The sequence below is a fragment of the Peromyscus californicus genome, unplaced genomic scaffold (assembly GCF_007827085.1).
Source record: "Peromyscus californicus insignis strain IS unplaced genomic scaffold, ASM782708v3 Scaffold_21__1_contigs__length_65335640, whole genome shotgun sequence".
In the NCBI taxonomy this organism is placed as follows: Eukaryota; Metazoa; Chordata; class Mammalia; order Rodentia; family Cricetidae; genus Peromyscus; species Peromyscus californicus.
The window spans coordinates 38,326,130-38,470,308 of NW_026294514.1; the positions used below are offsets into that span (position 1 = coordinate 38,326,130).

The 144,179-nt window shown below is 43.0% G+C and overlaps 2 protein-coding genes, 1 long non-coding RNA gene, 1 other non-coding gene and 1 pseudogene across 10 annotated transcripts in view; 1 reads left to right on the forward strand and 4 right to left on the reverse strand.

The window, feature by feature from the left end:
• Positions 1 to 429: 429 nt before the first annotated feature.
• Lpin2 (lipin 2) lies at positions 430 to 81,478 on the reverse strand. Of its 3 annotated transcripts, none has more exons than XM_052750099.1 (21): positions 81,348 to 81,478; positions 74,419 to 74,559; positions 36,786 to 36,986; positions 29,050 to 29,145; positions 24,972 to 25,273; positions 19,241 to 19,348; positions 18,261 to 18,384; positions 16,866 to 17,208; positions 16,048 to 16,147; positions 12,549 to 12,736; positions 11,294 to 11,387; positions 10,832 to 10,901; positions 9,968 to 10,057; positions 9,157 to 9,239; positions 8,072 to 8,216; positions 7,134 to 7,282; positions 6,536 to 6,622; positions 5,592 to 5,744; positions 5,129 to 5,243; positions 4,022 to 4,125; positions 430 to 3,721 (listed from the first exon to the last, which is right to left on the reverse strand). In XM_052750099.1, exons 3-21 carry the CDS (start codon positions 36,975 to 36,977, stop codon positions 3,577 to 3,579), a joined length of 2,688 nt encoding a protein of 895 aa, XP_052606059.1. In that variant the 5' UTR covers positions 36,978 to 36,986; positions 74,419 to 74,559; positions 81,348 to 81,478; the 3' UTR covers positions 430 to 3,576. The 3 variants fall into 3 exon arrangements, with proteins under 3 accessions (XP_052606059.1, XP_052606057.1, XP_052606058.1); XM_052750097.1 differs by having other exon boundaries at positions 8,072 to 8,231; XM_052750098.1 differs by lacking the exon at positions 74,419 to 74,559 and having other exon boundaries at positions 8,072 to 8,231; positions 81,348 to 81,476.
• A 2,175-nt stretch (positions 81,479 to 83,653) lies between these two features.
• Positions 83,654 to 83,776, forward strand: LOC128118091 (uncharacterized; annotated as a pseudogene).
• Positions 83,777 to 89,882: 6,106 nt separating this feature from the next.
• On the reverse strand, positions 89,883 to 95,295 carry LOC128117357 (uncharacterized). Its single transcript, XR_008220794.1, has 2 exons — positions 94,986 to 95,295; positions 89,883 to 90,931 (listed from the first exon to the last, which is right to left on the reverse strand). It is a non-coding gene; the product is annotated as an uncharacterized LOC128117357 (long non-coding RNA).
• A 35,857-nt stretch (positions 95,296 to 131,152) lies between these two features.
• The window catches only part of Myom1 (myomesin 1), a 144,166-nt gene continuing 131,139 nt past the window's right edge, over positions 131,153 to 144,179 (reverse strand). For all 5 annotated transcript variants that reach the window (XM_052750102.1, XM_052750104.1, XM_052750100.1 and 2 more), the window contains 5 exons: positions 140,163 to 140,326; positions 137,173 to 137,209; positions 136,691 to 136,713; positions 135,392 to 135,447; positions 131,153 to 131,941 (listed from right to left, as the gene is read on the reverse strand). In XM_052750102.1, the coding sequence (XP_052606062.1) occupies positions 131,648 to 131,941; positions 135,392 to 135,447; positions 136,691 to 136,713; positions 137,173 to 137,209; positions 140,163 to 140,326 (574 nt within the window). In that variant the 3' untranslated portion in view covers positions 131,153 to 131,647. The remainder of the gene's footprint in view (positions 131,942 to 135,391; positions 135,448 to 136,690; positions 136,714 to 137,172; positions 137,210 to 140,162; positions 140,327 to 144,179) is intronic.
• Trnat-agu (transfer RNA threonine (anticodon AGU)) lies at positions 142,984 to 143,055 on the reverse strand. The gene has a single exon. It is a non-coding gene; the product is annotated as a tRNA-Thr (tRNA).

Genomic DNA, 144,179 nt, shown 5'->3' on the forward strand with positions numbered 1-144,179 from the left:
TGATCTGAGGGATCATCGATGTGATGTGGGGTTGTGATCAAAGATCATGTCCACTCTGCTCCCTGATGGAAACATCAGGACTGTTACCTGCCACATACCTCAAAAAGGGCTTAATAAAGGTGGGGTATTCAAGGCTGAGCAGGACTCTGAAAGGCTGCTGTGGCAGCCAGACTATAGGAGAAATGATGTCTCAATCAATCCCTTCTTGGCAGAATCCACAAGGTAGAGGCATTAGTTCCTGTGGATGGACCTTTACTTCTGGAATCAGGGTTTACAGGTGAGCAACAGGAAGAAGTTCCTTCCTTTAGACAATTACGTCAGCAAAGACAAAAATGCTATTCATATATGACTGATGATTATACTTATCAATCTCTGGCACCAATACAGGTAAGATGGTCAAATGCCCTGTAAAGGAAAGAGCCCAATGCAGTCAGTTTATGTTAGTTTATTATTGTAACATTTTGTTGTGAACATCAAACACGGCACCAAAATAGGAGCCATTCATCTGAAGACGTCTTTACCATGACTGAGGTACTGCACTGGGGGTTACGATTACACAACTTAAACTGCTTAGTGACAATGCCGTCTAATAATCGAATATGTCATCAGCTGAACACAATTATTAAAAGAGCAATCTTTCCTCTGCCTTCAAATCCAAACAAAACGTTTTTACCTGAAAGAGCACTTACTTTACCCAGTTTTAAATAAGCCCCAGCATGCTCTCAAGCTCAGACACGCGGTGTCCCAGAGCTATACAATGAAGGTGTAAGTTGAGCTCCCTGCAACGGCCAATTTGCAAGAAGAGAAGGTTGTTCATGTCATCTTAACCGTTTCTCTCTCTCTCTCATGGATGCCGTGCTTCAGGAGCACTACAGAAAGCTGGACCCGTCCCATGGGCAAAGGGGCTTTGAAGGACAGAAGCTTCCCTGCCGCTCGGCTCTGGTCCTTGTCCCTTCTATGATTTTTAGCAGCTTTAGTTTGGGGTCATCACAATAGGACATGTCTTTTCCCAACTGGAACTATGCGGACAGGTTAGACCACAGGAAATGCAGTACTGATCACAGGGTTAATGTGCATGCTCCAGGTCCACATGTGCATCCCATAGCCTGATGCAGAGCAGCCATCAATTCTACAGCAGTGCAAGCTTCAACACTCAACATCAAAGCAAACACTAAAGTCAGAGTGAACTGGAGGACTGAGGGGCCACTTCACTATGAAACAGCTGACATAACAACTCAGAGGCCAGTCCGCCAGCAGCGTCCCTTCAATATCACCTGTCACTGATGGCAAGGGTGAGACTGCAACAAGCCAGCTAAGGGTTTGTGTGCAAACACACTTGAAGGCATCTCTCTTTCACAGAAAGAACAAATGTCATTTGTAACAAATGGCAATGGATTTTCAGCACAAACCTAATACTTCATAACACTACAGTAATAGTAATCATCTACTTTCAGCGAGAAGACTCCTTTAAATAAGGAAAAAGAGTTACATTCATTAGCCTAAATACCCACTGATCAATCTGTAGTGACAAGTGCAGGGCTAATGGACACTGGGGCAGAAGGATCAGCACAGGCCAGGAGCCCCAGATCCTAAGCTGGGCCCTCTGAAAAGGCCCATGTGTCCAAAGAACAGAGTTTGTCAAGAAAAAGAAACAGACTACCTAGGCAAAAACTCCATAAAGGGCAAACTAAAACAGTCAAAGGAGGAAACATGATAAGATTTTCTGTACCAGAGATTCTACTAAGCTCAGGTTAAGCGCACACAACTCTCATTATTCCTTAAAAGTGTGCCTAAGTCCCAGGAGGTGCTGATTAGCTTGACAGCATCAAGTGGCCATGTGGCTGCTTTAGCAGAATCTTACTTCACTAACTGGGAAGAATTCACACAAACACCCGAGTTTCCCTACTGCCTAACACAAATAACTCATGAAGGAGACGTCAACTACTTATGGGAAAGGTCAGCACTGTGGAAGCCTGTATTGCCCCTTCTCTGGGAGCATGTGCCTCCAAGTGGTTTTGCCACTGAGAACTATGTTCAAAGAGGTTTTTTTTTCTTCTTCTTTTATTAAAGAATTTTACCATGGTCTCTGCATTCAACTGCAATACTGAAATGAGGCAGGGACACTCAACTCTCCAATCTGGAAAATAACCACCCCTTTTCTAAACCAACTCTAGGTGAGTATTATTTTAGGTGAAGCAATCTAAAACACTGTGACAAGGCCATCCATCTAACTACAGGGCATGCAGAGTTGGAAGTGGAACTATCTTTATCTGCAGCCCCCTCTCTGCTCAGAAGCATCTTCCCAGTGGAGGGCTGTGACCAAGAACCACTGAAGGTCTCTGGGATGCCTTCTGCCAACACGTCTCTTGATGTTCGCACTGCAGTTGACTGTCCACACCCAGCTGATCATAGGCTCTGGAGATTCCAGGACACAACCCTCCCTGGTGCCATCTGTTCTGACATTTGACAAGAGCACTTAACTAGGCCAGTGCATGATGCTGCCAAGGAAATGTAAGGGTACCCCCACATTCCCATGGGGCCACATCTGCAGTGTCAACTTTGAGTTAGAGCTGACAGATGAGTCAGAACAATGGGCTGGAGCCACTGCTGAGGTGCTAGCTCTCAACAGGCACTCCATGACTCCTATCTCCCATGCCTCCAGGGACTCATTACATGGCTGAAATCCAAATGACTGGTCAATGAAACTAGCCAAAGGCTTTTCCCCTGGCAACTCTGAAGCCCAGAATTTCAGAAACCCTGTCCTGAAATACCTACTTGCAAAGGGCCACTTATGCCAGGTGACATTGTCAGAGAAAACGGTAACAACTCCCAGGACCCAGTGCAACTGCCTTTCTACACTTGTAAGGTGAAGCTGCTGCCTTTTCTGTATTTTAAACCAATTTTTCACTCTTACTCCAGACATAAAATATGCATTTGTTCTTCTGGCTAGGTTAAAACAGTAACTTGAACAGCTTCTTTCTCGCTGTGCAGCAGGCACAGGTGAGAAGATGATGATGCAGGGTGTTCTCCCCGCAAGCCCACGCTGGTCTAGTGGGGCTCGTGGTGCTGGCACACGAAGCAGCTGTCCTAGTTCAGTGTTCAAGAGTGGAGTGTCCTGAGGAGGACATGAACATGTAGCTACAACACTGACTGGACCTCTGGAGAAAGCCCTGGTTAGAGAGAGAAACGATCTCAACTGAGCAGTGGAAATTTTAACTCTTTACTGTGTGTAGTCATGTGCTGGTCCATTCTTTTTCAGTTTCTGACTTCTTCCATGTTAAGTTATGCAGGTGAGTGGTGCACAGCACACACCTCCACAGGAAGCATGTGAGGGACCCCATGGAACGGAGCACAGGCTTGTACCTCAGGCCGAGTCCCTTATTCCTCTGTCCAGGTGCTGAGTGGTGGCCTGGGAAGGTGAATGAGGGTGGCAGTGCCAGCTTCGGGGACCCTGTCCCTGTTCTGGAAAGCAGGTTCCTGACTGCCAGCCCCTGGATCTTCATCTGCAAGAGGGCCAGTTACCTTCCCTGCTTAGAGGTGAGTGACAGTGACCCCACCTTGCCATACAGGCCCTGTTCAAGCTAGGTCATCCAGGTCCACATCAGGGATTGGGTCTCGCCAGAAGCAGAAGGAACTGAACTCTGGGCAGGGAAAGGCTGAATTCTGTTCCTTACTGAGGAGTGGGAACACGTGTTCCACAAGCTCACTCAGCCTGTGATACCTGGAAGGGGATTGGGAAGAGATACAAGTGTTACTTCACAACTTATGTCTAGCACAAAACCATGGGCTGTGAAGCTGGCTTTTCAGATAAAAGTAAGAGGGCTGCTCAGCATTTACTCAGAGCTCAGCCCTATCCCAGGGTCCAGACTGTCTTCCATACATAAAATAACCAGAGATTCCTTAAGCCACTATCCTCAAGGAAAACGCTCACAGAGGTATAGCTCTGTTCCTCCTGGTTGGGCCCTGTCTCAGTTCTTATTTGTCCTCAGCTGCACCCTGGCTGCAACCTGAATGCACTTACGATGACTTGTTTCCTTTGGTCCTTTCTTGTATTAATTCACCCTTTGGATTCACGGTGAATATTCTACAGTCTGGAACTCCGACTTGTGTGTAAGCATAGACATCCTGCAGAAGAAACAAAAACTTAGCTGGTTCTTCCTAGCCAGAACCACTGCACTGGCTGAAGACTGAAGTCTTCAGACAAACCCAGAAAGTGCACAGGGAGTCAGAAAACGGGCAGCAAAGGAGCAAAGCAGAGTCCTCTGAGAACACTGAAGTAACATCTTTAGTGCACCCAGATATGGAGGGTCCCCTCCCCCAATAGGATGCAGCACAAAAGGCAGGGTGAGAACTGTCAATGAAGAGGGAGTACTTGCACCGTGGTCCTGGTGTGGATTCAAGGGCACGGCTCAAGACCAGTTAGAATGTGGGCAGAAATGACTGAGAAAATAAATTCAAAGTTGGGGGTGGGATGGGGGGGCAAAGAACACTATCCTTCTGTATATACTCCTGGGGCCAAAAGCTAAGTACAGGACTTCCCCAGCTTCTAGGAAAATTTGAATAAGCCTGGCCCCTACTGAAAACCTGTAATCCTCGCTACTCAAGTGGCTGAGGCAAGATTTCAAGTTCAAAGGCTACTTAAGCTGTAGAACGAGTTCAAGGCCAGCCTGGGTAACTTACTGGGCTCTTGTTTCACCAAAAAATTTAAAAAGGGACTGGAGAGATACTCATGGTTTAGAGCACTTGCTGTTCTTGCAGAGGGACCTGGGTTTGATTTCTAGCATCCATATGGTGCTCAAAATCACCTGTTACCTCTAAATTCCAGGAGATCTGATGCCTTCTGATTTCCACAGGCATCAGGCACACATGTGGTTCAATATACATACATGTAGACAAAGTACTCATACACATAAAATGAATTGAAATTTTTAAAGGGTTTGGAATAACACAGTTCAATGGTAGATTGCATGGCTAGAATGCACAAGGTTCTAGAGACCCCCCTGGGCAGAGCAGTCATTTAACTCTGCTTATAGGTCTGACTTGAGAACTGTAACATGGCTATGCCCGGAATGCAGCTCTGCTTGAATTCTGCTCACACAGAATCTACACACACTCCAAAGACACTTACGTTAGGACGGTTTCCAAAGGCAGCATAGAAGGGCTGCTTGGACGGGGCAAAGAGGTTCTTAATATCATTCAGACACTCAATTTTGAACTTCTCTGGTTTCTTTTCTATCACTTCCCTAAAGAAAAAGAAATATAAGCACCAAATTCAAAATGGTAGTTTTACTAAAGTATGTTCTTGGACAGATCTTCATCCCCACATCACCCTCCTTTCTTAATCCTGGGCATGGTCAGCATCCTTCCTCTTTGGCTTGTCAGTCTCATGACAGAATATCTGGGTGATAACGCTTGTGGGAAGTCACACTTTCCTTCATCATCTCTGAGCACTTCAGAGAGCAGCAAATGAAGAAACAGACACTCTAGAGCCTGTCAAGAGTTCTGTCTGTTCACATACTCCACTGGGCCCTGGGCTCTAATGCTCCCCCACCCCAGCCCCCGGAGGAACCCAGCATAGGCACTGCGGCTACCTGTGGAAGGCGGAGAACAAACTGCTGGGAGACAGCATCAGAGGGCCTCGGGGCAGGATCGTGCCCTTGTCATTGACCCAGTGCAGATAGCCACGGGTCATGTCGGCCATGCCAATGGCACGGGCGGAACAGTATAGAAACTTGTAACCGTTCCTGAAACAGCAAACACACATACAAACAACCTGGTTAGCCATGGGTTTTGGATCAAGGAAAGACAATTTTTTTCCTTTTAACAGATTCAAATTAAGGTCTTCTCATTTACTTTGAAAATGAAATTACTGACCTTAGAAAGAAACCAGCTAGGGTTAGAAACCATGGGGAAAATGGATTCTATGAAACTGCAAAGCCCTGACATAATGCATGCTGACCTAGTTCAGAAACAGACCCAGAGTGGACAGACCTGGACTATCTGTAAGGTGGTATCTGCTGTAAATGAACCATCTATGGGGCCTTATTCAGTCTGTAGGTCACAAACTATTCCATAGGACAGGCAGCATAATCACACCCGAATAGCTGACATATTCTGATTTTCATAAGATGGTATTCTCAACTCAAGTTGAAGATGGCACTATATATCTCCAGATCAGTGGCACATGGACATGCTAGGATCCCAAAAAGGATGGTATGGCTTCTCTTGAGCAACTGTTTTCCATGCATGCTTATGCTACCTACCCAGTAAATAAACCAGATATGAAAGTCAGCTCTCCTGATAAATCTTAGCCACAAATAGTTACAGTTCTGACGACCTAGCAAAGTTGGTGGTTTCCAGAACTTAGCTGAGTTATGACAGGTAAAACCACTAATACCACCCACACACGCTTTTGAAAACAAAACCAAAAAATATCTAGGCCACAAACACACAATGTATACAGATGTATATTATTTTTCTCGAGTTCTTGGTCAAAGTACAACTGGGAAGAGGACGCATGAGAATGAGTACTTACTCATTGATAGAATGGTAGAGCTTCGCTATACCCTGATGAGTCCAGTCTTTACCCAGTTGGGGGAGAATCTGTCCCAATGCATCAGACCTGGTAAGAGGGTAGAAACAGAAACAGGTATCAGAAACCAACATATAAGGCTGAGCATTTTCCATATTTGCTGCCAATAAGCACTAGGTGGGTGTGCAAGCTGGGGACACTCTCCCAAGCTGGTTTCATCCTGACTCTGTGCAACTGCAAGGCAGCCCTGCAATAATACACCCTGAGGTGCTCCTAAAAGGGAGTTATAGGAAAGCACGGTATTTATTTTCAGGGATAATCTACTAGCACATCTTTTTTTTCTCTCATCCCTAAAATCTTAACAGTTTGTCTCGTTTGAACATTAGAATTTGGGGACCAAATAGCCAAATCTTTCCAAGTTACTTTGAGAATTCATTTGTATGGTGCCACAGACCTCCTCCTCATCCATTAAAAATGACTCCATTTGGGCTGTTTTCAGGACATCTTAGGGCATATGGTTTAAAAGACACTCATTATTGCTGAGGACTGACTGCTTCCCCAACCTACACCCTTTCTGCCGCCCACAGTATGCCAAGCTCACTTGGTTATTGTTCCATCGATGTCAGAGATGATGACTTTGTCATTCCAGTTCCACAGGTAAATGGTACCCGCACAGCGACAGGTACCCTGATACTGGGTTGTAATACTGAACACCACGTCATTGGGGCCATCATGCAGCTTCAATTTTGCCTTTTATAAAAAGCACAACATTAAAGAAAGTTTAAAGCTTTACAACAGAACTCAGGGCATGTGGTTTCCTTGGTGTTAGCATGTAGCATGGTAATAACGGTTGAGGAAGCCACACTGCTTGAGTACTGTTTTCTAATTCTACGGATTTCCTGATAACCTCCCTATCATCCATCATACCTAAACTCACTAATCACTGCCCTGGCCACAGCCTCATGCTCAATCCAGTAAAGCCATTTCATAGTCAAACTGTGTCCAAGTGAGATGTAGGAAATTGCATTTAAAATGTCACTGCTCTACTATTATGAATCCCAAGAGGCAGTATGTGGTCCTGTGCTGAGTGAGGAGCAAGATTCACTAAAGACACCTGCTAAAAATGCCCATTCCTGAGCCAGGCAGTGGTGGTGCACGCCTTTAATCCCAGCACTCAGGAGGTAGAGGCAGGTGGATCTCTGTGAGTTCGAGGCCCGCCTGGGCTACAATGAGTTCCAGGGAAGATACAAAGCTACACAGAGAAACCCTGTCTCAAAAAACCAAAAAAAAAAAAAACCAAAAAAAACCAACCCCTCCCCCAAACAAAAACCATGGAAAACAACAACAAAAAACCAAACCCAAACCCAAACAAAAAAACTATTCCTTGGTTCATTTCCAGAAACTGAGGCAATAATTCTATGTGGGCAGGAACCCAGGTCACAGGCTCCTTGAGTGGTCCTAATTGCTCACCAGGGTTTGGGGGTGCTGTCCTCCTAGAGAAGAATTTATGTAAGTATAACTCTACTGCACAATACTCACTATCTGGTCTGAGGAGAGTCGGAGAGACTTCTTATATGAAGCTGTGCCACAGTGACTCAGTGTCTCGATGGAGATGGTGTCAACTTTGATTGTTTCTTCCAACTCCTGTGACCCCTCGTCACTAGAAGTATCATTCTCTGCAGGCCTATCCAACAGCAAACTAGTCACAAAGAGGCAGGGCATTTGACAGCGCTTTTATAATTTAGGATGGAAAATAAACAAGTGTCACATGTCCATAATCCCAATCTCTAGAAGGCTGAGGCAGAAGAATCTGCTCAAGCCTTGGCTATACAGGAAGACCTGGTCTCCAAAAACCAAAAAACCTTCAACCTTTTCTAGGACAGCAAGAGTTGTTTTTTCCAACACTTATCCATACCCATTTACTTATGCCTTAACTATTAGGATCACAAATTTAAAAGGTAACTATCTGTCTCCCTGTAAGTGGCATGAAGTTACTTCTGTATCTTTTAAAACGTCACTGGCAAAATGAGTATTCACTGGGCATAGCAGGAAATATTTCTGAAGTTAGAAAGTTCACTTTATACTTCTTTTCTAATAGAAAGTGAGAAGAGCAAGAAGATAAATTCCTAGACTAGGATTGCTATGCGGGAGTGAGATGAGGGTATGGGGTTGAGAATGTAAGCATACACAACATGCTCAACTCTCCTCAGGCTGAGCCAACTCCAATGCCCAAAGGAGAGGACAATGTACCCACACCCACCCTTTAGAAGCTTTTTCATGTCCTTTCTGCCACCTTAAAAGCAAGGGGAGTAGGGGTACCAGCACAACAGGTACCCCAATCATTCCAGGATCCCTTCCCAAAGTTCTGCCTTTCCTAGTAGCCTGGCTCTGTGCTGGGCACAGTAGTTAGAAGCAGTGATGTGTATTGATGTCTATAAATTGGGAAAGGCAGTTCTTATCTACCAAGTGGCACTGACAAGCCACTTAATGTCACGTCATGTCTCTCTATAGGAAAAAGGTATTTCTGGCTAAAAATTCAGCAAAATTGCCAAGATCAACTTTGATGTAATACCCAAGCAGGACTGACAAAGTGCTGTGAGCTAGGATAAAGGACAGGGACCCACCTGGCACTGGTTGGCTCCTCAGCACTGGAAGGCAGGTCATTTGTTGGCGGGACCTCAGATTTTCCCTCTTTGCTCTCTGGCAGCTGAAAGATGATAATGTCAGTGTACAATGTTTTCTCCAGACTTCAGCTGTCATTCTTGCTAGGAAACAAAAACCTCAACCCCAAACTGGAAACTTGAGGGACTTTCTCCACTTGAAGCTGAAGGGCAGAAATCATATATATATGTTCACAAAATATAACTAACTGGCCCAATGGTAGAGACACCTGGACTCCACCACCGAAGTGACTACTGGTGCGTTCTCCTGTGTCCCATGCAGAAGGGGGAAAGCAGTCAGAGACCACACTGGTACAGATATGCACTTGGTAAAGGCAGGACCACCACCTTCTGCTATCTGAGAAACTATAGGTGGAACTCCCAGAATTCTCTTCTTTAGAAGGCTCATTTAGTGTGGGTCTCTGGACAAATGTGCTCTCCTGCTACTTTGCTAAAGGGATATTCTGCATGTTTGTGTGTGGATCTGTGCAGAACTGTAACCTCTTGTTCACACCTGAGAGGTTATAGAAGTGCAAAGAGCACAGTTCTGGAGTCCCTTCAAGGTTAGTTCCAGCTCCACCCTCACTACTCATGCAGCTTCACCCAGCTCTGCCCACCAAGTCCAAGCTCCCTATAAACAGCAGTTCAAACATCTGTAGAAAGCACCCGTGCAGCACCTGCATGCAGTGACTCCTCCTGACAAACAGCACCCGTACCCTATATTTTATATGAGTGGCAGACAAAGAGTTGTTTTAAATCAAATCGAAGTCATTACCTGTTTGGTCATGCTTTCTCTCTTACGCCAAAACCACCACCGACCAGATTTCTTTGGCATCTTGTCTTTAACCCAGGACTCGACCGTGGCCTGCAAACAGTCAGTGTGGGTTAACAGGGGAGATCTGGTGCTTGCAAATCACTGATTCCTCACTACTGTCCTCGGACACTGCCTTCTTATGGAATGAGTGATGCTCTACACACCGCTCAAACCCATCTATGCTTTCAGGAGCCCAGAAAGAAAGGCAATGCACTCCTTTGCTTCAGGGCAGTTTTACCCAGTGGACCTCAGGGTTCTGTAAGCAGACAGACAGCTTTCACTTCTTATCTTTGGAACCTGTGGCTTTTATGATTCAAAAACTGATTAGGCAAATGATATCTTGTGGGTGGGCAGAAAGTTCCATGTAACAGGCATTCCAGCCACAATCTGATCCAGCCACAGTGATGTCACCTTTCTAGTGTGCACATCACCCACTTGTTGCTTCTTCCCATATTGAGAAGAAAATATTTTATGCCTTGATTCCATCTTTAACTGATGATTTAGTAAAACCTATCACTCCCATTCCTTTTGTGCTACTGGCAACTGAACCCAGACCTTCACACACTCAGGAAAGTGCTCTATCACTGAGCACTCTAAGTCTCTATCTCTGAAACTGGTCTAAATAAACACTTAACAAAAAATGAGGAAAAGTGGCAGGCCACGTAATTGCCTAGGATTTAGTGGGTGAATACAGCAGATTTGGATCTCTGATATAAAATACTACACTCAAAACCTTGAATAGAACCCAATAATACAGAATATAAACTTTTGGACTGCTAGATGTTACAGATACTTTGAAGGAGGCTTCAAATGCAGACCACTCACCTTAGGCAAACTCTTCTGGAATACTTGCAAGCTAAGGATCATGGGAGCGGCCAAAGCCCAGTTGTAGTAACTATGAGAAACAAAAATTGTGCGAACCCATTACACAGAGAGTCAGAAGCAAAGTAGGGTGGGGGGAAGGGCTGGGGCAGAGAGAGGGTCGGGGGACTAGAGAAAAGTAGAAAAACTATCTATCAAATTGTTCATTCTTTCCAATAAATAGATGAGTAACGGAATTTTGAAGATTTGCTTTAAGTCAAACTTCTGTGAGCTGAGCAGCAGTAAAATCCATCAAACAGAGTAACAGCACTGCAATGACTTAGTTAAAAATAAGCTGGAGCTTCAGTCTCATCTGCAAATCATTGTTTGTTGGCTCATTTATGTGATGACAAATTTTATAGCAAGGAAAACAATGACAGTTAAAAACTGTAGAGTACGTAGCAATGATCAGGCAACAGTATTTACCGGTTATATATCCGTATTACCAGGTTCGGGTTGTCGATAAGGCCAGGGTTTTCTGCAAACTCATGGTAAGTGATGATATGCTCCATGAACTTTTCTGCAAAGGAGAGCAACCGTCAGCTTGGTGAGAGAGTGCACAGACCCCTGAAGGAGATGGTTACAGTACTCTGCACTAAAAGACTTGTGGGCTTTAAAAGGCTTTTAGAAGAAACTTTTCCACATTTATCAAGATAAATTACACATATAAATACACTTTAATATTTTTAGGACTCAAACAACCAACCTAAACCCCAAACCAAAATAAAAGAAAAAAACCCCACCACCTTTCTAGCCTCCCTGCAGCCCTGCTGCCATGTGTGAGGCAGCTCTGGGCTCTCTTCACCCAGTCTCTTTTCACATCTTTAGTTTTTGAAGGGGAGAGGAGACAAAGGACAGTGCTAATGTGACCACGGTGTTAGTCATGGAAAGGAAATCCTGCCCTTTAGGAAAAGCCATTACAGGCCAGTGGCCAAACCGACAAAAGCCTTAATTGAAAGTGAATCTAAAGTTGCCAGGCAGGACCAGCTCTGTCTGGACTACCCAGGTCAACCCAAGCATCCTGGTCCACTGTTATTTAAACTACGACAGAAGGGGAGCAGATCTCGCTAATGGTACACTGCTTGCCTAGCATGTTTATTTAACACAGGAGATGGGGAGCAAAGGCTGGAAGAATATGGGGCAGACATCTCTCAAGCCTGAGAAAGAAGGTAATCCCTCTTTTTGCTAGAAAAGTAGACTGTCTACTCAGTGGACAGCCACTGTCCCACAGCTTCACGGTCCCCCCTCACTGAGTCCTGGGGTTTGCCAGGAAGGCAGCTGGGGGCCCCCAAGCTCCACTCAGATATTTCAGCAGCTTTACATACAAACACAATCAATGCCACATGACCCCACCCTGCTGCCCTGCAGAGAGCACAGCCTGTAAGTTATCAACTTCTGAGTCTGAAATTAGAGTCCTCAAGGCAGAAGTCCTCATAAAACTACCCCACACAAAGGCACTGTGAAACTCTAAGGACACGGCCTTATGGAAAGGTACCCACACTCACACAAGGCCAGTCAAGAGAGCAGACATCATACCATGTTTAAAAGCAGATTTCATTAATTTCTTCCCCTCACGCCAGTAATTTATTGAACAGAGGTTTGGGCACAAAGACCGACGTTAAAACAAGAGATGACCTGGCTACCCTCCTGAGGTGAAGACAAGCGCGGCTGTCCAGCATACCTTTAGATATCTCTCCGTTCTCACTGAGGCCTCCACAGAGGGAGAGAGTGACATCAGGCAAGTCCATGGCAGAGTCCGAGAGGCACTCGGTGCCGCTGTCTGCAGCCGCACTTCCCACAGACTGTGGGGACTGAGAGCCAGAGAAGGTGTCGGACTCGGGCCACTGTCGGGAGCCGGGGTCCGTGTCACTGTGGCAGAGGGAAGGAAGGGGAACCAAGGATTCATTCTATCTTTGCCTTAGTACATGGTCCTCTAGAACCCTACGAGGAACAGCTGGAAAATCCAACCTAACTTTTGCGGTGTATGAGTGCATGATGCATGCATGTAAGTGTGGGGTGACACACACACACGAGAAGGGTAGAGCAGGGTGTAAGTCAGGTGTTCTCCTCCACCACTCTCAGACTTACCTGCTCCCGGGATCTACCTGTCTCCAGCACCCAATGCTGCGGTTAGAGGCACATGAAGCACCATGCCCTTTCTAAGTGGGTACCTGGGATCTGAACTTGGGCTCTTATGCTTCTCACAGTTAAGTGCTCTTATCTACCAAGCCATCTTCCCAGTGACCCCACTCCACAGCCTTTTAAAGTAGTGTTTAAAAAGCACACCATAAGTGACATTAGTAAGAATCTGAACACTAAGAAACACATGTAGGAAACACTTCACAAAGCCACTCCCGATGGTGCCCGCTGTTCACCTGGGGCCTTCCTGACTGTAATTAAAGAAGTAAAGTGAAAAGCGGTTACTTCAACTGTGAAGATGAAATAACAGACAGTTAAGAAAACTCGGACACTTGGGAGCCCTTTGATCACGGCATTCCAAGAAAAAAGTCATGGTAATGTATGCAGTCTGTGGAAAATTGTTAAGTCCAAGGCTGCTTTCTTAAAACAAAACCCAAGGTTTTTTCTAAATTCATCTTAACACTATCTAAAACTAACCTAATTTAAAAAGCAGAAATACTCAGGAAAACAGTACTCAGGAGGCTATCTAGAACAATGCAGACTGTCTTTACAGCAGTGAGGTCTGGACCTTACTAGTCTCATTTCTCGAGATAAGGCACAGAAAGCTTGGTGCCAGAAGGTGAGCGCACTGACCTATTGGAATGGAACATAAATGTGAAATAAGGAAATGGCACATTATATTTCTTAGTCACAAATGTTAACTACTTTTAACTTTGGTGACTATTTAGTGTAATATTTGAGATGTTCAGATCTTTTTTCCTAGAAGTTAGCTCCCCCTCCTTTTTTTAGTACTGGGGATTGAACCCAGGACCCTCATGTGTGGGAAGGCAGGCACTGGGCCACTAAGTGACAATTCCAACCCAAGAAGCCAGGATTTTAAAAGTTTTGTTGAAGCAAAGCAAAACATGACCCATCTGGTGAAACTAACATGAACTTCTGAAAAAACTCTAAGAGAGGAGTAGTAGGTGGCAGCAGAGGGTAGAAATGTAGACATGTTCTTAGCAGGAAGTTAGTTTATGTTTGGGGAAATTTTCTCTTAATAGCAGTTCACACCTTCAAACTAAGATGAAACTGACAGAGAGACTGTCTCCTCCTTAGAAATGGTTGAACAGCCAAGCCCACTGAGATATAGCAATGTACCAAACTCATGCAGTGAGGGGCAGAGAGGCAACACCCATACTTGGATAAAACCAAAAGACGGCTGTGTGTTCTGTAACTCTTGTGTTGTCTTTACCAAGCACCACCCGACTAAGCTGTGGATGTGGGAGGCACAGTTCTACACACTCCCCACTAAGGCCCTTTCTCCTAAGCCTGTCTGTCTCTATGTGGAGCCCTGAGACAGAAGAATGCCTGTACGTGGGCCTCCCGCCAACACTAGTGCTGGAACGCTATCCCAACCGTGCGACATGGAGCTTTATCAGTTACAGCAGCTGGCATCATTCAGCCAGTAAGGGCATGTCAACATGAGGGATGCCATCTGACTCAGCATGCTGCAAATACACAGGAATGATGGGACATGTGTGAACACTAGATGCATAAAACATGACTATTTAGTAATACAGTGACAATCATGACAGAGAATGCTTACTTGTAATAAAATAGTGTAGGACATGTCCCTGTTTTCAGTCCTTCCTTATAAGCGTGGCTAATGAACAGACAGTAACCTTTACCAGCAGAACTATAACCAAGTATGGAAGGCTCCACTGAGTCAGTGACTATTTTCTTTCCTTTGCTTTTTTCCTGTTTTGTTTTTTGAGACTGGGTTTTTCTATTATGTAGCTCCATCTGGCTGTCCTAAAATTCGTTATGTAGACCAGGCTGGCCTCTAATTCAGAGATCCACCTGCTTCTGCCTCCTGAGTGCTGAGATTAAAGGTGTGTATCAGTATGCCTGACCTTGCTCCCTATTTCTTAATAGGGATATTTTAAAAATCTAGTATAAAAGTAAAGTAAAAAGATTGGAAAATATAAGAGAAAGTCATAATTCTAAGAGATTACATTTTAATTTTTCCTACCCTTAAAAAACTGGACCAATTTCAATTTTTTCATCTTTAAAAACCTATTACTTCAAATACAGGATGTGGGTATTTTAAGATAATCTAGTATATAGAGTTAGAAACAAACTTTAAGAATCTCCTAAAAATATCTGTTAAAAAATCTTAAGTATATTTATATCATTCTCATTTTTCCATTCCAAGTAAAAATGAAGTATGCTTTCCCAATAATTCATATAAAAGAATATAGTTTTCTAAGAAAATAAATTGTGTTTTATAATCAGCATATTAAGTAGTAATCCCTCTTAGGTTACAATGAACCTGGGAAGACAGTCAACATATACTGTGTTTGAGGTTCATGGTCAAGTTACTTTAAAATAATGAGGGATGGAAGAACGGTGTTGTGACATGGCAGGGACATGGGCAACATGGGGACACAGAGTCCCCTGGATGGAGCCTTATAAGACTCAAGTTCAGAAGTGGCTTCACACTCTTCAAAGGAGTGAAGAAATTCTTTGTAAAATGTTTGTAAATTAAAATGTGGTATTTTAAAATACACAAATAAAATGAATTTCCTCAAGCACATTCAGTTTGTTATGAATGACTAAAAAGAGCACCAAACTAGGGCTACCAGAAGGCGAGGCAGGTAAAGTGCTTGCTGGGAGACTCTGACAACCTGAGGTTGATCCCTGGAGCCTGCATGGTGGAAAAAGAGAACTGACTCCGTTGTTCTCTGCCCGCTGTAAGTGTGCACTATAGCACCGGCACAGCACAGCACAACACACACACACACACACACACACACACACACACACACACAGTCCAATCTCTTACGTGGGTCTCTCTCCTTACTGTACTAAATATTTCACAAACAATATATTACTTTCAAGTCACTACAGTCAAAACAATACACACTATTTATGAGCGTCCCCAAACCTGAAGCAATAAGCAGATTTAGCTAAAAGACCATCACTCTGTTCCTCTTGCTCAGATGAAATAACTGGAGTTTCTCAAGCTGTCCACACCTCAATGCACAAACATACATTACCTTTTAGGGAAATAGAGAGCTGCCACTTCAGGCTCAAGAGCCTTTAAGTCATCAAGGTAAATGTCATCAGGTCCCTGGTGCTGACTTCTTTTGTGAACACCTGTTTTTAAAAGAGAAACACACCGGAGGTTAGAACGTGTTCTCTGTTTACAACTCTGCAATAATGTGAGGTTTTTAAACAGGATGGGCCGCTAGCTGCCCGAAGCCTTGCCCGTGTCCTTGCTTGTGTCTGTTTCTTCTTCTTCCGTGTGTCTGTCAATAGCACTGTAGCTCTACAGAGAATATCTTAGGTGGCATATCCTGGGGTCTGAAAGGGTCAAATGTCACAATGTCTAGAACTTGCTGTTTGTGAGTCAAGAGATGGCAAGGAGACACAGCTGTGCACTGCACCACATGAGGACACTTCAGTGGATGCATACACAATGGTGGTCCCTAGAGAATCATAAAGCACCTGCAAATTCCCACCACACAGGGGCATCTTAGGGTAACATATTTGTAATGATGGTGGAGTAAATGTACCTATGGCACTGCTAGTCCTATGCTAGTATAGCATATCTAATCATTTACAGGATATAATACTTGATCATGATAAGTGACTTATACATTTATCATTATTTTAGGGCATACTCCCATCTATCTACTGAAATCTAAAATAGTGTGTCATCCTATACTGGAACAGCATCATTTCATGTTTCCTGTATCTCCTGATTGCACCAAGAGGCCAGGTTGGCTGATTTATAATGTGTAAAAACAGTACGTGAAACACTGAACTAATATACATCTACACTGATGAGATGTGACGTCAATCACACAATTACCTTTCTTCTTTGTTGGTGAGTCTACTTTAGCAGCTGGTTTGGGTTCTGAGGGAGCCTCTATTGAGGATGGGCTGGGAACATGGTCTGCATCTAACATAGATGAAATCTGAGGAGCTTCAAGAGGCAGTTCAGGAAGTTGAGTAGAAGCTGCATCACTCAGTTGCTTACACAGGGCTCTGGGTTTGGGTTTCACTATGGTACAGATAGTATCTTCAACAGTAGCATCCTTCTCAACTTCTCTTATGAGGCTGTCTTCACTGGGAATTACCCTAAAATGAGTGTTTTCTGATGGTGTGATTGTAGCTGTCCTCGGATGATAGTCATATCTTTCTCTTTTGCTGACCTGCAAAGGTGAATTGTTTAAAATTTTACTTCAAATGAATTTATGACCTATTTCTTAATCTGCTGTGCTAGTTTTATTTATATGGTAACACATTCACTAGCTTTATTTTGTGTGAAACAGGCCACAACTGGTAAAATAACTGTAATTTGTTCAATATCATGATGTTTATAAAAGTTACATTCATAACTGTGCTCACAAAAAAATCAAACACTGGAGAAAATGGTTTAGACGATTTTCAGAATCTAAAGCAGAAAATGTTCACTTTGAGGGGAACAGCTTATACATACATGAAAACTTCGTTCATGACCCCAGTGCTTCTTACAGCAACTTAAAACAGTCAGTCATAAACAAGTAAGTTTCTGTTCTTACAAAATTGAATTCAACAGAGGAGCTAAATGGTTTTCTTTCAAGAAATGGATCTTTCAGTACATTATTCTTTCATTATGAGCAGCTGAAAAGTTTTATGAACTTTCTCCCGCCCATGTTGGGGATGGGACCCAATGTCTAGAGCATGGTAGGCAAATTTTTACCAACTGAGCTATATCCTACCCTAACTTTAGTGATTTATTTAAAATTGCAGTGTGAAAACCCTAGTTTGTTTTAGGTATCTTTTTTTTTTTTTTTTTTTTTGGTTTTTCGAGACAGGGTTTCTCTGTGTAGCTTTGCACCTGTCCTGGAACTCACTTGGTAGCCGAGGCTGGCCTCGAACTCACAGAGATCCGCCTGGCTCTGCCTCCCGAGTGCTGGGATTAAAGGCGTGCGCCACCACCGCCCGGCTGTTTTAGGTATCTTTAAAATTTTTCTATAATAATTTGTAATCAACATTATTTGTTAGGGAGAGACACAAAAGATATTATATTCAATTATAAGTAAATGTACAGTGGATGTTATGAAAAATGTTAATTTTTATTTACATTTTTAACCACAAGAGGGCAATGCCATCATTATATTCTGTGAGCTCAATAAGAAATTGCTTCCTTCATTTAATAGAGGAAAAGACTTTACTGGTGTTTAACCAGACACATCCTAGTCTTTCCAGTAAGCCCCAGTACCTTGGTAGACTCTGGGAACCCGCCCCAAGTCCACTCCATGTGAGACTCAGATCTGAGCAGGCTCTCAGCTGGCTTCACCTCCAGCTCTGAATCACTCTTAGGACACATTGCCTGGGAATAAGTGCTGTGAACACAGAAGAACAAAGAAAAACAAGGCTTCAGTCTTGGGGAGCTGCAGTGTACAGAGAAAAGTATATTAAGTTTGAATATGTCAACTACAGGTACAAACACTCCATTGAGGGAAATGTCAATTACTCATTCCACTTGAGTTCTTTAATAAAACAAAAATGCCAGTTAGTGGTTATTAAGGACTGTCCAGGTCTCCTGTAGACCCTTCATAGTATGTATTATTTGTTTGCCCCTCACAGAAAACCAATGACACAGGCAATGTTGTAAGACATAAAACACACAGGAAGGTAGGATTAATAATAGTTAAGAAGGGACTGGAGAAATGGCTCAGTGGTGTACCCAGGAATTCCATGGCAGCTCACAATCGTCTGCTAACTGTAATCACCTGTAACTCTAACATCCTAGGGGATCCAACTTCCTCTTCTGGCTTCTGTAGGCACCAGGCATGCATATGGTGCACAGCCATATATGCAGACAAAACATCTTTACACATAAAATACATAAATTTTGAAAATTCATTGAAAATCTGAAGGTTTGATCACAGAAGATAAGCAGTATGACCACATGTTCTTTCACTATATTATTTGACACCAAAAAACTAAAATTTAACAGTAGGTAGAGCAAATTCTATAGTGATTATTCAGATTTACAACCGGCAAACACCATCAGAGTAAAGTTAAATTTAGGAACAAAACAGCTGTTGAAAACAGTTCATATTCCTGTTAAATTTTACCTGATGATTACTTTACTATTACATAAATGAAAAGTGGTATTACTATCAAATAACATAAAAGCTACTAATATGCACCTCCTCCTTCCCTTAGGAAAATAGAAATTTTAAAGATACTCACGTTTCTAATGGGGACCAATCTCCATCAGATAAGGGGTAGTGATCCCCAGAATGGAAGAGTGGAGGGTCCTTATAGTCTTCTTCCTTTAAGGAAGCATTTGAAGATCCTCTACGAAAGGGGAAAAACAGAGCAAAACCCAGAAGGGTAGAATAATTTAAAGTCAGCTTTAAAATGGGTACCAACAAGTCTCTTAATGAACAGAAAGCTACATGATTAGTAGTATCTTTTGAAAAAGGCTAATATGAACAAGAAGGTATTCACCAACGCCACTCATAACAACGCCATATAACAGACACAGAAAAGGAATGTGATTAAAATTTCCTGACAGGCTGGGGATGTAGCTCCGTGGTGAAGTACCTGCCTGGCATTCATGAATGTTGGGCTCAATCAATCCCCTCCCTACTAAGTTGATGTTAAGAATATGGTTGTCTGCAACCTTAACACAGTATTACTCACTGGATGACATTCATTCAGTTCTTCCAAATTTAAGGTGATAAAATTCCATTGTAAATAGCAGGTATCAAAGATCCAGAAGTTTTTTGTATAATAATTTGTCCAAAGTAAAAAAGCTATTGATTTCACTTTTCATCTTTAGAGAATTTATCACATGTCCTGTCTACCTTTCAGTCAATATGAGGTTTATATGGGTAGCAAGTGGAAATCACTGAAAACCTCTGAAAAGCTTAAAGCACATTAACGCAGGTTTAAGAGCTTCTTAGAGAACACCCAAGCTCTAATAGTGTCTTGAATGTAAACTGGAATCACACCACGTAATTTGTTGGGCTAAGAGCAGAGAAAGAAAACTGCCTTTTGTTCTTTGGTATTACTTTACTTCTTTGACACAGCCTTCCCATACAGATTTAAATCACTTAAGACATGTCAATTACATATCTTTTAAGGTCTTCCTATTAGTTTAAGGTTTTCCTCAATGGAATCTTCTTTCCTCTAGAGGACTGTCACACAATCCCATTCAAGAGGAGAAAAACATACCTAAGAAGGACAGCTCACAACCATGTATAATTACAGTTTCAGGGATTCTGATGCCCTCTTCTGCACTCTATGGGCACCAGGCATGTATGTTGTGTAGAAACATACACACCGGCAAAGCACCCATTCACATAAACTAAATAAGTAAAATTTTTTAAAAATAAAGAGATAATCAAGCCAGGCACAGTGGCATACACCTTTAATCCCAGCACTTGAGAGGCAGAGCTCTATGAATTGGAGGTAACAACAGTCTTTACAGTGAGTTCCAGACCAGAGAGGGCATAGTGAAGCCCTGCCTCAAAATAAAAATAAATCTGTGAATATAAATGCCTGTAGATTGTACTCCAATTCTTTTAAAAGTGGGAGAAATCAACAGGAAATTAAACTCAGCCCAAATTATAGGCACTTAATGCATTTTAAACTAGCTGGAAGTAAGAAATAAAAGAAATTGCTAGGTACCATGTCCAAAGATCCTATGGGTACCAGAAATCTTAGTGCAGTATTACTCAATGGATGTCAGTATAGCCAATGATCTATACTTGGACACAAGACACCTCCCACAAAAGATACACCTCAGGACTTCAAGCAAAATGTGGCTTTGCTGCTGTGTGAGAACAAAGGAGGACAAAGCAGGGACATTGTAGGACCCTCGCCCTTGAATACTTACCCTCACCACAGAAACCCCAGGGAGTCTCTAGAAGCTACCTATTGATGGGGTAGCATAGCTGCTCTTGGGGGCAAGTCTGAGGCTCCCTGAACTCAGCTCCCACATTCAACTTCATAAGGAAGATTGCTTTAGCAAACTAAATGTTGTTTCCTTTCTGATGGCCTGGTCTTGGCTCTTTATTTTTGCTACTGTTGGCTGGCTACTAAAATATTTCCAATAGTGGCATGGAAATGATGTTAAATATTTGGGGTATGCTTGGAAAGGTTATGTTTTATATGTATGTACTCAAAATTGTACTAGAATATCATCCAATTTGAAAAGCTTCTTCCCTCAAAGACTTGTAGTAAATTGTCAATTAAAAAAAAGCACAATTATGTATATTATGAAAGATTGCATAGTGATAACAATGGTATCATTGGTTAATATATTTGCTATACTCAATCATTACTTTTTAATGCATTCATACATGTCAAAAGAAAAAAGTATACTGTTTTATACACATTATGCCATCTACCAGTGCTACCTCATATATCTTGTGTTTTTATGTCCCTTAACTGCATCAAGAGAAAACAGTGAAACAGTTGACTCTATCTGGGACTTTGGAGACAGTATTCCAGAAGATATTCATGTGTCTGGCATCATGCTGACCCCAGTCCAGACTATAAACAAGTATGTGCGAAGTCTGAGAAACGCAGTGGCTCAGGTTTCACATTGGCTAGGTCCTTATGTCCAGCCACACCAAGCTGCAGGCATGTGACTGAGGCTCTGTGCGAGGCCAAGAGTTCAATTTCCCTGGCCACCAGAAGATTCATACCTAACCGAAGTAAAGCTTCACTGAGTGTCATGTAGATGATGTTGAAGGCATGGTCAACTGCTGTGGATCAAACACATCCCCAACTGTGGTATACCTGAGTTTCTACTGTGTTCACTCTCACTAATCATGTTCACTAGTAAATCTTACATCTTATTTTTTTTAAGTCTATGATGAGGGGCAGGTCTATACCATTTAGACTTTGTTGGCCCCTCTACTGATCCATTTCTCAGAACGTATTGCCATAGATCAGCAACACGTGGCCAGAGCTCAGTCCTTTTACACTTCAGAAAGAAGTCCCTGACTGGCCAGACTCTGGTTCCACCACAACTCTCAAAGGCCCAGGCACCTCTGGGTTACCAATACAGCTTGAACTCTGACAGCCATCTAATTTCTTACTGTCTAATTTCTGTTGGATGCATAATTAAACAGATTTTGTTCTAAGGAAATTTCAGGGAAAAGAAATTCTCCAAAAGGTGGCATTCACAGCTTACGAGTAACCCAAAGGAAAAGCAGACCATTAAATTCTGAATGACAGCAGAGGCCCAAGGTCACATGTGCTGTGATGCCTTCTTACCAAGCAAGCAGGTGCTGGCACCCATATCAACTATTATCCAAGAAAGTACCCCAACAGATCTGGTTCATGTAACCTGGAAATGGAAGGCAGGTATTGACTGACACTGTTGCTTTACAAAATTCCTTTAGCGCTTGTGTGTTAAGTAGAGGCTTTGTGTATGTCCTAGAAATGTCATTTCCTGAGATAAAACTGCATATTGTTCAGGGATTCTAAATTTTGTTATTTCAACAAGACACACACACACACACACACACACACACACACACACACACACACACACACACTCAGCCAAACTTTTAGGCTCTGGGGGCAAAAGCATCACTTTGGGCTATTTTTAGTGGATGAAAAATTTTAGCTGCAAAAACATTTGCAGGACAAAGCTCAAAAGGGGGAGTGTAACTCAGGCATGGGTAATTCCCATGTGTAAATATTTCACAGTTTTATAAAAATACATTTCTTGTCCACTGAAACACTTAACTATAAATAGAACTTTAGAGAACTGTTCCCAGCAGTATAAGACCTGAAAGGCTCTCATGGGTTTTTCTTCTGGAGATAAACTGTCTTTGAGAGACTGAAAGCAGGAAAAAGAAATGTCTTGATTAAGCAATGGCATGCTTCTGAGTTAATTTTCTTTAGGAATCAAAGATATATAGAAGCAGAACTCATAACTCAGCTTGGCCAGTGTTTTAATAGAAACAGAAAGACACTCTATTCAGGATTTAAAATTGTTATCAGTATAATTTATGCTGCTCTGTGAGCCTGAAATATTTTTCACTATTTCCATCTTTCACTGCTTGTGTTTTAAAAAATGGGTATGAATGTTTTGCTTGCACACCTGTCACTGTACCACATGATACCTATAGAGGTCAGAATAAGTCACAGGATCTCCTAGAACTGGAGTTAGGGATGGTTGTGTACAACATGTGGGTAGGCACCAAACCCAGGTCCTCTGCAAGAATAGGCAGAGAGTGCTCTCAATCACTGAGCCATCTTCCCAGGCTTTTAATTATGCTTATTTCTAACCGGAATTCTGAACTCTATCCAACAGTATGCAAAGTGACTGTTACCCTTGACAGTGAATGATGGAAGAAAGGTAGAAAAAAATCTGTCAGAATGCTAAAAAGTGCTACTACATGTATAATTTTATTCCAGGACTTATAATCCAGATCTCAAAATCTTAAGAAATGAGTTAAAAGTTTACTAAAAAGGAATTATGTTATTCATAAAATGGTATAATTATAGTACACTAATCATTTATTAGTAACAGGTTTTTCATGGATTGACAGTTTTAAAAAGCCTTAATAAATAAACACATCAAGTAAAACTTTATTCTGCATAGTTTCTTTAATTAGAAAAGCTACCCTCCCTTCTCTGACTGACAAAAAGTCCTTCACTAGCACAGTTTTTCCAGACATGCACAAGTACATCATCTCTTTCCAGCAGCTGAGCTGAAATACCCAGATGGATCAGCACTGCCCTCAAGAAGGAGTCCTTCCCCACTCAAAGAACACAGCAGGCAGCCTGCCTGTGGGCGCAGCCTCCAAGAGCCGCCAGAAGAGAACCAACCACTCACACAGGGATGTTCTTTCAGTGCTTGGGTAGGCATCATTCAAACAAGTGAAGAAAGCTCTATCTTAAAAGAGTGAAGAAAACAAAGTACACCCTGCCTTAGACTGCTACCTTCAAATTTCTGACAGTTCTGACTGGAAAAGTGATATAGGTTTTGACTATTTCTTTTCTTTCTTTCTTTTTTTTTTTTTTTTCCCGAGACAGGGTTTCTCTGTGTAGTTTTGGGCCTGTCCTGGAATCTCGCTCTGTAGACCAGACTGGTCTCGAACTCACAAGAGATTGCCTAGCTCTGTCTCCCGAGTGCTGGGATTAAAGGCATGTACCACCACTGCCTGGCCGGTTTTGAGTATTTCTACTAACTGGTTTATAAGTGGTAATCAAAAACTCTCACTTAAAAAACTGAAACTCACTAGGGGATTTTTTTTTATCATAATCTCAAATAAAACAAAACTCTCAGTTTCTCAGGAAAAAAAGGTCTGATACCAAATACAAGACCGAGTAGGGAGGGGTGCAGGTGTACTGATATATACCAATCCCAGTACTCAGGAACTGGAAGCAGGAGGATTATGAGTTTGAGGTCAATCTGTGCTCTGCAGCGAGACCCTATGGGAGGAAGGAAGGGGGATAAGGAAGAGAATGGGGTAGGAAGGGAAGGAAAGGGAAGGGGGGGAGAGAAGGGGGGAGGGAGGGGGCAGGCAATGAAGGAAGGGGAGAGGAAGGTAGAGAAGACGGGAGAGTGAGGGGAGAGTGAGGGGAAGGAGATGGGGAGGGGAGGGGAGGGAGAAGGAAGGGGCAGGGAAGGTGGAGAGGAAGCGGGAGGGGGAAAGATCCCAGGGCTGGAAAGCTACACAACTGGAATATGATGTTCCCACTTGAATGTGCCCACTCCAAGTGAACCACTTGGTAAGAGCTGACCATTTGTTTCCCACACTTCGTCCAGACTGCTGCAAAGAGCCCCCGGCAGCACACCCAAGGGTCCAGCAGTAAGGGGTGGGGTGGTGCTCCTTCCACTGGATTTCATACCAGCTGGGTGCGGAGATCAGACCCACTAGCTCCTTGGAGCTCTACTGGGCACAGGGGCAGGGAGGCGCCGCAGAAGCCCGTTCCCTCTGGACCTTACCGTGCCGTCTGGGTCCCCTTCTCGTCATCCGAGCTCGCCGCCACATCGCACACGTCCTCCACCGCAGGAGAAGCCGCCGGCTCCTCCTTCCTGCTGTCCTGTTTGCACTTCTTCCTCCTCCGTTTCTTCTTTTTCACAGAACTCGGAGTGAAAACTGTCTCCGTCTCCAAGGCGTGAGGAATGTCGGAGCTCTGAGATGGTCTTTCATCTCCACTTGATTTCACCAAAGGGGTGTCAATATCTTTAAAGAACTGGTCTTCAGTAGGAATGGGTGAGGTGGCAAGATAAGCAGGTAGTTTTTCCTTAAAGAACAAAAGAAAAGTTAACCACACACACCAGACAGCTATCAAAACCATAATTAATTTCTCAAGTATACAAGTTCTCACAGGGGTAGGAAGGCTTAGTCCCCAAAGGTAAGAAAGTCACCTTGCTAGACTCAAATAAGCGTTAGTTCATTTCAGTATGTAACTGAGTACCTTTGCAAGAACTGTGTCAGCTCAGCACAGAACACGTAAAAGCTGCAATTAAATTCTGAGCCGATCAGTCAGGTGGCAGTGGCACACGCCTTTAATCCCAGCACTCAGGAGGCAGAGGCAGGCCTCTATGAGTTTGAGGCCAGTCTGGTCTACAGAGTGAGTTCCAGGACAGCCAGGGCTACACAGAGAAACTTTGTCTCAAAAAACCAAAAACAACAATAATAAAAAAATCTGAGTTGATGAAATTCTGTACTAAGAGCTATCAAAGTGGCAGCCGCATGCTAAGTATTACAGGGACTGACACACTGGCAAGAACATGGTGAAACAGAGGCCAAGGCCAAGGTCACACCTGACAGGGCAGCAGGGCAGGTGAGTGAAGCCAGCACAGGCAGGATTGACAGCCAAGTGGAAAGTGGTTATGACAGAGGCAGCACCTTACAATGAATGAAATCAATGAATTTCATTCCAAATATCTTTTCAGGAATTCAAAAGAAGAAGAAGAAGCGGCCCAATATTTAGAATAATTAAACTTTCCAACTTAATACTGAATAAATCAAATCTAGTGAACTTCTTGACCATTTGTTTCAATCAGGAGGAAGGAGAGGTAGACAGACATGCATAAATTAACTTCATAATTTAAAATGGTCAAATTTTTACACAATGGTTCAGAAAACATGTGAGTTTCCATAACTGGTACCCACTAAAATTTTAAAATTCGGATTTGGTAAACATTCCAAAGCTGGAAGTTTTGTTTACCAGGCTCATCACTAACATACAGCTGTCACTATACTGTCTGAATGACCCTAAGTCACCCAGAAGTCACCCAGGTGAGGCTGATGTGCCCTGATTTCTAGAGGTTTCTTTTAGTGGTTTTGTTACATATCAAGTTGTCCTGTACTTGTCTTCAAAGCTGTTTTGGTTTTTGGTAGTGTCTTCTTGCTTTATTACAGAAGTATTTGAGGTGAGGCAGAAAACACCCGGATGTCTACTTTGCTGGTTGGTTTTTGTCAACTCGGCACAAACCTGATGTATCTGGGAAAAGGGAATTTCAGCTGAGGAACTGCCTCCATCAGATTGCCCTTTAGACAAGTCTGTTGTTGCACAAATCCTAAATGGTCTTATAATAAAAACCTGAAGCCAGGTATCAGGGTAAAAGCTGAAAGATTAGAGACGCAGAGCGAGCCACAGCTACCACCTCTCACCTCACCAACTCCTCAGCCTGAAAGAGCCAGTTCCTGTCTCCTCCCGCCTTATATTCCTTTCTCTGTCCAGCTGTATCACTTCCTGTCTAACCTTCCCAGTGCTGGGATTAAAGGTGTGTGTGCCACCACTGCCTGGCTCTGTTTCTCTTTTAGACTGGATTAATCTCCTGTAGCCCAGCATGGCCTTAAACTAACAGAAATCCAGATGGATCTCTTCCTCTGAAGTGCTAGGATTAAAGGTGTGTGCCACCACTGCCTGGCTCTGTCTCTCTTTTAGACTGGATTAATCTCCTGTAGCCCAGCATGGCCTTAAACTAACAGAAATCCAGATGGATCTCTTCCTCTGGAGTGCTAGGATTAAAGGTGTGTGATACCACTGCCTGGCATCTATGTTTAATCTAGTGGCTTGTCCTGTCCTCTGATCTCCAGGCAAATTTATTAAGTGTACAAGCAATGTATCACCACAGTCAGTGGGGGCATTTTCTTGATTAATGATTCACGTGGGAGGGCCTGCTGTTGTAGGCAGGTGGTCCTGGGCTGTACAGGAGAGCAAGCCAGGAGGAACAAGCTAGTAAGCAGCGATTCTCCATCGCCTCGGCTTTAGTTTCTGCCACCAGGTTCCTGCTCCAACTGCCCTTAATGAAGTAAGCAGTAGGGTGAAATAAATTCATGGTCTTGATCACAGCAATAGAAACATAATTGAGATGTCCACCAATAAGACAATGGTTCGATACACCAGGCAAATCCACACCATGGACACTGTGCAGCGGTTAACAAGAGGGGTTGTTTCAGAACTGCTGACTGAAAGGAACGTTGATGATGAGCGAAAAAGTCAGATAAAACAAAACTAAATAGCCCCTAATGGGGTTTTGTTAACTTTTAATCCCCTTTAAAGGCAGGTCTTTATTTTATTATTATTTTATTCATAGTATGTGTCATAGAATAGTAATTCTAATATTTGTTGGATGAATTAGGACTTTTTTATTGTATTATTATTTTTGTTTATTTGAAAGAGGGCCTTAGTACATAGCTCTGGCTATCCTAGAATTTACAATAGTGCAAAAAATCTGATCAATTTAGTCGTACATGAAACAGAAAAAGTGTTGCAAGCTTGATATTCAGGCTGCCCTTGCTAAAGCCGGCTTTACAATTGTCGGCAGTACCTGTAACCAGGCAAAGCACTGTCAAGAACCCCCATCACTGGTTTATGTAACGATAATCAGTGATAGGGTTTACACTTGATTTTCAGAAACACATCAAAAATACTTTGTTTGTGCCAGCTAATATATATTATGTTTTACTCTGCTCTTTGCCTTTGTTTCTGATGAGGTGAAATTTTGTTTAGGTCATGTAAATGCAAATGAGGTAATAAACACCAGGAAGATGTTCAGGAAAACAAATGGATACGGTTCTTTTATAAGCTGCCTACACTGGTGCTCTTTCCCAAGCTTAAAAAAAAAAAAAAAAAAAAAAAAAAAAATCAAAATAATCTTGCTTTGCTATTGTTTATTTTTGTTGTCATTTTTTCTTTGTGAATTCACAATATCACAATAGTCATTCACCTTCAAACTCCAAAAGCCTCTGTATCCTGATAATTTGAAGCTTATTTTTGCTGTAATATTTAATTTCTTAAGGAAAAAGACACAGTGATGCTTCTACAGATTTTTTTTAAAAAGAGCCATAGTGACTATATCAAGAAGAGTATACCTGGGAGTGAGTGCAAAAGGACATGGGACTTGTACAGATTGTGCTGTCTTATAGAAGAAGCCACATGTACACTAATATATAAGAAGACATAGGCCAATTAATTTAACTGTCTTGAAATCATAATTCAGTGTCTCTTAAGGTCATGGGTATAATATTCCTAACCAAACAAAAGAATTATTTAAAAAACTTTATTATTAGTGTGTGGGGGTGTTGTGTGCAGCATGGCAACAGTGTGGCATCAGGACAACTTTGTGGAGAAGTTCTCTCCTTCCATCTTTATATGGCTCCAGATACCAAATTGAGGTTGTCAGGCCTATATGGAATGTGTCTTTACCTGCTGAGCCATCTCTCTGGCCCTGTAAACATGTCTTCCAAATTTAAAGGTCACATATGTACATACCCACACATAGCCTAAGAGATATGCCTCGAGGTAGAACTGAATAAATTCAAGTCAAGCCATAAGCTTTAATGGACACGAAGCAGGAAAGCCCTTTGGTACTAGATGATATTCTCCAAACCCTGAAAGCTGGTGTGAGCCCTTTTTGTTTGGAAGTTTGGTTCAACATGCAATAAAAGCATGTTTAGTGAATAATAACCATCCACACAATCATGGAAATTGCTGACCAGTTGTTTTAGACATGTTCTAGAAGCCTGACACGAAGTGCAAAGGGTCTGTGACCTTTGAGAACTTACATATTCTTCTTCAGTCTCCTCTACAAAGAAGGCTTCTCCATTATCACCCAATTTCATATGAAGATCCACTGCACTGCCATTGATTTCTATATCAATCTAGGGAGGAAACAACATAATTAAGCACAAAGTCTCTTTCATTTAGGCTAACCTAAACCTAAATTCTTGGCTCACAAGGCAAACTGGGCACTGGGTTTCTAGAGATATAGCCTAGAGAAATACTATTACTAGCCCTAGAGCCCATCCCCAAAAGAAAGAAACTTGGGTACTGGGAGAGACAGGTAGTCAGGGATTGAAAGAAAATGTTTTCACAGCATTTTAAAAGTTTACTGCTTAATCTCTCGATTTTCTTTTCTTTTTCTTTTTGGAGGACAGGGTCCTGCTATGTAGCCTACCCTGATCTTGACCTCACAGCATTCTGTCTGAGATTTTTCAAGTGCCGTGGTTACAGGTGTGAGCCACCATGCCCACCAGCTTAACTTGCCAAATACTGCGAAACGGGAGAAATATTGTTAACAAACATTTCTGTGCTTCCCAAGTTATAGCATGGGCAGGACTTGTCTCACAGAATTCAAACATTCAAATGTTTCAGTAACCCTAGCGTTGAGCTGTGAGTCAATTCCCTATTATTTTTATCCCAGGTCACCATGCAACACCAGATGCTGTCAGGACCAGTGAGCAATCACTGCTCTTCTGCGAGTCTGCTGGTGACTGACACTGTATTTTGTTATTCCATTCAGCCACAGAGCAAAGCCTGAGGGGCATGTGGCTATAGATATCTAACTTCTGTATATATGTGTATATGTATGTATATCTTTGTGTATGTGTGCTTCCATGGAGGTCAGAGATCAACCTCAGGTTGTGAATCCTTAGGCATTGTTCACCTTTTTTTGAGACAGGGCCTCTCACTGGGACCTGGGGCTTGTCTGATTAGGGTAGGCTGGCTGGGCAGAAAGCCCTAGGATCTGCTTGTTGGTCTCCCCAGAGCTGAGACCAACAAGCACATGCTACCATTCCCAGCACTCCCGTGAGTTCTGGAGAACCAAGCTTGGGTCCACATGCTTGTACAGCAAGCACTTTACTGACTGACCATTCCTCAAGACCTCATGTAACATCTTATAAAATGAACAATTCAAGGAGGAGATTATTGGCCAAGATATGAAAATACAGAAAAAAAGAAAGAACTGATAGCATTGTAAGAAACTTTGGCTTTCCTAAGGTCTCACCTGGTAAGCTAGTCCACATCCCTCAGCAAGGAAACTTCTTGCCACAGATGGAGACCACTACAGAAAACCACAGCCCCCCAAATGCAGAGCTGTGGAGTCCAGTGTCAATGTACACACCACAGTCCTGCACGCAGGGAACGTTGCAGAAGAGGGGCAGAAAGACTGTAAGAGACAGGAGGACCAGGGAGTCTGCTGTTTGTGTTTTCTGGAGAGGTTAGAGGAGACCCCTATAGAGCCTCACCAACATGTGGCTACTTAACACGAGCTGAACAAAGACAACAACAATACACATGCTAATGTGAATGGGTGTGGGGAGACCAAGAGGCTTCAACCTTACACATATAACTACAGGTAACTACAGAATGCTGAGTGTGAGAAAGTCTTCTCCAGGCAAGAGTAAACCAATTGCTTATCATGATCTGTCCTGAAAACATACATACAAATAACATTACACAGACTAAGTGGGATACACTTAATGTATTTCAGAACACACACACACACACACACACACACACACACACAGTGGTATTGTGTTCCCCAAAATATTGTGCACCCTAATAAACTTATCTGGGGTCAGAGACAGAACAGCCACTAGATACAAAGGCTAGAAAATGGTGGCACTCACACCTTTAATCCTAGTACTACAGAGGTAGAAATCCCTCTGGATCTCTTTGAGTTCAAGGCCACATTGGAAATGGCCAGGCATGGTGACACACGCCTTTAATACCAGAAAGTGAGCCTTTAATCCCAGGGAGTGGTGATAGAAAGCAGAAAGGTATATAAGGCGTGAGGACCAGACACTAGAAGTATTTGGCTGGTTAAGCTTTTAGGTTTTGAGCAGCACAGTTCAGCTGAGAGCCATTCAGATATGAGGACACAGAGGCTTCCAGTCTGAGGAAACAAGATCAGCTGAGAAGTTGGCCAGGTGAGGTTAGCTGTGGCTTGTTCTGTCTCTCTGATCTTCCAGTGTTCACCCCAATACTTGGCTCCAGGTTTGATTTTATTAATAAGACTCTTTAAGATTCCTGCTACACACACACACACACACACACACACACACACGCGCGCGCACACACGCGCACACACGCACGCGCACACACGCGCACACGCACGCGCACGCGCACACACACACACACACACACACACACACACACACACACACACACACACACACACACCAACAATGAAAAAAGAAGTCATGAATTAGCCAGGCAATGGTGGTACATGTCTTTAATCCCAGAACTCAGGAGGCAGAGGTAGATAGATTTCTGTGAGTTTGAGGCCAGCCTATAGTTAATTTTTTAAAATTCTTTTCTCTTTGGGGTGGGGTGGGGGGCTGGCATCCAGTTCCCAAATAATCACATGGAAACTTATTCTTTCTTATGAATGCCCAGCTTTAGCTTGGCTTGTTTCTAGCCAGCTTCTCTTAATTAATTATCCCATCTACCTTTTGCCTCTGGGCTTTTACCTTTGTCTATTTCTATATACCTTTCTTACTTCTTACTCCGTGGCTTGCTGTCTCCTGATGTCCTCCTCTGCTTCTCCTTTTCTCGATGCCCCTCCTTCTCTTTTTCTCCCTCTATCTATTCTCTCTGCATGCCAGCCCCTCCTATCCTTTCTCCTGCCTTGCTAATAGCCATTCAGCGCTTTATTAGACCATCAGGTGTTTTAGACAGGCAAAGTAACACAGCTTCACAGAGTTAAACAAATACAACATAAAAGAATGTAACACATCTTTGTATCATTAAACAAATATAACACATCTTCAACTAATATTATACAACACCAGCCTGGTCTACAGAGCAAGTTCCAGGACAGCCAAGGCTACACAGAGAAACCCTGTCTCGAAAAACCAAAAAAAAAAAAAAAAAAAAAAAAAAAAAAAGAACTGGAATAAGGGGGGCTGGAGAGATGGCTCAGTGGTTAAGAGTACTGACTGTTCTTCCAGAGGACCCAGCTTCAATTCCCAGCACCCACATGGCAGCTCACAACTGTCTGTAACTTCAGTCCTAAGGTACACCAAGGTAAATAAAATAAATAAATTATAAAAAAAAAGAATTGGAATAAGAACGGTGAAGATAAATCTCAGATACACATATTAATAATTCTTTGAATTTTATCAGTGTAAGGTAAAATTTATGGGCAACAATATGGGAAACAGGAATATTTGCATAGTAAGCCTAGTGAGGAGAAAAATCAAACATTCTCCTACAAGTGGATCCATGGTGGAGAAACCCTAGCAGACAGCAAGGGATTCAAAGTTAGTATCAACAGTAATAAGATGTGCAGTACAGATGATGGCACCCTTTAGCAAGAGTGAGCATCGTTCTGTATTCTTATTTCAAAGGACCAAATGGCAAACTCAAACTGAGGGACAACCTAGACAATAATTCCTATATTGCTGTGTTCCTTACCAGACAGTCAGGGAAGGACTGAGGAGCATTAACGAAATGCCATGCAAAATAACAGTAGAAAGGATACTGGAACAGAAATCAGACAGTCCTAGGAAAACTGACGAAATCTGGAGAATGTCTCTGGTTGACAGTGTATGCAAGTATAAATTTCTGGTTTGGGCAAAAGTACAATGGACACAAAAAATGCTAACATAAAGTAGGAGAAATTGGGCAAAAGAAACTTTTAATTTTTAGTTCTTAATTTTTCTTTTTAATTTCTGAATACTGGGAGGAGGGCAGAGGCCACAGTGTTCATGTGGAGGTTTAAGAACAACTTTCTGGAGTTGATTCTTTTCTGCCATCAGGTTCCAGGGACTGAACTTAGGCCATCACACTTGAATGACAATCATTGTCACTACTGACCATTCTTACCCACCTAAGAGAAGTTTTTCTGAATTAATTATATTTGTAACTTGCCTGGAAGTCAAAAATTAATGAAAAAAAAAAGTTTAAAATAATCAATGGCACTTGGGAGGCAGAGGCAGATGATCTCTGTGGATTTGAGGCTAGCCTGGTCTACACAGCAAGTTTCAGGACAGCCAGGGATGCAAAGTAAGACCCATCTCAAAAGCCAAACAAATAAATGAAAGCTGACTAGAATGACACAGGTCCATAATCCCAGCACCAGGAGAATGAAGAAGGAAGATAGTAAATTTTAAGGTAGCCTGGACTATATACAGAGCTCCTGGCCAACTTGGACCACATAGTGAGACTGTTTCAAACAAACAAGGTAATAAAATACTGTAAGAAACAAAAACATGGGAACTATCAGGGACTAGAAGAGACTAAGGTGACAGGACAACAGAATGTATTGTTGTTTGTTTTTGCTCTTGGGGGGGGGCACACCCAGCTCCCAAATAAATCAAACACATGGAGGGCTTTTTTTTTGAGGGGGAGGGTTTGAGACAGGGTTTTTTTGTGTAGCTTTGGAAGCCTCACTCTGTAGACCCGGCTGGCCTCAAACTTGCAGAGATCTATTTGCCTCTGCCTTCCAAGTGCTGGGATTAAAGGCGTGTGCCACCACTTATTAATTATAAATGCCCAGCCTTAGCTTGGCTTGTTTCTAACCAATTTTTCTTAAATTATTCTGTCTTTTGCCTCTGGGCTTTTACATCTTTCTCTATTTCTGTATACCTTTTTTTACTTCTTACTTCACTGATGGTTGGGTGGCCCCTAGTGTCTTCCTCCTCCTCTTGCTCTTAGATCTCTTTCTTCCTCCTCCCAGATATTCTGTCTGCCAGCCCTGCTTATCCTCTCTCCTGCCTTGCTTTTGGCCATTTGGCTCTTTATTAGACCATCAGGTGTTTTAGACAGGCAAAGTAACACAGCTTCACTGAGTTAAACAAATGCAACATAAACAAAAGTAACATACCTTAAAATAATATTCCCCAACAAAAATGTTTCTCATCCTGGTTGTAGAGAGTTTGCATGGTAAAAATATATATTAAAACTTGTCATGTATTCTTTACGTATATGTAATTTATCATATGCTAATAATAACCAATCAAAAAAATTAAGTATACAGTTAATAATACACTAATTATCCTACACAAACACATTCCCTTTATCTTTTAGAGGAAATGGCCACATTTACATTTGTGTAGCACAAATTCTAATTGGTCTTAATAACAAAAACCTGGAGTCAGATATGGGGGTAAATGCTGAAAGATCAGAGAAGAACAGCCCACGTCACCTCTTACCTCCAGGACTTCTCAGACTGAAAAGGGCCGAGCTGCTGTCTCCTCCCAGCCTTATCACTTCCTCTCTGTTGTCTATACAGACCTCCAGACCTCCAGGTTAGCTAATGGCTAGCTCCACCCTCTGATCCTCAGGCAAGCTTTATTTGTTACAGTACAAACAAAATATCACCACACATGTGCATGTGTGTGTGTGTATGTACATACACACTAGTGAGCCTTCTTCCCTAATGTACCCCCTGAGATTCTGGGATATAAAGGAACAGGAAAGAAGATATTTTTTCTTTTCTTGTGCCTGTGTATTATGCTCCTAAAAGTACTGGAGTTTTGACAAGGTATTTAACTTTGACTAGGTATTTCATAGTTAACAGTTAATGGAATTAACTGTGGCCTGGTAAAGAAATCCAATCCCCGATTACAAAGCACGCAGGGAAGGCCCCCTATCAGTCCCTTATCACCTATCAAGGACAAGTGCTTACATACATCTGCTGCAGTTCTGCTCTCAAAGGCCAAAAGACTGAGGCAACCTATCAATTAGAAACCTGGTTCCAGGGTATGGTGGGGTTGAGTGTGACTAGGGAGGACTTGCTGGGAAGACCCCCACAGAAATTTTACAAACAGATCCTAGGACACCTAATGAGAAAATTCAGGGCATAAATGGTTCGAGTCCCCCCAAAACAGTTCCAATCTGAGAGTACTAATAATAGTGTCACTACAAAAAATACAAAGAAGCCAGCGGTTAATCCCAGACTTTAATCTCAGCATTTGGAAAGCAGAGGCAGGTGATTTCTGTGAGTTCAAGGTCAGTTTGGTCTACAGAGCAAGTTCAAGAAAACCAGAGCTACACAGAGAAATCCAGTCCTGGAAAAACAAAACAAAAGAACTACAAAGAAAACAAATACCAAAGCAACCATGGCTGAACAATGCTGCCTAGAGTGGGAGCTGCCAAATCAGGAAGTAGAACTGTAGCTGCTTTTGCTTTCTAAAGGTGATCAAGCAGGGCTAGTCTGTAAAATCTAGTGGAAAATGATTCCATCATACTCCCTGGTGGGGAAAAAGTTTAGTTTGAGAAACCCATTTTCTTTCACTTTAAAAAAAACCTAAATTTAAAAAGAGGGAAATGTGTACCAAAAAAAATATCAACTAAAAACTCATCACTCTTAATTTATACATGTTGGTCTCTGACACACATTTCCACCTGTGCCAGGAAGTGGGGGCAGTGTTCTCACAGGGCTCCAAAAACTTAGTAAGAGTGTCTGGGATTATCCAGGTAGATAATGTAGTCGTGAAAAGTTGCCAACTACACGCTCTACAGAATTATACAATTAACTTGGTTTTAAAACTTCAAAAACCTCCCTACTGCCCAATACCCAAGGGAGAAAAAGGATATTAAAAAACAAAACAAAACAAAACAAAAAACCCAAAAACACTCCCCCCAATAAAAGCAAAAGAGGAAAACCACATTCAATTGGGGAATTAATTTCTTTTAAACAAATATAATCTACACCTGATAACATGAGCTTAGTCTACCTACTCATAATCAATAATAGTATTATCCTATCTATCTATCTATCTATCTATCTATCTATCTATCTATCTATCTATCTATCTATCATCTATCTACCTACCTACCAACCAACCAACCAAGCTGACCTCGAATTTGCTTTGTGGCTGAACTGAGGATGATCCTGGCCTGTTCCTTCTGCCTTTCTGTCCTCAGTGCTTAGATTATAGGCACTGGCCAGCATGTCTGACTTACGCAGTGACAGTGACTGAACCCATGGCTTTGTGCATCTATGCAAATATTATATTGACTTGAGCATATAGCTCTCTTGCGTGTATATTTTATTTTTAGACAGACTTTTTATTAAGATTTTAAAGTGTGCATGTGCACCACAGGGTACGTGTAGGGGTCAGAGAATAACTTTCCAATATGCTCTCTTGTTCCAGCCATGTGAGTCTCAGGGGTTAAACTTGGGTCATCAGGATTGGTGGCAAAAGCTTTAACTCACCAAGTCATCTGGCTGGCCCCACACTATTTTAAAGTGCTGTCTTAAGCAAAGGAAAATTTATTTTTTGAAATAAGCCCAACTTCCTTGTTTGTCACATCTTCAGTTTTGTTCTGAGTTTCAACATGTAGGATTATCTTCACAATTTCAGTTTCTTTTTCATTTGGAGAAACTTCCTGTAATAGAATCTTCTGAATTTAGAAGCTACTTCAAAAGCAAGGGTTCCTTACCAGTGCTTTCAATAGCATTTCCGTTTAAAAAAAAAAAAAAAAGTAAGGGGGGGGGGGATGACCCTGATGCCTTGTGCACTGACACCCCTTTCCCACCTTAAAGCAGGCTCTCCACTGCACTTACCACTTTCTCCTTGGATCTCAGGACTCCCAGCTTCCCAAAGCGCACATGAAAAGGTGAGCACTGATAGGTGCCATCCTGCTGTCGCACCACGACTACATCGATGCACCCAGACAACGTGGCTTGGTTAATGCCCTTGTAGAGTTCCTTTACAGTGACGAGCACCTGCCCAGCCAGCTGGCCCACATAATTCATGGTTTGAGACTGTAAGAAAACAAATATGATGTCAGCATTGAGTCTGTCAACTAGTAACAATGACCAAAAAAAAAAGTTTTGATTAAACATATACTCTTGTTTGCTATTCAGAGCCCATTCCTCTCCAGCGGCTGCTGCTGTGTTCACACATCTCTACAAAAGGACAGACATCTCAGACTGGGAGGCTGCCTCTAGGTGGGGCCTGAGGCTGCGGAAGTTCCATTTCCTTTTACACCCCAAGGGTGGGGCCAACTTGTCATCATGGAGTCCACTAACTCCATCTCCCTCCACCAACAGCTCAGGACCTGTAGAGAACCAACTAAAGAACCCCGACTGCCACACCTGTATCCCTGCCCAGGTGGTTTGGAACCTACCGCATCCACTCTGACCACAACAGCCAAGCAGAAAAAGGCCCAGGGGTCTTTTCTTCTCACAGAAAACAAGGGATGCAATTGACAGTTGAGATGTTATGGTTCAGATACATGCTGCGTCAAACAAACTACAGTGAGCTGCCCCAGGACTAACACACGCTAACATTACTTTTTTAGGGATATCCCTTCAGTACCTCAATACAACACTTATGTCCCACAATATTCAGAGCACAAAGAGGGTTTTTAATTTGTTCCTCAACCTCAACTCACTACTCAAATCATGATCAATTTGTTCCTCAACCTCAACTCACTACTCAAATCATGATCACCAGAGCTCTGCAATTTGAAGCGGGGGGGGGGGGGGGGGGGGGGGGGGTGTACCTAAGCCTGGCTTTACCCCTCACCCCCATTCTTCCACTGGGAAACCCAATCCACATAGAAACAAACCCTTTAGTCCTTAGGCTGTCAGATCTCATCCCAGTGGTTGAGTGCATCACTCAGCAGACACTTTAATATTATGTCAAAGCCAAATCCATGGAAAGTCCGTCCCCTTGATGTAGGATCAGAGAAACCCTCCAGTTCTAGGCTAATCCAGAAGTCAATATTTTTCAGACTTTAGAAGAGAGTCCAAGCTATTAATCGTGCGCACAGTGGTCTCTCTAAATCAGCTCTGGAGTTACCCTAAGCTCAAAGTTCCATCTCTGCAAAGTTCTAGAGAGACATTCTGTGTTGTCAGGTAAGTCCTAGGTAGAACAGGGACAAAGTGCTGATCTCTTGAGAAAATGAAGAGGACCTGCCAGTTCCTGCCTGCACGTAACTCACCCTACTCTCCAGAGACCAGCAGTGCCTACCTAAGGTAGCACAGATTCCGCTCAACAGTCTACACAGAGATGACTATATCCAGGGTCTGGCTGCTTGGCAGCCTGAGGCATATAACCCTGATCATTCCCTTGGGTTATTTATGTAACCAAGACTTCAAACTGCACACACCAAAGAGCTGACTTTGAGCAATGTACCAGGAGCCAAACTTACTATAATCTCCTAAGGTGGAGTCCTTTATGTTACAATTATGAAACAATTACAGACCGGTAGTTTTGGTTTTAGGATGATTGATTTGGCTTTGATAGCAAGGCCAGGTTAAGCATACATCAAATACTCAATTTTTTAAATTTTTATTTTTTTTGAGACAGGTTTCATTGTGTAGTTCTGGCTGGCCTGAAACTTGAGAGGTAAACTAGGCTGTTTTTGAGCTCACAGAGATCTGCCTCCTGAATGCTGGGACTAAAGGCTGTGCCACCACACCTGGCCAATCTCTCTCCAGGGTCTCACTTTGTAGCCCAAGTTGGCCTAGAACTCAAGGCCAAATAAAATCCTATTTTAGCCTCTCAAATGCTGGGAATATAGGTGTGTGTCACTATATTTGACAATAATTACTTCTTGAATGAACAAAGGAAAAATCAAATGAACTATCAGTAAATAAGCTAAGACCAATCAACAAGCTGTTCCATCAGAATACTCATGGATCATCTCATTGCATTTTCTTCCTTCCTTCCTTCTTTCCTTCCTTCCTTCTTTCCTTCCTTCCTTCTTTCCTTCCTTCCTTCTTTTTTGTTTGTTCGCTTGTTCTGTTTCATTTGCAATGGTCTCACTATGTAGCCCTGGCTGGTCTGGAATTCACTATGAGGATGCTGCTGGCCTTGATTCACAGAGATCCACTTGCTTCTGCCTCCTGATTTCCACCAGGCCTGGCTCACTGTATTTTTAAAAATTAGCCTTTCTAGATCAGGAGTTCAAGGACAGCCTGAACTATCTCCAAAACACCAAATAAAGAAATGAATTAACAAACTGTCTTTCTACTGTGAGATCTGTGTAGACCTGCAGAGTTCTAAGAAAGAATACTTCAAAAAACAAAACAACTACACACACACACACACACACACACACACACACACACACAAATAACAATTACACAGGTGGGCAGTGGTGGCTGTGCACGCCTTTAATCCCAGTGCTCAGGAGGCAGAGGCAGGTGGATCTGTGAGTTCGAGCCGGCCTGGGCTACAGAGTGAGTTCCAGGATAGGCACAAAGCTATACAGAGAAACCCTGTCTCAAAAAAACCTAAGAAAGAATACGGCTGCATTCAAATCCTCTACTGAGTGTCTTCTACTTGGGATGCACCAGCAAAGTATCATAACCAGTGCCTTCTTCTCCCCAGTCCCTAGCAACCACTAATATGTTCTCTATTTCTGAAATGTCTGCCATTTTAGAAAGGAAGTCATATAAACAGCATCATAAAGTATGTAGCCTTTTAGGACTGCCCTCTTTCCCTCATATTTTACTGCAGACTTATCCAGATGTCTATCAATAACTCATTCCATTTTACTGCTACATAGTATTTCATGGCACAGACTTACCATTAAAAAAATAAAAACAAAAAACAACCCCCCCCCAAAAAAAACTATTTACTTGTTGAAGAACAGGTTAACTGCAGTTTCTAGCTATTACAAATAAAGCCATAGTTATAAGTATATGTCATACAGGGTCTGTGTGAATGTGGATTTTCATATTCTAGGATAAATCCTAGGAGTACAACTGAAGGCAACTTTTCAGCTGCAAACAAAGTTCAGGCTTAGCTGTTTTGGAACAGTCAAGATTACTACTTTCCAGATCACACTATCATTTTACATTCCCACTAGCAATGGGAAGTGGGAGGTGAAATCATCTGGCAAACCTCACACAAGGTGGCATTACTGTTTACTTTAGCTATGACAATATATAATAATTTGCATTTCTTTAATAGCTAATGATGCTGAACGTTTAATTCACGTACTGCTCTGCCATGTGAGTGTCTGTCTACGGTCTAATAGAGTCCTTGTCTCACTTAGAGGGAAAGGAAATGCAGATCTTTGTTCTCAATTGGTCAACGATTATCTCTAAAACCAGAACAGAGATGAAATTCATTTGGAGGTAGTTCATCATATCATCTCTTTCACCAAGAAATTTCCACTGCCACTTAGCACACTCTGAGTTTTTCTGTTCTCTAAGTCACACATGTTCACAACATGCTGTTTTGCCTGTTGCAACATATTAGCTAGGTGGCACACTGAATCAGTACATGACTGATTGAGGATGGCAATGCTAAAATGAATATTGTTACAATTTGTAAAAAACCATAACAGTATAGACCTTAAAAAAAAACCTGAAAATGGCAACTTTTAAACATCTATATTCAGCCATAAACAACCATGTTCTAAATGTGTAACAAGCTTACATCAACTAGAGCATAGAATCCATAATTAAGTGTAACAACATCTATTCAGGATGATTTTAATTACTGTGGTTAAGAGATGTGCTGTTATACATAAAAATCTATTGTGCAAAAGCTGGTTGCTAAATGCAGAAAAATACAGGCTGTCAAGAAACTTCTTTTCTCCTGGCAGACATGAAGCCATTGGGTTTATATTTTGTAGGCTGAGAAAAACAAAAATATATAGAGGTCAGGGTCTTAACATGTACTATACCCCAGAAATGGCCAGGAGGAACCTGCTGACTATACAATATATCTAGTAGCAGTACTTTCAGAACGCTCACTATACCCCAACTTAGACTATTTTTAGACAGGATTTCACCATATAGTCTGGGCTATCCTGGAACTCACTATGTAGACTACATTAGCCCCAAACTCTCAGAGATCTACCTGCCTCTGCCTCCAGAGTGCTAGGACCAAAGGTGTGCATCACCATGCCTGCAAATATTTTAAAAGATAAGGAAACTCAAACTTCAGAGACATAGGTGGTGTTTTAAGGTGGATATTTATGTGTGTCTCCCTTCATGTACTGAAGCCCTAACCCCTAACATGAAGGGATTTGGAGATGGGCCTTTGTGAGGTCATGAAGGTGATTAGAAGAGTCTCACCCTCATTGGTGTCCTCATATACAAAGAAAGACAGAGATAAGAGTCAGCATTCTCTTTTACCCTGCCATATGAGGACACAGCCAGACATCTGCAAGCCTGTAAAAAGGTGCCCCTCCCCGACCCCCACTCCAACACATACACACACTGAATCTCTCAGCAACTCAGCCTTGGACTTCAAGGCACTACAGAATTGTAATAAATGTCTATTGTGTAACCCACACTCGTTTAGGTCAGATGCCATCCATGACATTCTGTTCTAGCCATCCTGAGTGTCTTCTTAAACAGCATACGCTGCCCTTGCTTCACCTCCGAAACATACACTACCAGCTAGAGAGACCACTTTCCCAAACAACTCTACTTCTTATGACGCATGAGAAGTCACCCTCCATGACAGTCACAACTGCATCTCACTTGTTAGTCTGGGCTGTGCACCCTTACTCTTGAAAGAGCGACTTGGTCTGCTCTCACTTTTATGACAAACCAGACACAGTGGTTCAGTGACAACCTGAATCATAGAGGAGTAGTACTTCCCAAGAAGACATATTGTTTGATGACCACTTAGTACTTTTTAAGATCAAACGCACCTCATTCAATCTTCAAAAATAGGACACAGGTTTGCAAGGCCAGCATTATTCATTTATTTTATGAGTGAGACAGAGACGAGTCATTTGCTTCCCACTATTGTACACTACTGTACACCAGGTGGTTCCACCTCAACCCAGGGTTCCTGAGGGCTGAGTTTACCTTGTAGGGTAAAAAGGGGCAGTGAAAGAAAACCCTGGCCCCAAGACCAGAGCCAAAGAAACACACCCTGCCCCTAACCAATTCAGGAATTGAAAACCAACCAATCCATGAACATGAAATCCAACCAATCTCTGAGCTTGTCTCAAGCTCAAGAATTGAAATCCTACTAATTACCACCCTGAAAATCTCCACCTTGGAAAGCTCCGCCCCTAAGAAACCCTATACAAGCCCTGTACCTGTTTAGTTTGGGGCTGCCTTTTTCCACCCTGGCAAGGCAGCTACTCTCTTGGGTTCTTTCCTCCCAATAAATCTCTTGACTGAGGTTTGTGGTACCGACTTTCTTTCACCTAAGTAAGCAGAGCTGTAACTGAATTGAGCAGGAGCAGAACAGAACTGTAACACTTTGGCTGGGGAAACTCCCTTGCTGGAGCAAGGTATTACACTCCAGGGAAGATGAGTGGAGCTGTAACATTTCTCTGCAGCAAAGCGGAGCAGTGCTGTGACCCTCCCCTGCTGGAGTAGAGTTGTTACATTCGGATTAGGGAAAACTTTCCTGGAGCTAAGAAAACTGTCCTCACTGGAACAGAGCTCTAACACTTCTGTTGGGATACCTTTTCCTTCCGAACTGTAGGTAATCCTTGGCTTATGACTGCCAGGATACCTTTCCCTTCAGAGCTGTAACACACTAAATCCTGACAGTTTTTCTCCAACCATCCACAATAACATAAAGATGAGACTACTTTATGAATGATGATGATAAAAAGGGAGCAGTGGGCAGTGGTACCCACAGCAACATCTAATGAAAATTCCTCTCTGGTCTCTCCAGGACTTGCAGGAATCAAATCCCCAGGGCCTTGCCCACATCTTGTAGGGACTTGACTTGAGTGAAGATGTTTCATAAAGTGTTTGCAGTACACCCAGCTGGTGTGGTAAGGACAGCAAAGGTGACAAACTGGACAGAAAGGAGCGCAGGCTGAGTCAACAGAAGCAGCACCACAGACAACAGAGCTTGACAGAGAAGACGGCTTCCTGAGAGGAGCTGCCTCCAAATAAGTGCCCCCTTTGCACTGTCATTTCCTCCCCCCAGTAAATGCTAGTTTGTTTCTTCAATGTTCGTTATTTTATAAAACAAGAAACAGGAATAGCACAAGGATGATCAAGCCTAGTTTACCACCACTCCACCTTACCCCAAGGAGCACCACAAAACGGATGTCCACGAAGGCCCTTTATTCTCCTGGAAGCAAGACTCAACAAGAAATACAGGCCGCACGTATAAAATCCACTGCTCCCATGCTCTCTTGTTCTGCCTGCACAGCACAGTGCGGCTGAGTGGAGCTCTCTTTTGCTACAGGAAACATGTATTCCCTGTGCACAGCACACCTAAGTTAAACCCAGTGTCTTCCAGTGACTTCCTGAACACAAAGTTCCCAAGACAAGCCGTTCTGTCACAATGGAAAAGGAAGTCTATAAGAAGCCTTATCCAGGACAAGTCTTTCTATATAAACCCTACAGGTATAGCTTAGAAACAATCATACACAACTGTAATTCCTTTAGGAAAAACATAATGAGATTTGTGGTCGTTAAACAAATACCTGCTCTACCAGCCTGTTCCTGGAAGAAGCTAATTTTTATTCAGTCAAAAACCTGAGCACCTCCTTCATGCCAAGTCCTTAAGATCCAAAGAGAATCCTCCTTCTCCCTCCTCCCCACCTTCCCACCCCCGACACACAGAGGGCCTGGACCCACCAAGAGAACAAGACAGACACTGCCTCAGCTTACAGAGTGCTCTGTGATAATGTTGTTGGCAGTGGTCTTGTTTTCCTTTAATGGTGCTGGGATCAAACCTAGAAGCTGAGCATTAGATGTGAAGGCTCTGCACTGAGCCACACTGCCAGTCCCTTTACTGACTTTTAAGAAGACTAGAAAAGAGAAAAAAATATCTGCTTGGGAGAGTGAAGAAGGCTTCAGGATGAAAAAAACAAAGAAAACCAAACTGTTCTAGGTGTGGAAATAAGTCTAAGGGGCTAAACAGGGTGGGAAAAGGGGGCTCCCAGCAGAGACAATAGCACGTGACAAAGAAGTGGAGTTTGGAAAGCAAAAGTGAGATGACACATGACCTCAGACCGAGGACAAGTTAATCCCAAAGGTGCTGGGTGTGATCTGGCAGCAGATCATATGGGGAGGTTGAGCCAGAAGAGGGAAGCCACTGCAATGTAAAACAGGAGATGAGAGCCAGGCATAAGCATTTTATCCACTGAACCATCTCCCCAGCAAAAGAAACACAGTTTAAAAGGGCATGCGATGCAATGGCTGAATTAGAGAAAATGGGCTAGTTCCCGAGATTACAGAGATTTCATCCTTCATAAAAAAACTCAAGGGGTTGAAGGGATGGTGCTGTGGAACAATCTTTTTGTACACTGTCAATATTTGTAGCTCTCATTGGTTTAATAAGGGGCTAAATGGCCAGTAACTAGACAGGTAGAGGTTAGGTGGGACTTGCAGGCAAAAAAAAAAAAAAAAAAAAAAAAAGGCACAGGGAAGAAGGGCAGAGTCTCCAGTCAGATGCAGAGGAAGCAGGAGATGAATACGCCTGCTGAAAAAAGGTACTGCCACGTGGTAGAGTGTAGATAAGAAATATGGGTTACTTTAAGTTGTAAGAAAGAGCTAGTTAGTAACAAGCCTAAGCTATCAGCTGAGCTTATTAAATAAGTTTCTGTGTGGTTATCTGGGGAGCTGCCAGTCCTGACGAGAAACTCTGCCTACAGGATGGTGCATAGGTTAAGAGCATGTACTGCTCTTCCAGAGTACCTGGGTTCAATTCCCAGCATTTACATGATGGCTGACAACGATCAGTAACTCCAATTACAGAGGAAATGATGCCCTCTTTTGGCCTGTGGGCACCAGGGATGTACATGGTACATGAACTTACATGTAGGCAAAACACTCATACAAGAAATTTTAAAAAGACAAAACAACAACAAACCCCAAAAACCCAACAAGAACCTTCTCAAACACAGGGATGAGGCTCCTCTATAACTGAGTCCACAGAAGCACTACTATGAGCTGACTGGTGGGGCTAGGGAGATATGTCTCTAATTGGGTCAAACACATTCCTGAATGTATGCAGAGAGCCACAAGAAGCAGACACTGGTAGGGCTGAGCCACTTGAGTTGGGATATGTCTAGAAATGAGATTGCATGTAGCAGATTTTTAAAAAAGATTTATTTAGTTATTATGTATACAGTGTTCTGCCTCCATGTATGCACGGTGCAGAAAAGGGCAGCAGATCTCATTATGGATGGTTGTGAGCCACCATGTGGTTGCTGGAAATTGAACTTAGGACCTCTGGAAGAGGAGCCAGTGCCCTTAACTGCTGAGCTGTCTCTCCAGCCTCACATGTAGCAGCTTTCTGCCCTCTCAGCATCTCTCATAAATTTCAATTTGCCTGGACTGTTTGGAGACTACTTCGAATGTCTGACAAAGGATAGACACATGCCCACACTTGTTACAGCCAACTCAGACCCTCTGTCAAACTCCCTTCAAAAACCAACTGGTAAAACTAGCAAGCAAACAGCTCAAAAGTAACTAGTAGAAGTGCTGCCTACTTAAAAAGAAAAAGTTAGTTACGTTGGAAATTGAAACTAGGCCCTTTACATGCTAGACAAGCAATCTACCACTGAGCTAGCTACCAGCCTATTCATGTTTGTTTATTTGTTTTAAAAGACACAGGGCCTTAAACAAGGTTGGTAGATTCTGGTTCCATCAAAGCATATTTTCTACATGTTCTTTTGTTTGAAAAGGCAAGGCTATTACAGACTAGGTTTGTGGTACAAATTAATTTGGGATTCTCCTGCTGCAGCCTTGAGTGATGGGATTACAGGTGTGCATCATAACACTCACTACAACATATTTCTTTAAGGGAGTGTAAAATATATTACTACTGAGGTCTATTTTTTTAAACTGACCACTTTCACTATCTATAAAATAAATGAGCTAGATTCGGCTAAGTAAGAGTGATGGTTTGAATAAGAATGCCCCCCCCCCATAAGCTCATAAATTTGAGTGCTTGGTCATCAGGGAGAGGCACTACTTGAAAAGGATTAGGAGGTGTGGCATTGTTGGAAGATGTGTGTCACTAGGGGTGGGCTTTTAGGTTTCAAAAGCTCAAGCCAGACCCAGTGTTCCTCTCTTCCTGCTGCCTGAGGATCTGGATGTAGAACTCTCAGCTACTTCTCCAGCACCATGTCTGCACGTGCCACCATGCTCCCCGCCATGATGATAACGGACTAAACCCCTGAAACTGTAAGCCAGCCCCAATTAAATGCTTTCTCTTGTAAGAGTTGCCTTGGTAATGGTGTCTCTTCACAGCAATAGAACACTAAGACAGTAAGGTTCAATACAGGGAAAAATGCTTTGCCACTACAGCAATGCACATTCTTTCCCCAGTAGTGGCCCCACTGCTTGCTTCAGCTTTTCAGCAGGTAAAGAGTTAACCACAAAAGGTCACTGATTTCACTTCAAAAACCCTCGGCTCTTATCCCTCCACACTGTCACTTGTCCAATAATTTTCAGGTCAATTTTTCAAAATCCAATACCAGTTTTCTTTTCCATCTGCCACTTTATAAAAAGAGTGAATTCATGTTTCAGGCCTCCTGAATATGGAAGAAATTGGATCAAGAGGGAAAGTATATATATCCATCACAGACTATGTATCTTAAGAACACACTAGACCAGGTTCTGGGGCAAATACTTAGCATTTGGGAGCTGGAGGCAGAAGGATCAGCAGTTCAAAATCATACTCAGTCACATAATGAGTTCTAGGCTAACAGTACATAAGACCCTGCCTCAAAAATAGCAAAAGATAGGTTTAGAGAAAGGCTCCAGGGCTAAAGGGACTTTCTGCTTTTCTAGTATACCCAAGGTGAGCTGCCAGAACCCTATCAGGTGACTCACAACTGCCTCTAATAGCAGCTCTAGAGGATTCAACACCCTTTTCTGGTCTGTAGGCATTGCACACAAAGACACACAAATAAAAAATAATAATAAAAATTAAAGTCAAAGACGAAAAGAGCAAAGAGAGAAAGAAGGGGTGCGGAGTAAAACAGCATAGTGGACAAGATCATGGAATTGGTACTGCTCAGAATGCATGGGCTACATGACTGACTGTTAGGGAGAGCCCTTCACTGGTCACAGAGGCATTCACATTCCTTTTCTCTACCCCCTTCCCACGTATTCACCACACTATACTCATTTATTTAGCCTACCCTCCAAATTCTTAAGTTATGGTACAAAATGGAGACTTTGACAGGTGTGGTGGTATATTCCTTTAATCTCAGTACTTGCAGGCAGAGGTCGTGGGAATCTCTGTGAGATTGAGGCTAGCCAGGTCTACATAAGATCCTATCTCAAAAGGAGGTGGGGAATGTACTTCACTGACTCTAAAGTTTAGAAAAGAGTGCCATCACATCAAGCCCAACCCCAAGTTCATATTGACAAAACAATGGGGTAGGGTATGTTGGGGCTCAAATCCATGACTGTCTAATGGGAGGCAAGCATTTTACCATTGAGCTACACCCCTAGCTTTCAATATTTTTGGATATTTTCAATATTCGTGTTGTGGAATATTATTTTAACTGTGTAAAGGTGTGTTACATTTGTTTATGCTGCACTAATTTAATTATGTAAAGATGTGTTGCATTTGTTTCACCTTGCCTGCCTAAGGCACCTGACTGGTCTAATAAAGAGCTGAATAAAGAGCTGAATGGCCAATAGTTAGGCAAGAGAAAGGACAGGCAGGGCTGGCGGCCAAAGAGAATAAATAGGAGGAGAAATCTAAGCTTGAGAGAGAAGAGAGGAATAAGAGGAGGAGGAGAGAATGAGAGATATGCCTGGGGCAAGAAGTCAGGCAGCCACCAGCCAGCCAGTCAGGCACAAGAAGCAGTGAAAGTAAGATATAGAGAAAGAAAAGGATAAAGCCCTGAGGCAAAAGGTAGATAAAGAGAAACAAGTTAAGTTAAAAGAGCTAGCTAGATGAGCCTAAACTAGGCCGAGCAATCATAACTAATATGATTTAGGAGCTGGTTGGTGGCCCAAAAGAAAAAGCTTGGTACAGATTCATGAATGTACCAAGGAATAATGCACAGAAGCTCTAATGAACAGAATCAGCAAGGAGAGGGAGGACTATTAGAGTATTTTGCTATCAATGAAGTAAGAGGTAAATGAAGATATAGACACGTGCACGTACACACATACACACGTTTTAGATATCAGTAGTCAACTCAAAGTCTCAAAAGTGATGTTCACACAATCAGAAAGCAAATGCTTTTCTCCAGACACTGGTAACCTCACGAGGGAAAACCTGCATAGATCTAACTTAGATGGTGACAAGACACTCACTTCCGGATGTTAAGTCTCAAAATACCCCCAGGGAGAACAAGCGACATCTGTACAGATCATTCTGAAGCACCCCAAGGGGCCCAGCAGAACTTGCTGCTCTGAGAAGGAAGTTCCTATGGGAGTCAGCGTAGGGCAGTTAGGTCACAAGAGATAAACCAGGACTGATGGCAGTTACACAGTGAAAGGTAGACTGGGTTTATCTGAGCGCACCTAACACTACAATTCTATAGAGCACAACTTCAAGGAGAATGTTAAGAGCTACAGTTTTAACTGCCCAACATTCAGCAATGTACCAGGGAACTTTCTCCAGTAACCAAATTTGGAACAGAGCAGGAAAAACTAAATGCTTATTCTTGTACACATCTTTAAATTTCAAAATAATGAGCAGATTCTAACATGGCAAGCAGCATGAAAGAGGTAGGTCTCAAATTCTTTCCCCAGTCCCCACATCACTGACATGACCAGACATGTTTGATGCCATTATAGTTCCATATAATTAAATTATGTCCCTACCTATATTTTCACTCCATTTTTCTTATTTCCACCTGCAGAACAATGTCTTATAATGAAGCTTTCCAATAATTTAGTTCTTATCTCTCAACTAAAATATTCCCAGTCTTCACGTCTACTCTAAGAGGTGACCAATGCTCTTACAGAGAACATCTAATTTGGCTGATAAATAAGGAGAAACATAAGAAGTAAATACTAGGAAACACAGTGAGTCTTCAGATTTTGAAAGCTATCAAACTATTACTAAGTCAATCTATGGATGGTTACCTGCATAGGAAAATTTTTAGCTACTTTTTTTTTTTTTTTTTTTTTTTTTTTTGGTTTTTTTTTTTTTGAGACAGGGTTTCTCTGTGTAGCTTTGCGCCTTTCCTGGAACTCACTTGGTAGCCCAGGCTGGCCTCGAACTCACAGCGATCCGCCTGGCTCTGCCTCCCGAGTGCTGGGATTAAAGGCGTGCGCCACCACCGCCCGGCCCTAGCTACATGTTTATATTGACTCTGTTCTGAAATATAATTTTAAGATTTCAAACATCTGTACTTTGGACTATTCAAAATAGACTTTGTATATAATAAAATTCATTATTTTGTAGTATACAGTTCTGTGTGCTTTAAAAAAAAGACATTTGTTTACATGTATATACATGTCTGCATGGAGGTGTACAGAGGTCAGGAGAGAGTTTCAGGTGATAGTAGGTGTTGGGATCCTGTGTATTTTAAGTAAGCACTTATATGATCATAGCAATCAAGATATAGAACAATCAGATTGGCCCCTCCTCTAAGTACCTAATGCCTCTCTGTGGTAAACTCTCCTCCTCAAACTTCCCAGCACGTTTCTATCCTTAGTCTTGTCTGAATTTACACAAAAAGAATCATGGACTATGTAGTAACTTCTTGTACTTAGCTCAATGCATCTAAGATGTTTTAAGTGTTATATGCTTTACTAGTTTGTTGTTGGTGTTGTGGGGTTTTGTTTGTTTTGGTTTTTAGAGACAGAATATCACTAAGTAGTCTTGGCTGGCCTCAAACTTACTATGTAGAACAGGTTGGCCTAGAACTCACAAGAGAGACTCATCTGCCTCTGCCTCTGGAGTGCTGGGATTAAAGGGATGCCCAGCTAGTAGTTTATCCTTTATTACATAGTATTCTGTGGTGTGAATGTACTCTAGTTTATCCTTGCACCCTCGGGGTTCCTATTTCTTGACAATTACAAGGCAAAGCTAATCCAAATATCTGTGTACAGGATTTTATTTAGTTAAACACTTAGGAATGGGATTGCACTGCTTAGAAGTAGGTATGAAAACTGTTTTTAAGATTTCTTTAAGGTGTTCAGGGGAGTTTCTTGTTAAAAGAAATCTCAAATTACTTTCAAAGTGACTTTACTTGTTTAACTGTACTTAATGTTCCTATGGGAGATGCGCTCCTAATGGTCAAAGCCCAAATTCTTCATTTCCTCACAAGTCATGTACATCCTCGACAAATCACATATGATTCAAAGCACTTCAACTTCACCTTTCCAAATGAGTGTTTAACCTTCACCATCAGACAAGGCATATGTTATGGACTGTATTAGGTATGAAAACCAGGGCCCACAGTGGACAGGCATTCTACCTGAAGTAAAGCAGCTACACACAGAGATAGGACCAGTCAAGTGTCCTGACATGCCATTCTCCTTATACTTTATCTAGGAACTTTCTGAGATAGATGTAGGAAAATTTTTAAAAGGCTTTAGAAAGCCATGATGATTTCTCCACATGGTAGCATGCATTAAAGACAAACCTTTTATTATCAGTAAACTTAGATATAATGCTATGATCAGAAATGTGTGTGTGTGTGTGTGTGTGTGTTCAACAAAACTCTGTGTAGTCCTGGAACTCACTCAGTAGACCAGGCTGGCCTCAAACTCAGAGGTCCTGAGTGCTGGGATTGAAGGCATGTGCCACCACTGCCAGAAAGAAATATATGTTTTAAGGGACAAGTTCTCAACTTTCTCCCCCACCACCCCATCTTAAACCTTCTACTACAATATAATTGTACAACCAACCTATTTTGGCAGTGATCATTAGTAACAGTAAGATCTCCAAAATAAACACAGAAGTCCGATCCTTTGGCTTCCACATAAAGTTACCCAATTTTAGAAAGTTAATACGGAAACCACACCCTCTACCTCAGGGATGACTACCGAATATGCTAGTAGCATAATTTACAATTTCCTTTGAAACATCCCTCTCTACTGGAAGTTTTCTATTTATGTACTGACCTCTAAGTCAAGAATTAATATGACTCTTTTACAGTCAAAATATAGCCTCAGCCTGGGTACAGACTAACATTCATATAGATTGTAGGCCCCGGGAATGATATGTTAAATCTCATTTATCTTCCTCTCTACCATTTTCTCACCCTCTCACATCTCCTTAAAAAGAGCCTTAGTTAATACTACAGCTAAGTGAAGCTGACACTGAGAAACCACACCTGTGTGAATTCTCTGGGCTAACAGCCCTTTCCCTGCACCTGATGGCAGCTTGGCAAAGCTCAGGTAGCAATGAGCCACATGAACTATGGGGTTTAAAGGCTATCATAGCACTTCTACTAACAAAGCAGCTATTAATACTTGCAGGCCCAGAGTCCAGTGACATTCTCAACAGCTCAAGGCTAAGGACTTTTTTATCAGTAAGTCTGATAGAATAGTAATCTGCTTTAGAAAGAAAGCTATACTTAGAATTAAAACAAATTTGGTTTTACTGAAATTCTGAGTTTATTTGGTTGTATTTTAAAAACAGGTTTAAGGGGAAGCAGAACACCTGAACACTCTGACTCCTGTCTCCAGCCACACTTTTATATAAAAGGGAAAACAGCTCTTTTATAGTACAGGGGTCTGTAGACACTACCAGCAAATAATCAAGAGATAACTCACTAAAAAGGATTTACCATTTCTGTGGTATTTTTTGTCAAAAACATTGATGACACCAGACAAACCAAAACAAAGGACACAACATGTCTGATCAGTACTCCCTGAAACGTGAAGGCTATGAAAAGAGAAGAGGAAGAAGGTTGGAAGAGACTGAGGGTACATGGCAACCAGACAGGGGGATTCTGAAACAGAAAATGTACTTTCTTTGTACTAAAAACAAAACAAAACCAATTCTTGGACTCCCTCCTGCTTCTGCCTATTTGAGAAATCCATATATGCAAGGAAAGAGCTCAGCAGGGATTCCGTGCGTGTCCCGTGTTCTGGCTCTGCTGCACATCGGAGGCCCCTGAGGAGTCCCTAGGACCAGAATACAAACCTACTACAGGTACAGTACTTATAAATCCCTCAAGTGACTCGAAAATGTCAGAGTATTTCAAATTGATGAGCAGAGGCAAGCTACCAGTTCCCAAAGTCGAAGGTAACACTTGCTGCTCTCTTTCCTGCTTCATTGTCTTTGAAAGAATTGCTTTTTTTCAATCTTACGACTGAATTTCAGTCTGTAGGGCTATGGTGCTGTGCTTTGTTAGCAGGAAAGAGAATATAAGGTGACGGATAACTTCTACAATCCCATCTCTTGTGCCCCTTGACCTAATGGAGATCTGCTTATTTTCAGTTCCTGAAGTTCAGGTCAATTTGTGCATGTGGTAACACCTCTGAGATTACACAACTCTCTTCAGGTTTGCCCAGGGTTCACTTTAGGTGGATTCTTTTTTTTTTTTTTTAATCTCTTTTTTGTTTGCTTGCTTTTCATTTTGAGACAGTTTTACCATGTAGCCCAGGCTGGCCTCAAACTCATCATCCTCTGCTTTTGTGTTTCAAGTCTCAGAGCTACCATACTTAGTACCAGATTCCTAGGTAAGCTCCCTCCCAGATGTATAGCAGCTAATGCTAAGACGGTCCACCAAAGGCACCCAGTAACAAACATATTTCATTAGAGCTATGATGTTCCATGACAAAACAACATCAGCAGGACTGCCTGACCACCTTTTGAAAAAAATCCCTTCCCCAGCATAACTTACATAAGAAATTCAGGTAAATCCTCTAAAGTATAAAGTAAGATTCAAGGAAAGGAAAAACATGTTCTAGACTAAGACATGAAACGATGAAAACTAACAAAAATTGTCCTGTTTTCTATTAGGTAAAAAGCAATATCACACAGGGAACTCTTTACTCTATGTGAGCCTATAGTTTTCTTGTCCAGAACTGAGTGGATTTTGTAACCCAGTAGAATTAGGCTAGAATACATAAACAGTATAAAATAAATGCTTTCCCAAGAAGGGAGATATTCTAATTTAAACCCTTTAAAGGGTTGTGTCTAATTCCTTTAAGACCAAGCTAGCAGCCTGCGGTTGTCTCAAGGCACACTTTATTAAGCACTCTAGAACACTCTCTCAGATGCAAGGACCTCTGCAGGGCTAGCAAACACCTAGCACTAGTCCTAACCCATAAGGGGTTGAGGTGGAGGAGGAAAGTCTTGGAACCTCAGCTCATCACGGGTACTGGCTGAGAAGAGTGGGAACACTCCAAACCCACATTCCTCAATAAGTCTGGTAGCCAGGAAAAGAGAGGACTTCTTGCCTTATTATCCTTTTGTCCGTCTGCCTGGTTCAACACATTTAAAAGCCAGGATTCTTTACTGCACACACCCAAGTTCGTTCCAAAGTCAAACTCCTAGATAATCATTATGGCTTACTAAGAAGATATCAAATCTAGTATGCCAGCTATTAGCCATTCAGAAAATTCTCTTGGGGTGGGGTGGTGACTCACGGAACATCAATGACAAAGGGGACTGTTAACAAAATGCAGTCTAAGCAAACACCTTTGACTTCCCTTTGAAAAACACCAGCAGCAAGACATCCAAGAAACTTTCCCTGCAATGCAGTCCAGTCTGTGTGCTGGCGACTTAGTAGATTTTAGAAATATTTCATAGAGAACTAAGTATGTTCACATTCTTTCCTCTGACCTTTAAGACTAATGTGCACAAATTCACATGCATATATCCTTTATATTACAGCAGAGACTTCAAAACAAAATTGCCTCCCACAGTAGCATCTGACTTGTATTCATATTCAAATAAGGCTGTTACTAGTAAGTGAAAAATCTGCATATGGACACCAGTGATCTCAGATCTGGAAGCAAATATCACATGGAATATGGTATAACCTCTAAAAGGGGACACAACATTCTTACAACTTTAAAACTAAAATCAACTAGGTTAACTATTTTTTGTTTTGTTGACTTTGTCTAGTTTTCATAAAAATATTCAACCTTAATTATACTTAAAAAATAACCAAGGTAATTTAAATTAAATGAGGATACAACACAACATCAATACTTTCATTTGGAGCTCCTGAGTATCTGAATCTAAAATTAATCAGCCCCTGACTCACTTTAAGGATTTAAGCAAGGTTTAATGGCACATGGGTGTTATCCCAACACTCAGGAGTGCTAAAGCAGGAAGATGGTAAGTTCAAGGACAACCTATGGGAATAGTCAGCCTGAGCTACATACCAGGACTCTGGTACAAAACAAAAACAAAAACAAAACAAAACAAAATAATTAAATAAACAAAAAATAAGCATTTAAATGCATTATTTTTCCAAGGTTCCACTGGCAGAGTTAAATGATATTATCTTTACATCACCTGACTTCATTTCCTTAAAGTGGACTTCTAGAACTCAAATTTATAAGACATGTTCTAGTTTGTACCTTGTACCAAGAGAAAATTAGACTTAAAAAATTCAGACAAACTTAACTTCCCGGAACACACACATTTCAAGCATTTGTTTGTTTATAGGCACAAAAGGGAAAGCCTATAGTCTTTTGTATCACATACCCAAACAAAATGCCAGTTTCAAATAGTAGTTTAGCCTTACAGATTTGGTCAGGATGGAAAACAAAACAAACAAACAAAAAAACTATAAAACTTAAGTGACTTCTAATCCCTCAACTACCACACTGAGGTGCAAGAACAGAACTGAAATCTACTTGTAAACAAGTTCTCAGTTTAAAGCAACCACATTTTTTCTAGGCAGAAAGTTATTAAATAACAACAACAAACAGAATAAGGATAGCATAAAGGCAAAGAGCGAGAGCAGGCGGCCAAAAATTCTGTTCTACATACACTTGGAAGTTAGAAAGTTACCACAACAGCCTATCTTCCAAAGAAGGGGCATTCACCACTTTGACTTAGTGGGTGCTGTCCCTTCTAGTTCTACCCAGATTCATCGTCAAGCAAGGCTACAGAGGCATGGGTGAAGGGAACTCACCAGGATGCCAGGAGGGGTCTTGCCACGATAAACCCCTGCAGTTTTACTCAATGAGCTTTCCTGAACCTGCTCATCTTCACTGTTATCTTCTAAGTAAAACATCTTAAAACCGGAGAAGCTTATCAAGCATGACTCTACAGATGTGAAGGCACCAACAAACAGACACTTATTCTGTGGACCATCAATTGCTAACTGTTGCAGACAAGAATATAGTTAAAACTGAAAGCAAACAGGTCTTTTAAAAAAAAAGCAATGCACACACAACTTTACCAATGAGATTTGCTGCCTCAGCCTCATCCTCCAGAGAAGATAAGCAGGGGCATGGGGCAGGCTGTGCCATGTGTTTACACTGATAGGTACCAAGTCCTGCCCAATCACAAGACAGTCAACTACAGCTTCCATCACACAAAACAGGGATTGAGTTAATGATTCCTTAAGCCAATCACATCTTCATTTGTAGAAATAAAAACATCTCTACATAGGGAAGAAAAACTCATGTAATCATGTAAGGGAAATGATTTACATATGCTTGGATGGCATCACTGTGTTTCCCACTTAGTCAGGTTTCTACAGTCCAACTACTACGTATTTTTACTCCATTATATTGGTATGACCCAATATTTCTCACAAATCTGGAAATTCCCCAGCTCAGCACTCTATAAATAACAAAACTAGACTTCAAGAGTATGATAAAGCAATATTTAAGTTCTAGTATCCCTGGCCAGCTCTCAGGATGTCACTATAAAGGAACCTCATTCAAACTTTTCTAAACCTAAAACACCTAACACACATAGACAGAGACATAAAAAATATACTTGATTTTTAAGTTAAAACATTTTATTAAAGCCATTTTCTAAGACTCTGGAGTTTACTACAAATACCCTCCAGCCACATATGTCTACTAAATTTGCAAGCAGGTTAGTACTAAGTGCTATAATAAACTATGAGTGAAGATAGCCACTGGATTTGGAAGATTTGATATTTTAAAAAGGTGGTGAAAAATTGTGGTGTGTGTGGAAATGATATTCTATATGCTGAAATAAAAAATATTTTGATTGAGTTTGTGGATTTTTTCTACACTGTGTGTGTTTAAGTGTGGTACAGGTGCACGTGCTTAGATGTGCACACATGCAGAGGACAGACTAAGGAAGGTATCCTGCTTTATTACTCTGCTCTTCCTTCTTTCTTTGAGACAGGGTCTCTCACTGAACCTAGAGCTAGTCTGACAACCAGCCCCCGTGACCCTACTGCTTCAGCCCTTCACAGTGCTAGTACTACAGATATGCACATACTGCTTGTGTGTGTGTGTGTGTGTGTGTGTGTGTGTGTGTGTGTGTGTGATCCAAACTCAGGCCCTTGTGCTGGCACAGCGGGCTCCCTCTTCCACAAAGAGCCATCTCTCCAGCCCCTCTACTTCTTTTTATAATGGGACTCATAAGAAACTTAAAATACATATATAGCTCACACTCAATTTCTGCTGTATGCCATTGGTTTTAGGGCTGTAAGATAATTTTGGGAGGAAAGGAATACAGGCAAAAACTTTTACCTAACAAGGAATTGAATGATAGGATTTCTAACAATTCTATACAAGTATTTAATTAATTAATCAGCTAGCTGATACACACATATTTATTGAACTTCACATTATTAAATCTTTTCTTTTACCTTGAAACTTCACAAGAACAAAAACTTTGACCAAGGAAAAGGATGGAAATACTAACTACAGTGCTAGTTCATCAAGATCCACACCATAGCTCTGGTTAAGTGATGGAGGCGGCTCAGTGGTAAAGGCACTGACTGTGCCTGACAACCTGAGTTCTACCCCCAGAACGCAGATGGTGGAAGTAAAGAAATAACTTCCATAAACTGCCCTCTGACCTTCACATGTGTGCTGCGGCCCTAGACCCACAAAAGAAAATGTAAAAAATAAGGGGAAGAATTAAACAGAGTCAATCTCACCAACATTAGAAATAGGAAGATCCATCTTATATCAACTCATTCCTCATCTGCTGCCGGTAACAATGCATCCACATTCACTTGCCATTTAATTACACATCACATATACAACTTCTCTCCTTCACAAGAAAAGTGACAGAGTTTTGATGGCTGAAATGTTATGGCATGTACAAAAATTCCAATCTCTTCCTCCATGACCTGCAGCAGTTCCAGGCTCCTGGACAGGAGTAATAAAACCTCCCTCTGAGGCCTGGAAGAAATGAGAGGCCAGGGAAGAAGAATGGGAGAAAACAGAACAGGGGAGTGAGGAGAAATCACCTAAGAAGATGAAAAGTCAGAGGCAGAGGAAATAAAATATGGGTAAGAAAATATGTAGAGAGAAAGCAGAAAAGCAGAAACTAAGCAGGAGGGAAAAGAGATGGAAAAGAGAAAAATCATCTATTTTAAATATGAGGAAGCGAAGGCCCCAAAGGAGGTCACTCACTTAAGAAGGCAAAGGCACAGAACCCCCTACAATTTTCCAGTTCTTTATTTGGTTTTATGTTTTCGTTCTGCCAAGCTGAGACCCAGAGAGAATGTGCTGGGGCAGGAGGAAAGCAGCTGGCAAGGCACAGAGGTAAAGCTCCACAGATGAAGTGTGGAGACTCGGCGGGGCAATGACCGTGGGTGTAGAAACTCTGTGTACAAGGTTCACCTCAAAAGTCCTCTTACATAACAGAGCAGCCGTTGGGTTTCCTGCCCACCTCAGGGCTGTGTCATTGTTTTGATGAATAACTCACAGAACGTCCTGCCTGCAAAGGAGCATGTACCATGGACCCATCAGAGATGAGCTAGGACACCGCCAGGCACACACACCTACAGTTTCCCCCAAGACTGACCTGCTGACACTTTCCACCAGGCCCAAGACACAGGAAAATCAAAGCCAATGATTCTCATTCAGCTCCACGATTTTCTAAGAAAAGCATCAACCTTTTCTGTTCAGGCTAATATAAAAGTATACTCTGAGGGCTGGGGAAATACCAATTTGGTAGGAGTGCTTACCTAACCCCTCAGGAAGCCCTGGGTTCAACGCCGAGAAAGTAGTCAAATAAAGCAGGTGTGATGGTGCATGCCTGTTGTCTCAACACTCAGAAGGTGAAGGGAAGGAAATCAGGAAGTCCAATGTCATCCTCAGGTATATAGGGAGTTAGGCCAGAATGGGCTAAAGGAGACCCCACACACACACACTAAAATACAAATAGCTGAATCCTGAGAAAAACTTTACTCTTGCATAGCATTTTTATCTTTTTTTTTTTTTTAAACCCCTAGGACCAGTCTCTTTATTTTGCCTAGGCTGGGCTCAAGCATTTTTATCTTTTTTTTTTTTTTTTTAAACCCCTAGGACCAGTCTCTTTATTTTGCCTAGGCTGGGCTCAAGCAATACTCCCATCTCAGCCTCTTAAGTGCTGGGACTCTAGGGAAATGTTACTACGTTAGCTCTTCAGTGGTTTTCAGAACAAGAAAAGTAGGGTGCAGGATGTGGTGGTGCATACCTTTAAGCCCAGCACTCGTGAGGGTGATTCAGGAGGGGTGAATCTGGCCACACAGCAAGTTTAGGAATAGCCTGTGCTATAAAATGAGACTGTTTCAATGATGGAAAGGGAAGGAAGAAGGGAAAGAAAGTCTCTTTCTAAGACTTAGCTTTTCAAAAGAGCATCTAGCTTCAAGAAACAAAGTTTAAAATGATGTCCGGAGAATCAGAATCCTGTTCAGATTCCACAAGTGATAACGATGCTAAGTAACATATATACATCCTTTGCAGATGTTTTTTTCATTATTAACCCCAGAAGTACATGGGACAACTAGGTGTGGAAGGCTTCTTTCTTCTTCTCCTTTTTCCTTCCTCCTCCTCTTCTTCCTTCCCGCCCCCCTTTTTAAAGACAGGGTCTCACTATATAGCTCTGGCTGTCCTGGAATTCACTATATAGATCAGGCTAGCCTTGAACTCACAGAGATCTGCCTGCCCCTCTAACTCCCAAGTGCTGGGAATAAAGGCATGCACCACCACACCTGCTCTGTCGTGGGCTTAAGCAAGGATAAAGATTTGAAACTTCAAATGATCAAATTTCAGGTAAGGAAACTGTGTTAAGTTGACTCAACAGAAATTATTTCAGGCTACAAGCTATTTCTCCTCTCAATTCAAAACAAAAATAATGGAACGCCCTCCAGTGTTCACACTGGGGACAACAATACTTTCCTTTTGTACTAACAAGGAACTAGAGAGTATTGCATTTTGAGTAGTAAAAAAATCATCATGAAAATATTTTTAAATGGCAATTACAAAGAATTCCACAATCCCAAGCCAAATGTGGTGATTGATATACACAATGAGGCTGGCGGAAGGACTGCCTTGAATTTGAGGTTAGCCTAAACTACATAGTGACACCGTCTCAAAAAAAAAAAAAAAAGAATGGGAGTTGGAGATATGGCTCAGTGGTTAAGAGCACTGGCTGCTCTTCCAGATGAACCGGGTTCAATTCCCAACACCCACATGGCAGCTCACAACTTCTGTAACTTGAGTTCTAGGGGATCTGACACCTTCACACCAATGCACATAAAATAAAGTTAAATAAATCACTAAAAAAAGAAAAAATTCTATAATCTTCATATGGTTTCAAGGTCACTCATGATAAAGTGACTCACGTGAAAAAAGAACCACAGTTCACCTGAAGTAAGATTTCCTTATTCTGAAAAGATCTTCTACACTAAAGTGCAGTTTCTTCATATATCTATAATTAGTCACAACTCACCATCTAAACTATTAAAACAACCTGAAGGGACTGATATGCTTTATTTAAGACCAAGAGAAAATTCTCTAGCTACCACTTTCGGGTTTAGCCACCATCTGTCACCTAACTGTTTAGCAGGTAACAGCTGTATGGCTTACTCAAGCTCAGTGTTTCCTAATACTCTAAGTCAATCTCTAAACTAAAGAGAACAGCATCAGCTGTGAATGAGCAAGAAGATGCAAACAGGCCTTTCCAAGAACACAAAGCAAAGGCCAGAGGCCCCCTGGCCTTTATGTCCTTCTGCATTCATCTCTTTAGTTCTAGTGTATCTGCTGTCTGAGTAAACTTTCTAGGAGAAGTATTAGATTCCTGCACGAGAAACTACATTCCTGGAGGATTATTAAATGACTCCCAAGATTAAACAGCCTATTTCAAGGCTCCTCGTTTATATATAAAGTAACACATTTGGGGCTGAGGAGGTAGCTCAGTGGTAGGCATGAGGCGGCCCTAGGTTTAATGCGCAGTCTGGCAAAAACAAAATAAAGCACACTTTGCCTTTTGCTTTGATGTCTACTGGTTAATAAAAAAAGTGATTGCTCAATATTTTCATCCACTCTATTCAAGGTTAATAGATTATACTTCTTCTGTGGTGTGGAATATCCTTAGAAAATTAGATATCCATATCCCAGTTTAAAAAGTTTGAACTCTTCGTACCTCTGAACTCTAACCCGTCCTGACCAATGCTCTTGGTCATGCTTTCCCCTGACCTTTTGAGGAGTTGCCTGGGGGCAGCAGTAAAACATGCCTGCTTACTAACAGAGGGAAGCTGGGCAGTCCAATTAAGGATCAGAATTATGGTCTCTGTCTAGAATTTCTGGCCAACACTACCATAAAATAAAGCCAGAAGATGTGAAGAAAGCCTCTGTCTAGAAGAAGTGTGTGTGTGTGTGTGTGTGTGTGTGTGTGTGTGTGTGTGTGTGTGTGGTGCATGTATGGGGTGTGTGTGGGAGGTGTTGGGGGAAGTGGAGGGACATGGGTATGTATGGGAGAAGTGGGGGTGTGTGGGGGTGGTGGTGTAGTGTATGTGTATGGTGTGGGTGTGTGGAGGGTATGTGTGTGTGGGGTGTGGTGTAGGGTAGGTGTATGGTGTGGGTGTGTGGTGTATGGGGTGTATGTGTGGGTGGGGGTGCATGGGGTGTGTGGGGGAGTGTAGGGGGTATAGTGATGCATGGGTGTGTTGGGTGTGTGTGTGGGGGGAGTGTCCTTGACTCTTTCCTAGACACAGCTTATTTAACTATATAAAACTTTGTTTCAACATCCTTTAACTCTTTCATATCATCTCAGTCTGCACACTGACGCACAGGAATGACATGCTAAGGACTATGCCATCCCATTTCATAAACACCAAGTTCTACGAAAACGGGTGAGATGGCATATCCCTTGATCCCCGCATTCAAGAGATGGGGCATCTTGAGTTATAGGCCAACCTGGACCACACAGTGAGTCCTGGCAAAAGAAAGAAAAAAGTGTTGAGATACAAGTCTCATTGTCAAATTTTAAAATGTAATTTTAAAAGTGTGGTAGCTTAACCATTCCAGAAGCGTATTATTTTCTAGAAGCAACAGCACTGGGGTCACAACAGGAGGAAACAATGTTAAGTGTCATGTGTTCCCCCCACTTCACCTACCCCCCCCCCCCCATCAAACTGAAGTGACTCAAAACTTCCAAAGAAAACTGCAACAAACAGTGAAGGTGTCAGTCCGACTTACACTCCTGGACTCCTGAGAGGACTCTCCCCTTCTTTGACTGGTTCTTCACAACATTGCCACCTCGAGATCCTCTGGACTTTCTCAAAAACTGGTAACTGATTATTTTGTTCCTGTGACTTTTTCCACTATTTTCAAACAATTAATTTTTTCAGATTTAAGAAATAGTAGTAGTTAGCAGGCACCTCCCCCTTTCACCTATGGAAATGGAGGCTGCTGTAGTGTAGACTACAAACTTAGAATCTGGAAATCCCATTAATATCTTTCAGGTTTGTGGTCTCTTGGGAAGAAGTGTAATAATTCTTTCAGATATAAAGTTCATTCGAACAGTAAACACACTAGGGACTCAAAACCTAAAGTTGTGGAGGACACAAACAACTGATGAGCATAACTATGTACTACCGTGAGAAAGTACTGGTGCTAGCTGCAGATCAGGCTGACTGCAGAGCCTCTCTTTTCAACCACACCGCTGATAGTCAACCAACAGTTCGCTCTGCATTGTATCAGCAGGCTTTGAAAAGCAACACTCAGGAGTGCAGCCAGGAAGTGCTGTTCCTTTATGGTAACATAAACAGTCATTGATCTGCTGTCTTAAATGGGCCAACAGGACCTGGCAACCACACTTGTGCGGTGGTCAGCCCTTTCTGCTACTTTCTTTTTTCAAGTTCCCAAGACATTCATTCTCTCACTGCATCCCATTACCACTACTTCCCATTTCATATTCTTGCATGCAGTTTCATTTCTTGTCCAGGAAATAGGAGAAAAGGTGGCAAAAAGATATTTACTTGTACAACGTTTATCTATTTTTCTTTTTTTGGTTTGCTGAGAAAGGGTTTCAAGTAGCTCAGGCTGGCCTCAAACTCCTCCTGATCCTCTTGTCTCCACCTTCCAAGTGCGGGTACTACTAGTATGCACTACCATGTCCAGCTCGTTTGAAAACTCCAACATCATGTTAAGTTTGCTACCATGTAATGATTTTATTTAATCAGTGAAATTTAAATTCAAAGAAAATAATCAGAACTCTAAAACTGTTTCTTTCAGAAGTTGAATCTGTTTCAATTAAAAGTTTGTCTAAAAGGATAAAGTTTAGTGCTAGAGTTCTTGCCTGGGATACATGAGGCTTTGCCTTCAATTCCCAACATTACAGAACCCCAAAACAAGCATAAATAAATAAATAAATACCACCAAAACTCACTGTCTAAGGTATCTAAGAAAAAAATGGTAGCATTAATAATTGATTTTTTTTTTCATGATACAAGGCCCAGGCTGGCCTGAAACTGTCAATTTTCCTGCCTTGAGATGTCACTGCTTGGCTTTAATATTCAATTTTAAACACAAAAGATAATAATTATACATATGAAGACAAATAAAATCTAGCTGGCAGGAAGAACTACACACCTCACTGAGAAGTCATAACGCAGTCATTCCAACAAGCCGAGCCTGATTCTTCAAAAAAATTTTTATAAAAACTTCTTAATGTGAGAGACTACGCATACAAGATAATTTACGTTAAATGTTTATTAAAATATATGGCAAACCATACACATGGGTGTATGTATATGACGTGTGTATGTATGTATGTGTATGCATTATTAAAACAAACAATCCTGGCTGCATCAGTTTGAACACATTAATGATAAACTCAGGAGTTACCAATGATGCACCAGTGTTCTTGAAGGGAGGGAATCAATACTACCCCTCTCCTTAGTCTCTGACGAAGAGTGAGCCCAGAGAACTCTTTACTTTGCTCTGCCTGTCTTCTGTCCTCCCTAACAAAGGGCTTCTGCTTTGTATTTACTGAAGAGCCCAGAGAAGAGCACATGGGGAAGAAATGAGGGATACTTTACAGAAATCTTTAACAGAGGTTTACAAGGGATTAAGTCACTGACCCCACCAGACCCAATGGACTCAGGTAACAAATAAACCAGTAACCATCTGTACATTGCATACAACATTACAGGTATTCATTTAACAAGATTACTTTCAACCTTATTTGCTGGTTTCAGCAAATGATTATTATAACACACATGCATTACTCCTAGGTCAGGGGCATGGAATGATACATGACTAAGATCACAGCTATGCGTTAGCTTAGGCTGTAAAAGTTGTTTACGTGGGTAAGGCAAGTAAGGTTGTTTTTTACAGTGTTTTCTTTTTAAATTTTGTTTATTTATATTTTATGTATGAGTGTTCTGCACGCCAGAAGAGGGCGTCAGATCCTATTATAGATGGCTGTGAGCCACCATGTGGTTGCTGGGAATTGAACTTAGGACCTCTGGAAGAGCAGTCAGTGCTCTTAACCACTGAGCCACCTCTCCAGCCCTACAGTGTTTTCTTAAAGGCAGGTTAAACAAACAGGCTGAGTACATAGTAGGATCGCAGACTTAAATGACCTCAAGACGCAGTACTTACTCTGGCTTTGGGGACTAGCAAAAGTTCTTAGAATGCAAGAAGTATTTTATCAGAATGCATTGTCGTGCCTAGCTGCCTGACATTTAAGATTTATTATTTTTATATATGAGTGCTTTGCTTGCATGTAAATAAGTATGTGTAGTGTGTGTGCTAGGTGCCCACAGAGGGCACATGAGGACCTTAGATCCCTGGACTTAAGAGTTATTTATAGACAGCTGTGAGCTGCCATGTGGGTGCTGGGAATTGAACCCAGGCCTCTGGAAGAGCAATACATGCTCTTAATCACTGAGCCATCTCTTCAGTCCCCTGCCTGACATTATTCATCTAGTACTTAATGAATCATATCCTAGGGCTAATCCTTTGTACGTATTCATCTCTGATTTCTAGAATCTGGATGAAAAACAAATTTGTTTACTCCTATGCCTCACAGATTACAAAGTAAGGGGTGTCACAGGAGCTGGAATGATGGCTCAGTGGTTAAGAGCACACTGGCTGTTCTTCTGGAGGACGCAGGTTTGGTTTCTAATACCCACAAGGCAATTTACAACTGCAAGCAACTTCACCTGTGGGAGGCTCTGATGCCCTCTTCTGGCCTCTATTACCAAAACATTTTTGCAATGACATGAATGAATATGAGTAAAATACATAGATAAACTTGCTCTCTCTCATTGAAATTATTTTATATCAAGGGGTATTATCATGAAAAAGATAACCTAAGAATACAGGAAAATATTTAACAAATCTTTGATGACAGTTTAATATCCAGAATATATTCATTGAAGCATTATTCACAATACTGAAAGGGCTAGAGGGAAAACCCACAACATTCCATTAACAGATGGAGGAAAAATGTGCAATATATTAAAAATGTCTATTATGTTTTAGGTATAAAAACAAATGAAGTTCTGATATATGCTGTAAACATGGCCATTCCCTGAAGCATGCTAAATGAAACAATTTTAGTCAAACAAAAATCTAGGAAAGGCAAATTAATAAGCTAGATTACAGCTGGATGTGCATATATGTCTGTAGTTCCAGCCACTCGAAAGGGTGAGGTAGGAGGATGATGTGAACCCAGGTGCTTGAGACTAGTCTGGACAACAAAGGAAGACCATATATTAAACAAAGAAAAAGTAAAAGAGTACAGATTTCACTAGGAGAAGGGGAATAGAGAGTTACTATTTAACTGAGTTTGTTAGGGGTCACAAAAATGTTTTAAAAATAAGAGCAAGAGGCTGCAAAGCATTTTCAAAAAAATTATCACTACTAAACTGTACACTTGAAAGCAAGTAATGAGAAGGAAAATGCAATAAAATGTTAATCAAAACTTCAAACAATATCAAATGGGCTTGATGGATCATCCTGAGCTAAAAATGAGACCCTTGAGGAGGAGGCTCCAGTAATTAGTTAATATGATCTAGAATTAAAAATCAGTCAAGGGTTAGGTATAGTGGAGCACACCTGCAATCCTAGCACAGGCTGTGATAGGACACAAGTTGAGATGAGTCTGGGTAACACAATAACACTTTGTCTCAAAACAAAGAGTATCTTAGTTCTTGGCTATAGTCTATCTTAGTTACTTCTAGTGCTGTGAAGAGATACTATGACCAAGATAACTTACAAAAGAAAACATTTAACTGGGAACTTGCTTGCAGTTTCAGAGGGTGAGTCCACACCACCATGGTGGGAAGCGTGTTAGCAGGCAGCAGGCAGGCATGATGCTGGAGCAGAAGCTGAGAGCTTACATCTGATCCCCAAGCAGGAAGCAAATAAAGAGAAACTGGGAATGGCATGAGTTTTTGAAACCTCAAAGCCCACCCGCAGCGACACACCTCCTCCAAAAAAGTTACACCTTCTAATCCTTCCCAAACAGTTCCACCAACTAGGGATCAGGCATTCAAATACAGGAGCCTATGGGGGCCATTCTCATTCAAACCACCACACACAACTAAACCTTGTCTAAAAACAACAAAAAGAATATATTAGTTCTTAACTATAAGTATGGTCCTAGGGCTTTGTATAGTGGCATACCCCTGTAACCCCAGCTCCCAGGAGGGAAGGACAGGGGGCTAATCTGTTCAAGGTCAGTCTGAGCAACCAACAAGACCCTGTCTTAAAGTATAACCTATTCCCACAGAATTGCTATTTTATTATGTCATTTGAGCCAGACACCAAATACCCTAGCCTTCAAGTTCCTTGTTTAAAAATGAACTTCTGAGTAATTGCTATGCACCCTTCTATGTTTAAAATTTTTTTAAAAAATTGACACTGTAAAGAATTAAGTTTTCTAAGCATTAAACTTCACTAAACAGAAAACATCTAAGCATTGCCTACAACTTCATATTTACTACCAACATGGTGAATGTACAATGTACCTTTTGTTTCCTGTACACTTAAATACAACAGTTTCTTCCTCCAGTCAAAACAGAGTGGCCAGGTGTGGTAACCCACGCCTTTAATCCAAGCACTAAGGAAGCAGAGGCAGGTGGATCTCTGTCAGTTCTAGGCCAGCCTGGTCTACAAAGTGATTTACATGACACCCAGAGCTACACAGAGAAACCCTGTCTCAAGAAATAAAACACATAAACAAAAAATTACGCTATACCAAACATACCTACTTTTGATATCAAATTCTTAAACTAGGCATTTTTAAAAGTAAATGTGTGTTATGTGCCCTCACCACACAAGCATGGGTGCCTGTCAAGGCCAGAAGAGGTCACTGGATCCCCATGGAGCTGGAGTTACAGGAAGCTGTGAATCAAACTCTTGTCCTCTGGAAGAGCAAGAGAGCTCTTAACCCACTGAAGCATCTCTGCAGCCCTTAAACCAGGCTTCTAAGGGTAGTGGGTAGCCGTTCTAGCTTTGACCTGGAAATACCACCCACTTTGAGGCTACAACGCGGAGCCGAGAGAGGACCCCTAAAGACCCGAGATCCAGATGGGGGAGCTCTCTTGGTTCCTGGACCCTGGACACTGGAGGTAGACCGAGCAGAGTTCTCCAGAGAACACCTCTGGACTTTGCTACACCCTTCCCAGACCCTGTTACCTATCCCTTCACTTGTAAGTTACCCCACAAAATAAACCTCCCTTTTAACTATGTGGAGTTGCCTTAATAATTTCACCAATATCTAAGCATATATTATGTAGCCAGGGAGAACAGAGTTCAATGGTATACGAATCTCATTTTTCAAAGCCTAACCAAGCAAGCTCTGGAATGTACTCTCTTTACAGTGTGCTTGCTCACCGACAGCATTATGACTATATTCACACTACAGTGTTTCGTGGCCAAAGCTTTCCCAGAACCCCTCTTTAACTTTTATGTAGATTCTAAGAACGAATCTGTAACTAACCCTGGTCCCTGCACTCTAGAAGGTGCTATAACATCAGAGCATCTGAAATACAAAGTTTGCTTTTCTCTTTTCAGACTTTTAGGAGCATTTTAAAACACATAATCAATGTACCTAAGAGAACTGATAGTTAGCATCAGTCAGACTGCCTCACCAAAAAGACAGCTGGAGACGAAGAGGAGAGCAGTGGGGTGGGGTGGGGAGTCAGTGGGAATGGAAGCCAGGCCATGGGAGTGACTGGATTTGTAGCTTTTAATATTTTAAGTCTGGGTGTCCCCACCTTTGCATGTGGGGTCAGATAATTCTCTGGGAGTGAAAAGACATGCAGGTCCCAGGCCTCCAACCACTAGATGTCAGCAGCACCCTCTCCTAACTTGTGACCATCAAAAAAACATCTGGTCACTTTTGAATGTCCTCTATCAGCAAAACTACTCCTCTTTGGGAATCACCAGCATTGTTCATTTATGTATTTAGCTAGCTCTGTTTGTCTTGTTGGTTGGTTAGCTTTGAGATAGGTTTTCATGATTCAGCCCTGGCAGAATTCTCTAGGCAGCCTAGGCTGGCCTCAAGCTCATGATGCTCCTGCCTTTGTCATCCGATTACAGCTGTATGCCATCATACCCAACACAAGAACCACCCATTTAGATGAACGATGGAGCAACTTATTTATGACTGTTCTGACAAGGTCCTTAGAAATGTGGGTATAAGATGGGTTTTACATCACAGCTCTCCCACTTACCCTTAGCACATAACCATTCTCAGTTATATTCCTAATAGGCAGGAATACTTACCAGGTAGGACTGTGGTCAGGATTCTGTGAGGTGGTGCCCAGAAACTACAAGAAGGTTAAAACTATCAGCTGAATAGTCCCAAGACCCATGCACAGTCAGTGCTTAACCAGTAACTGTTGAAGTCAGACCCCTGCTGCCATTTAGAGAGGGACACAGGAAAGCACACAAATAACTAAATCTAAATTCTCACTAACATCAACAGTTCTTTGAGTCTGTTTTAGCTTTACTAATCATTTTCCCATTCCAAAGAGCTCAATCGATGGAATTCCACTCTTCAGCTCATCGTACAACAGGATAGATCTAATTCACATTCCAGCCACAAATTGGCAGAATGGATTGAAATGGGTCAGAAGAGCCCTACAATGTAAAGGTGAAACTAACGGCCTGAGCTCTCCCAGGCCTGTATTCAGCCAAGTGAGGCACCCTCCCCAGCAAATGCAACACTCTTTAATCACATTTATATCTAAGCAAAACCTATTTAACATGAATGCTATGTCTGAATGACCTCTTAAAGTTGTGATAAATCAATATATCATCATCTAGTACATTACTGGCTCCTCTTTCCTACTGAAAGAATTCTTTCTTTTTTTAAAGATTATTTTTATCATTTTAAAGTTTTGTATATGTAGTGTGTGTGAGTACAGGTGCTTGTGGAGGTCAGAGGCATTGGATTCCCCTGGAGCTGAGGCTAAAGGTGCTTGTGAGCCATCTGACAGGAGTACTGGGAACCCAATGTGGCTCTGAAAAGAGCACTGAGCACTCTGAACCACTGAGCCATCTAATGCCTAAATGTGCTCCCTCAATTTCATTTAGGTGGTATACAATACTTATGAGCCAAAAAATTTAATTCATTACTCTTATACGCATGATTAACTGTCTTTTTTTTTTTTTTTTTTTTTTTTTTGGTTTTTTGATATAGGGTTTCTCTGTGTAGCCTTGGCTGTCCTGGGACTGACTCTGTAGACCAGGCTGGCCTCCAACTCAGAGATGTCTCTGCCTCTGCCTCCTGAGTGCTAGGATTAAAGGCATGTGCTACCACTGCCCTGGTGAACAACTTTTTAGCTATTTCTGAAAATTTAACCTGTCTCGAAAGGCAGAAAATTATTCTACCACTGATTTAGTGAGAGATGTTTACCAGAATGACAGTATAATTGAAATGTATATATTGGTGATAACATGGGCAAAGTAGGGGCCAGGTGTGTCACTCAGTGGTAGAATGTTTGCCTAGCATGCCCAAGGCACTAGGTTTGACACACACACACACACACACACACACACACACACACACACACACACCCCATAACAGTCTTTGTATGTCTGGCTGTTTTTAATCATCCTCCTTCACAATTACATTTTTATTAATAGTACCGACAGTTTCCTTACACCACATGTATAATAAAGGGTAATACTAAAAACCTGAAGTAATTTGATATACAGGTGAGGTTTAGATTAATAGTATTACATGTTATCTGCAACGGCTATCAATACCCCATTTCAACAGGTAGAGAAGGTACAGAGAGAACTGATATTTTCTAGGACAGTGTACGCTCCCCACATACATATTTACATATATATCCCCAAACAGAACAATATTCCCCACCACCTAGTATTACTTGGTTCTCTAAAGACCTTCCCTCAGTCACCAACATCTCTGTACCTGCTACAAACTCCAAAAACTAATTACACACTCTTCAACAGCAGGTGTCATTGACAATACTTTGTAAGTGTGCACACTTCCTTTTTGGAGGCTTGTATTTCTCCAAGACCTAACTCAAATGCAAAGGAACACTAGTGAGGTCACAGCTATAGCTTTTTCCCCTTTGAGACAGCATCCTAATGCCTAGCACTGTACCAGTCACCCTGAAGTTTGCCATGATAAAATCCAGACATGTGTAGCTCTAGGAAAAAGGTGGCTTCACACATGGCCTCAGTCATCACTTAGGACTCCTGGAGGGGGAGAAGACCTTCAGGGATTGGTAGAAGCACAGTCATTGTAAGGCACAAATAGGCACTGAGTCACCAGTTTGCTTAGCTGACAGCACAGAAGCAACCAAAGCTCCGTGTCCCCTTGACACTCATTTCCTTTTCCAAATATCTCTAATCTCTTCTGCCTTTGAATCTCAGAAGTTATCCCCCAGCTTCCAAGAGGAAAGTCTGCTACCCCTCACTCCAGATGCAGCTCTAAGAGCGGGTTGTCAACGGTGGGTCCTCACACTGAGTGACTTCAACAAGGGAGCAGCAGGTCCAAGAGCAACTCAAGTCAGTAAAGCGCCAGGGATGTAGCAACTCAAAGGCCTTCGACTCCCCGCCTGGTTCCACACACGTTTTTCTGCAGGCTGGGATCAGACAGTGAACCTGGATGACAAGCCACCTGCGCTCACCGTGCTTTGATGCTAATAGAAGGGAGGGCAACAAGAACAAGTCTTATGCTAGGATAGCTAGAAAAAGGGAAATGGGCGAGGGAGACAGGGAGACAGGGAGAAGGGAGGGAGAGAGGGAGAGAGGAAAGAAAGAGGGAGGGAGGAGGCTACTTGAGGAAAGACCACAATAAGAAAATGTATGGCAGGGTATTTTTAAAGCAGAACTCCAGGAGGGTTGCCACCTGAAAATACAATATAAAGACCCAAGGGAAGTACAGGGACGAGCTGACTATGGTCACATGACTATCTTGTAAAAGAGACAAGATTAATTCTGTCGCACCAGGCTCTGATGCTGTGTTCCTCACTTTGGCCAACCTTTGAATTACTTCAGAAAGAAAGCAAGAATGAAGCATGAGGTGACTCCAATGCTCAGCTGTTAAACATCTGAGAATCAGCAGAAATGTTAGCAGTTACACAAGACTGAACAAAAATCTTCAGTTATAATCTGAGAATTATTTCCTAAGGGCTTTCTTTCTGATCTTCTCTGAAGATTGTAGACAGTGCCTAAAAGCACCTTTTAAAATATTACTGTAACTAGACACTCTGCTAAGCCCACACAACAGCATATCTACCCTTTCCTGATCCTATTAGGGATTGAGTGTACCCCCCAAAACAGGAAATCTAAGCTCTAAGTTCTAGTTCTTTAGAATGTGACCGTAACTCAATAAAAAGATTTTTATAGATGATCAAGATAAAATGACACTATACTGCCAGGGAATCCAACACCCTCTTCTGACTTCCATAGGCACCAAGCACACACATAGTGCACGCACATACATGCAGACAAAACACACATACACATAAAATAAAATTTAAAAAAAATCTTATAAAAAGACAACGCATTTCCATTGGGTAGCTTGAGCTACCCAGGCCCACATTTTGTTACTTAGCTCTCACAAACTACACACACATAGTATTAGATCATAACCCACAGTATTAGGGACTATGTATGAGTCTAGTCCAATGTAAGCATATAACTTGAACTAATCAACTGGGGTGAGATACTTATTTCTCATGTAAAATTATAAACACATATGGAATGAGTAACTCCCCACCCTTCAAATGCAGGCTGGGAGGGTGATTTCTAAAGAACACAGACTAGGGGCCAAGAGGATGGCTTGGAGTAACACTCCCACAGGGAGACAGAAGGTGGAGATAAGAGAACTGGGATGGGGGAAGGCTGATACCCAGCACAGCAGCAAAAACAAGAGACCCTTCCCTAACGACTGTCAGAAAAGAACCAATCCTAGGAAGTTGTCCTTTGACCTCCACCCACTCACTGAGATGCATCCTCCCAAGTAAACAAACAAATGTCAGCAGACAGACAGCAGCTGGAGAGCTGGCTCTCAGAAGTTAAGACAACTTGTTGTTCTTGCAAAGGACCTGAGTTCAGTTCTCAGAACCCACATGGTATCTCACAATCACTCCTAACTCCAGTTCCAGGGAATCCAACACCCTCTTCTCACTTTCACAGGCACCAAGCACACACATGATGTACACACACATGCAGACAAAACACACATACACATAAAATTAAAAAACCTTATAAAAAATACAGATTAGGTTTTCAGTGGGGAAAAATCTGATAACCACAACCTCAGCCTGGTGATCAAGGCCATGGCCATCACTGAGTCAAATGATGGTAATTTACCCTCCATTCAGAGGAAGAGTCATAACCTAGTCTTAGCATAAGAAAACTGTAAGGTAAATTCTAACAGTGAAGCATCCTACAAAATACGGACTAGTTCTCGCAAAGTGTTGAGGTCAGCTGGGTGTGGTGGTGTACTCCTGCAGCCCCAGCTACTCGGCAGGAAGATCACTGAAGCCCATTGGTCTTGAACACAGTGAGAGGCCCCCCCCCCACACACACACACACATCTCAACAACAGTAATAACAACCTGAAACTGTCAAGGTCCTTGAAAATGGAAAGTCTCCACAGAACCCCAGAATCAAAGGATGAAGTGATACCCACACCACTGAGGGTTCCACCAAAGGCAATCATAATAGAAAAATGCCACCTGCCTCAGGAATCCCATGGAGACAGGGCTACATGCTCCCAATCAGAGGAGCAGAACCCAGGGCCAGCCAGCCACCTCCTCAACTTCATGAGGACAGAGGAACAGATGATTCTCCATGTAGGGAGAAGCCTCGGGAACTAACAGGCACCTGGATTCTCTGGTGTTTTTATGCCTCTGGCCTCAGACTCTGGCGAAATATCTGCTTCCTGTTCAGGTGTGAGAACAAAACAAGGCCCAAGTGAGGCAGGTATTTCCCAGGTGTTAGTTCCTAGCCCTGTCTGGTCTGAGGACACAGACACCAAATCATAAACCAAGGCACTTCAATAATAAAGTTAAGAGACACATTTTTAAAAGGGATGAAGGAGGAAGAGGGAGAAAGAATCAGAAGGAGAAAAGAGAAACACAAGTTTTTTCATTTAAAAACAAAAAAAAAGAGTTGACTTCTCAAAAGTAACAATTCCAAAAAGTAGAGGGAAAACGAGCGAAGAATTGGGACAAGCGAGCCAACAGAGGAGGGATGACCGATACTCAGGACAAGGCAGAGACTGCACCGCCAGTCGGATAACGTGAGCCTAGTCATGACTGGTGCCCAGAAGTAAAGCCAGCATACACTGTTCACACCAAAGAAAAATATGTAGTACAAAGTAAAATCACTGCACATGCTTAGTTCTGAACAACATTTAGTTATGAAAATATAAGCAGTGGAAATTGAGAAAATATTAGATAGTTTCACTGAGAAGTTATCACAAGGCAACTTTAATCACTCTTACACAGTTCAGGGCCCCAAACCAGGGAATGTGCAGCCCACTTCCAGGTTGGGTCTTCCCACATCAATTAAAGCAACCGAGACAATCCCCACCCCCCACCCCCCACACAGGCAGGCCCCTGTACAGGCCAACCTGATGCAGATAACCCTTCATGGAGATGCTTTGCCCAGGCTGGTTGTATCAAGTTGACAAAACTGTTACACAGGTTAGTGTTTTTCAATATACAAGATAAAATTATTTTAATTATTTCACAATTTTATTAAGATGAATTAGAATATGCTAATTTGTGACTTTAACAACGGACAGCAACAAAACTACTCACACCGACACCAGGAAGGTTAAGAGTCCAGGAAAAAATTCTATGCAAGCACACACACAAATGTTTTTTTGGAATATAAAAAAACTCCTTCAAATAAGCATTTGCACATTAAAAATATAAACACAGTACTCTCTCCAACATATTTCTTTTGCTTCTCACTTTCAATCTCCTAAACTGAATCCCAATCCTGATCCTCGATACTCAGTTTAGAGAACTCCGCTTTATATCTAAGATGACTAGTTCATTCCCCAACAACACTACAAGCTACTTTCAGACAAGAGGAACACTTTCCCTTGTCCTGTGACTCTCAACCCTGGCGTCTAGTCTAGCTGGAGCCCTCAGCCTGCAGCCTGGCCTCTCAACTTCTAGGCAGGTGTGGTCTAACATACCCTCATCTACTATTGGAACTAGCCAAGCAGGCAGGTGGCTCTCCAAAGAAACAACTGAGTCAAGTCAACTAGGTAGCAAAAGGATGCAAGAGAAAATGCCACACTGAAATCAGTTATTTTGCACAACTAAGATATGCTAATACATTTGAAGTGTATTCATAGTTCTGAATATATTTCTCTTTAATGAAAGGTTCTGAGGTCATTCACTTATTCTATTATACAGAGTAAAATTCCATCACAGGGACCTTATCTGCATATGTAGTTACTGAGCAAGTCAAATGAAACAGTGAAAAAGTTACAAGTTAAAGGACAAACCTGTTTAGAAACAATTCACGCTCTACTGGATTGAGGTTTCAGCTGTGTACCGCTGTGATGGAACAAAGACTCTGAACACAGGAAAGGCTGGGCACTCCATCCAGTGCGGACACTTTCATACTCCTCCTGCACAGTGCAGTCCTACAAAACGAGGGATAGAGCATACACCCTCAAATCAGCAACAGTCACAATTACCAAAGGGAATCCTTCAAGGTGGCAGCGCAGTGGCTACTCAGAGCAGTCCAGCAACCATTTCCTCCTTCCCAATACTGACACAGAACCACCTTCCTTCCATGTTTGAATTTAGAGGTCCCATTTCTTGAAAAATAGCTGTCATCTGACCCAGTCTCAGCCTAGGGGTAGGTAGGCAGGGAACATCAGCTGAATGATGTTCAACTCATTCCAGAGCAGGTACCCAGCAGGCATGGTGGGCCTCTTCAACTCCACTGCTTTCCCAGCTGGTTTTCTCTCCCTGGCTCAATCAGTCTTGCACACAGAAATGCTTTAGAGAAACCCAAGGCTCCACAGCAGGTGCACTCTTTCAATTACTCACTTATAAATGCTGGCGTTAAGAAGTTTCTTTATTCTATCGAATCAAGTAAAAACAGATTCCTAAAGTTGATTTAGGGATGTCAAATAAATGCATATGAATTGTGTGAATCCTTGGGCAGTGTGGCCAGGAAGGTAAGGGCAATGGAGGGTGGCTATTACCTTGGGGAATTGCCTGCCCTTCCAGAAACCTCTTAGCTTCAGTATTCTCACATAGAAAACAGGCTATTATCTCAGCCTAGCAGGATTGTTGTGACTCTTTAGACATAATTAGTGTAAAGCTCTTAGCACAACGCCTGCCCAAAGAAGGTGCTCAATCAAGAGACTACAGTAGCAAGCACAGCTTTTACAGACACCAGGGCACAGTCTTAAAAGAGACTAAGTAGCAGGCATCTGTACCACCTGATGGACTAGGCCAGTGGACAGAGCATACTGAAACCTCAAATTCCGAGGTTCCATCTTTCAGATCACGCTGGCTAGGTAGGCTACTTTGAACTAGGTAAGCCATGAGCCATTAGAAAATCCTATAACTGAAAAATCAATCCTTCCTAATAAGCATTTGTCCAATATACATTGTAAATTGAGTTTCTCTTTTAAGCCATCCTTTATATTTAATTGGATGCTCTGGCTATAATGTCAAATAGGTGCCTCTTATTCACTGAAAACAAGGGTAAGAGATTTTAAGGAAACTTACTATGTAGATAGATGTTTTGGTATGTTTAAAAAGGAAAATAAGGCCAGCGCCATCACTTTAAAAGCTTATTTCCCCAGAAGCTTCACAAAGCCCAGACAGTCTTGACTTACAGTCATTCCTAATAGAAGCACACAAGTTTACACACTCAACCCCTGGGGAAAATATCGTAACACAAGTCAAGGAGCTCCAACCCAAGGCTCAAATTCATATTAACTACCTGCATAGTGGGTGACAGCTCAAAAAACATGTAATCAAATCATCAGACAATTCTGTTTGTTTCAATCCTTATCTATGAACTTTTTGTTTAAAATTCTGTTAACTTTGTATTTAAAAAAGAAAAGAGGCATGGTGGAGCACATGGGAGGTGAAGCAGGAAAAGCGGGAGTCTAAGGCCAGTCCGTACTGCATAAGACCCAGTTTCCAAAAAAGAAAAAAAGAAATTTAAAAACAGGTATTTAAGTAAATATTCTCGTATCAACTATTGCTTCCATTACATTTCAGAAATAGGTAAAAGCAAAGATTCAACCGGCCACTAAAGAAGCTACTTGGTAGCACCACACCCCTCCCTTCTCTTCCTGGACCAATCTTGGCACTTCTGAAGGACACTTTTCCCACCTGTAACTCCTCTTCTTTAATAAAGAAGACTAATGTAACCACTCAGCTCCAATAGTTCTTCAATCTAGAATCTTCTTGTTGAAATACTGCTTTTTTTTTTTTTTTAACGAACTAGAGAGAAATAGCTCAGTAGTCATTTTTCCCTTGGAAAGGGGACAGTTGTGAGCTGTCATGTGGGTGCTGGGAATTGAACCTGAGTCTACCAGAAGAGCAGCCCCTGCTCCCAACCACTGAGCCATCTCTCCAGCCTGAAATACTGCTCTTTAACCATGTTTCTTAAACTTCACAACTCTTGTCTCTTTAGGTTCCCACTAAATGCTACTTATATTTCAACTAACTACTGCTCCAAAAATAATGAGAGAATACTCCAACCCTTGAAACGTACCCCAATGCACTGAAGTAATATGTCTCTGCAAATGCCTCTGCTCCTTGCTAGCATTCCCCTGTCCATCCACCTCTGAGTCTCCTCTTCTCCCTTCAGAAGCATGTGCAGTTGACACACCCTATCTCAATACACCTACTCCACAGGGGTCAGCCCAACTTGCCACCAATCTGAAACTCCTACTTTCTCACTAGACTATGCCGTAACCTCAAGGACTAGCATCCCAAGATATGGACTCAATGTTACTGCTCCCTTTAGGTCAATGTCTACAGAAAGCAGAATGTCAGAAAGGTTAAGACAACCAAGTTACCCTAATAAAGACTAACACCTGTGAGGATTAACAGCTGATTCCAGAGAAATCCCAAAGAAGCACAGTGCACAAAGTAATGTAAGTCACCTTATGTGAAGGGGTTTAATGCCTAAAGCCGAAGTTAATCAAAATACAGGAAGGTGGGGTACTAGTATCTGGGGAGGAAAAACCAAAAACTGAGAACTAAGATGAAAACCAGTAATCAATTACTGCATATTTTAGAACAGGGAAGATAAGACTTGAAAACAACTAAGAATTTATAAACCACCACTTGACACTTTATCTGTACTTCTGGTTGGTAAAAATGAAGAGTTGAGACAATACACATATTACTAAGCAATACATGAAGTTAAGGGAATTTGGTACAAGAAGCAAGGGAAGACATGACATGAGATAGTCAAGTGGTATTTAATTTGGTGTTCAGTTATAGCTAATAAAATTTACTAGAGAAGTAAGGACTTTTGAAGAAACTGGATAAAGGCTGGGTGAGAAAAGGAATCCATTGGCTGCCAATCCCCACTAGGTCTGCTCTTCTGGAAGCCAGTGTCTACCCAGCAAAGAGACAAAACCTACACCGGACAGTTCGTATTCAAAGTGTGTGTCACCACAGGTAAGTACCAAATCACACAATTCTAAGCTCCAAGAGTGAGAAAAAGTGTCACCCTGCAAACAGATTTTTAAAAGCTCCTGTCTCCAGAGCTGTTCTCCCCCGCCACACCACCTTGCTCAGTTGTGACCCAAATAATCCGAAAAGAATTCTCAAAGAATTAGCAATCAAATACTACCTTGGCTTTGTGCAGAGGTAAAATGGAGGTGGAAAGAGCTCACAATATAACCCATCATTTTGACAGCCTATGCAAGTTAGAATCTACCTTCTTTCCCCATTTCTTAGTAACATCATTAACATCTAAGTCCACACGTAACCATCACTGAAAGCTAATATCCAAAGGCTTTCAGGGCAAAGGACTGAAGGCCTGTGAGATGGCTCAGCAAGGCACTTGCCAGCAAGCTTGACAACCTGAGTTTTGGTCCCTAGAACCCCACCTGGTGGATTAACACTGGCTCCAGAAGTACAGTACACAAAAAAACAAATGCAAAAGGTTGTTTAAAACAAGACTCAACCGTAGTCCATGACCAAATTAGAAAAGTGTTCACGCTGCCCTAAGTCACATCACAAGGTATGTACCTTTCAGTGTAACATAGTTCCTCTCCTAACACATTCTTGGTTTGTTTGTTTTGAGATAAGGTCTCACTGTGTATCCCAGGCTAGCTGAGTGCTAGTGCTCCTGCCTCAGAATCAGGCTTTCTTCTTCTTTTCCTTTTTTTTTTCTTTTCTTTTTTTCTTTCCTCTTATCTCCTTCCAGATTGTGAGATCATCAACTCAAGCTTCCTGCCATAAACAAACACCAGGGGCGAAGGTGAGGATAACAGGTTAGAATGGCCAGGGCAGTATTCTGGCCAGCCCACCACTACATACAGGTTGCTACCAACAGTTGGGGATCCCTACTGATTGCATGTGGTCCCCAAGAGTGAGTGACTTTTTTCCCTCATGTGTTCATCTTGAAAAATATAGGACCTAAACGTGTAAAGTGTTTAGTTATTAAAGTATACTGCTGGGGCTGGAGAAATGGCTCAGTAGCTAAAAAAACAAAAACAAAAACAAAAAACTTGCTGTACAGCCATGAAGACCGGGGTTCAGATTCCAGCACCACTGGTCTCTCACCCACCTATTACCCTAGCACTGGGGGGCAAGTGGAGACAGACTTGCTGGCTCACCAGTGTAACTGAATACATGACCTCAGGGAGAGAACCTGTCCCAAAAGAATATGATATAAGGGAACAGAGGAGGACACCTGACTCATTTCTCTGTTTACATGCACACAAGTGCACACATTCACTTATGGTAATGGTAGGGGAGGTAGAATAAGAAAATGTATTCTAATACTTTATTACAAGAGGTTTGTGATAGAGCTCAGTTGGTAGAGTAGTTGCCTAGTATGCACAGAGCCCTGGGTTCAAGTCCCAGAACCTCCTGAACCAACTGTGGTGGCATACAATGCAAAGTTCAAGGCCTGAGCTACCTATATGAGACTATCCCCAGACAACGAAAACTATTATCATCAAGACATCACCAGAGAGTTATCACTCCACACTGTATCTTCAAGCTCTTCCAATGTTTAATGAAACATAATTTTTATAGAATTCAGGCAACTTCAGCCCTGACTACAAACCTATGAGCTATTTCACCATGAAGGCAAGCGATAGGGCCAAAGACCCAGCATCTAAGCCAAGAGTATTAACTTACTTAGCAATGAAGGGATGCAGAGACAGCCAAAGCAAAGCTCCAAATAAACTCCTACAACACTGCCTACCAACTGAAAAGAGCAGGTACACATCCTAGAGCCGCTACTACCAAACACACACAAGGTTACAGTCCCTGCAGTCAGTACAAAGGGTTTAAATTAAAAGACGCCAAGACTTAACTTAGATTTAAAAACTTGACAACAGGCTGTTATGCACCCAAGGGAGGCAGCCGCCTAGTCCACCTCCCAGCAAGAACGATTCCATTCAATGTTCCAGGTCTGATGTATATTATGCATACAATACAAAAGAGAATAGCTGTTCACACAGTGATTCATGCTATATTTAAGCTGAATATTAATACTTAAAACACTACAAAATGTCCATGGTAATGTTCATTGGCCTAACTTAACCTTTGACCACCTCTGACCTGTGGCAGCACCAAGATTATCCATCCATGGCATGCCATACAAGAAAATTTAAGGAAGATCCACTGGCTCCCAGTGACCTACAAGGACAATCTGCTTGCCGCTTCCTACGTTCATTCAACCAGCACCAAGCAAACCTCTTCTAAAAGCCAGCCTCTGTGCCTGGTAATGCACTGCTACTGAGGTTCTGCCTGCAGGGATTCTGTGCCCCGTGCAGGATACAGTCCAGTCAATGAACCAAGATTCACAATGCCAAGGGACGGGAGCCTGCATACATACGGCAATACAAGAAACAAAGCCCCAGGCACCCTGTTATCCACTTCTAAACAGCACTCTGCGTTCAGGGGTTTTCAAAGGCTCCAGAGCCTCTAAGTAATAGAACTTCTCTGTTGACTCTCAACTGGTGTGCCAAATACGAAAAGCAGAACCAGCCATTTCATTCCTGGCGGTCCACAGCTATGCTACCACCGCTTCAACATGAAGATCCTTGGGTCCGATAACACACAATCAAGAACATATTTAACTGGAAGGAAGAAGCCACCCCCAGTGCCCAGCTTTGTTCTGTTCTAGTCTGCCTGGGTCTGGCCCGTGAGTGGCTGCTAGACTGAACGTGCCCAGGGGGCAGGGCAGCCCAACGAGGGCTAAAACACACCTGTCTCCTCCAACACCTGGCGGCTGGCCGTGCTAACCCAGTCACCTGCCACACTTCTCGGTCTTACGCCAGTGAAAACAATCAACGTCACGACGATCAACACATAAACTAAATAACCGGCAAATAATCCTTTGGGATCATTAAATCTATTTTGATAGATTTCAAAATTGACCGTATGTTATCAAAAGACTATAAACTAGTGAGCCGAGGTTCAGTCACAACTTAACCTGCATCCCTACTGCTGGGCAAAACAGCGTTAGCACCGAAGCAAGAGACTCGGTTTCAATTTTCTGAAGTCTCAAAAACGCATTTCAAAAAATATATATACGTGTGGCCGCTTGTTCGGTAATCTCAGAGCCTCTCCAAGTATCCCAGCGTTCCAGTACTTTCTGAAAGCGAGGGCGATCTAGTTCCTAGTCTTGTTTTGCATCATTACGTCTTGGAAACGCCATCCTAAATTTGAATGAAAATAATTTTCTTATGCTAGGAGGGGTGGATCCGCGGCGTTCAAAACTGGGCCGTGGAGCTCCGGCTCCCACACCAATCAAGACCTTTCTCCAGGGCTCCCCCCCCCCCCCCCCCCCCGCCCCGAGGGTCGACGGCAGCAAGGCTAACTCACATCTGAACCTGGTCCACGGCCTGCAGGAGGCAGCGGCGGGCCAGCCAACGGCCTGAGGGAATAACAGCACCTCGCCAGCCCCGGCAGGGGGATGGCCGCGACCGCGCGCCGGCGCCCCCTCCCCCAGGCCCGGAGCGTGGAGGTGGGGGGGTGGGGGCGCAGACACGGCCTCGGCGGCCATCCCCCTGCCGCGCCGGGCCGGGCCCCGAGGACCTCGGCTGAAGAGGTGGCGGGGGAGGGAGGGTCCCCTCGGGCGCCCGCGCGTCCTCAGGCGGCGCTGCCGCGGCTACGTGGCCCACGCGAGGCGAGGCCGCGAGCGGGGAAGCAGGTCCCCCGAGAACCCCCACACACACACACACACAGACTACGGCCCGCTTACCTGCGGGCACCGCGCGCGGCCCTCACTCGGCGGCGGACGTTCGCGCGGCCCGGGCGGGCTGCGGCGAGAAGCGGGCGAGCAGGGGGCGGGGCCGCCGCCTCGGGAGCCGCGGGCCACAGCCGAGCCCGCCGGGCCTCATGAATGAGACGCGGCGGCAGCAGCGGCGGCGGCGGCGGCAGCGGCGGCGGCGGCGGCCGAGCTGGCGATGGGCTGCGCGCACGCCCCGCCCCGCCCCGGCCACGTGACGCGAGCTCCTCCCCCTTCCCCAGACCCCGCCCCCCCCTCCGCCGCGGGCCGTGCGCCGCGGGCCCCGGGCCCTGCCGGGAGAGAGCTGCCCGCCCGCCCGCCCGCGACGCGGGGCCTCCGGAGAGCGTTTTTTAAAAAAAAAAAGTTTCCTCCGGTCCCCATGGCAACCTTGCGGCGCTGTGCGGAGGGGTTCAGAGCCCAGCTGCCAAAAAACAAAACAACAACAACAAAAAAAAAAAAAAACGCGTGCAAAGCGGTCCGTTGCATGATGGTGTGAAAACGTCATGCCCGTGTAACACGAGTGCATGCAGCAGATCTGATCACGGCAGAACCCGTGGTCTTTGCTTATTTCTCCTCCAAGCTCAGTTATAAGACCTCCTGTTTAAAAAGCACACTTGAAGAAACGGCTGCCACTGTGTTAGGGGTGTCCACTGTTTTTTTTTTTTTTTTTTTCTGCAGCCGGTTCTTGTGGGAAGTAGAGATGGAAGCCTACGGCTTCACTTCTAAATGTCTGTTCCTTTCTCCGTGTGCACAGCGAGCGTGAACATTCATACAGTCTCGGGGCCGTAGAAACATGCATTTGTTTATACAAACTCTCCGGGGTGGGCCCTGGACACAGCAGTTTCTTTACAACAGTGAAGCATGGTGGGTATAGGCTCTGCTGGGGCCCAGGAAGCCAGTTCTCTCCACAGACCACCATTCCCGTGTGGGATTCAACCAGGTTGACTCAGGGGTAACTAAGACCCGACAGAGACGCCCTAACCTACTAGGAATTTTCGCTTCAAGGCGGCTTTTCATCTGATTCACTGGAGAAAGAAATTTTTTAAAACGATTTAAACTTTCCAGTAACTGTTCGAAGGATCTTACTCCACTGTGGAGTAGTGCAATTAAAACCAGAGAAGGAACCCAGTCCTCAATTTCCAAGTCAATACACTGGGAACAGTGGCACCTTCCTGACGGGCCCTTTGAATACTACACTTGATTCCCGTGGAGGGGCAGAGGTGACTTTCTGCATGGACTGTAGAATGCGCTGCTACGGTTTGTTTCCTTGCCTTTCATTCTCCAACTTGACTTTTCCTGTTTCTCTCGGGCTAGTCTCATTACCTCCTACCTTGGGAGAGGAATATTCTCAAGCTTCCTTCCTTTCATCATCCAGGAAGCCCTGGTCAAGCCGCCCTTCCTCTGCCCCCACTCCCTCTGGGTTTGACAACTTACTCAGAAGGATTGGTTCACGTTTCTAGAGTGTTCCTCATTCTCTGGTGACTGCCTGGTTTACACAGCCCCCAAGGCAGAGTAGGGACGAATTGAATATTGTTGAATGTCCCTCGACTTCCTGTACCTGATACCTGTGAAGTTGGGGCACACCCAGCTCTTCTCTTCTCCATGTCACTGCCCAAGTCTCGTCTCACCTTCTGACCCTACCACCTGCTGGTTTCATAGCCAGGAGCCTTTCCCCACCAATTGTCATTCTGCTAGTCTAGATGTAGCTCAGTTTTGGTTTTTTGTTTATTTATTTTTTATTTTTTTATGTATGTTGGTATTTTGCCTGTATGAGGGTGTGGGACCCCCTGGAACAGGAGTTATAGACAGTTGTGAGCTGCCATGTGGGTGCTGGGAATTGAACCTGGGTCCTCTGGAAGAACAGCCAGTGCTCTTAACCACTGAGCCATCTCTTCAGTCCCTTGTTTTGTTTTTAATCAGTCTTCTTCCGCTATTTCAAAGGAAGGAGGCCTTGTTGTCCTTTATGTAGTTTGGTACAAGATGTTTTGCCGTTGGGGCTTGTGCTTTGTGCTATTTTGATGTTTGGTTTAAGAATGGACACCTCTCCAGGCAGTGGTGGCACACGCCTCTAATCCCAGCACTTGGGAGGCAGAGGAAGGTGGATCTCTGGGAGTTCAAGTCCAGCCTGGTCTACAGAGTGAGTTCCAGGACAGTCAGGACTACACAGAGAAACCCTGTCTTGGAAAAGGAGGAGGAGGAGGAGAAGGAGGAGGAGGAGGAGGAGGAGGAGGAGGAGGAGGAGGAGGAGGAGGAGGAGGAGGAAAGAATAAAAGAAAAAGAATGGACATCAACTTGTTGGCTATGGCAGCCTCCCATTACAAGCCATGGAACAGCATATTCTTATTTATTGGCAAAGCTGTCTCCATTTACTTGGTGTCTGTTTATTTGCCCAAATAATAATCTTCAGGATTAAGAAATAGAATGGGCGTGCTTTGCTAAACCATTATTAAACTGTTTCTACGTAATACTTAAACTTATTGCTGTTACATGAAGAAAAAACAAAACAAAAAACAAAAAAACCCGCCACTGTATGAAGAAAACCAAAGTGATAGCAGCTAAAGTCTTGCATGGTATATTTCAGTGCTCTTCACTTTAAATCTTGGAAAATGGGTGTTTTGAATATTACTCCTAATTGTGCTCCTGAACTTGCCTGTGTCCCATACGTGAGTTACTGACCTCAAATAGTGGACATCAACATGCATGTAAACTGCTCATGAAAGGGCACCTCAAACTTTAATTAGGCGTAATTTCCACCAAGATGTGTTTCAGTCTAATAGAACATCTGGAGCTCTAATGTATATCAGCTATCTTTCATGTGAGGTTAATTTGTCTTATTTTTCATCTTTAAGCTTAGTAAATCTGAGGATTTAATAAGCTGTAAGATCTGTAAGGTTGTATTTGGACCATCTCCTTTTTTTTTCCAGCTTAGGTGACACCCCCCTTTGAAGCTCTCTGCTTATCCCACTGAGGCAGCATTACCAGGCCCAGCTACATCGAACAGCATGAAGCTTCTCCTGCCTTGAAAGCCTGCTCGTCCTTCATTCATGATACTGTCCAGGCTAAAGTCTCCAAGGTCCCTCTTGCAGCCAAACATGGTGGACTCCTTTTCGGACCCACATCTCCTGAGACACTCTTGACCATCATTTCGTTCTTGAGGCTCCCTCCTACGTTCATCAGCTGAACACCTCTGAAATCTAAGAGCTCGAGCTGGGTGGCTTTCACTATCACAGCAAAGCCTACAGTGATGTCAGAGTCTTGTCCACCCTTGGCACTTCCCTTTGAGCCCGGTCCAGAATCTCCTATCCCAGAGAGTGGCACTGCCATCCATTTAGTGATCTTTCCCATGGTATGTCCATCCTGCCCCAGCATTTCTACTGTCTAGTGTTCTCTGCAGAATGGCCACAACAGCCATGGGTCATATCCTCTTCATTTGCCCAATCTGTGGCCTCCCTCTGGTTACAGTAAATCTCCCCATCCCTCTGAAAGCCTAGCAAGGCCAAAGAGCTCTCTCCCCATCCCTCCAGTCAGTGATCCTAATCACCACCCTGTTGGCAGATCTGTCCTTGCCAATCCATTATCTTCAGGAAAAAGTCTTGAGTTCCCTAGGAGCACATCCAGAGTGCTCCCTTTTGCTTCAATTTTCTCTCCTGTTCATCTGTTCTGCATGCATCAGCCAATCCTTCTGCGATGAGGTCACTTTTCAGATGTTAACGTCCATATTCCTTGCATTTTCCTCTTTACAAGAAGTCAGCGGGCATGCCACTCGATCAGGGAAGTCTGCTGGTGAGATGAAAAGCAGAAGTTGTCTGCAAGACGTTTCCTTCTGCCTTTTATTTCCAAAACTGTAAAATTACCAAAGAACTCAAGAGGGAGAGCAGATGTACCTTTCAGGAAATCTTGGAAGAGAAGGCTTTCTCTGGAGTTAGGAGGGGAGGATCCTGTGCCCTCCTGTCTGGCAGCTCCGAGGGCAGGGTGGGGTGGGGAAAGAAACTTTAGAAAAGCAGCTTTGCTGTTTCTGGCTTTGTCATTTTCTGGGTCAAATGACAACCCGCATTTCCTGTGCCATCACTGTATACCCAGCTCTTTTTGTAAGGATATTCAACCAAGACTGAGACAAGAGTGACTCAAATCAGCTCTCACAGCTTGGAACTAGTGATGCTCCAGGACTCTGAAAGCTGTTTTTGGAAAGATATACTTTATTTTTAATTGACTCACAAGAGTGTAAATTTTTTACGTGACATAGCACGTCATTTCAATACATTTGGAAGAAGTGTAACGATTAAATCAAGAAAATTGGCACCAGGTGGTGGTGTCGCACACCTTTAATCCCAGCACTCGGGAGGCAGAGCCAGGTGGAGCTCTGTGAGTTCGAGGCCAGACTGGTCTACAGAGCAAGACTCAGGATAGGCACCAAAACTACACAGAGAAACCCTGTCTCAAAAAAAAGAAAAAAAAAAAAAGAAAAAGAAAACTGGCTTATCACTGAGATGTTTAGTTTCTTTGTCTTAGGAACATTCATAATGTCTACAGGTAATTTTAAATACACAATTAATTGATGTCAACCATAGGCATCCTCTGTGCCTTAGAACTCTAGAAGTTCTTTCTCCTATCCGGCTACACGTCTGTCCCTGTTAGCTCCCCTTCCTCTATCCCCATCTCCCACATACCCTTCACTACCACTAATGTCTGCTTACTCTCCAGTCCCAAAGAGATCAGCATCCGCTTTCAGGTGTAAATGAGAATGTCCCCAAACCTTTATTTTAACCCCCAGTTCCCATCACCTTCTCTCAGTGGCTCCTACTGCCCACCCCCAATCAATGACTCTTTTTTCTCAAGCCCATAGGTTGACCATGTAGAGGTAGCAATCATAGCTCTTCCTCGGTGCATACCAGGCAATCAGTGAACACCTATTGACCAATAAAGACGGATTTATTTTTCTAGGACTATGCTTGTCTAGGGGATCAGACAATCTCTCCTACTAAAAGGAAAAATACAAGGTTGCTGCCTGGCTTTAGGGACAGACCTGCCTGTGGTGGCAAGGGAATGAAGAAAAGACAGACAGACAGACAGAAATCTGGGACTGAGTGATCTGAGCTCTCAGTGGGAGAAACTGCATTACCCAGGAGGCTTGGCTTGTTTGCGACATACAGTTGAACTTGGAGGCAGGGTTATTTCCCACAGCTGAACAAAGAGGTGAGGTTATTACGTACACATAAACAAGGAGGCAGAGTCTATGGTGTACAGCCAGACAAAAGAGATAGGGTTAGTCTTCATAGAGAAGCCTCTGGAGCGGCGCAGTCAGTCTTCAAGCCCTGAACCTCTCAGGGAAGAAAGTTATGATGGATGTTTTCTATACACTGTCAGCATCCACACAGACACCAAAAGGGAAGGCTATCGATTTCCCTTGGGTCTGAGGCTAGCGTCCTGTATATAGCTGATCCCGTAACAACAACACACATTCACTCAGGACCTCACACACTCAGGGATTCCTCCACCCCCCACACAAGGCGAAACGTTTAAAATACATTCTGGAAAAGTCTATGAATTGGCAAGAAACTAAGAAGTGAAGTAGCACCAAGGTAGGATGAAGGCCAGAAGCCAAAGAGAGCAGAAAGTTTTCAGCGTTTGGCCTGAAGGGTATTTGCTAAACCTGGATTTGAACATTGCTTCCCGCAACTCTGTCTTAAAGGGCAGAAGGAAAAGATACCATATGCTCAATAGAAGACCAGTAAAAATGGATCTCCAGAAGCAAAATAAAAGAATGGGGAAAAATAATACGTTTTTTGCAAGCCCACTCCCAAACTTCACTAAAGTCGACACATGAGAGCTATAAAGCAGGTCTAGAAGCATTTGGAAAAATTTGAAGCACATCAATTAGAGTCTGTGACCATAATACAACTAAGACAAGATTTAATTTTTAAAATGTAACTAGCCTGGTAGCGCAGGGTTATAATCCCAGAATTGAGAGGGAGATCAAGAATTTGAGGCCTGCTTGGGTATAGAGTAAAACCTTATCTCAAATGATAATAAAAAATAATGAAAATTAAGTAAGAAAAGATAACTAGAAAAACTGACTAAGAAAGAAAGCTGTGGTCAAGAAACAAGCTGCATGGAAATATAGTAATGCTGCAATGTTATATATCGGATATTTGGTACTATATATTAAAGCTTCAGAAGCAAAAACTGAACAAGTAATTAATGAGAATTGTAAGAGAAACCTTTTGAAATGTAAAGAGCTTAAAGGCTAGAAAAAGAACAGCAAAACAAAGGCAAATAGAAGAAAGTAATTAAGGAAAAATAATAAAACTGGAAACAAACACACAGCAGAAACAATACCTGCCCAAGTTTGTTTATCTAAGACACATAAATTTACAATCCTTGTGGAAAACAATGAAGAGGAAAAAAAAGGAACACACCAGTGTAAAAACATAAAAACTATAATCACACACAATCTGGAAATTACAAAGAGAATGTTGTTTTTGTGCTAATGGATTTGAAAACTGAACAAGGAAGTCAGGACAGAGTCATAATCGTGCAAGAATATCTATCTACACCAGTAGCTATTTTCCAGAAGGAAACGTTCAACCTGAAACAGTTCTGCAAAGGCTTTTGGTCAAACGCTGGACTGGGAAGAAATCAGTCTCATACAAGCTATCCCAGAGGGTAGGATAGGTGGCTTCTTTCCCAGTTCGTTTCATGAAGCGAGTGTAGCATTCACACTAAAACCTGATGAGGAGAGCATGAAAAAGAAAAAAATCAAGTCCAATCTCACTCAGATACAGATGCAAAACGCCTGAATGACATTTTAGCATTTTCAACCTGGCGAAATAAGATATCATAACCAAACCTACTACAAGTTGGGCTACAATGAGAAAACCAATTAATGTAATTCACCACATTAAAGAATTGGTGATGATCTGAACAGAAGCAGACATTCATTATCCACCCAGACCAAGTTCCCAGAAGGCTAGGAATGCTCTTTGTTTGTTTTGTAGCACAGGCTCTCACTTTGACACCCTGGCCAGTCTGGATCTTTCTATGTAGACCAGACTAGCTTCACAGGGATCCACCTGCCTCTGCCTCCCTGAGTGCTAGGATTAAAGACAATTGCCACCACATCTCTCAGGAATGCTTTTCTTGAAGAAGGGTATTTATAGAAACCTTCAGAAAATATCACAGGTCACCCTTTCCTTCGAAACTGAGCACAAGTGTGGTGTTTGCTGCATTTTTGCTCAGTATTGTATGAGGACCAAAGCAGTAGAGTGAGGTAAGAAGTAAAATATATCCAAATTAGCCAGGGGAAAATTACAAGGATGTGATGGAGTATGCAAATAGTCAAAAGAATATTAAAATAGTGAGCAGAGTGTAAACCTTTATAATGTTGCTGGATGTCAGAGTCAACATACTAAATCATTAGCATTTAAAAACAATGGCAATAAATAGGAAGTTTTTGTTGTTGTTTTGTGTTTTTAAAGTATATTACTATATTATATTATATATAAATCATATAAAATATATATTTAATATATATAATATATCTATAATATATAATATATATTATATATAATATATATATTTAAACTATATTACTATTCTCTGAGACAAATGGCCACCATGCAAAGGTTCGTCACAGTTGGGTTTGTTGACGGTTGACATTCCCTCATGGCAGGAAGGACAGAGAAGGTCATGGAACCCTCACCCAGGCATCCAGCCATGCCTCTCAAACAGTTGTATGGAATTCTGCTCAAATTTGACATGGCTTTGGGAAGGGGCTGGAATATATAGGGAAGGAAAAACTAGGGGAGAGGACCTCTATCATCAAAGTTAGTGGGAGTCATCTCCCATGGTATGTGCAGACCTGGTGTGGCTGCTTTAAACCACCCACATTCCTGACCATAACCCCCTGCTCATAGCTCTGTAAATAAGTCTAAGAAACTCATCATCGGTTTCCCTGAGTGAATGGGGAATTGTACCTTAGCTTGTTGTTGGGAGCTCCAGGAGGAGGAGTTAGACATTGTTTAAATTTTCTCTAGGGAAGAAATTTTAGCCACAGATCTATTTAGAATGATATCAAGGAAGAAGGTGCCAAGAGACGAATCTAACAGAACACATGCCTGACCTTTATAAAGATCGTTCTAAGATCTCACTAAAGATCATGAAGAAGAACAAATGAGAGGAATAATGTGTATGCACATCTGCGTGTCTGTGTGTATAGGTTAAAGGTGCTGGGTGAAAAGGAAAGACTTCAAGCTTGGCAAACACTCTGCCACTGAGCTACACGCCCTGCCCTTGAGCTTAGGAAACCGAGTTTTTTCTTTTCTATCTCAGACTAGCCTTGAAGTCATGATTTCCTGCTTCTGTCTCCTGAGTGATGGCGTTAAAGACACGTATCATTATACCCAGCTGGAAATAACAGACAGAAAGATCTCTATAATTAACCTACGGAGTCAATGCAATTACATAGAGGCCCATTCTCCAAGAAATTCTTAAAGAACATAAAAGTAAGAATTACCGTGTAGCTATCAAAACTTTAATAAGGAGGCGGGATGGTATTGGTACAGGGATAGACAGAAAGATGAAATGCTTTAGTGTCAAGGAAGGGGAGTGAGAAAGGATAATGGGGACTGAATTTGACCAAAGTACATGACTTACATGCGTGAAAACGTCATAAGGTCATAACGTCAAACGTCATAAATCTATTGTTTTGTACAACGATAATACACTAATAAACGCAATAGAAATGTCCACGACAAACTTGTGGGTCACCACCCCTTTGGCAAACCTCTGTCTCCAAAAGTATTTACATTATGGTTCATAACAGTCGCAAAATCACAGCTACGACATGGCAAAGTATTTTATGGTTGGAGGGGGTCACCGCCACATGAGGAACTGTATTAGAGGGTTGCAGCGTTCAGAAGGTTGAGAACCACTGGTCTAGAGTGAGGCTCAGCGGGATAGCGGAGCCTTCCACATGTGGATGTTGATAATATATGCAGAAAAAAATGCCCACCATAGCTTCTTGTCCACTCCCCCATATTCTGGTCTGAAGACTGTTCCTGCCAAGATTGGCTAAACTTGTCTCCTTGGCCCGGTGTTATACCATAAGCTCTGCCTCCTTCTTTATCTGTATGCAATAACCCCGCCACCTTGTTCAGCTGTATACAATAACCCCACTCTGTTCAACTGTATATAAAATACGCCCTGAGCTTCTGGGTGCTGAGGCGTCTCCATCAGTCCCGTCCCAGGCTTCAGTGTGTCTAAGTGTTTGTCTTTTTTCCCCTCCCTCACTCCTGGGTGGTTTGAATGAGAATGGCTCCTGCTGGGGGCTCATTTGTTTGAATACTTGGTTCCCAGCTGGTAAACAATTCGGGAAGAATTAGCAGGTGTGGCCTTGTGGCCTTGTTCAAGGAGGTGTGTCACTAGGTGCGGAATTTGAGCTTCCAGAGGACAGGCCACCTTTTTCCAGTGTGCTCACTGCCTCGTCCTTGCAGATCCAGATGTGAGCTCTCAGCTGTTTCTGCCGCCATGCCTTTGCTCTGCCGTCATGGACTCACCCTCTGAAAATGTAAACCGAATTAAATGCTTTCTTTTATGAGTTGCCTTGGTCATGGCGTTTTATCCCAGCAACTGAAACATAAGTTAACTGAAGTTAGTACCAGGAAGTGGGCTAGTGCTGTGACAGACCTTACTATGTTGGTTTGTAGAGGAACATGGAAGACTTTGGGACTTTGGACTAGCAAAGTGGCTGAACACTGTAAGAGCTTAGCAGGCCATCCTAGTAGGAGATGAGAAGACAGTATGGCATAATGCTGAGGGCAACATGGACTATGGAGGCCCACCTCAAGAGGTTTAGAGGGGAACCATATTAGCAATTGAACTAGAGACCACTTGGGATATTCTGGTAAAGATATGGCTGATTTCTACCGTTGTCCTAATAATTTGCCTGAGGCTAAACTGAAAAGTAATGGACTAATTTCTTTGGTGGTGGAGATTTGAAGACAGCCTGATGCCGACTCTGTTGCTTGATTATTAGTAATCACTCTTATGAAGCTCTGTAATGAAAAAGAGCAAGTAGAGCAAATAGAAACACAGCATACATAGTTTAAAGAGAAAAACAGCACAAGGAAGTTTAACATTGGAGCCAAGGCTTGTGCTGAAAGTTAAGGAGAGACCTGATCAAAAATGGAATAAAGAGAGGGGTACCATCAGGGCGAGACCCCACTCAGCTAAACCTCCAACCTGTGAAAGGAAAAGGCCTAAGGAATTTTCTGCTTCTGAAAAGCAGCAACAAATCAAAGCAGCTACAAATGAGATTCATGAGTGCCAGGGCTCACACCAAGTTGGTATTCAAACACGGCAGTGTCACCCACATGGTTCTGACTTTTAAGCTATGAATGATACACAAGTAAAGGGGTTGTAGAATCTTTCTCTGTGGTTAAGGAGAGCCACTGAGACTAGGCGTATGACAGGGAGGTGCCTGCATGGAGTTTCCAAGAGGCCATTGCATAAAGCTATGAAAGGGAAGCCTGGATTCTATTGGAGACCCCAAGATGTTAGAGGTGTCAGAGCCCTGGGATATCTGCCAATGCGAGTCATACACATGGCGTGGAACCAGCTGGCTCCCCTCACATTGTAGTATTTTAGAAAACAGTCTGGTATTTCCTAGATAGAAAGTTGACAGTCCACATCCACAAGCTGTTTCCAGAGCTAGATTCCTGCCCTGGGGGTTAACTGCACAAGCGTACACAAAGACGCACATAATAATATGGCAGGATTTCTCGTAATTGCAAGGAGCAACCCATTATGGTGGGACTTTCGACTGTTGTATTATCACACAGCCAAGCACTACTGGATTACCTCAGCATGGATAAATCTGGAAAATACAATCTTGAGCAAGCAAGCATCAAAAGGTTAGCATTTCATTCTGCCAATTCTCTTCCATGATACACTGTTTAAGGATAAAAGCCAAGACAATAAACACCAGAAAGAAGAACAAGGAAATAAATAACAACTTTCAGGGAAAAGGCCTGTAATCCCAGCCCTTGGGAGGAAAGATGAAAAATCAAGGGTTCAAGAACAGCCTCAGCTACGCTGTGAATTTGAGGTCAGCCTAATCTACATGAGACCCTGTCTCAACAAACAAACATAAATAAATAAATTTCAAGAAAGGACTGCCTGAGAAACAAGAGGTTGTCGAAATCTCAGAGGGGCACACAGAGTACCTCTGTACCAGTCATGTGCTACTGCTTACACTGTGCAGTATTGCATATTTATTTCACAATAAAAATTTAGGATAATTGAAAGACAGAAAAACAAGTTAAATCAGTACATCTCTATTTGTTAAGTTATTGTGTACTTATAAGCTTTGCTAGTATCACTTAAGACAAAATCAGATTATTTAAGAATTTCCCTAACACCTTGCAAGAAATGACTTCTTTTTTAACAGGGTGTTATACAATTTGTTTTGTAAGAAACCCTTCTAAATGATGAGGCAAGAGTTGTGTAAAATGGGTCAGACAGGCAAAAAAGAGATAGCTGAAGCACGGGAGCTCTTTTAACAGGTCACCCAGAATTGACATTGCACATCTCCAGGGCACTGCATGTAGGTCTCTCTCGTTTGTTTCTCCATGCTCGGAGAGTAGAACCCCACAGCATCGGTTATGCTAGTCAAGTGCATTACTACTGAGCTACGTTTTCGGCTCCCTTAGTTTTCTTTCATTTTACTTATGTATTTATTATTATTATTGTTATTATTATTATTTGGTTTTTCGAGACAGGGTTTCTCTGTGTAGTTTTGGTGCCTGTCCTGGAGCTCACTCTGTAGACCAGGTTGGCCTCGAATTCACAGAGATCCGCCTGGCTCTGCCTCCGAGTACTGGGATTAAAGGCGTGTGCCACCACCGCCCGGCTTTACTTATTTATTTTTAAATTATTTTATTTTATGTGTTTGGTTGTTTTGTCTGAATGCATGTCTGTTCATCATGTGTAATGCCTGATACTCATGGAGGTCAGAAGAGGGCATTAGGAGTTACAAAGGATTGTAAGCCACTATGTATGTGCTGGGAATCAAACCCAGGTCCTCTGGAAGAGTGGTAAATGCTCTTAACCACTGAGCCATCTCTCTAGCTCTACCTATTTGCTTTTGAGATAGGGTTTCCTATGTAGCCCAGGCTGGCCTTGAAGCCACTATATATTCGAGTCTTGGAACTCATGATCTTCCTGCCTCAGCCTCTAACTGCTGGATTTAGACCTTGCTTCGTTTGCTTTCTTTTAGAATGATGGTTATAATTCTTTGTCCTGGAAACTTCCACCCTTCTGGTTATTCCATGAGCTTTCTTATTTTCATTGGCATCTTCCACCAGCTCATAAAATTGCAGCCCCCCAGAGACCAATGTGTTAGAATCATTGCTGGCTTGGAAATCTCTACGGCTGGCCATCTTGTCTAGCTGAATCCCTGGGGGGCATGTCTGAGGCAACTTACACCATAACCAGCAGTTAGGACTGCTGCCCTACCCAGTAGACAGATCTATCTATGGAAGGCTGAGCTGGAATCTCTCAAAAAACCACTATTCGGAGTACCCACTGCCTCCCACAATTTTCAACTAGCCAGTTTAGAAAAAAAAAAAAAAAAAAACGTGTGCTAGCAATTTTGTCTAAGAAGGATTTGGGCATCAGAGCCTTGGTGACTAATCTGGGCCCTGTTCTAAGTTACTTCATACTACGTATAACAGTATCTTTCATGCTGTCCCTTGCCCTGGGTGACTCCATTTTGGGTATAAATGCTGAGGTAGAATGACTCAGCATCTCATTGTGACGCTGCCAGGAACCAGCCACTATCTGCCCAGAATAGACCATTAGGTCCAGACTGATAACTTATTTACGTAAATAAAATATTACTGCCAGTGGCTTTATGAAATTAAGTCAGGAAGACATGGATATATGGGCTTATCAGAATCATATCACAAAAGACAGGCCCATAAGCTTATCAAGTGTACCAGAAATAACTCCTTCACCTAGGGCTATAAAAGAAGGAGTACCCCAGAGCTGAGTCATGGCAGCATTTTGACCCATCACCCAGTCACTCATCATAAGTCTTGGCCAGGAAAATTCTGCAACCAAGGACCTCTGCCTCCGTTCCTGGGCTCCAGCTCAAATTCAGTTTCTCCTCCTCAAGACATTTAGCCCACTTCATATTGCCTACTACCTGGACGTCACAACCTTGTGCCCTGAACAGTTCTGTGTCTATGGTTCTTCAAGCTTCCTAGCTGGTCCTATTCAGAGGCTTTTCCTTGTGAATGTCATTAGTTCATCCCTATAATTAACACCCCCCACCCCCGCTCTGTGTGTGTGTGTGTGTGTGTGTGTGTGTGTGTGAATATACTGCTCACTGAAAAAATAATTCAAACTGTATTTTTTCAAATGAAGTAACTACTTGATAATATAGATAATATTTAGTCCTTGTTAATAGAAACTGACACTTGCTCATGAGGAGCCCTGTGTGGTTTTTTCTGCTCCTTGGCAGTTAAATGTTTGTGTTTACATAATCCAACGATTGATAACAAAAATCATTTTATCAGCTAAAGAGGAATAGGCATTTTGAACGGCACTCACCTCAGAAGGAGTCTGCCCACAGCATGTGTGGAGGCTTTCAGGGATCCAGCTGTAGCGCAGCCATGATTCTGAGGTTGGCTAGAAAACTCTGATTGTGAGTCTTAACTGTCCTGCCCTTCCAGACGGCCTGTATCAGTGGCTAACGTCTTCGTTTCTTTTCAAAACAGCTCCTAATTTGAATGGAATGCCTGGGCTGTTGCAAATTGTGTTTAAGAATGTGCTGTGAGAAGATGGACATCTGGTCTCTTAAACTCTCCTTAAGAAACCTCCAGAACCTCCCTTTCCTCCTCCACAGAGCTGAGGTGCACACTGACCAGGAGAGAGGCTGTGTTGTCTCAGGGTAGTGGTTCCTCTTTGGCACTTGAGTGGTTCCCTCGTCTTCTGCCTGCCTCTCCCTCCTCACTTCTGTCTCATGAACGTGCTTCTTACCCATGACTCTCCCCTCTCTTTCCTTTATATTTCTCTAAATGGCTTATTAATGTTAGACAGATGTCTCCAGACAGAGGAGGGGCAGAGATGGCTTTGGAGGTGATTTTCTACTCGGTTGGCTTTTACCTCCCTTGCTAAGAGACGTTTTTGTTGTTACTATCCCCTGGAGTTCAGGAGATAACTTTGTAGCCGTTTTACAGTCCTGTGTGAGTAGTACCGGATTAGTGAATCTACGTGGCACCCCCTGAGCTAATTAATTAGCTGTTCACCACCCACAAACTTTTATGAGGAAAGAGACCACTTTTGAGCCCAGGGATGGCCCACTTGCTTGGTTAGCATCGACATCTAGGCAGAGAATTAGTCCAGATTCGTCCCAGAGAGCTTGGAAAGAAGGATAGGGGACAGCTGGGTGGGGGGATCCCAAGTGAGTCCTCGTTGAACAGCTGCTGTCCCCAGCTCTGTACCAGCAAACAGCACCTCCTGCTCCCACAGCATCCTCCCCTCCAAGGCTCGGTTCACAAGATACTCAGGCTTTGTTCTTGCCTAGAAAGGAAAAGTACAAACGGGAGGGGCAAGGAGGACCAGGATAAGAAAGCCCAGGCTGGCTGGCTAAAAAAATATTCTTAGATTTAGGCAGAGGAGGAGGACCTTCCCCAAGGCTGAAGGTATCTCCATCCAATAAGCACCTTCTTTCCCAAACTTTATATGTCGAGCATTTTCTTTATATCTCTGGAATTTTTCTGTGATCTGGTGCCAGAAAACACAGCTCTGTCTATCAACAGTCCAGAAACAGATGAAGCCTGGGAAGGAAGCTTCTGGAACGATCATACAAAAGACTCAGAAGGGCATGTGGAATTTGCAGAGGAAGGCTCCTTCCTCATTTTGTCCTCTGGTTAGAGTCTAAACTTAGGTCCCATATAAACAAGTGTGCAAGGCATGAAAAGCTCTTTGTGCTGGGCCAGCATCTCCTCCCTCCTCCATTTTTAGCGTCCCCGAGGACATTTTCTGTTGCTCCTGTTTGGGGTTTGGAGATAGAGCTCCTGAGAAGACAGGCCCTGGCTTCAGATTGGCTTGTCAACTCACTCCTGGGTTGTGCCCAGTGAAAACTCCTGATGATGTCTGCTGAAATGGATTTGAAGGCATTGGGGATAAATGAGCTAGCGTTAGGAGCCAAGCATTCACACCAACACTTACAATCTCAATGACTGTTAGTCTGCCCTAGTTTGGAACTTCTAGAACAAAAAATGTTAGTACCATCCATTCGGTACCAAACCTATGTGGATTTTCAATTTCAGTTGTCTTTCCGCATACATGGCTGCTTTATCCAACTTATTTGAAACTTTCTCATGAACCAAAATATGTCCTTCAATTATTTCCAGCTCTGGTATAAGTTTAGGAAATAATGACAACAGTGATTATAAGTGCCTGTCCCTTCTGCTACTGCCTCTGCCACAAATATCTGTTGTATTTCTGGAATGTTGTCAGTCGTGGAAGGGTAACTACTGAGACACACACATACACCACACACATACACTCACATGCATACATGCAAACACACATACACCACACACACACACACACACCACACACATAATACACACACATATACCACACACACACCACACACATAATACACACACATATACCACACACACACCACACACACACACACACACACACACGTATACTACACTCACATATACACATATACACACACATACACACATGCACACACACATACACCACACACACACCACACACATATGCACACACACACATACACCACACATACCCCCCACACTCACACATACACATATACACACACATACACTATACACACACACCACACACATATACACACACTTATACCACACATACACAAACACACACACACACACACACACACACACACACACACACACACACGTCAGTCTCCACCCTTTTCCCTATGTATACCCCACAAACTCAGGGCTAACAGGAGCCTTCCCTGGGCCCTCACTCAGATCTGAAAGATCGTACCAGCCTGCATATGCTGATTCATGCTCGGCCTTCAGGCTGCACTGCTTAGAAAGCTTGCCCCTCGTGAAGCGCCATACACCATCTTGTTTATTTTGTGGGTCTCTCCTGCAAGGCTGCGCAGGTCATTAAGACAGCATCTTGTCTCATTTGCTCACCACTGTTCCTCCAGCATACAGTTCAGTATCTGGCATTTACCACTCAGTGAACATTTATTAGTTCAATAACCCAAAACCTAAAATCTCAGTGTGCTTTCACTTCTGAGCTAAAATCAATGCCGATTATACAGAATAAATCAGTAGCTTGTTGCTAAGGGCCTTATGTTTTTACAAAAGGACTCAAGACAGGTTTCAAAAATAATTGTTTCCCTTGCAAAGATTTCTTTTGTATCTCAGATGTTGCTCAGGAACATGGCCACAGTATCACCTGAGGTGAAGAACATCTTACTTACACATACAGTATTTAATTTACAGCAACTGCTAATGACAACACTATGTCTTCTAAATCGTGGGCACTTCTAATTAAAGCTTTCCTTGTCTCATTTCATTGAAATCAGCCATAAAACAGCAAGGCGGATCAATAAACAGCAGTGGTCTTTCTTGTAAGCCCGGCCTCGAGTCATAAATCATGTTGGGCCTTTAGTCTGCTGTGGTTAGTGGTTGTGAGCCTACATCAATCTGATGAAGGAGGCAGGGAAGAGGGAGAAGAGCTCATGTACCTGCTCTGGATGGGCTGAGTGCTCATATATGAAAAAGAAAAACAGACTTACTCGGCCTTACATCTGTGTGTGTAGGAGGGCTGGAATGAAGCATTTAGAGGAGACAGAATTAGCACCCACAGGAGTATTCACTACTACAGGGGTAATGGGGTATGGAGGTAATTTCCAACCCACATTTCTCAAGGGGTGGTGTATCTATTACAGAAATGGGAACTATGGAAATCAGCATGAATTCTTTTTAAAAATTTTTAAATTTATTGTTATTTTATGTGCAGTGGTGTTTTGCCTACATGTATATCTATGTGAGGGTGTCAGAACCCCTGGTACTGGAGTTACAGACAGTTGTGAGCTGCCATGTGGGTGCTGGGAATTGAACCCAGGTCCTCTGAAAGAGCAGCCAGTGCTCTTAACCACTGAGCCATCTCTCCAGCCCTAGCAGGAAGGATTCTTTTGTTTTGTTTTGTTTGCGGGGGAGGGAGTTGTTTTTTTTTTTTTTTTTGAGACAGTGTTCCACTGTGTAGCCCTAGCTGTCCTGGAACTCACTCTGTAGACCAGGCTAGCCTCGAACTCACAGAAATTCACCTGCCTCTGCCTCCTGAGTGCTGGGATTAAGGGTGTGAGCCACCAATACCAATTGTGAAGGCTTCTTAAGAAAAACAAAACAAAAACCCCCCAAACAAACAAACAAACCAAGAAAGTAAGCTGCCCTAGACCCACCTATACCTCTCCGGGGCATATATATATATATATCCAGTGGTTCCGTATTCTACCACAGAGATACTTGCACATTCATGGCTGTTATACTCATAACGGCTAGGGAATGGACCTAGCTTGGATGCTCATCAACAGGTGAATGGGTAATAAAAATGTGTTACATATATGAATGGAGTTGTACTATCTGCAAGAAAAAGGAAATCACAACATCTGAAAGATAAAGTCCTCATGTTCTCCCATGTATATTTATGTGGGTGGAGCCTAAAGATCGAGACCAAAAGACGGTGAAGAGCGATGCAGAAGAGCGAGGAGAGACGGCTCAGCAGTTAAGAGAACCAGCTGCCCCTCCAGATGACCTGGCTTTTCCCCCCAGCATCCACATGCGGGCTCAACTGTCTGGAACTCCGGTCCTCTCTTTTAGCCTCATGGGGAACCGGGTATGCATCTGATACCTAAAACATACATGCGGGCAAAACACCCATCCATGTAAAATAAGTTACAAAATAAAATAAAAAGAGAGATGCTGAGGAAGAGGCGGTGGGGGGCGGGGCGGGGGAGGCACAAGGACACAAATGGCCTGAAAGCAGGAAAAAGATGAGGAGAGGATGGGGGTGAGGGGAATGAGATGGGGGAGGGGCGAAGCAGCACCTAAAACAAAACACACTTGAAAATGATGTGATGATACCCAAGACTCTGTATGCTAATAACTTTAAAATATGGGAGTGGAATTAATAGAAGCCCCTAAAAGGAAGAAAGAATAAGTAACATGGAATACTAAAAATAGGAACTACAAAGGTTTCCTTGAAAAGATTTACTTTTATTATTCTAAATCATGTCTCTGTGTGGGCTGTGGGCGAGTGCACATGAGTGCAGTGCTGGGGGAGGCCAGAAGCGTTGTATCCTGAGGAGCTTGAGTTACAGGGGCTATGAGCCATCAGATGTGGGTCCTGGGGAGCTCAGGACATCTGCAAGAGTAGTCTGTGCTCTTCACTTCCAAGCCCTCTCCCCAGCCTGGAACTATGCAATTTAATTAAATTAAAATAGTCGCACTTGGTCCATAAATTCCCAATTAAATAAAAGAGATTGTTGAGGAAGTTTTTCCTAAATTAAAAAAAAAACCTAAAATTTTGGAATTGGGGCCTATGTCAAAATTTTTATTTTACTTTATAATTCTGATAAGGATAAAATTAATTAATAGTTATAATAATAAATAGTATAGAATTTTCTAGGAATGCAACTAACCCAGGTTAAAAATCCTTATTTGTAAGGTAAACATCTCTTACAGTTTTAGTCTGTAATGTAAATAAAGTTGTATTTCCGGTTATTTCTCACTCACTCATTAATCTTTATGTTGGATCCGGTTAAGTCACCAGGTTCGTTTCCTTTTGATACACGCTGATGCAGACAGCAGCAGCTGAGTGTGTGGTATGACTCGTTCAGATTATCCAGTTAACCATGTGGAGCCGGCTGGGAATGGAGCAGAAAGACCTGACTCACTGTGTTGTCTTTCCAAGTTGTGAAATCTTCCTTCTTCCTGTTGACATGTCTGGCTTACCAGCACATCTTCTGTACCAAGTAGAGTACTAAATATGGCACCAGACTGAGAGAAATACAGCATGGGCTCCCATTAGCTTTCCTCCATAAAACTCACACAAAAGTATGGTCTTACTCGAACACAAGTAAGTTAGACCCTCACCAAAAGGCCATGCCTACTACAAGACCGAACCAGTAACAGTTGTTGGAAGGTGAAGAAGAATTTTCTTTGCTTCTTACAAATGCTGTTTACTAGTAGTATATACCTACAAGTAACTTAGAAAAGAAATAAATTTTTCTTGTTTTTGGTGTGTGTGTGTGTGCGCACCGTGGTGCACCTATGTGCGGATGTTTGGACATGTGTACATGAATTGCTGAGCATGTGCATGTGTGTGCAGAGGCTAGAGGTTAGTGTCTGTGTCTTCATTGACTGATCTCCATCTCATATATTGAGCCAGGTTCTCTTACTTGAATCCAGAGCCCACCAATTCGGCTAATCTGGCTATCCAGGATCCCCAGTCTCTGCCTCCCAAGTACCGTGAACATGGGTGGACCACCACATCTACCTGGCGCTGTGTGGGTGCTGGGAATTTGAATTCTGTATTTAACATCTCACAATACAGTTCTGTAAGAAACGAACTGGCTGAGTGTGGTGGCTCCTGCCTGTAAGGCCAGCACTTGGAAGGCTCAGCAGGAGGCAGTACAAATTCTAGGCCACTTGGAACTTCAGAATGGGACCTTGTCTAAAAAGCAAATAAACAAACAAACAAACAAATAAATAAGAAAACTGGCACTCTAAAAAAGAACCCAAAGGAGCTTTCCAAATCTAAATTTAAAATAAGAACTCCCTCCCCCCCCCAAAAATAGATTTTTTTCAAAGGCTAAACACTAATTAGATTACACCTGAGCATCTGTTGCCTCCTGGTGTAAATCAGAAAAGTCAAAGGGGCAATCAGGTCAACTTACGCTGATCACCCCATAGATACACTGTTGTGAACAATCTTTTTATTTCCTTCTTGCTCCTGACCTTTGCTGTCTGAAACCTGCCACTAACTATATTCTTTATGGCATATGCTACATAAATTATATATAATATATAACTATATTTCCATACAGCCTCATCTTGATACTTGCTCTTGGATTTCACATCCTTTTTCTCAATCTTTCACTGATTCTGTGCTTCCCTGGCTGAATTTCAGCCATTTGTGACATGTGTCACACCAGCCCCGAAGGGTATGGTCCAAGATGTAAAAAGATCATCTTTCTTGAGAGCTGGCAGTGAGGTGATGTTTCTATCAGATTATTTGCTATTTCCCTAGGCAATCAGTTGGGCTCAGCCAGATCAGCACGGCTAGAATTCTGCAATATCCTGCTCCACGAAGATGTCATCCCTACTAGGGATTTTAAATTTGAGCATTAGACCCTTTGATAAAATTAAATGGAGGAGATGGCTCAATTGGTAACCAGCAAACCTAGCGTCATCAGCAAGCTCAGTGAGAGACCCTGATTCAAAAAAATTAAAGTGGAGAGTGACTGAGGAGGACACTTGATGTAAAACTCTGGCCTCCACACATACCTGCACACACACACAATAAAAATAAAATGTGTATTTTCAAAGGGTATTAATATCTTTGTTTTGTTTTGTTTTTTGAGGTAGGTCCTTACTATGAAGTCCTTGCTGGCCTGAAGACTAGGCTGGCCCCGAACTCACAGAGATCTGCTGGCCTCTGCCTCCTGAGTGATGTGATGCGTGTGCCATCACGCCTGCCTGGGATTATTATTTTACACTGGCGCCCCACAGCACAGTTTGGAGGCCAGTGAGGGAGTGGAGCTGAGTATAGGATTGTCTAGAGCTGGGACTGGTTCTTGGGTCAGAAGGGCTGTTATGGCAGACAAGCCCCAAGTGTACCTGAAGCCTATAAAAGCCTACAGGGCCAGAGGTTTGGTCAGCCAGAACCTGCCTCAGGCTAGTGATACCCAGGTGAACCACACTAAAAGACAGTGTGTGATACACAGTAGGAGAAAAATAAAATAACTCCCCTGCTTCATGAACTGCTATGGAGCCAACACTGATTTTATCTTTAGTAGAAGCAATTTGCATTGGAGATACACCAATATTTGCACTTCTCCACGTGCCTCACCATGAAACCCAGATGCACTTTGGTGGTATCAGCTCCAAAGGGTACCCTATTTCCCCCCTAAAGGGCAGGCCCACTGACTTGATTCAAAACTGAGTCTAGCTGGACTATAGAAAGATTTCTGGCAGCTAGATAAAAGCCAGCATTGCTCAGGAACTTATGAAATGGGTTCCCTTCTGCCAAGAGGAGACATTTTCCTTGCCTCTGGCAGAAGGAACATGTTTCTCCATATACCTGTGGTTGCATATAAAAGCCCATGCTGGCCTCCAGGCTCCTACAATCCCTATTCACAAATACCTGGTATATTTTTCAAAGCTCTCATGCTAGCATCCTGGCCCTTCTCACCTCCTCCTCTACCTTAAACTCCCAGGCTGATCTAGTTCACAGGCTTCTCTCCCCGAAGCTACTCATCTTCCCTATAACCTGAATGGTTTTCCCACTCTCCACCTCCCTAGCCCTGGCCATGTCCAGTCTGCTTCTTTTTTCTCTCTGCTCTGGACTCTTCCAGATGCTCTGCGTGTTCTCTCTGATCCACACTGCCCCCCACTGTGGAGCCATCTTGGTGGCTTTTTTACTGCGCCCCTGTACACGGATTGTTAGGGCTCATTAGCTCGTTTGATTGTTACACACTGTATACAGGGAGTGCATTATTATACGATGTACAAACATTATGTCTCAATTTTAAAAAGAAGCCCAGAGGCAAAGCAAAACTCATGTCACAGAGAGACACTTCTTACATAAAAGGGATGGAGAAATCCACTGCTTTAATTATCCCAATACTCAGGGTAAATTATGATCCAATATATTTATTTGCCTAAAAACTTCACTTGTCACAACAAGTCAAAATGAAGAAAAAAAAAATAGGCCTTGAGAACATATTTTGTACATATCTGCCATCTGTCCCAGTGGACCATGAAAAGTCTGCCTCATCCCTCCCTGCTTTTCATGTGTCTTTTGGGGCAAAGCCTTCTCCCTTAGTGGGTGACAGTGCCTTCTGAAAGTTAGGAGAGGGTCAGAGGAACCTGAGGTGTTTTTTTTCTTACAAAATAGAGGAAGTTCTTAGGTGTTGGTGAGAGCGGTTACTCCCTCTACTCAATGTAATCAAGACCCGTGTTTATACCACTCCCTCGTGTGTGTGTGTGTGTGTGTGTGTGTGTGTGTGTGTGTGTGTGTGTGTGCATGTCTATATGTTGTATACTGTGTGTGTATGTGTGTGTGGTATGTGTGTGTATATGCTTGTCTATGTGTTGTATGCTATGTGTGTGGTGTGTGTGTGTGTGGTGTGTGTGTATGCATGTCTATGTGTTGTGTGCTGTGTGTGTGTGTGTGGTGTGTGTATGCATGTCTGTGTGTTGTGTGCTATGTATGTATGTGTGTATATGCATGTCTATGTGTTGTATGCTGCGTGTGTACTGTGTGTGTGATATGTGCATGTGTGTGTAGTGTGTATATATGTATATATGCATGTCTATGTGTTGTATGCTCTGTGTGTGCTGTGTGTGTGTGTGTGTGGTGTGTATATATGTATGTATGTGCATGTCTATGTGTTGTGTGCTCTGTGTGTGTGTGTGGTGTGTGTATATATGTGTGTATGTGCATGTCTATATGTTGTGTGCTGTGTGTATGTGTATATATGCATGTCTACGTTGTATGCTCTGTATGTGCTGTGTGTGTGTGTGTAGTGTATATGTATGTGTATGTGGTATGGCTTGTGCATTTGTGTATTTGTGTGTATGTGTGTGTGCGTGTGTGTGTGTGTGTGTGTGTGTGTGTGTGTGTGTGTGTGTGTATGTGTGTATGTGTATGCATGTGCATGCTTCAACTCAGGATCTCATGCATTGGAGGCAAGCATTCTACTCCTGAGCTACACCCACGGCCTTTGTCTGGTCCCTTACACTTAGAGAAAGCCAGAGTCATCCAATGCAGCGAGGTGCCACCTTCCAGCTAGCTCCCTGGCTTCAAAAGCCCAGTACCTCAGTGCAGCTGGAAGAGGAAACAGCTTGTGTGGCGGTGTGGAGAAACAGTCCCATCCTCCCTTGTGACCATTGACTCTACTTCTTACAGTCTTCCTTGGTTCATCCACACTCTGTCAATATGGCATGTACAAGAAACGCTGTCCCCACCAGGAAGCATTAAAAACGTGTTTGATTTGACAATAATAAGACAATTGCTGTAAAATTTTGGGGCAATGCAAACTAGTGGAAATGCATAAACTGTGGACCAATAGCTGAGGAGCCCCCATGGGACTGGACTAGGCCCTCTGGATAGGAGAGACAGTCGTTTAGCTTGAACTGTTTAGGGGGCCCCCAGGCAGGGGCATCAGGACTGTCCCTGGTGCATGAGACGGCTTTTTGGAACCTAGTGCCTATGGTGAGATACTTTGTGCAGTCTTGGTACAGGGAGGAGGGGCTTGGACCTCAACTGAATGTACCAGGCTCTGCTGACTCCCCATGGGAGACCTTGCCTTGGAGGAGGTGGAAACTGGGGGTGGGTTGAGGGGAGGAAGACTGGGGAGCGGGAGGAGGGAGGAAAGGGGAATCTGTGGTAGGTATGTAAAATGAATAGAAAATTTCTTAATAATAATAAAAAAATTTAAAAAATGAGGGGCAAGGTAAGTAAAAATATTACACAAATATAAATTCCTTATTTCAGATGCTTCGAAAGATTTCTTTGGGGGAAAAAAAAGCTCTCCCTATGTCTTTACTATGTTTTGGTTGCCCTTTGAAAAGAGCATCCCCAGAAAATGAGACAGGAAGTAAAGGGGGGCAAAATGGGAGAGAACCCCCTTACTATTCAACTAAGTCACATGACGCTATTAGGCACATTTTCCTGCTTATTCAAGTTCATTCATTGATTTCTTCCTATATAGACCAGGCTGGCCTGGAATTGACCGTGATCCTCCTGCATCTATTTCCTGAAATGACAAACAAGAGCTGCCATGCTTGCTGAGTGCACTTTTTTTTTTTTTTACCTGACCCATAATAGCGCAGAAATCTTACATACATTTATGGGATACTATGTGATATTTTGATACATATGTGTATTATATAATGTTTATGTCAGGTTAAGCACACGTTTCTCCTCCGCCTCATTTCTTTACAGTGATAACCTTCAAAAGCCTGCCTTCTATTTCTGTTATGCAGGATTGGGCTCTTTTCTGTAGTGACCCTGTTTTGCAATCCCATGCCAGTTCTTTTCTTTTTTAATTTGCACTTATTTGTTTAGTAGGTGTGCGTGTGTGCACACACCTGCACATACCACAGCATGTACGTGGAGGTCAGAAGACGACGTGTAGTAGTCAGTTCTTCCCCTTCCGCTGTGTGGGTCCCGGGAATCCAGCTGAGGTTGTGAGACGTAATGGCCAGCACCTTTACCTGTCGAGCGTTCTCACAGGCCCCAGAACTACTGTCCGTTACTTGGTAGATGGTGATCACCTTTCTCTAGTCCTCTCTCCCATAGATATTTATACAATGAACAATCTCATTTAATCCTTGCTCAGTCTCCATGAGTGAGAGCCAACAGCATCCTTACTTCCATTTACAGGTGGCGTAAGGTCAGAAAGAGGTGTATTTGGAGGCCGTCTCCTAGCTCAGTGATTCTGCTACTGTACAGTGCTGAAGTTGCTCCCTGACCCACAAAGGAGCATCAGTAACAGAGTCAACAGGGAGCAACGCTGACTCTCACCAAAGAGGTGTTTGTCCCAAATGGCTTTTAAGCATGTGCAATTAGCCCAAGATCGAGAACTCACAGATAGGCTCAGCTCTGTGATGTGCTTAAGTTTCTGCCTCCATTTCAATGTTCAATAAGATAGGAACGTTCTGGTGCAAGAGGCCTGTGGGTCACCTCCTGTCATAGTCAGGAGCTTTGGGTCTGGATCTTTGGTCCAGCCTGGTGACTACTCTGTAAATGACCTTCTGTGCTAATTTTCTCATTTGCAAGCTGGAACCCTTGCACAGTAAAAGGGGAAAGCATGGCACTGTTCATTCCTGTTGAAAAGTTCTGTGACGTGCCTGGGGTAGAGAGGCCCTCACGTCTGCCCTCACTGCTTTTGCTGTAACTCACCGATTTGCCTGGAGTTGCTCATGCCCCCAAAGTAGCCCCTTCACAAAGCCTCTATTGTGTACATGTAGTCAGTGAATTCCAGAGTTAACAGATTTCAAAGGTTTGGGGATTAGCAGCAGGACTGGTCTAGTTTCTGCTTGCTGAATGGGTGAACTGTGCAGATGGGCCACCCACTGACTGACTGCCTGGGGTTGGATTCAGCAGGGGTAAGGTAAGTATTTATTCAAGGCTGTCTGAGCAAGGACTCTGTCCTGTGGAATGTAGCCAAGATCTAAACAGCTACACTAAGCACCCTAGGAAGTCTCAACGAGGACCAGTCTATGAACAGACAGGAAGGAAAATGCCTGACCAGGTGGGACTGGGCTGCCCCATGGTGCTTATCGAGGGTGGGAGGATCGGAGGCTAATACAGCCTCACGGAGGTTGCTCGGGGAACTAGAAAATGGCCAAATCAGACTGCATGATGAAGCCCAGCTGGGGGAGGGAGAGAAACGGAAGTGGAAAGCCAAGTTTCTATGTGCAGAAGACGTTACCTGACGCACGAACAGGCAAACAAAAAGCCAGACATCTACCCGTCACTCTACGGCCTGGACTAAGGTACCAAAAGTCTGCTTTTCACAGGACGCTATGCTAGATGCAAAGAGAAGGGCTTTAATAAACCGAATAAAATAAGCAAAGAAAGTACAGGAAAACAGCACTCTTGCAGGAAATAAACCAAGAGGAAGGCTCTGCCCAGTGTCTCCTCAATGACCCGACAGCCCACCTTGAGGTAACCTCTCTGCCCTGTGCCTGTCTATTACCCACCGGTAGGTACCATCTGGGTATTTTCTATCTTATGTCATAGTCCCCCACCCCCACTACCCTTTTACCCAGATTCCATTTTCCAGGTTTTAGTAAACAGATAGCCAACAGAGTTCCAAAAGTACTAAATGGAAAATTCCAGAGATAAACAACTTGTAAGTTTTAAATCATTTTTATCCTAGTATATGAGTGTATTTTTTTCCTGTTTTACTAGTGGCTACTGTTGTTACTCTCTTAGTGTGTCTACTCTGTAAATTAAATTTCATCATGGCCCTGAATGGATAGAGAAGAACATAACTACGTAGAACTATATCTATATATAGTATAGAGTCTATACTATCTGAGGCCTCAGGCATCCATTGGAGGTGGTCTTAGAACATACTCTCCTAAGATAAGAGGGAGGCTAATGTACTCTGTCCTTCCACCTTAATGAAATGAAGCTACTATGAGGTGGAGCATTGGAAGGGTAATGAGGCATTCGATGTAGGGCTGTTGTTAGGACCTTGGCTGTTCTTCAGTATCTCTCCTCTCTGGTTCCACTGGTGCCTCTGCATGGCCTGGAGTTTTCTGTTGTACCTTTCAGCTAAGCTTTTATACGTGTGAGACTTCCTGAGCCAAGGCCACGTTCTACATTGGGACAGCAGGCTTACAAGAACTGGGTCCCTGGGAATTTCATGGGATTGTGTCACTGTTCCAGGCCTGAAGTAAATCTCCACCTTGGAATTGCTATAAAAAGGAAAGTCTGCTTCTGTGTGGTTTAAGCCACTGCCATTTGGAGGTTTAAATCCCCAGCGCCTGTGATGGTTAGCTTTACGTGTCAAGTGGACGCAACCCAGAATCATTTGGGAATTGATGTGGGAAGACTCAGCCCACTGTGGTGGCGCCATTCCCCAGACAGGGGTTCTGAACTACGTAAGCGTGGAGGAATGGAGCTGAGCACAAACAGGTAAACAAGTGAGTTTGCACGTATTTCTCTGTTCTTGACCGTGGGTGTGATGTGACTTCCTGCTAGCTTCTGCCTCTGTGACGCCCTGCAGGAATGCGGTAAAATGAACCTGTTCTCTTAGTCGCTTTTTGCCAGAATATTTTATCACAGCAACAGACACGAAACTAGAATAGAACCCCAACTTTTTCTAATGAAGACTCAGTTTTATAATATCATTTCTTCTTTCAATTATATTTAAACATAAATATTATAATATGTAAACATATTATACGGAGGTGTTTCTTTTCCTTGGCTCTCCTTCCTATCTCTCTCAGATTGTGGACACCGTAACAATATGAGCTGGAGAGAGGTTCGTTGGCTGTGCAGACGGCTCCATCTGAAGAACATGAATGGCCAAGTCTGGCACACACTCCTAATGCTCTGGCACAAAGAAGGCAGACACAGAGTCTATGGAAGAGGACAGAGAGGTAGAGAAGACCCACAGACTCATCAAGGAAGAAGAGACCTGGGAGGAAGGAACTGAAAGTCATTATGGTAAACATCTGATTGCCAGAGACTCCGGGCTGTGTGAGAACTTCAGAGTAGCCGACAGGAACTCAAAACTCATTTGGATGTTCTCTAGACCAGGTGTGTTCAAGCTGAGTTCCTGCCTAGACTGTGTTATCTCTGGTCATGGGTGAAATCTCTACAGCCTTCCAGATCCTGTGTCTTCCTCTATTGCTCTCCATCTTTTTTTTTTTTTTTTTTTTTTTTTTTTTTTTGAGGCAGGGTCTCTTTCTAAATCTGGATGTCTTAGTTTGGGTTTCTGTTGCTGTGAAGAGACACCATGACCATGGCAACTCTTATAAGAAAAACATTTAATTGAGGGGCCTCACTTACAGCTTTAGAGGTTCAGTCCACTATCATCATGGCAGGGAACATGGTGGCATGCAGGCAGAGATGGTGCTGAAGGAGTAGTTGAGAGTCCTACATCCTGCAGGCAACAGAAAGTCGACTGAGACACTGGGCGGTATCCTGAGCATAGAAAATCTCAAAGCCTGCCCCCACAGTGACACACGTCCTCCAACAAGACCACACCTACTCCGACAAAGCTATACTTCCTAACAATGCTACTCCCTTTGAGATTATGGGGGCCAATTACATTCAAACTACCACAGCAGAGCTTACTGATTTAGCTAGACTCGATGGCCAGCCAGCCCCCAGGATCTCTGCTCTCCTCAGCACTGGGTTTCAGATATGTGCCTCTGACTGGATTTTTATATGAGTTGGGGATCAAAACTCAGGTCTTCATGCCTGTACAGCAAGCGTTTGACCCCCCCAAGCCATCTTCCCAGCTGTAATTAATGAAGACTTAAGTAGAATTTTGAAACTGGTTGATGGATACATTTTGCACAGTTAGGAAACAAAATAAAATTGGCAATTTTCCTTGATGGTAATGTATACTTAGGCTAGCTAATTCCTGATACCCTTGAACTTTGCATGAATCCTAGGTGGTCCTCAAAGATACAGTCTTCCTGACTGTGCTTCTGGAGTTCTGGGATACAGGCATGCATCATGTCCAGATTTTAAAACAAAACCCCCAACGCAGTAAAGCACAAAGGATCAAAGTAAACTTAAAAAAAAAATCCCATAGTTCCATCCTATAACAGTTATTAATATATCCATGCCTCTTTCATCTTTTGTCCTCTGCGTTGATTTATGTACTTCTGAGTTGAAAACAAAGTAAAGGAGACAGGCGTGGTGACATACCTCTGTAATCTCAGCGCTTGGAAGTCCCAGGCAGGAGGATCAGGAGTTCAAGGTCACCCTTAACTACACAGTAAAGCTGAAACCTCATCTCAAAAAAAAAAAAAAAAAAAAAAAAAAACCCAAACCAAACCAAACAATACCAACAGCAGCAAGGGCAGTGGCCATAACAAAAACAAGCCAAACAATCTTTACTGACTAGGTAAGATCTCAGTCGGTATTCAATGACTGCATTGCGTTTCCCTAGTGGCTTCTTAAGGTTTTCCTTCAGGAGCTTCCTATGTGTGGGGGTGGTGTAATAAAATTGTGATGAGCATACTTATTCAAACATCTTCCGCTGCGTTATACTAAATTGTTTAATGTAGAATTTTCTGTGTCAAAAGTAGAGTCGTAAATATTTTTTGATACACATTTCTTTTTTTTTTTCTTCCTTTTTGCAAGCTTTGTTTTCTTCTACTAGTAGGCTCGTTTATTTTTTAAAGAGTCATTATATCAGCTATCCTGCAGACATCTGGATCTGTTTCCTAAGGGAGAGAGTCTAACATTCTTCTAGCAGATTCCTTTGTGTAAGAACAATTCAACGGGAAGTTCCAAAATAGATACATTTGCTTTATTGGAGGGCTGTGTGCCACAGTAGTCACTACGTAAGTGGAGCAAGTAAAATAGTTAAAATTAGTGGCCAACAGTTAGCCATCCACGTGTATTTGGTTCAAGCAAAATCCATTTTTCTAAAACTGTTGTTCCATACACTCCTGGTTCCTTTTGTTCCTTTTGTTCCCTTCTTTGAGACAGGGTCCCACTGTCTACTGCTGACTGACCTAGAACTCATTATGTAGACTATGCTGGTCTTGAACTCACAGAGGTCTGCCTGCCTCTATCTCTCCAGTACTGGGATTACAGGCGTGCCTCCTGTGGTGGTTTGAGTAGGTATGGCCCCCCAAAGACTCGTGTGTTTGAATGCTTGGCCCTTAGGAAGTGTACTATTAGGAGGTGTGGCCTTGTTAAGAGTTGGTGTGTCTCTGGGGTGGGCTTTGGAGTCTTTCTTTTCTTCTTTATATTTTTTATTTTTTGATTTTTTGAGACAGGGTTTCTCTGTGTAACAGCCCTGGCTGTCCCGGAACTTGCTCTGCAGTCCAGGCTGGCCTTGAACTCACAGAGATCCACCTGCCTCTGCCTCCTGAGTGCTGAGATTAAAGGTATGCGCCACCACTGCCCAGCTAGGACTTTAAGGTCTCAGATGCTCAAGCCAGGCCCATTGTCTCTCTCTTCCTGCTGTCTGAGGATTTGGATGTAGAACTCTCAGCTCCTTCTCCAGCACCATGTCAGCCTGCATGCCACCATGCTCCCCACCATGATGACAATGGACTAAAACTCTGAGCTGTAAGCCAGCCCCAATTAAATGTTTTCCTTTATAAGAGTTGCCATGGTTGTGGTCTCTTCACAGGAATAAAACCCTAAGACACCACCTTACCTCAGCTTTTATAGAGATTTTAATAGAAAATCACTAAATGGTAAATTTAAACAATGTGATTTCAGCCAACCATGCAAAATTACAGGGATCTATTTGGGGTGGTGATGCCTCATTCTTGCCATTTCTTTTAAAACATTTTTTAATATTATTGTCATTATTCTGTGTGGGTACGTGCAGAGGTCAGAAGGGATCTTGCAGGAGTCAGTTCTCTCCTCCCACATTTGTGTGGTTCTGTCGAAGGAGCTCAGGTTGTCAAGTTTTTGCAGCAAGCACCTGTACCCATGGTGCCATGTTGCTGGCTCCTTTCTTGCATTTCTGAATCTCATCCTTTAGACTTTTTTGTTATTGTTGTTGTTTTCTAGACAGTGTTGCCCTTTGTATCCATGGCTGGTCTGGAGCTCAGTATGTAGATCAGGCTGGTCTCAAACTCACAATGATCCTCCTGCCTCCCAAGAGTTGGGATTACAGGTGAGTGCCACCATGTCCTGCTTCATCCTGTAGATTATCACCTATCCTGCAGATACGTACATAGACGTTAAGAAGATGTCTCTGAAATTTCACATCCAGGTATTCCACACTCTGATCAGGATTATGCTATGTGTGTATCTAGATTAGGCAGAAGTTAGAAGAATCACTGTAAATGTGGGAGGTACCATTCTGCATACTAGAGTCTTGAATTGAATTTAAAAAGGAGAAGGTAAGCTGAGCACAGGGCTTCCTGGCTCTGTTTCCTGACCATGGATGTAGTGGACAGCCACTATCTGCTCCTGCTGCCCTGTCTTCCTGCGTGACGGACTGTATTCCCTAGAACTGTAAGCCAAGGCGAACGCTCCCTTCCTTAAATTGCTCTTGTCGGGCACTTTGCAGCAGTGACACAAGGAAGTAATAGCCCCAACCTGGAACTCCGAGGCCCAGCACGACACTCACTTCCTTGTGGTCCTCCCCGAATTCGGCGTCCCCATTCTCTCTACATACTCACCTGCCACGGTCTGTCTTCATCATAATCACACTTGTGCAACCAGATATTTAACAGCTGTGCGGGTAACACTGCCCAACTGCGTTCGGGCATCTCGTCCGAAACACTGGCTGCAGAACTTCCTAGGAGCCCCGCGCCTCCTAGAAACCCTGCTATGTCTCCTGATCTCTAAGATCCTTATGCCAAACCCTTTTCTCTTTAATACCTAAAACAAGTCCTCTATATTCTCTGTGGTCCCTCGCTTTAGACTGATGGCTTAGCCTCATGATTCCTTAAGAAAATGCCTGGTGGGACATGCCTATAATCTCAGCATTCAGGAGGCTGGGACTGGAGTTCAAGGCCAACCTTGTACCAGTTTGAGTTTGAGGCCAGACTGGGTTACATAGATAGATTCTATGTGAAAAAATAAATGCAATTAGATAGAAGCGTCCTTCTTGTCTCATCGTTAACCACCTGCCTCTCTGTCACGTGAAGGACAGGACGCGCTCCCTGTCCAAGCACAGTGTAGCTGCTCCTGCTCTCTGACTGTCCCCTTTCCCTGCTGTCTGCTCAGGTTTTTGGTCGTCATCTACACTGTCACCACTACCGTCTTTCAGTTTATTATCTATTCCCCTAAAGAAACGCCTCCACCCCCAGTCCCCGGCCCCTCGGCTTCCACCTCATCTCCACTCTCCATGCAGGCTATGAACGGACAATGGGCCCTAACTTTGGGTCTCCAGGATTACACCCTCCGTGTTTTAAAGTCCTCACTGAGGCTCCTGTTACAAAAACTAAGTTCAAGGCTAGCTACCATCTCATGGGACCCAGCTGGCCACTCTGTTTGGGGGTGGGGTGGGCAGACACAAACATTTTTCTCTTTGGCCTCCTTGATACTCCTGGCCCTTCTCCTTCCTCCCAGGTTGTTTCAGGAGCCTTTGCATCCTCCTCATCTAGAACCCTAAACACCAGTGTGGACTGAGGCTCTCCCTGATTCCTTGTTTCCTTCTCTCTAGACATGGTCTTTTCTTAAACGCCTGTAACTCTCATGAATATCTGTGTTTCAGCGATCTTTTACATTAGTTAACTAACCAATTGTGTGTGAGAGGGAGGCATGCGTGTGCTGTGGTGCATGTGTGGATGTCAAAGGGAAATTTGCAGGAGTCAGTTTCCCCATTCTACCATGCGGGTTCCAGGGGTTGGGGGTCATCAGGAGCATCCATACCTACCGAGCCATCTTAGCGGCCCTTGATGACTTTGGGGAAAAATTTGAGACTCGGTCTCACTAGGGCTAGCCTCGAACTTGTGCCCCTCTTGTCTCTGCCTCTGAAGCATGAGATCACAGCAGTGCTCCACAAGGCAGGGCCAATGACTGCTAAAATCTCTCTGTCTCCGATCGCTCTCCTCAACCACAGCTGTGCCCACCTAACTCTTATCCACACGTCTGATAAGCATCTCAAGTTCAACACACTCAACAGAGAATGTTAGAGTGTCTCCATCCCCGAAATTGTTTCCTCTCTGGTATTTTTTCTATCTCAGGTCGTGGAGCCACCTTCCTTCCAGGGAGCAGATCAAAAGACTTGAAGTTCACAGAGTTCTGCCCTTTTCCCTCATGCCTGTATCCAGTGCATCATCCAATCTGTGAGTGGGTGCACACTAGTGTGTGAGGGAGCATGTGGAGGTCTTGGACACTTTTCCTCAGGAGTTGTCCACCTTATCTTTTTGTTTCATGATCCCTCATCACTCTGGATCTCATTAAGCACCCCAGACTTGCTGGCCAGTGAGCCCCAGGGATCTGCCTGTCTCTACCTTCCCAGAGTTAGGATTACAAGTGCATGCTACTCTGCCTGGCATTTTTCATCCATATGATTCTACGGAGCAAACTCGGGTTCTCATGCACGCAGTGTTAGCACTTTCCTGACTGAATTATCTCCCCAGCCCCGCACTGACAAATCTGTAACCTCAAATTGTATTTCAAACTTGTCTATTTTTCTCCGTTTCTCTTGCTAACAATAGTCTAAAGTGTCATCAAGTATCACCTGAATGTTGATGCAGGACCAACTTTACTCTCCTCTCTCTTTCCTTTGAATTCCTTTTCAATCCGGTTTTCTCCACTAAGCACCTGGACTAGAGCCGTGTTCTCTTGGCCCACTGTTGCTGTGGCTGGTGAAGAAGGAGCCAAGAGGAAGAGCAGGCCATACACCTGCTTCCCACACGAGCTTCGGTGTGCTCTCAAGTGTGCCTTAGCCACACGTGTGGTGCTAACATTTTCTTTCCCCTTTGATATTCTGCTCATGGAATAGAATCATATTTTTTTAAAAATAAACAACCCCCTTCTCTTGATAGTGATGTGTGTGTGTGTGTGTATATATATATGATGTGTGTGTGTATATATATATGATGTGTGTGTATGTGTATATATATGATGTGTGTGTATGTGTATATATATGATGTGTGTGTGTATATATGATGTGTGTGTATATATATATGATGTATGTGTGTGTATATATATGTGTGTGTGTGTATATATGATGTGTGTGTATGTGTATATATATGGTGTGTGTGTATATATATATGATGTGTGTGTATATATATGATGTATGTGTGTGTATATATATGATGTGTGTGTGTATATATGTGTGTATATATATGATGTGTGTGTATGTGTGTGTGTATATATATGATGTGTGTGTATATATATGTGTGTGTATGTGTGTGTGTGTATATATATGATGTGTGTGTGTATATATATGATGTGTGTGTATATATATATGATGTGTGTATATATATATATGACGTGTGTGTGTATATATATATGATGTGTATATATATATATATATATATATATATATATATATATATATATATGATGCGTGTGTGTGTGTGTGTGTGTGTATTTAAGGGCATGGAAGAGGGAAGAGAACCACAGAAACACTTTGTTGGCAGAATGTTGCCATGGGGGCTAGAGAGACGGTTCAGCAGTTACGGGCGCTTCATGCTTTTCCAGAGACCCTTACTTTAGTTCCCAGCACCCACGTCAGGTTGTCTCACAACCATCTGTGTCCTAGCTCACTTCTGATCGCTGTGATAAAGATCACGACCGAAAACAGCCTGGGGGAGGCGAAGGGTTATTTGACTTCCAGGTCACCGTCCACCTTTGAGGGACACCAAGACTGCAACTCAAGGTGGGAAGAAGGAGGCAGCAGCCTCTGAAGCGGAGACCATGGAGGAAAGCTGCTTGCTCGGCCTGCCTCTTCATACACCCCAGGACCGCCTTTCCGGTAGTGGCACCACCTACAGTGGGTTGGGCTCTTCCGCATCAATCACTAATCAAGAAAATGCCCCACAGACTTTGCTGCAGGGAAATCTGACGGAGGCATTTTCTCAGCTGACATTCCTTCTTCCCAGGTGGTGGCTTGTGACAAGTTGACAAAAACAAAAGGAACAACACCCCCCACCTCCTCCATCACCACTCCCTACCCCCCACCCCCAGACTAAGCAGCATAGCCTGGAACTCCAGCTCCAGGGAACCCAACACCCTCCTGCACCTCCTCAGACATCTCCATACACGGCATTCATTCACAGATACACATCCATTTTAAAAGAAATGTATCAGAAATCCAGAATACGCATGTGTGAAAATGTCATAAAACCATTAAAATAGCATAATGGCATCTAACATATGCTGATTTAAAAAATTCAAACATAAAATATAATAATATTTGCATCCTTCTTACTCTCATCTCTGGAATCCTGCTTGGGTTTATATTGACATGTCTTATTAGTATTATTAATTACTGTTGTTGTTTTTGTATGGCTTTGGCTGGCCTGGAACTTGCTGTGTAGACCAGAGCTGTGAGCCACAGGAAAATGTAATGGAATTCGGTTACTATCACAAAAGCTATTACTTGGAAAGGTCAAGGACTTTTCTGAAGGTCAAACCATGGCTTAAGAAGTCTTGGTGATATTTTAGTTTTTGTAAATATATTAGCTGATACCTGCAATGATTTCCTTGTATGCTATGTATGCTTCCAAGAACTCGTAACAGTGTATTTTATCTGAAATACCTATCAAGCATCCAAGGCCAAACAATCTCCTGATTAAGGCAAATTAAGCTTGGACCCTCCTTTCTTATACAGCCTTTGTGGTATTTAAACTAACATTATAGACTCCTAACATTTACCTAACCACCTCTAGGAATGTAGTTTGAGCACATAAATTCCCTTTTTCTGATATATTAACTGATTTTAGCTTTCAGTTGACCTCCTCCCTTACCACTCCCCTTTTGGATTGTAAAAGACGGTCACTGCCTGAGGAAAACTCTTGTCTGCCTTTATGACCCTGTAAGAATTCAAGCCTGGTGACCCTGCTTTAGCTAGAGCATTGCTATTGCATGGGTATATAACTGTAAGCCTCAGAGACTGAGAGAGGATTTTGATTGGAGAACTAGATGGAGACCTAGAAGAATGAGATGGAGGAGGGGGAAGAGCCAGATGGGGAAGAAGGAGATGAGAAAGACTAAGATGAGAGAATTAAGATAGAACATAGAGGGGACAGCAGATAAATGTAGACAGAAAACAGGCAAGAAAGGAGCTAGGCATGAGAGCAGAACTGATGCTGTGTAAATAGAATTTTATCCCAGAGGAATAAAGTAGACAGATGAAAGAGCTCGTTGTACTTAGATTCTTTTCCCGAAAAGAATTCGTGCCATTAGTAGCTTCTCTTCTGGGCCCCTGGGAAGAAGATTATTAAGGCTGGACCATGATAATTTTTGAGAGACCAGGCTGGTCTCCAACTTATAGAAATCCACCTGCCTCCTGAGTATTGGGATCAAAGGTGTGCACCATCACACCTAGCCTAATAGGTCTCACTTAAAAAATTTATTTTTTTTTCTTCTGTGTATAGATGTTTCACCTACATGTATGTCTGTGCACCTTTTGCATTCCTGGTGCTTGAGGAGGACCCAAGAGGACCTCAGATCCCCTGGAACTGGAGTTACAGATGGCTGTGACTCACCATGTAGGTGCTGGGAATTGAACCTTCTTCCTCTAGAGGAGCAGCCAGTGCTATTAACCTCTAAACCACTCCAGGTCTGTCAGATGATCTTCTCGGGTTTCCTTTTTTATATATCTAATTTGATTCAAGAGCTATTTCCTCCAATGTACTCTCTAATTCACTAATTAGTTCTCTGGTCAGCTCTCTATTAAGGTTTTCTTTCATTTCAGTAAGTATATTTTTGATGTTCCTTTCCAAATACATTCGTTTGTTTCTATAGCAACTGGTTCCTACCGCACCGGCTCCATTTCTTTGCTCTTTCCGTATTTAAACACAGCACTACCTTAAGAATTCTCTTCTGTTATTTCATTCATTCTTGTTCTTACAGGAAGACTCTCCTCTGGGGTGCTTCCTCATGAGACAGCTTTCCCTGCATGGTGTCTGAGTTTTCCTTCATGAACTCATCTGTAGATCTTGTTTTCTCTCTGTGCCCCACATTCCTTGGGCTGTGTAGGCAAACTTCCAGAACAGGTCCACTTGCTGTGGGGGTCTCAGAGCTGGCTGCTTGTCCAGTTAGAATGTCCAAGTTTCTGTGTTACAGAGGAGGTGATTCCTTGTTTTTACATGGATCTCTTCTCATGCAGTGTGTGTGTGTGTGTGCGCGTGCAGGTGTCCTCGGAGGCCAGAGACTTCAGATCACACCAGAGCTAGAGTTGCAGGTGGTTGTGAGTCACCTGACCTGGGTGCTAGGAATTGCATTTGGGTCCTCTGGAATAGTAGTAACCACAGTTAATCCTTGGCTCATCTCTCCAGTCAGCCAATGGTCTCTTTTCTGTTTCAGTTCCTTAAAGAACTTAATCTCCAGACACTGTCATGTTCTGAAGTCTAGGGGCTGGGGCTTCAATATACAGATTTTGAAGTAAATAATCTACCCTATCATGAAGACAGAATAATTTCTATTGGATATCTTTTATCTGGAAGTATCTGTTTAACCACATTCCTAGTATACCTGTCTACTCCGGGGGTTCCTTCATGATGCTAGGTGATTTCTAACGGTAATACTTGTCCTTTTGGTTTCAAAATGAATAAAACTCACCTCCTGTGAAAGCTTGAAGAGAATGAACCCCACAGAGCCCTTTCTCATCCTGGATTCTACCTTTTCCTCATCTCATCAAAGGGCAATTGCAGCATTCCCTCCTAAGAATATCTGTCTGTCTTCCTTGTGCATGTGTGGCTTTACTTGTGGTTTAGAGCCTGCTCATTGCCCTGTTAAGTGTTCAAAAGCAGCCTGAGGGCAAGTATCCACGTGTCGCTCATCTTTGTAGCCTCCTAGTTTTTGCTCAATCAATATTTTCTGAAGGAATAAGTGGGTGACACAACAGCAAAACTGATGACTTATCTATTATCCCTGGATATATAATATATATAGTATAATATATATAATATATAATATTAATATGTTCCAAAAAATCTTGGATTGGTAATTGACTAATTTAAAGACATTGGGTGCTTAGTGTAACTTTTCCTGGTTTCTTGAGGCAAACGTTTGAGAAGGCTGCTCTGTGGGCAGAGGAATCATGTAATGATTCTGTACCTTTCTGTAGGTAGATGGACACCTCAGAGAGAGAGCAAGTAATGAGCTGTTATTATAGCACTCTGTTGCTCATATGCAAACAGTCCACAGCACATGCAAAATGGGTCAGGATTTTGCATAATTCCAGTGATTTACCTGATAATGACAGAAAGTATTTTTTAAAAAGATGTATTTATTGCTTTTTAAATTTGTTACGTGTGCTTGCTTGCATGTGTTTATGTGCATTGCATACATGCAGGAGCCCTTGGAGGCCAGATCCTTTAGAAGTGGAGTTGCAGTGCATGGTGAACTGCCATGTGGGTGCCAGGAGACAAACGTGGGTCTTCTGTAAAAGCAGAAAGTACTCTTAACCCCTGCTGCCTCCCTTCCAGCCCAAATTTATTATTATTGTGTATACGTGTGTGTGTGTGTGTGTGTGTGTGTGTGTGTGTGAGAGAGAGAGAGAGAGAGAGAGACAGACAGAGAGAGAGAGAGAGAGAGAGAGAGAGAGAGAGAGAGAGAGAGAGAGTGAGAGTGTCAGAGTACAATTTTGTGGAATCAGTTCTCTCCTTCCCCTTTACATGGGTTTTATTGGGGACCAAAACTGGGTCATCAGTTTACATGCTGTTGTGTACCAGTTTTCTCCTAAATTGAAACACCCACTCTGACAGGGAAGTTCTTTAAACAGGAAGGTAAACAACTCAAAATATCTTCAGGAAGTCCCTGAAATTGACAAGATTCTCAAGACTCCTCCCTGCCAGAGAAAGCAATAAAGGCCTGGAAGGCTCAGCCCATACCAGTTGCCTGAAAGAAGCAGAAACCAGCCGAGCTACCTGGAAGGTTTGGACCAATTGAGGCACCTGGAAAGGACACTCTCCAACCTGTTGAGCTGCCTGCAGGCTGTGCAGTGGGCTCTAGGTCCCCAGCTCTGTGAGCTGTCACCCATGCTGGAGTGGGCTTTGGTGATGTAGCACTCTTTGAGTCATTTCTGCTCTTGTAAGTGACCCCTCACCCATATTCCTATAAGTAATCTCAGTAAAACCCACTGGGTCACCAAGTTGGACTTGGTATCTGTGCTTTGGTCTGCCATGGGTTTCCTGTCTGGTGGTGAGTAGACCTGTATGCTGCAACCCCCCCAGGAAAAGTTCGTGTCACAACGCAAGCCAAGCACTTTTTACCCACTGAACCATCCCGCTGGTCTCCACATAAAGTCTTTTAAAGCTAACAGAAATAAATGCATTCTGATTTTGTTCTTCCCATTTCCTTTAAAGGAAGTTCCCAGAGTTTGACTCTTGTCCTGAATGATGTCTTTATAACCAACTTCCTCTGTTGACAAGGAACATAGTGCATTTCCGCAGCTGTGAGTACTGTAGAAGTGAGAAGCGGTTTCAAATGTCTTGTTATTTAAGTTCTTAATGCAATACTTTTAAAGTTCAAGACCCTTAGTTTTACCTTATTTATAGCTCTATAGTAAATAACTATATTATAAAAAACAATATGCAATTATATCCATATACTATCTCCACATAACAAAAAGCACAGCTCTATGTAATAAATACAGAAATAATAATATATACATTTTATATTACATACACTCTACAACATACCACTGTAGTAATTGTTTAATGAGTAGGATTTTGTTTATTTTATCTTCTACACTTTTGTCTTATTTTGCTTTAAAGTACTTATCAGCAAAGGCCTGATCATTTACTGGATAGGTCTGGCCTTTGGATGATGCATTTTCCTAGTTTAGTTTTGAATTAACAATCAGAGTGGATGAATGGTTCTGCACCCTGCCCTGCCGGCAAGCCAACTGCTTGTCCTTCATAAATGTTGCTTTCTGCTGGCCACTCAGATCCTACCAGATGCCCCAAAATGTCCTTCATAGGCTAAAGTGACCCCTTGCATGATTGTATTTTAATATGTTTTCATTATCTTTACTTTTAATTTGGGGAGGGGGCACCTGTGTGTGCAAGTACTTCAGAGGCCAGAAGGGGGTGTCAGATCCTCTGGTGTTGGAGTTCCAGACAATTGTGAGCCTCCTGACATGGGTGCTGAGACCTGAACTTGAGTACTCTGGAAAAGCAGTGAATGCTCTTAACCAATGAGCCATCTCTATAAAATGTCTTGATTCCTCCAGATGAAGTTACTTATCATTAGAGCCTTGCTTACAGCTTTTCTGACTTTGGACACTTATAGTCAAAGGCATAACCTCTATTAAAACATAGCTTTTAAAAATGCTAATGATCATAATGTGACCTGGACAAGAAACTACCTTAACTGCAATAAACCTCAGGAAATATGACTGCGTGCCTTCAATCCCAGCACTCAGGAGGCAGAGGCAGGTGGATCTCTTGAGTTTGAGGCCAACCTAGTCTATGGAGTGAGTTCCAGGACAGCCAGAGCTACACAGAGAAACTCTGTGTCAAAAAGAAAAGAAAAGAAAGAAAGAAAAACAAAGTAAATATAAAAAATAAGGAACATTCTAATGGAAAAGTGTTTAAATGCAGTAGTCTAGTTCTTTTTTTTTTTTGGTTTTTCGAGACAGGGTTTCTCTGTGTAGCTTTGGAGCCTGTCCTGGAACTCACTCTGAAGCCCAGGCTGGCCTCGAACTCAGAGATCCACCTGCCTCTGCTTCCCGAGTGCTGGAATTAAAGGCATGAGCCACGACTGCCCGGCTAGTCTAGTTCTTTATAGGCATGATGTTTATGTGAGCAGGTTCTGTCTTTTCTCCCTTTTTTTGGTCGGCTCCCAGAGCTGGACACTCCTGAGGAACCCTGTCTTGACACACTGGAGAGAACAGTTCTTCACCCGTGCACTTCCTTGGCCTCCAGCGGCATGTGTGCAGAGGTCAAAGCCGTTAGTAACTTTCCACTTGGACGTGAGTCTTGCTGGCAGTCAGGGGTTTTAAGGGCTGAGGGGTTTCAGCTGTCATGCCAAGGGCTCTTTGAAGACGAGAGCCAACCTACACTGTGAATTCTGCAAATACTTACCAAATATGTGGGTGATGAAGATAGGAGATCTATAATCACACGGCAGAGAGGTAATTGCGTTTTTCTCCAGTTTGGTGGAAATCAAGAGTTGGATTTCACTTGCACCATTGTCTCCCCTTCCTTTTCGTGCTTCAGAAACTGGCAGCCCCTGGAGAGAAGTGTTTCAGCTCTGCTAATTCCAGGGTCTCCCTCTGCAGATAGATTTCTTTTCCGCGAAATAAAATAATGAAACCTCCTCTTGGCATCGTGGCCCTTGGTTTGGGCTGTGTAAAGGGACATTTGCCATGTGACTTTCTGGGAATGGAGCTGTACTGCGTAGGAAGTAAAGGAACGGGAAGTGCCTGTGTTGGCAGGTGTCGGTGAGCATAGATGCTTCCCAGGTCTGGGGAGCCAGCAGAGAAGGCTAAACCCTGGAGAGCAGCAGGGAGTGGGAGGGCTGCATACATGGGCTACATGTCTGGGCTGCGGCTGGCATGAAGGGCTAGCTGCCTGAAGGAGCTTTCCGTGGGCAGGCTCTGAGCACTGTTTAGATGGCCGCCAATGTTAGCCCTAAAGCCATCAGATAAAGGACACAGAACAATACAAGGGACACAGCTGGCTCTGGAAGGAAGTCCTTGAGTTCTGTTTGTCCAGTGACATGGAACTCTTATTCCTGGCTTATCGTTTTCCAGAGCTGGTTGGTTTTCGTGCTGCTGGGGCTCAAACCCAGGGTCTGGCACACACAGGGCCAATAAATACTTTACTCTTCAGGGACATCCCTGGTCCTTGGGGAAGCAGATATGGGAGGGTCACTGGGGCTGGCTGGCCTCCAGCTTGCTGCAGTTCAGTGGCACACCCTGTTTCAAAGGACTAACACAGGAAGTGACATCGGAGGGCATTCCACACCCTTCTTCTGCCTCCATGTGAGTACAGGCGCAGACACCCTCACACGTGTGCCTATGCCACACACAAACACACACACACACACCTACACACACATATGCACACACACACAATGGAGTCTGTATGATCCCTGGGTACCAACAGCGTATGTGTCAGCAAGTGAGAAACATCACATCGCTTCCTGGCACTAGACTATGACTGTATTTTTTTTTAAGGTATTGGAAATTACTTCATTGTTAATGACAATGAGTGTAGTAATTTTGGAAGCTTTCATGTATGCTTTAGAGATTGAGAGTACAGTACATATATATATCATATATATATGTTATATATATCTTGACTCATTCATTAGAAGTTATTTCAATAACTTAAACTTTTCTTGTGTGATTTTATCTTCAAAGCACTGAAGTCAAAGTCAAAATGCAAGTACCTGTAGCCGTGATGGTCATTGTGTGTCAGGATGGTAACTGTCCCCAGAAGCTGTGTATTTTTAAAAGCCTCACGGGAAGTTACAGTGCTAACCTAGGTAGAATATAATGGACACCTTTGAGTCTGTACCAGCTTTGTTAGAAAGCCAAAGATCTCTTTCCTCAGATGATCGCAGTAGATACTGGGAAGTAACCAGAACATGCAGTTTGTGCTAATAACAGTGCAGTGTTATTAGTTATTAGCCTGTTCCACAAATGTCACGTGGTACCTGAAACATTACAATAACTGCTAAAGCAGCATAGAAAATTCCAGATTCACAGCTGGGGAACTTAACTTTTAACACAGCTACTGTTCTAAAACCAAACAATCAAATTAAAAACAAAACAAAAACTTACCGTGTTATGCGGATTTCATGAGCCATGAACCCACCACAAGGATGAGAGGCTTTGCCTTGGGGATGTACAGTAACAGAATTCAGAGTTCCTGGTGTTTTAACTCACATTTTCTCTGTCTGTTCTTAGACCTCAACGTCAATCATCACGTAAGCACCATCGACCATTGCTTTCCACTCACGTCTCCCATCACCTGCTCTGGCCATTTAGGGTTCTTTAGAGGGGTTATCTGCTAAAACTATAACTCATCTTTTCCATTTTCACATGTGTGCATATGCATGCATGTTTTCATATGTGTAGGCACACACGTATAATTGCATGTGCCCATGCTCTAGCTAGCTTGCTTTGGAGCTATCTTGTCTCTGCCTTCTGAGGATGGAATTGCAGACAGGCAGCTACAGCCACATAGCATTCATGTGGGTTCTGGAGATGCAGTCCTCAACCACTTTATTCCTGGCTTAGAAACACCAAGGCTTATTAGTTCCAGTCCTCAACCACGGAGCCATCTCGCCAGCCCCTAAAGCCACCATTTCTTACTCTGAGTTTTTAGTAAACTTGTTATTTTTGCTATTATGCTACATTTCACACTATCTCCCCTTCTGTCTCTAAATGGCCTCTTTTTTTTAGCTGCAAAACCATCTATCTACCCAGTTGCTCTCACATATAGGTAGGTGAGTCCTCCTGATCAGTTCTCTGTTTTATCACTCTGCAACCCCCAGCCAAGACTTACTCATTTTACTCCCTAAATGTCTTTCCAGCCTGGGCATCATCCTCTTCTCCTGGGCCACCACAGTCAGGCACTGCAGGAGCCTCTGAAGTGGCCTAGCTCAAGACAGAATTGGGGGGTAGAGGGGTGGTAGAGTTGTCCGGGCAGGCCGACATCTTTCCCCATGTGACACCTTTGATGAGACTGTCCCTGAGACTGGAGAAGCCTGGCACTGATACAGGTTGGTAGACTTGTGTGCCGGTGCTCAATGTTGGGTTAGATGAGGCGCACCAGGAGCAGGGGAAGACACAGGAAATGGGAAAATCTGTTCCACCATTAGCCGTGTATTTACATCTCTATCACTTCTACATGGATCTGAATTCCCACCTGGTGGCCACGTCTGCCTCTGTTGGAGGAACTGTAACATTTCCTGCAGCACAGGTCCGTGGGCAGTAGATTTCTTGGCTCTAGTTTGCCAGAGAAAGTTCATTTTACCGATGAGTATGGCGTGTTGAAAATGTTGCATGTCCTTTTCACAATATAATCTCCGTCCCTCCTCAGACAGCAGGGAAAACAGTCAACTAAGATTCTCTTGATCATCTTTCAGCTGTGCTCCTTCTTATCAACAACTTTCTCATCTAGATTTTTTAAAACAATTTCTTAGATAATTTCTAAAACTTTTGCTTATAAAATTGTAAAATATTTAATTTTAAAAATATGCTTTCTAATTTGTTAACCATTGCCTGTGTAAAAATCCCTTCCTGAATGTAAACAGTAAATGTATGGTTGAAAAAAAAGTCCATTTTACTTTAGTTTTTGTATAATATTTTCAGCAGGTGTGGGTGTACGTGGTGGTTTGAATGAAAATGGTCCCCATAGGCTCATAGGGAGGGGTACTGTTGGGAGGTGTGGCCTTGTTGTTGGAGGAAGTGTGTCATTGGGTGTGGGCTTTGGGGTTTCAGATGCTCAAGCCAGGCCCAGTAGCACCCTCTCTTCCTACTGCCTGCCAATCTGAATGTAGAATTCTCAGCTGCTTCTCCAGCACCATGTCGGCCTGCACGCCACCATACTTCCCACCATGAAGATAATGGACTAGACCTCTGAACTGTAAGCCAGCCCCAATGAAATATTTTCCTTTATAACAGTTGCCATGGTCATGGTGTCTCTTCACAGCAATAAAAGCCCTAAATAAGACTCTGTGTGTGTGTGTGGGGGGGGTGGAGTGGGGGGGGGGTTCCATAGGTGCCCCAGCATGTTTGTGAAGACCATCCATGGGAGTTGGTCCTCTCCTTTCACATTGTGAGCCATGGGGACTGAACTCAGGTCATCAGACTTGGTGACAAGTGCCTTCACCCAAGTCATGGGACTTTAAAGCTCTAGCTTCACCGTTCCCTGGTTTCTAAAGCCCATAAAGCAGAGTCTTCTGATAGTCTACCTTTGTTCCTCTGGAGTATAATTCATGGTTTTCTAACTGCTTCAAAGATTTTTATGAATATTTTTCTTTTGCAAATTCACGATATTTTAGTCTTCCATGTCCTATTGAATGTATTTATTCTTTCCTCCTGTTTCCTAGATGTATGGATGATGTTCTTTTTGCGGTACTGGGGACTGAATTTAGCTTTCACTTGCTCTACACAAGGAGTAGATGAATGAGCGAGACTCTCAGCCCTCCTATTTTTTCATCTTGAGACAAGGTCTCACAAGGCTGCCCAGGCAGACTTTGAATTCATGATCCTCCTGCCACAGCCTCCCTATTAGCTGGTATTACAGGCCTGTGCTACCAGCTGTAGCCAGTACTATATTTATAATGACTGCTTTAAGCTATTTATTTGCATACTTAACATGTGCTCTGTCGTGAGTTCCATATGCATGTCATTTCTGGGCTTATTTTTATAACTATTTTTCTTCTACTCATCAGCCATTACCTTCCTACTTCTTTGCAGGTATACTAATGTGTTATTTGTATTTATTTTGGGTACTGGAAACTGAATATTGGGCCTGCCCATCATGCTCTCACAGGAGCAACACTCCTGGTGTACAAGCCTGATAAATTTGGATTGGATACTGGCTGTTGTGACTGTTACATTGTTCAGTGCTGTGTTCATCTGAAGTGTGTGCGTGTTATCCTGACACATAGTCCCACTCTTACAGAAATTCCATCCTTTTGAAGCTTCCTTACATGTGTGTGGGGGGGCATGTGTATGTGTTGTATGTACACACATGTGTGCCTATGTGTGTCTGTGTGCATGTATACATGTGTGCCTGTATGTACACATGCAGAGACCAGGAAAAGATGCTGTCTTTCTCTATAACTTTCTGACTTACCGCACTGAGGAAGGTCTCTCAAGGAACCAGAAGCTCTCTCATTTTGGCAGTGAGCACTCTTGTCTCTGCCCTCCCCGTGAATTATCGGCACCTGAAGCCATAGCTGATTTCTTAGGTGAATGCTGAGGATTTGAACTCATATCCTATGCTTTCAAGGCAAGCACACTTAACCACTGAGCCATCTCTCCACATGCTTGCAGATTCTGTTTTAGCTTTGGGATCTGGAGCAGCTTTCAGTCTGGGACTGTTTGCCTCTAGGGTTAAAGTGAGAAGCTTCTGGGGAGCCTGCCCAGTGCCCCAGGAATCACACTGTTCGTGTGTGCTGGTGGCAACGAGAACTATTTCCAGCCTGAGTGAGCTTCAAGAATGTTTTGTCTGCTCCCCTCCAGTGGCTCCTTCCAGAACTCATCCCGGCCATCTGCATCACTTCAGCCCTCTGGCCTCTGTACGGTTCTTCTCTCTCATGAGCTTCCCAGGCAGTCTTGACACCTCAGCCTTTTTGAAGTTCCAGCTTCCTCTCTTCAGTTCAGTGAGACTGAACTGTAGCTTGAGCTCTCCATCCAAGCAAGCAGCTGGAGAAGTCACAGCTGTTGCTGTAACTCATGCCCAGCCCCCTTAGGAATCACAGTTCTGTGTGTGTGTGCTAGCCCAGGCCCCAGGCATTTTCTGCTTTATATTTAGCCAGGTTTTCTGGCTGTTCATGCAAGGACAATCCTCCTAACAGTGATCCTTTGTGGCTAGACACAGACGTCCCTTGTAGTATAGTTTAACATTTGCTTCTATGGACTCCAGGCATCGTTTCCATTTTCAGGGGTGTTCTTGGCTCAGGACTCCTACACCATGTCAAGCTGTAAATGTGGACCCCACATGTAGCCATTATGGGCTTGAGGAATCTGTTAATTTTTTTTCTCCCCAGAACCACCTCCAGGCAGATGGCAAGCTCACACGGCTTTTCTGTGTCAGTTGATATTTTTACTATTACCATTTTTGTTTAGTCTAAGCTGCCTTTGCACAGTCTACCTTGAACAAGTTGAGTCCATATCTCCTGTTCTGGTGTTAGTGTTAAACACCAGTCCCTGTTGTGAAGGCCTCTATCTATATAAGATTAGTATTACTGCTTTCTAGAGTCTACATATTTTGTGTGTGTATGTGTGGAAGGGTGTGTGTGTGTGTGTGTGTGTGTGTGTGTGTGTGTGTGTGTGGGGGTCAACCTCAGGTGACATTCCTTAGGAGCTGTCTACCTTGCTCTGGCCAGGCTGGCTGCGAGAAAGCCCCAGGATCCTTCAGTCTCTGCCTCTCAGTGCTGGGACTACAAGTGCACCACCACCCCTGACTTCTTATGTGATCAAACGCTGCTCTTCACACCTGCGGCCAGTACTTTACTGACTGAACCGTCTTTCCAGTCCGTATATTTTATTTTTATGTACTTGGAATGTTTTTAGATAATTTAGCCTAGGAGCAGCTTAGGTTTCTGATTCTAAACTTAAAATGTTTGGCTATCATTTTAAATCTATATAACATGAGAACATTTAAGAGAACTCAAATTTTCCATATTTATATACTTTGTTTAATGGGCAATTAAGGTTAATTTCTTGGTAATGTTTTAAGTCAGATAACAGCAATGATTAAAATGGAAAAAAATCAATTGATAAATATAATTTAACAAATTAAAGAATTTTAATATTATAAAGAATAGCCCTAAGACTATTTTTCAATGACTAAATTTTTGAGACTTTTTTAAAATTAAAAAATTTTATGTGCATTGGTGTTTTGCTTACATATGTCTGTGTGAGGATGTTGGACCCCTTGGAACTAGAGTTACAGACAGTTGTGAGCTGCCATGTGAGTGCTGAGATTCAACCAGGGTCCTCTGGAGGAGCAGTCAGTGCTCTTAACCACTGAGCCATCTCTCCAGCCCTCAATAACTAAATTTTAAACAGAAAAAAAAAATGTAAGGATGCACTTCAAGGACTTAGAAATGTTTCAGAACTTGTCAGTTGCCCTTAGTATATATTAATTTTATAAGAACAGATTTTTCTGTGTTCTAATGGGACTATACCAATAGCCTACCTGTAGCAGGTCACAGATTCATGAATTATACATTAGGAGGAAATTTCAGCACTGTCACACAGACATGGCTATGGTTTTAGTTGTGTTTTTCCACTTAGAAATAGATTTAAGGCTGGGTGGTGGTGGCACATGCCTTTAATTCCAGCACTCGGGAGGCAGAGGCAGGTGGAGCTCTGTGAGTTCGAGGCCAGCCTGGTCTACAAAGTGAGTTCCAGGAAAGGCACAAAGCTACACAGAGAAACCCTGTCTCGAAAAAAAACAAAAAACAAAAAAAATAGATTTAAAAGTTACTGGATTGTGGTGTGGATAGTATAGTTTGGTCACTATAATGGCTGGAATAATTCTTAGAATCAGTTTGTTGAGGAATGTCAGCAAATATTGCCCTGAATATAACATTCCTCTCTCCCTCCCTGCTTCCCTGTCCCATCACGTCCTTCTGTCCCATGGTGGGAGCAACATGTTGGTTTCATGTTCTCATACAATTTCAGAAATCAGAACATGGTATCTCAATTTTGTTTTCATGTGATTCAACGTGCCTTCTTCTTGAGCCTGGGTAGTCCCAGGGCAGGGTGCTGGGCGCTGCTCCCCCCCCCCCCCCACACCCTTTGTCCCCTAACACTGGAACTCTGCCTCTGGCTCTTGTTATGTGTGCTGTATTGTGGGTTCTGTGGAGGGTGCCTGGGAGACTGCCACTGCTGGACTCTCCTGCTCCCAGGCTTCCTGACAGGTAGGCAGCCTTTGTGCTGAGGCAGGAGAATTTAGACTTTGTCTGGACAGCCACCTTCCTTGGGGTTCGCTTGGTTTCCAGAAGCACATTTACCAGCCGTGCTCGAATGTATGTAGTTTTCTGTATTGAAGAACTTGAAGCCTGCTGGCTTTGCAAAGAAATGGAGTTTCTTTGGTTTAGAAGCAGAGCAGCCAAGATCAGGCCGTCCCACTGGCTTCAGTGAGGGCCTCATGATGAGAATCCACGTGGAAGCGAGACCTGCTATCACCGAAGAAGGAGTCAGAGTGAGAGCCAGGTAACACCTCCTTCTCATGAAATGAGCTCCAAGTTACAGCGAGAACTCAGTACCCTGCTCCTGCCTGCGTCCCGTGCGCAGCAGCAGACACTCTGGTGGGCAGTGAATGTCCAACCATCAGTAAGAGCCAACTTCAGCCCAGAACTTTTTAAAGCTCTATGTGCATAGGAGCCATTTCTCCTGAATAGGGATGTCTCTGCTTCATTCTTTTTTTTTTTTTTTTTTTTTTTTTTTTGGTTTTTCGAGACAGGGTTTCTCTGTGTAGCTTTGCGCTTTTCCTGGAACTCATTCTGTAGTCCAGGCTGGCCTCGAACTCACAGAGATCCTCCTGCCTCTGCCTCCCGAGTGCTGGGATTAAAGGCGTATGCCACCACCGCCCGGCTGCTTCATTCTTACTATCACAGTTGGAACGTGCCCCCAATGTTCACAACTAGAAACTTACCTCTGACAGTGTTAGATGCAGTTAGGGTACGCAGTAGATGGGTTAGTTGCCTCTGGAGAGGGTTCCTGGGAAAAGGCTGTTTGGACCTAACTTCCTGTCCTCTGAGAGTTCACTCTTGCTGCCCCTCCTTCTGTCACCAGACGGGACAGCAAAAAGGTCCCCGACAAGATTCCAGCCCATCCTGCCAGATATCAGCCTTTTGATCTTGGACTCTGGAGCCTCTAGAAAATCAAAAAATTAATCTCGCCGGGCAGTGGTGATGCATGCCTTTAATCCCAGCACTTGGGAGGCAGAGCCAGGCGGATCTTTGTGAGTTTGAGGCCAGCCTGATCTAAAGAGTGAGATCCAGGTAAGGCGCCAAGCTACACAGAGAAACCCTGTCTCGAAAAAAACAAAAAAAACAAAAAACAAACAAAAAAAACCCAGAAAAAATTAATCTCTTTCCATTATAAGTTACTCGGTTTCAGGTGTTCTGTTATAGCAGCATTACATAGACTAAGATACCTACCTTTGACAGGAGAAAGGAGGTATGAACTCTTCAGCATTATGCCATCTTGTCATAATTAATCGGCACATTTTAATCAGTGACTATTCCATCTTAATGGTGGAGTGTCGGCTAAGTGATCAGATGTGCAGTGTCAGTGTGATTTTTGAACTCTGAGCCTCAGTTGACTGATAGGCCTCCCTCAGGTTCATCTGACTATGTCCAGAAGGTCTTGTTTTTGCCCCAAGGCTGTAAATCGGGAGATGAGCTACCGCAGGTGGGAAAGCCCCACCCAAGCAGCCACGTGGTGAGGATCAGAAACACCAGGGGAAGAGGAAAGGCAGGAGACTCTTTATTCATACGGAGGGAGGCCACGTCACAAGGCTGCTGTCAGAACTACACCATCACTACAGCAGCAGTGACCAGCCACACTCACGGCCTCAACAGTGTGCTTCTGTTTTCACTGAATGGCAAGTGCAGACACCGCCCCCAAGAACTTACAGGTCAACTTCATCTGCTTCCAACTCTGCCCTGTTTCTTCTGCTCTCACTCTACATCTCTCCAACATCTCCTGGCCTTCTTCCTTCAAATCATTCCTAAAGTGTTCTACCATATAAACTGCAGATAAAAATCCTTACAGCATCACTAATCGGTGCCTCATATGTATGAATAAGAGATCTGATAACTTCCTCGCAAGCCAGCAGAAAACGGGGAGACACCAGGAGCACTTCCCCATCTGTAACCCAAATCATTTTCACAACAGCAGCATGGTGGGTGGGTAGCTCAGCAGGTCCTGGCTCTCCTCAGCTCCAGCCCGTCTCCACTCACTTGGACTTGTGGTTGCCTTTCTGGGGTTCGGAGGCGCCCTTGCGTGCTTCCTCCTCCGGGATGAACACGCTGACCGTGAAGTCGCTGGTCTCTGACCCGTACTTGTTCTTCACCACCAGCCCGTACTTGCCAGAATCTGCAGTGCTCACCCCTGAGATGGTGAAGAAGGCCGTCTTCCCGGCCTCAAACTTGAGGCTGCAGTGGTCATCGGAGGCCAGTGGCTTCTCATTTTTCAGCCAGGACACCTCAGGGGTTGGGTCGCCCCACACGTTACAAGTGAGATTAAGTGCCTGCAAGACAGGTTTATGGGAAGGAAGGTGATAAAGCTGACCCAACTTCATATAAAGGGTAATTATAAGGCTCCCAGGCCGGGGTTTAAAGTAGTTATGTGGTCACACTCTGAGGTAACGTGTGGGTAGCATCTGTAAGGGCTGGCAGGGCTTTAGGGAGTCTAGAGTGCTCATTGTCAGCGCACTCAGAGGAGCCTTCTTCCCGTTCTCCATCTCCACTTTCCTTCATAAACACCCAGATGCCTTTTGCTCTGGTGTGGCCTCTGGGCTGTATCAGCAGAGAAATCTCACTCCATACTCACCACCCGCTCACTTCTGCGTTTCATTTGCGTCACCGAGCCCAGTGTTGGAACAGCAGCAGCTGCTCTGCATAATTAACTCATTTTCCCATTCCATCTTGCTCATTTTCTTTAGCTCCCTGAACCCCTGCTGATCTGCGTTGTTCCAAAGGTGCTTGCTTGGCCTCAATGCATCCCAAATAAAACGTCCCCAGCTGTGTTGAAACTCTCTTCTAAAACGCTGACATTTAGGCTGCAGCTTTACTTTGCCTTGCTGAGAAAATGGCAAGATTCCCATGCGACTCTCAGAAGTACTACAGAGGCTTGTGTGTAAGACTGTTCTAGTCAATGTGTAAGGTTTTGTACGCACAACAGTCGATATGTTTCCATCATCACACGTTCCCTTTGTGCTGTCCTTCAAAAGCTGCGTGGCCCACCCCAACTTTTCAACCCTGTTCTTTTTTTTAATTACCTTTTATTTTTTGAGTTTATAATACAATTTCTGAGATTATAATTTCATCATTTCCCCCCCTTCTCTTTCCTCCTTCCAAAACCTCCCATATACCCTTCCTTGCTCTCTTTCAAATTCATGGCCTCTTGTTTCATTAATTGTTGTTACATTCATATATGTATCTGTGTATATGTATGTATGTATATATTCCTAAATATAACCTGCTCAGTCTGTATAGTGTTCCTTGCATGTGTGTTTTTCAGGGCTGACCATTTGGTATTGAATAACCAATTGATTTTCTCTTCCCTAGGGCAGACTTTTTCTCTGGCTCTCAGCATTCCTTAGCTGCCTGTAGATCTTTGTGTAGGGTTGAGGTTTCTTGGTCTTTTTCCCATCCACTTTAGCGTGTCCACTGATGTCGTCCTTGTTCAGCTCATGTTTAGGAAGTCATGTTGGTGAGACTTTATGGGTGTAGCTTCTGATGCGAGTAGGAGACACCGTCTCACAGTGATTCCCTGATCCTCTGGCTCTTACCATCATTCTGCTCCCCACTCTGTCTGCAGTGATTCCTAAGCCTAAGGTGTGAGAGTTGCATTACTGATGTATCCATTGAGACCATGCTCCATATCTTTGCATTTTGATTGTCAACTCTGTTCTCAGTCTCCAGCAACTGCTACTCATTTTTTCCATTTATAAAACGTCATTTCAAAAATGTTACATGGACACAATCTACAGTATGCAAACTTTCCATGCTGCTTCTTTGTGTCAGCATGATTCCTTGCTGCCCTTCATGGCTGACTAGTGATGTGCATGTCCCTAACAGTCATATATACCATTTCCATTTTGGGGCTATTATGAAGAGAGAGTACAGGCTCTTATGTTAATGTTTCCATATCTCTGGGCTAAATGCCCAGGTGCAGTTGCTGGGATGTATGATAAATAGATGATTCACTTTTCTCTCTAGAAATTGCCAAGCTCTTTTGCTAAGTTGATATGATTTTGGCTGACATCCTACCAACAATGTATAAGTAATTCAGTTTCCCCACATCTTTGCCTGCATTTGCCATTGTTTGCATTTTTGATGCATGTCACTTACCACTGCAGTTCAGGTAGGTATGTTATATTTCACTGTGTCTTTTGTGCCCCTTGCCATAGCTATAGATGCTAAATTACATGATCTTGACTAGGGACAGAGTTGGCATTGCTAGGAAAGGAGTATAGATCTTACGTTATCATTTATGGCCTCTTCTACGGGAGCAAAGTTGGGTAAATCACAAAGCCTGCTTACACCTCATCATTAGTTAGCAAGTTTTTGAGACAGGCTGTGTAGCTCAGGCTTGACCTGTGATCTTCTTGTCTATACCTCCCAAGTGCTGGGCTTTATAAGCAGGTGCCACCATGCCAGTTTTAATTAACATTTTTACTGAATTACTCTACGGGTACATTTCAGAAAGGAAAGTACAAGCCAGAGAGGTGGCTCAGTGGGTAAAGACACTTGCTGCCAAACCGAGTGGCCCGAGTTCAGTCCCCCAGTGCCACACTGTAGAAGGAGAAAACTGACACTAGCAAGTTGTACCCTGACTTCTACATACATATTATGGCATGTCCTCCAATAAATAAATACATACATGTAATGATTTTTAAATGAGTCTAACCATTGTCATTAAATGTATCTGAACAGACCAAGTAAATAATTTTGGAAATCAGTGATTACTTGGGGTAAAATGTAACTAAATCAAACAGAAATCCCACACTGTGAGCACTGTGGAAAACTAGCACCCATCCCTCAGATCTGAGCTGTGGATTCAAGAGCTTTCTCATACTTTCTCTCCTAATTTTTACAGCTGCCCAGTGACTTCAACCTCGTTAAGTGAGGAAAGCTGAAAAGACAGTCTAAGAACAGAAGCTGCTCTCAAAGGCTGAGCTTAAAGTTGACTGTGATATGTTCTACCTACAGAGAAATGTACTGAATGGGATCTACGGCCTTGCTTTGCTACGGTCATCTCCCCAACCCCACCATTGCAGACAGTAATGCCCTTTCAGTGGGAAAAGGTTTTACTTCACTACAGGTCTCTCCGGACTTGTAAGAGTTTTATTAAACCTATTTTTATTGATATGGGGTCTGGCTATGTAGCCAGACCTTGAACTCTAAACTCCCCTGTTGAGTTCTTTGATTACAGGCAAGTACCACTCTGCCTGGTTTACAGGTTAGAAACCATGTTCATTTCATCTCAGATTATATGAAACCAGGAAACACCAGTTTAATGCCAAGTGGAGAGAAGTTGGTTTTCATCAGAGATGGAGCTAATAGAAACTTATGAGGCAGAGTGTTCCCTGTAGCCATGAGACTCTTAATAACATGGGCCACCTTCCAGTGTGTGCTGGAATAATTTCTCCTTTTGTTACAGGGTTGGTTATGAGCAAGTGTTTTCAGGTTCATTTTCATACAACCTGATGGCTGCTGTTGGTTTTTAAATGTGCCTCTGCAGAAATGGCCTAAATATCGCGTCACAAGACAAACTTTCATCCTGATGCTGGGCTGACCCAGACATCATGACAGGAACACTGAACTTTTCACCCTGTATCTGGCTATTCTGGTGAAGTGCAGATGCCAGGAAAAAGAGGGAGGAGGAGGAGGATGCAAAAGAAAAGACCACAGTGTAGCTGTTGGGACCTGTTCCCCATGTGGAGGAGGCAGGGACAACGGTACCCTGAACTCACCTTGCCCTCCTGGATGGTGACAACATCAGGGAGGCCACCCAACACCCGGGCCCGATCTGCAAGCACAGGAATTTCTGGTTAAACACCGCAATGAGGAGGGCCAATGATCATGCCCTCAAAACCATTTGGTGACACAAATCTCTCAAGTCAGTTCTTCCTGTCCTGATGGTTACTTCAATACTGCTTTCAACATGCAGAGTAAGAAATGACTCAGTGACCCTGGCTTTAACTCTTCTTTACTCACTTACTACACACGCACAGGGGCCTGTACCTCAAGTACCAGCTTGGGACTACTGTATCTCTTAGACACCCGCTGTCTAATTCTCATGGCTCTATCCAGCCCCAGCCCTCATGTAACTCAGCAGGTCAAAGGTCAAGGGAGCAGAACAAATGGTACTGTAGAGGCTCGGAGTTGGGTGTGGCCTCTCTAGGTTTCTCTGTGACGAGCACCAGTTGGAGGGCTGTACTCTGGGGGCTCCAGAGGCTTGTGCAGTTGTGGGCTTCCTTTGAGGCTTTCCTTAGATAGCTTCCTTGTCTTGGTTCTTGGTCGTGCTGTGCAGGTGTCTGTGGCTGAGTATATAGATGAAGGTGATAGGTATGAGAGGTGCTGAAATCTAGGGCTGGTGCTGTTGGCCAGGACGTATGCTCTGGGTCTGACTGTCTGAGCATGTGATGAAGGAGCCCTTCTGTAGCACACCCTGAGGACTCCTGACTGGCATGGGCACTGTGGTTACCAGCCTAACATTCTATGGCCCATTTCATTCAATTTGTGAGTCTCCAACCTTGTCTCTATGAATTCACCCAATGTTAAAATGACAGTGTTTCAGACTCTTGTTTCCTTTACTGGGTTTAATTATCTTCTGATACATTGTGCCTACAAGTGACTAATACCTATCACATGGTTGTAACCAAGAGATTTCTTAGGATGGCTTCAGAGGACAAGAGTCAGATGTCATAATTGAGACCTTCCTGCAGACATAAGACTAAAGTGGAAACATATGTAGAGCACCTACAATTTATAAAAGAAAGAAAGAAGAGGAAAAAAAATCCATTTTCTGTTTTGAGATAGGGTCTCACTCTGTAGCCCTGGCTGTCCTGGAACTCCCTATGTAGCCCAGGCTGGCCTTGAACTCACAGAGACCCACCTCCCTCTGCCTCCCCAAGTGCTGTGATTAAAGGCTTGTGTCACCAAGCCCAACAAGAAAAAAAAAAAACCATTATCATCTGTAGATACACTGGGAAAATGAAGTTTCGACTTTGAGTCTGCCTCTGTGCTAAATGTGAAAGGCAGTTACTTACTTTTTTCCGCAATGGCAGCTTGTCTGTGGTTGAGAGAGACAGAGACAGACAAAAAAAAAAGTTTCATTAGTGTCACTTCAAGTAGTCTCTCTCTGTTTCTCTGTCTCTCTGTCTCTGTCTCTGTCTCTGTCTCTCTCTCTCTCTCTCTCACACACACACACACACACACACACACACACACACACACACACACACACCCCTCAGTGTAGGTTTAGAAAGTTGCTCTCGCAGTTATAAATCTACTCTGAGTAACACAAAGAGCTGCAACAAGCTGGGACTTCATTTAACACATGAATTGGGGAGGAAAGTCAGTCCACAGCCCACTTCAGAGCTCTTTGGCAGCTCAGCTAAGTGTCAAGTGGGGTTTTTCCTGTGCTTGCTGAAACAAAACACTCTTTCGGGTACTCAGATAAGCAAGTGGTACACAGGGTTCCAGGAACGTAACTGAGTAGAAGCGGTAGTTGCCAGGAAGGGGAACTTACTTTAACCTCTGGAATTCAGCAAAGGCTTCATCAAATGCTTTAAAAGAAAAAGAACAAAAAGAAAGTTAAAAATTTCTCCGTCAGAATTGATGATACACAGGGCTGGTTAAAGTCCCAAGGCTAGGTCACTGCCGACCTTTCCAGGAGACTGCCTGTGGCTTCTTCACCTTACAGTGAAATGCTCTCATCAAGACAAGCACCCCCTAGGTAGAAAATATGAGGTAGTAGATTCTAGAAGCTCTCATCTCAGTAAGGGCCCTTCAACCGTAAGCAAAAAAGTTAGTTATCAGTCCCACCCAAGAAAAAAACGGGGATAAAAGTCTTTCAAATAAAGGTGTGTTGTCTAAGCATCCTGAGAAGAAAAGAAGAGAAAAGAAAAGGGAAGAAAAAGCTTTTTCTTATTAAGTTATCCCTGGTGGGCTCCTGGGCTAGACAGTTGAACCGTCTTCATGACAGGTTTTTTGGTCCGTTTGGGCAGGAGAACACACTGAGTAGTGGGCATCACACTGATGCTAAGGCTGGCCTCAAGTCCAGTGTGCTGTCCATTACAGAACAGAGCCCTGAGACTGTACTTCTTTTTTCTTTTTGATTTTTAAATACATTTTTTGTTAGCATACAAAATAATGGGTTTTGTTACGACATTCCATGATATGAATCATTGGTCTTTGCTCATATTCTCCCGCACCTTCTGTCCCTCCTCTCTCCTCTCACTGGCACAGAGGTAGGGCAAGTGAGATAAGAAGATGAAAATTACACTGTTCTAAAATAATCTTATCCCTGTGACGTCAGGGTAAGACCCGTGACCGAGATCATGAAAAAAGGCAGCTCTGTTTTAAAATCCTTTTATTTCATCTTTCATTTCCTTTGGGGCTCAAGAAATACACACACATGCATACATGCACACACACACACACACACACACACACACACACACACACACACACACGCACACACACACGCACGCACAGATATGGTTTATTTGCATGTGTGGGTTGAGAGTATGCGTTGGCATGTGTGGAGGGGTTGGAACACAACCTTCAGGAGTCAGTTCTCACCAGCCGTGCTCAGTAAGATCGGGTCTCTTGTCTCTGCTGCTGCTGCTCAGCTGGGCTGGCTGGCCTTCGAGTTTCCCAACTCACACCCACGTCTCAGGGCAGACATACTGAGATTATAGATGTGTACTATGACATCCAGCTTCTCCTGTGGGTTCTGGGGACTGAACCCAGGCCATCGGACTTCCACAGGGAGTGCTTAAACCCGTGACGCCATCTCCCCAGCCAAGACCCATATTTTAAGTCTAAAGAATATTTAGACAATACTAGTCTACACACCCCCATATATGCATATGTTATATATGGAAGAATAGGCATCAAGTCAACTTCAAGTTGCTGGGTCTTATTTTTTCTCATCTGAAAAATGACTGAGATTCAGGCTGAACCAGGATGGTAGCACAGAAATCTTCCTGGTCCCTACACTGAACTCAGAAAAAGGAGTGTGGTCAAGCTAACCTGTGATTGGTGGCTATGGCAACCCTGGTGAGAGGATCCACACCCTTTGTCTTAAAGGGGGTGAGAAGTGGGGTAGCTGCATAAGCTGTGTTGTTAAAACTAATTTTTGAGATGTTTTAAGCCTCTCCACCCCCTCACTGCTTTCTCTGCTTTCTCCTGTGTTTCCCACAGTCAGAAGAACAGTGGGGGAAACCCACAGCGCGGCTGGGACAAGGTGGCTCAGAAGACCCTTGCCTCTTCGCTGCAGTTTCTCCCGTGACTACAAATCCTTCAGTGAGTCTTTTAGGCAGAATAGGTAGGGGTGGCATGAGAGTAGGGTATTCAGACAACACCATGTGTGCATGCCTGTACACACACACACACACACACACACACACACACACACACACACACACACACGTGTGCCTCAATGCATGCTTGGAAAGTGGTTCTCTACATACATTGTGAATCTATTCTGAGGTTGAAAACCATGAAGAGTTATGATACACTAAGACTGCATCTTAATGCACCAAGGAGTGGAGGAAATCCAATCTAGCCTCCCTTGGTGACTTTTATCTAGATTTTGTTCTTTAGGAAAGCATGGGGGCGGCGGGCGGAGAATATAACCAGGGGATGAGGAGAAACGGCCTGGTGACTTTAGCTGTTGACTCAGTTTTTTAAGTTTTAGTCAGTAATTGTGCTCCACCTTTGATCTGTGAGGGCTGCAAGTCATTTGTTCGCTTCTCTTGACACTTTCTTTCCTTCCTCATGATCTACAGAAACCCCAATCCCTCAACAGATGACTAAGACATCTGGGACCTTCCGACTTAGACCCCCAGCCTCCTCTGTTCTGCTCAGCATTTTCCTCTGGTTCTTCTCATTCACTGCTCTCTAGCTTTGGACAGAGGAACCCTGTATGATCGTTATTTTCAGAAATAACTCTTTCCCCTCTGCTCCTGGTCACACCCTCCACCTTCGGGAGCTCCGATAGGTCAGTGAGTCCCCTTCGCAGTCAGTCTTTCTAGTCCCAGCAACTGCTTTCTTGGACTGGATGATTTAAGTCCCTACACACAATTACTTTTCACACTTTGCTCTTAAGGAGGTGATCATGAGTCAACAGACCTCTCTTCCTGTGAGAGTTGTGCTTTTCTCTCCAGCTTGCTTTTTATGGTTGTTTGCCCACTAAACTCTTGATAGTTAAGACTATCTTGCCAAAACCATTATTAATAAAATGCATTGGAGGCTGTTATTTTAGCCTAGTTCCTACACTAGTCCTCAGCCAACCAAACCTAACCAGGATGGTGTCATTCATATAAGGTGACACATAATCAAATTGAACCTAAAAACAAGTCAGGTTTTCAAAAAGATTGGGACTCAGAGTAACCAATCAGAACAGGTCCACTCAACCCAAGTGTCACGAACACCAACTTCTTTGACATCACTGTGTAATAACCTCACTTCCCTCTGGTTCACTCTACAGTGAATTGTAATGAGTACGTTTACCTTGTCCAGAAAGATCCACTGTCTTCTGGTGTCCAGTCTTGCCATCAAAGAGCTCCATTACGTACTTCCCTTTGTCATTTGGAGTGGGCTCGTTGATCTGCAGCCAGATCTGCTCCCCAGTGACTCCGCTCTTAACTCTGTCCGTGTACTTTATGCCAGTCCCACTGTGAAGGTGAAAGGAAGTGTCATTCCTGATGAGCTTTCCTCTGTTTCTTATCAGGTGATACACCGTAAACCTTCATAGACTCCCAGAAAACAGGAGGCCTGCTTATGCTCTTCTGCTTCAGGGTCATTATGGGCCGTGAAGCCCCGCACTTGGATTCCAAGGACCTGGGGCTGATAGCCTGAACATCTACTTAACTGACCCCTGTAGCCTGGGCCCCAGGATAGATCTCAAGACCAGTACTTCTCAGTGGCACTAATTATCTTTGGTTTTGCTTGGGTTCATTTCTAGGATTAAGGAGATATTCAAAGGTGAAAGGCCAAACTACATACTATTTTGCTGCATATTTAGCACAAATGTCCTGTGGCCAAACTGGATAAGTAAAGACACAATGACAGGGACTATCTGGGCATGACATCTGTTGACATGTGTGGCTCCAAAGCTACTTCAAACACATAAATACACACTTGGTAGTAGAGTCAGAAGTGAATACAAAGCAGAGTGGCTGTCAAGACCCATGAGGCGTGTGCTGTGATCCTGTGTGAGAACAAGTGAGATACAGCCCTTGCCGTTGTGATCCGACTGTGTAGTAACACTACTGTTACAGACCAAAGGAGGCCGCGGCAGAGTGATGTTCTCATATTGTCAAAAGATACTTCATGAAGATTTTGTGAAGCTGTGAGGAAATCTAAAAATGCAGTGTAGGGCCAGTGGATGGAGCAGGGGCTAAAGGTGCTTGTTGTCGAGCTTGGCAACGGGAGTGATTCCCTGAAGCTCACACGTTAGGAAAGAATTGACTCCTGCAAACTGTCCTTTGACCTCCGTGTGTGCTGTGGCATGTGCGCATGTACACACACGAAACAAATGCAATCCATTCTTTAAAACAGCAGTGTGTAAAATTACCATATATACACACAGAGTTATAAAAAATTAGAAAGAAAGCTCTTTAAATGTGCATAAAGGGGCAAACAAAACTGTTGAGGATATCATTATAAATCTATTTTCTAATATCTATAAATGTATTTTCCAAAAAACCATGTGCAAAGTTTATAGCTTAAATAAAATTTCAAAGCAAAATTATTTTTTCCAAAAAATTTTAGCTTCCAATAAATATTTAGTATTTTTCTTATAACACTAAATGCTATAAGGTTATTTATTAATATATCTGCAAATATCCTAGCAATTCAATGCCATAAAACTAAAGTAAAGAAACACGTTTGTCCCCTACAGGTTTTAGCCTGAATAATAGCATTTCTTAGAGCGTCAGACAGGAAGACAGTTAGTTCTCTGCTTTGCATGAATTATTTAGTCTCTGTCTGGTTCGCACAATGGTGCTTTCTATATGTTAAGTACTTCAGATAGAATGGATTCCATTGTTCTGATTTTACACAAGAAAAATAAAATCCACAGAACAAAGTGACTTGCTAAGGAAGATAAAGACAGAGTCAAGGCTAACGCCCACTTTAAGGTGTGTTTTTTCTTCTCACTTTGCCTCAGACTTACGAAAAACAATGGTACAATTCTCAGTCTCTGAGACACACAATATTTATTTGTGTGCCAAATAAATATTTGAGAAACTCATGTAGATGAGACCAAAGCTATAGGAAGTTCCGGCCTTGCTATTCCAACAGCAAGTTTCTAAAACTCTATTTTCAATGCTCTCATTTAAAAAAAAAAATTATGTTTTAAAAAGACTTATTTTTCATTATGTGTATATGTATTGCAGAGGCTATATACACATGAGTGCAGGTGCCCACAGAGGCCAGAGGAGTCAGATCCTCTGTAGCTGGAGTTAAAGGTGGTTATGAATCACCTGACATGTTGCTAAGAATTGAACTCAGGTCCTCTGGAAGGTAAGTCTGTGCTCTTAACCACTGAGCTCCCTCTCCAGCCCTTGAATAAATGATTCTTTAACAAAGGACACACCTTAAAAATACTACATTTAGCCGGGCGGTGGTGGCGCACGCCTTTAATCCCAGCACTCGGGAGCCAGAGCCAGGTGGATCTCTGTGAGTTCGAGGCCAGCCTGGGCTACCAAGTGAGTTCCAGGAAAAGGCGCAAAGCTACACAGAGAAACCCTGTCTCGAAAAAACCAAAAAAAAACCAAAAAAAAAAAAAACCAAAAATACTGCATTTACCTATTTGATTATTACTCTGTGTGTGTGTGTGTGTGTGTGTGTGTGTGTGTGTGTGTGTACGTACATGCTACAGTGCATGTGTGGAGGTCAGAGATCAATTTGTTGGAGTCAGTTAGGTCCTGGGGACAGAACTCAGGCCCAAGTGCCTTTTCCCACGGAGCCATCTCACTGGCTCTAAGACACTAAGACACAGTGTTCTGATTGATGATCCAGCTAATTTTACTCCCTCATTCTTCAGACTGATATATTATAATGTCCTGGGTGTCACAGAGGAATTTCCTAGAATTAAATTTTAATCACTTCCCTGCAACGTTTTCTGAAAAAAGAGAACAAAGGACCAAAAGCCCAAGCATTCCACACTGGCATTTTGCTTCCTACTTTTAGAACTCAGAAAATGCCTAACAGCCCAATCAAATACCAGCCTGTATATGAGTCAACACTAACAAACGCTCTGTGGGACCCAGGTCTGGTTACCTGTTCAGCTTACCTTTTTCTCTTTTCTTTTTTTCTTCTTTCTTCTTGGTGGTGCTGGGGATTGAACTCAGGGCCTCGTGCACACTAGGCAAGTGCTTTAACACTGAGCTACACCACTAGCCTTAGGCTCTTTTTAAAATTAATTTTTAACTGATACGTGTTTTAATGGGATAATGTCAGGTCTGCTGTTTTGGTTTTGTTTGCTTGTTTTGAGATAGGTTTCGCTTCATAGCACAAGTTGCTCTCAAATGTTTAATCCTCCTGCCTCTGTAGTACTGGAATTACAGGCATGTATCTGTAATCCACCATCCTCGGCATCACGTGACTTTGACATTGTTTTCTGAGGCAAGATCTTGCTATGCAGCCCAGCTGGCTGGAAGCTCTCTATGTAGCCCATATTGGCCTTGAACTTAAAATTCTTCTGCCTCAACTTTCCAAATACAGTTATTATAGCTGTGTGCCACCATCCCTCTTTCCTCACTCCTCCCCTCCCTTCCTCCCTTCCTTTTTTTTTTTTTTTCTTTATGTAGCCCTGACTAGCCTGGAACTCGCTATGTAGACCAGTCTGGCCTCAAACTCACAAGGTTCTGCTTTCCTCTGCCTCCAACTATTGGGATTAAAGATGAGCACCACCACACCTGGCCTGCTTATAATTTCTTTATGATGAAAGCTTTCAAAATCCTTTCCTAGGGTTGGGGATTTAGCTCAGTGGTAAAGCACTTGCCTAGCAAGTGCAAGGCCCTGGGTTCAGTCCTCAGCTCCGGGGAAAACAAAAAAACAAAAACAAAAACAAAATCCTTTCCTATAGCTTTTTGAAATATACAATGAATTATAGCTAGTCACAGTCACTACACTGCTGAGGGTGGACAAGCAAGATGCAAGATGCTAACACCTGATTATGCCAGCTGCTGTAACCAACAGTGATAAGCCAGAGATCTTCTCAGGATGAGACTTCTATGGGAAATGGCTACCAACACAGATGACAGGATACTTGGGGTCTCCAAGTACATATTGCTTCAGTTTTGTTTCAGATCACATGAGCTGAGTGAATGTATATAGGGCGGTAAGCACAGCTCTGGATGGTTGGCAGAATGGAGGTAGCTTATACATGGCTGTCTCAGGTGGAGGCTACATTACAGAGATGTCTATGAATAATGATACTTCTATCACAAGAAAGACATACTGTAGCTGCTATGGAATAACCTTCTGTGAATAATCACAATGAATACACTGAATATGTAG

Coding starts and splice junctions, on each gene's coding strand:
- Lpin2 (XM_052750097.1), bottom strand. CDS start 36,977: ATGAATTATGTGGGCCAGCTGGCTGGGCAGGTGCTCGTCACTGTAAAG. Junction 19,349..24,971: donor AAGGGGACCCAGACGGCACG/GTAAGGTCCAGA, acceptor CCCCTTTCGTAG/AGGATCTTCAAATGCTTCCT. Junction 3,722..4,021: donor ACCAAAGGAAACAAGTCATC/GTAAGTGCATTC, acceptor ATCCCCTTCCAG/GTATCACAGGCTGAGTGAGC.